The following is a 144,179-nucleotide window of genomic DNA, read 5'->3' as shown; positions in this document are numbered from 1 at the left end:
AATCATGATTCTCCTACAAGATATAAAATAAACATATATTAAAGATTTTATTTAACTCATAATAAGAGAAGTGGATAGATGTTCAAAAGAGGATCCAAAGAACAGAAAGACATAAATTGATCAGGAATATTGAAATAAATGCAAAAATGGAGACAGAACTGTTTTCTCAGTTGGGGAGGGGGTGTGCTGTCTCTCCACCGGACAGAATTTATTGGCATGTCTATAGGCAAGACTTATTTTTCATTTTAATTATCTATTTCCAACTTCTAAAATTGTAAGAATCAAAAACCCCAGAAGAGTGTTTAGTGTGTGCAGGCTGAATTCCAAAAAAGACTAAGGGTTTTTACAGGGACGGTTGGGATGTTTATAGCGTCAGTGGTAAGAGACGAAGGCATGTGAAAGTAAACAAGTTGTCTGGATGTCATTTCATTATCAATCAGGAAATTACGAGGGAGAATGAAGAATCCAGGATTACTCTGAGTTTCTAACTTGTATTGCTGGGTGAACAATACTATCATTGACAGAATTTTTAAAATTATAAGATCAGTTTTATGCAAGTTGACTCTGAAGTGTCATTTAAATGGAAATATCTGACTGCATGGCTGCATCCTTTTCATTTCCTTCCCGCAGTGGGAATTGCATGTTCTACTGTCCTTTACTACTATACTTTCCTTAGGAACTTAAACCCTGCTAGAATGGTGAGCCTTTTGGAGAGGTAAGTAGAGTGAGGTAAAAGAAAGTCTATTACACACTCATGTGTAGGATCTTATCGTTGGATAACGCATTTTCTTTCTAGAAAGGCCCTGACATGGAACTATATTTCCTTGCAGGTAAGATCTTCCTTTTAGAGGCTAAAGCTATCAGATTACTGGGTTAAAGAAAGAACAAGGTCCAGATGAAATGTGCCTCAGGGCTGGTGAATGTTTGGGTTGGAAAATAGCAAATATTATTGTGTGTTTTTTGTGTGCATGACACTGTGCTATGCACTTTCCAGGCCTTAATTCTTATTATCCTCACAGGATTCATTTGGGGTTGGTGATATTATTTCCCCCATTTACCAAGGAGGAAACTAAGAGAGTTTAAGTTACTTGCCAGCGCTCACAGATCTAGTAACGTCAGAACCGGGACAGAGCTCAGACCTGTGATTCCAGGTACCACCCAGATTCCACCAATCCCACTACCACTGACGAGGAGGGGAATCTTTGTAATGATGGCTCTTGAAGGAAAGGCAGACTCAGGATGAGGGTCATAGTGAGAAGTCTCACTCAGAAATTTGAGGGTACTGAGTGTCTGGGGACAAGGAAATGGAGGTGCACGATGAAAGAAAGATTACTTCAAGCAGAGCATCAGGGGGGTTGAATTCAAGAGAAAAAGGATATGACATTTGATTTTAGGATCATGTCTTTGCAGAGTTTTTTTTTTTTTTTTTTTTTTTTTTTGCTGAGAATTCGTCTAATGATTAGGAGTGTGGGCTATGAAACACCACCCACACGTTCACAAATGTCTCTGCCTCTTACTGAGCTGTTCACTCCTGGGTGGTGTGCTCCCTCTGCTCTCAACTGTACAAGGGGACGGCAGGGGGTGGGGAGCGGTGATGGCTTTATAGCATTTCTGTGAGGAATAAGTGACTTAAATTGTAAAGCACTTAGAACAATGCCTGGAACTTAGTAAGCATTCAAAGAATATTTGTTTTGATAATTATGAATAATTTTATTAATAAGGCAATTCACTTTCTACAGCATTTGAATACATTGTGGTTGCCTCAGTCAGGGTTCTCTAGAGAAAAGGAACGCATAGGATGTGCGTATGTAAAGATATTTATTTTAAGGATTGGACTCAGAGTTGTGAAGGCTTAGTGAGCCCGAAATTCTATGGGGGGAGGTTTGGCAGGCTGGAGACTTGGGAAAGAGTTGCAGAATGTGTTTAAAGTCGGTCAGGCTGGAGACCCAGGAAGAACTAGTATTGCAGTTGAAGTCCAGTTCCTTCTTGTCTGAGAGGTAAGAATTTTGTTCTTTTCAAGGACTTTAACTGATTGGTGAGGTCCACCTACATTATGGAAGACAATCTGCTTTACTCAAAGTCCATCAATTTAAATGTTAATTTTGTCCAATAACACCCTCAAAGAGATGTCTAGAATAATGTTTGACCAATGTCTCAGTCAGTTCAGGCTGTTATAACAAAATACCATAGACTGGTGGCTTAAACAACAGAAATCTATTTCTCATAGTTCTGGAGGCTGGGAAGTCCAAAATCAAGGTCCTGGCAGATTCAGTGTCTGCTGAAGGTCCTTTTTCAGGTTTGCAGATAGCTGCCTTCTTGCTGTGTTCCGACATTGTGGGGAGAGGGAGGGGGAGAGGGAGGAAGAGGGAGAAAGAGAAGGAAAGAGAGAGAAAGAGAGAGCTTTCATCTCTTCCTCTTCTTGTAAGGACACCAATCCCATCATGGAAGCTCCATCTTCATTACTTAATTAATAAACTTAATTACTTCTCAAAGACCCCACCTCTTAATACCATCACACTAGGGATAGGTTTTCAACATATGACTTCGGGGGGGTTACAAACATTTAGTCTGTAACAACCAAGTATCTGGACACCGTGGCCCAGCCAAGTTGAGACACAAAATTACCCATCACAGTGGTAAATCACCCTAGCCTTTGCATCACAGGATTTGCTTACTTGGTCCACTGATTTAGTACCATAGAAAAAGGTACTTATAACTGGATGCCATAAGTTAACCATTTATTGATAGAGTAAGTATCTTTCATTCTTTTGTCTCATATGATTTTAAAAGGTTATTTCCTCACCTCTTCAATATTTAACAAGTGGGGCCAGATACTGAACCTGAGGTCCAGGCTTCTGGGGAGGAATCCAAGAGCATCCTCCTTAAAATGCATGCATACCTATAGTCAATGCTCATTCCTTTAAAGTAATGCATAATGAGCCCACCAAGGAGTAAAAGCAAATGAAGCTAATGGAAATTTATTCAGATTAGATTTTAACTTTTTATAAAATCTTGTGTAAAATCTTCCTTCGTTATACAACATTCGAAGAGCACCAAGCCAAGAGGTTATACGATGCTAGCATTGCAGCCATTTAAAAATTTCTTTTGTGAGATTTCTCATTTTTTTCAACCAGGCTCTTTCATGAAATAGCTGTTCTCATTCTTCGACAGAGCCCCTGTTACATACACTGTGGAAATGCCGCAGGAGCAGACATGCATCTGTTTATCTATTAATTATCCCAAGTCCTCATTGAGTGGCTTATTCTTCTTCCAGGGATCTCTGGAGTGTATCTCTGTTGCAGCCAGTATGCTGGTTCTTTGAGTGCAGTTTCTTGGTATTTGTTTTACAATGACAGTCTCAGGCAAGAAATTATTTTCTTGTCTAAGATTATTAATAAAAGCGCTTACGATCGAGTTTGTAGTTCAGCTGAAGTCCAATAGTATGGTTATTTTCTTCCTTATCACCTGGTTGGACGTTCCTTTTCCTGGGCTGTTGTCGTGATGCTAATTTTAAACATCTTTTTCTTTTCCAAGTTTTTTAAATTGTCAAATTAATATCTGCTCACTGTAACTAGTGAAACAATGGCAAAAGTATCAAGGAAGAGCTAACAATTTCCTTCTACTTCCCTGAGGAGACCAGTGCAAATAGCTTGATGTGCATTTTTTAATCTTTTTCTAAGGTTAAAGAAACATACACGTAGACATAGACACACACACTCTCTCTCTCTCTCTCTCTCTCTCTGTAAGTGTTGCTTGTTTTTGTAAGTGGCATCACAGGCATTAATCTGCAAATTGTCTTTCTTTATTTAATGATATGCTATGGACATCCTTCAAGGTCAACAGACATTTTTTCCCTTTTTAAAATAGCTACTGTTTTAACCTGGGTTACTCCCCAAAGTCTGAGACAAGGGCTTGCCTGCAGGCAGTTTATTCTGGAACGTGATCCCAAGGACCAGGAGTGGAAGACTGAAAGGAATGAAACAGAGGAGGAAGAAAAGTCAACCAGTGGTTTGTTTTCAACCTAGTCAGAATCGTGGGAAGCTGGGACTTGTGAGGAGCAGTGTAGAGTGCATGTCAGAATTGTCTGCCCCAGAGACAAAAGAGAAGCCATCTGTATGCTGGTTCCCACTCCCTAGTGGTCAGGATATGCTCTGTACCCTTTTCAATGTCAGGTTTTCACCTGTGTTGAAATGGCTGCGTTCCTACAAACATCTCAAGTGTTAAGGATAAAAACTCTGGGCACAAAGCAAGAAATACGCGATGCAGCTGAAGGAAGGTGCTGTCAATTATGCCTGCAAGCAGGTGGTTGCTACAGCAACAGCTGGAGTAAAATGTGGACTGAGAAGCTGTGAGATGATACCCAGGAGATACCTAAAACCAATGCATAATGGTTCACAGTGGATATGTACCATATTTATTTAAGTATGCACAGTTGGATAGATATTTGTGTTGTTTCCAGTTTTATTATTTGCCACCACAGTGTTGCACTGAACATCTTTATACATATATTCTTATTAGATGGTGCTTTTAGGTCTATATAATATATTCCCCGAAGTGGAATTGCTAGCTCAAAGCACTTTTTATCTGTTAACTCATTCATTCCTTCCACAGCATAATTAGTATTATGGTCCTCATTCTCATTTGTCAATAAATTAGGAGCACATAGGAGTCTAGGAAATGAAGGCAGTTAGAATTTTTTATTGAGTACTGAAAGATTAGATTCCAAAAACTTCTTGGACTATAAAGAAGAAAAGATTTTAATATTATTAAATCAATGTGTTTTTATTTCTTTAACCTGTGCATCATGTTTCCTTGCAGCCATTTAAGCATCATATTTCCAAGGAAGGGAGGAAAGTGAGTTCTACTTCCCCAGAGAAGAGGCTTTGACCTAGCAGAACTGTTTTCACACAACAAAGGGAAGTGGAAGGCCTGACACTTGCTGGCTTTCTTCCCTGAAAGTCACCACTGGGGTGGGTTCAGGGGAATGACCCTTAGCTGAGGGCTGCAAGGTTGACTGCTTGAGTTGTAGCTTTTTGCAGACCCTGACCTTGATAAGAGAATCCATCTTCATGAACCCAGCTTACACACTAGAACACAAGATGAAAACCAACTATCACGCAGACACAGGAATGGGCAAGTTCTAGGGCAGGGCTAGATTACAGAAGTCTTCAGACAACAAAATACCTGTTTGCCGGAGTAGCCCTCAGTCGAAATATCTGCAATTCTTGAAGGAAACTCAGTATCATGTTCATTTTTGTGACCCTGGTGCTAAGGAGATGCTTTTCTAAGCACAGAAGAAGAAGCGCTTATATTGAGGTAGAAATAAGAACAAACCAGCCACAATGTGAAGGTCCCTTATGAGAATCTAAAGATCTTCCAGTCAGTTCAATTTAACCTTGACTCTGCCTGTTCTTTGAGTCAGTCATATTAATCCTAAGGATAAGAGCCTCACAGATGGATAACACAAGGTTCCTTGATTCAATGAACTGAACGTCTAATGAGTATAATCAATGCATAAACAACTAACTTGAACATGATTGGTATGTTGTATTAGTTTCTCATTGCTGTTGAAACAAATTACCACATTTAATGGCAACGCAGTTTATTTTCTCACAATTTCTTTGGGTCAGAAGTCCAGGTGAGCTCAGCTGGGTTCTTTAAGACTTCATGAGGCTACCATAAAGATTTTGGCTGAGCTGCATTCCTTACTAGAAGCTCTAGGGAAAAATCTGCTTCCAAACTTATTCAAGTTGTTGGCTGAATTCACTTCCTCGTGTTTGTAGGATGGTCTCTGTTTTTTCGCTAGTTGTCATCCAAGGGCCACTCTTTGCTCTTGAGCTGCCTGCATTCTTTCTCTTGTTTTCCACGTGGCCCCTTTCATTAATGGTGGACCAAGTCCCTTTCAAGTTTTCAATCTCTGATTTCCCCTTTTCTCACACATCTCTGACTCTAGCCAGAGAAAGATTTCTGCTTTTTAAGGGCTCTAGTATCTCTGCGTTTTAAGGGCTCCTGTGATTAGATTGGGCCCACCTGCATAATCCCAGAAAACCTCTTTAAGGTCCGCAATTTTATCTGCAAAATCTCTTTTGCAATGTAAATATATTCACAGGTTTCAGGGATTAAGGTATGGTAATCTTTGAGGTTCATTCTGCCCACTCTAATATAATAATAGTATGAACAAAGAGTTAATGGGAACACAGAGGAAGGACATGGTAATTCTGTCAGGCAAAAGAGATGGTGCAGAGAAAAATTCCATCACGGAAGTAACATTTGAATTGTTTCTAAGGAAGAATGTGATTTCACCAGAAAGTGGGTACATAAAGTTTATTTCAGGCAAATGCAAAATCAGGAAGACATAAAAACACTTGATCATGTTTAGGACTGGCAAATACTCTAGTAGATCTAAAATATGCCTGAGTTTAAATCCTACTGTACTGCATGTCCGCCTGCGTAGACTTAAACAAATCCCACTTAGCCTTGGTTTCTTCTGTGAAATTAGAGTAGTTAGTCACAGTATTTATTTCACAGAGTGTGAGGATTAAATAAGCTAAAATACCAAAGCATATAACATAGTGTCTTGCACATTGCACATGCAAATCAAAGACTACCAGTATTCACCTTCCTGTTATTATTATTAATAGAGCTAGAGTGAATTGGGAAACAGTGGAGATGTGGCAGGAGTGAGTGAGTCTGAACATGTGGGCTGGGGTCAGAGTGCGATGCCAGAACGGGACCATATCAATCACTGTTCTTTTTGAGCCATTTTTCTCTTCCTGTTTCTCTGGCATTGCTCTTCTGTGGGTTTTATTTTACTTTTGAAGATATCTTACTTTTCTTCAGTGGGTTATCCTCTGATTCCTCCAGACCTCTTCTGACACTATGTCCTTTCTCTAGAAGGTTTAGCCTATTCCCATGGTTTTAATGACTTTATCTCTGGCCCCAACTTCTCCCCTGAACTGAGACCCGCACTTGGATATTTCAACCTAAACACCACCAACTCACCCAAACTCTTCTTGTGTCTTGACCACTCCCTGCCCTCGCCCTGACTCTGCACCCCCATTACCACTATCCCCACAACATATCCAAGGACTACCCATGTTCCAGGGTTTTCTGTCTTGGTTCTTGATATCAACATTCCCAACAATAAAATATAATTGCAACAAACAGGTCCTGGAATACTGTTTTATTCTTATTGAAATGATTTATTCTTATTGAAATGTTTTATTCTTAGGCACTTTGCATATACCATTCCCTTTACTTGATATACCCATCCCAAGCACAGTCATCCTTCCACTCTGAAGCTCTTAAACTAAGTGATCACTCCCTCCTCCATGCTGTTTCTGTACCTTTTGCACACTCTTGTGGGTGCATATATATTGCATTGCATTGTAAATAGCTATCAATATGTTTGACCCTCTAGAAGTTCACTGTGGGAAACTTAAGAATCCGTGCCTTTTCGTCTTTGTGTTCATTGTACTTAATAGACTCCGTGGCTTTTAGTAGTAGATACCAAAAAATGATTGTTGAAATGGCTTTGAGTTTATCTTACAGGCAACAAATCAATTTTTAAGTCAATGAATGACATTATCAGATAAGCATTTCAGCATGATAATTCTGGCAGTTGTGTAGGATGGATTGGTGGGAAATGAGACAGGTGGCAGTGAATCTATTCAGGAGGTTTCTTTATAATCCAAATGAGAGATTAAGTTCTAGTAGTGATGGTGGAAATCAGAAAGAATGAACATATTTGAAAGATTATTACAGGCAGGATTTCCATGACTTAGCTGAGAAACTGGAAGATGAGGATATGAGAGGATTACACGACAATGCTATGGTCTGGGACTGACCAAGTGAAACAAATATTGAGTTAGAGGGAAGACTTTGTTCATGGAGCAAAAAGACTAGGCTTGGTTTTCAACATGTCAAGATAGAGGTGCTGAGGGACATTCTGGGAGAAATGTCCAATAGAAAATTAGAGACAGAGGTTAGGTATATATTTTGTGTATTTTAAAACATTCTTCCAAAAATCTATGTTGATTTAGAGTGTTTCAACAAATTTATGAAGCATTTCTTCTGTTTTATTTTCTAAAATAGAAGCCTTTATCTCCTCCTAGACTATCTAGGCATGCATGGTGAGAATCAGTAGAACTAAGCTGACAAGGTGTTGGCACCTCCTTGCCTCTCCTTCATTCTGACCTCCTCAGTGAGGAGGAACACAAACACACACCACTGGTCACCATGGAAGCAATGGATACACAGAGGTGGAGAACCGGACTTGCTTAAGGTCCTGTGGGAAATAACAGTGGAACTTAACTACATTTCCTGACTCCTCAAATGTTTATCTCAAGACAGCATTAGACAAATATAGTTTGAATTTCTCAAAAGATGTTGAAGAATTTATCTCGTCTCTCCCATCTAAGATCCAGCCATAATGATCCTTGAAGTGCTGTCTAAACAACATTGTTTCCAGAGAATATTAGGCTGTTGTGAAAACCTGGGACATTAGTCCTTCAGTTTGTTCGGATTCTTGTGATTACAGACAAACATTCAGGGCCACCTGTCCTCAGTAACCTCTAATGCAATGGAAGAGGCTAAGTGGTACATGTTTCCCTGAACAGGAAGGAAAAGGGAATCATGAGGGATGTAGCAAGAAGCAGAATCATTTCCCTGAGGAGTATGATTGCATCATGTGGGTTTTGTGCCTGCTTAATGTCTCCAAATATGGATCTAATCATACTGTGATAGCATGTTCATACTTACCAGGGCACTAAGAACGAGTGACAGCTTTCTCACCAGCAAGGCATCTTATTTACCTAGCCCTTACTGGCTGCATAGAAACCACAGACAGTAAATCTCTCTTGAATGTTTGTGAGATTTCTCCTTAAAATGCAGGAAATGTAGCCCTCCTACAGATTGCAAGCAATTCTAAACTCTTTTTCCTATGAGATTTCTATTTAAACTCTTTGTGCCAAAATGCAATTTGAGTACTCTTGAGTTTTGGGGGGCTTTGATGAGTTTAATGATTGTTTGGCTGCCATTTTTCACATCAATACCATGAGCTTTAGAGGCAAGTTCTTTATTATGGCCTACCACTCCAGCTCCCTCCCTGGCTGACTGACAGGTGGACATGAGGCATTAAAAAAAATTGACTTTGAATGTCATAAGTACAATATAGCTAATTTACTGTGCTCTATGGTGGATATCAGAAATAGAAATAAGTTCATCAAAGTGTTGGCAGCTGCCTGTCCCCTCTCATTTGGGTCTCTCAGAGAGGAGAGGCACACAAGTCTATCAAGGATGGCTGTGGACACAATAGACACAGCAGCACAAAGATGGTTCCATATACACACAGATGGTGGGTGGGGTGCACTGCGAAATAATGCATCACCTAGATTTTGGCAGTTGTAGATGAAAGCTTTTATGAGAGAAGTGAGGGGATTATTAATGTAGGAGTGCTGGAGGCTGGCATTCTTCATTTGTTATCTGACTAATGGCTTTGAGCTGGGTATACTTTTTCCCCAGCTTTATTGAGATATAATTGACAAATAAAAATTGTGTATATGCAATGTGTTGTTTTGATGCATACACTGTGAAATGGTCACCACAATGAAGCTACATTTCCATCACCTTACATAGTTATCATTTTTGCAGTAAAAACGTTTAAGATCTACTCTCTTAGCAAATTTCAGTGTACAATACAGTGTTATTAACTATAATCACTATGCCATACATTAGATCTCCAGAACTTTTCCATCCTGCGTAATTGAAACCTTGTACCCTTTGACCAACATCTCCCCATTTCCCCTACTCCCCAGCCCTGGCATCCAGGATTCTATTCTGCTTCTATGAGTTTGACTTTTTTAGATTCCACAGGTAAGATCATACCATATTTGTCTTTCTGTGCCTGACTCGTTTCACTTAGCTTACTTACTGCCCTCCAGTTTCACCCATGTTGTCCCAAATGGAAAGATTTCACTCTTTTTAAAGGTTGAATAATATTCCACATACCACATTTTCTTTATCCATTCATCCATATATGGACACTTAGGTTGATTTTACATCTTTGCTATTGTGGATAATGCTGCAAAAAAACATGGGAGTGCAGACATATCTCTTTGAGATACTGATTTTATTTCTTTTGGATATATACCCAGAAGTGGGATTGCTCAATCATGTGGCAGTTCCATTTTTAAGTTTTTGTGGAACTTCCATTTTTTTTTATAATGGCTGTATCAGTCTACATTCTCACTAACAGTGCACAAGAGTTCATGAGCTGGATGTACTTTGTTCCAGCAGAAAATCTTGGTTTTAGTGAGAAAGAGAGTGAAGATCAGACTCCCAGGGCTAGTTTGACTCTAAACTTGAAGGGGGAGTGGCAAGAGGGAGGCCAGGTGGTCCTAGAGTCTCCAGTATTGTCTGATGATTTCCTAGGTTAGGAGAGACGGTATTGATTTGAGACAAAATCCCTAGCTCACAGTGAGGAGTGTACCTTGGCCTGAGCCATCACTGGAATCCAAGGACCAGCACCCATTCAGTTGAGGAGGGAGATGTCCTCCCATGTGACAGAGTAAGCCCAGTGGAACAGCAACATCCACAAAATCCTCACTACAAACTACAAACTGCAAAATGGAAAAACAGAGTCAGTTTCAGAAAAAGATAATTATGTACCAGGCCATAGCATCCTGATTTAGATATTCTTGTTAACAAAAAATAAAAAAGGCAGTTATGAAGTTCGTCACGTGGTAACTGGGGGAAATCTCCCTTTTCAGCTCTTGTATTCTTCAGGACAATTTGGTTTCCACTTGGCTACCCAAAGAGAATTGCTCGGCTGCTATAGTAACTGTGTCCCTGGATATATGGCCGTTGACAAAAACACTCTTTATATGCTGATTTTTGTGCTTAGAAATGTAGGCTGGGCTGGTGGGATGGATAAAATTACAAGCTGGATATAAAATTGCTGTAAGACAATGTTATAACATTCCTTTCCTTATCTCACGCCTCACATCGCATTTATCACCAAATCCTGTCAACTTCATCACGCCCACCCTGATCTAAGCCATCACCATTTCTCACCGGGATTTTGCAGTGGCCCCCAAATTGGTTTGTTTCTTCTTTTGTCTTTCTTCCTTCTACTCTCTAAACAGCTGTCAGATTGATCCTTTGAAAATATAATTCAGATGACTTTATTTCTTTGACTTACATCCCCCGATGGTACGTTAGTCTGCTTTTGCTTCAAAAAGGTCACTTAACAAACCACCCTGACCATCAGGAGTTTACAAGAAGAAGTGTTCATTTTTCTTGTCCACAGGTCAGCTGGGGTGGCTCTGCTTCAAGCTCCAGAATGGATTCTGGTTGCTCCAAGACTTTTATTCTGGGCCTTGGCTGAAGAGGCAATGACTTCCTGGAGCCTACTCTTCTAATGGTAATCAGGAGAGCCCCAGGAGCCAAGATAACCCATCTGAAAACACTTAAGGCCTCTGCTTGTGTCACGTTTGCTAACAATCCATTGACCAAAACAAGCCACATGCATCAATGGTGGGAGAAAACATTCTCTACACACGTGGAAGGAAGGGTACCACAAGAAACTATCGCCAAGGGTGTGAGTGTATAATCCTATTATGAGCAAGTGAAAAATTGGGACCAACAATCAAATCTCCCCAGAATAGCATCCCACAGCACTCAGCAAAAGCCCAAAACGACAGCCCTTACCACAGCTTACAACAACCTGTATGATCTGGTGTCTGGCTACCTTTCTGAAGTAATTTCCTACCACTTTTCTCCTTTCTCTCTCTGTTGCAGATGCTCTGGTCCTTTTTTAATTCCTTGAACCATCTAGCATATGCTTGCCCCAAGACGTTTGCATCCATTATTCCTTCTGCCTGAGATCCTCCCCACATCCTTGACCCCTCCCTCACCTTCCCCTCGTCCTGGGCTCTGGTCAAATGTCCTTTCCTAAGAAAAGCTTTCCCAAGCCACACTGTTTAATGTAGTAGCACTTGCCAAACTCTTTCTTAACCTGCCTAATTCTCTTTTCATAGCATTTAGCGCAACCTTTCATGTACTCTAAACTATTTATTGGATTTTTTTTTCTGTCTCTTCCATAAGTTCTAGGAAGACAGGGACACAGAAATCCCTCCATAGATTTTTACATTTAAACTTCTTGCACAGATGGAAAATACTGATCTTAGAGTCATTTTTGACTTGTATTTTCCCTTCCAAGTAGTTCTCGTCAGGTTTTTGAAATTGAAGGCGGCTCGGGGATTTTGTATGAGCTTCCATTAATCACTGCTTGAGTCCATGTGCTTTGGAGTATTCGTGCATTTGTACAAGGTACTGGCCAACTTTGAATATTGGGTGCCATGTTTCCAACTCCTGCTTTTGGGGGTTTTTACTTTTTTTTTTTTTGAGGTGTGGAGGTTCCCTGTGAATATAGTGTGTGTCTATTTGAGTATACAGTTGGTATTACTCTCCAGGTCTGGGGGTTTAACTGAGAGTAAGTAATCCAGTCCTTGGGAGAGGTATTGAACCAGCCACTTTCAGAAACCAGCTCCCTTTAACAAGAGGTGCATGGGAGAGCCGTAGATGGCCGCAGGCCCAGTTCCTACTGGGCCTGTCCAGCAACAGCACGCACCCCATGGGTGGATAAGCCTCCCCATATGTGTGCCAAACCTACAGTAACCTGTACCTACTCTGCGGGCCAGGCCCAACCCAAAATCAGTTGCAAGGAGACGGCATGTGTGGGAGAAGCATTGGAGTCATTTCCAAAAAAAGAGCTCCTTATCAGGGTATAATTTGAGATAAAGTCAGGAAGAAGAACTGTGATTTGGAGTACAGGGAGTGAAGCCAAATGTCTGGAAATGGGATGGCAGCCAATCGATGTGTCAGGCTTAACAGCAAGGGAAGCAGGGAACAAGTAAGGTTAACCACGGGATAACAAGAGAAAGAGCAAGGTACAGCGGAGCAGTTCTGAGAGTCACTCTGTGACAGCAGCATGCAGGCCATGGCGTTTCCTTCAGGCACAGCTTGTAACTGAGCTGGACCAGGCGTATCAGGTTGCGTGCTCTGTATTTTTATAGAGATTATGGTTCAATTAATTAATTTATTTTTAATCACCATTATTATTTAGTAGAAAAGCATAATTCAAAAGTTAGACAGTGTGTGTAGGTTCTGGTGTTTGAAGGAGTCTGAGTTGCAAAATACGAAATTCAAAATTCAAAAGTGTGTTTAAAAGTTCTACCTCAAGTCACATGGTCCATGAACACTTAGTCCTAATACACAGGACTGATGCTACTTCAATTAAAGGTGAAAGAGAAAGGAAGTGAGAATAGGTAATTGGGTTTGTTTCTGAACCCCAATTTTTTCTTTTGGAACTCTAACTATGTATTTAGATCCTAATCGAGGTGACATTTAATGTAATATACATTGATAAATTATTAAAATATGTACACAGTTTAAGTAAAACATTTTTGTATATAACCAATAAATATTTCAATGTCTTTCAATTTTAATTTATCTTCACCATCATTGAATCTTTATTTGTAGCTTTAGCTCAGTATGCTGAGATAAAGGACAAACGTTTGAAAATTATATTTACAACGTTAAAGATAATGGTAAGCAAAGAACCTATTCATGTAGTTGTTTGGGGCATCAGGTAGTTTTAAATAAACACTGGATAAAATTGCACTTCACTAATTCAGGCTGATTTACCCAGTTTTTTCTCTTTATGGAAATCACATAGCCCAGGGAAAAATCTATCTGAGACACTGATAAGGCACACTTTCTAGGATTGTTTAGGGTTCATAAAATTACAACTTTTACTCTGCCTGATAGCATTTTATTTCTATTAGGTTCCTTTTCTATATTTTCTCTCTTTCTAAATTAGTTTTAGGCAGTGGACACTTTCATATCAACTGTTTTAAATAATATAAATACTTCCTTGCTTATTCATGTTAAGTCTTTATCAGGGTGCCTGGCACAAAATTCTCTAACATTAGTGTCTATACTCTTCCCAGACCTACACATTTCCTTGTCATTTTCCATGTTCCCTCATTCAAAAAATATTTATTGAGTGCCAGACAGGCTCATAAAAAACTGTACAATAATGAATCAGTGGGTTGTGCTATTGAAGAGTCAAAGCCAAGATTCTGACCAAGTACTATGGTCCATTTTTATTTCCTAGTACATCTAACAGAATTGTATGTTTTCAGTTTTAGTTTTCAGTGGTTCTGTAAGCAAAAGCTCCTATTAATTTCCCAAATCCTGACTAATTTACTTAAAATAAAAAGTTATTCATTATTCATTTATACTCACATACAACTAATTTTTCATTATATATCATTAATTTATAACAGTGTTACTGTATTAGTTATTTATGACTGTGTAACAAATCATCCCTAACCCCTCACAGCTTAAAACAAAGTGTTTACTATCTGACAAAGTTTCTGAGATCTGGAATTCAGAAGCACCTTAGCTAGGTGGTTCTGGCTCAGGGCTTCTCACCAGGTTGCAGACAAAGTGTCTGAAGGTTTGACTGGGCTGGAGCATCTGCTTCCCAGAAGGATCTATCTCATGACTTTTGGCAGGAGACCCCTCTGTAGGGCTGCTTGATGTAGCATCTAGCTTCTCTCAGAATTAGCAATCCAAGAGCCAGAGAGCAAGGGGCAAAGCCACCATAGCCTATTCTTAGTGATTAAGTCCAGCCCACACTCATAGTAAGGAGAATTAGTCTTTACCCTTCAAAATGAGAAGTGTTGTCTATGAATTTGTGAACATATCTTAAAACTACCACAAATCATAGAATCATTAAAGCTATCTGAGTCATTCTCCTACTTTTGCAAATCAGGAAACTGAGTCCCAGAGATGTGATGGCATGCAAAAGCTCTTATCCTTCATACTTCTGCCTTATATAGAATTGAATCCTTTCTTTTCCTACCTGAGGTTTTTGAACATTCTGGCTTCTGGCTTTTGTTGATGTTCCTTCTGTCCCCTTCACTGCTTTCCATCTCATAAATAAATATTAATAGATGCTTACCTATAAATTCTTCATAAGTAAGGAACACTTATTACTCACATTTTTATCCCTAATGCCTGGCACAGAGCCTGACACATAGTAGAAACTCAAATGTGTATCAATTTGTACTAAGCTGGTTAATATTTGCTCACCTTCCACTGGCATGCCATTTAAGTTGCTGTGCTATTGTTTGAAGTCTTAGGTTTAAAATAGCCAGAGGATATTTCTCAATTCCATTTTACAGTCCTTAAGTAAAGGATGTGTACATTTGATCATGGCAATGTTGAGGCAGACTGCAGCAATAGTTGAGAAAAATGTTCCTTGCCTGCCATTATTCTGCTAATTCTGTAGTAGGAGATGAAAAGGTATCTTTGTGAAAGGGAATGAAAATATGTAATGGGTTCATTAATGGCTATAGAATTTAAACTGGTAACATTAAATAGAATCTGATTATCTGAAAGATGGGATCAGCTACTTCTCAGATGTCAGGCTTTGCTAACAGCTAGTGTAAACACCACCATAACAGTAACTCGATCAGGGTACAAATTTTATTCAACAAATGAATATGAATGAATGTGTGGTGAAGGAAAGACATTGTGTTTCATTCCCTATTCTTCACACCAGAGTGGAAGAGAGTCATGGAAATACGATCCCAGTGTTGAAATTAGTCACATGTGAGAGGTAAATCTTCTCATCTGCTGCTGGCTGATTCCATCCTTCCTGTTGCTTTCAGGGGGCACAGTGCATCTCCAAATCGGGTCTCTGAGTCCATTAGGGGATTAGAAGCAATTGGGGCTGGACTCCCACTGTAGCTCTGTCTCACTCTGTTCTCTCTAGTGACATAGTTTTTAATTGCTATGGGCTCTTCACTAATGTATTCATTTAGTCATCATTTGTTAAGCACTGTATACATGATAGATGTTGTACTAAGGACCTTACAAACTTAAAAACTATAAATCAGATACATCCTATGGTACTAAAGATCTGATAATAACATCTACTTGCTTAGTGTTTTCCAAAGGCCAAGCTAATTTATGCATCTGACCTTCATTCATTGACACTGGCAGGGTAGATATTAAACCCATTTTACAGATGAGGAAAGTTAAGACTAAGAGCATTTAAAGGATTTGTACACAAGGATTGTAGACCAGGAAGTGTCAAATCTGAGCTCAAACTCAGGTAGCCCAATCTTACATAGAACCTGTTTTCTGTACACAAGGCACAGCACCTAGCCCAGAGCTGATGTTCAAAAATGTCCATTGATTTGAAAATGAGGGCACAATTACTAAAATTCGAGGATGTTTATAGTTCTGGATGAATGTTGCAAACAAATGTTTCTTTGGATACCAAGTATAAAATGTGAGCTCAGTTACATCTCAGGATAATCTATTCAGACCTCAGAAAAGGAATATGGGAAAAAAGTTTCTGTGGGCCAATAGTGTCTCTTAAGAATCTTTTTTTGTTTGTTTGTTTTAAACACTGAAAAATATGCATTTGGTATAGTTAAAAATGTATTTAGTCCCACCATCACCTATTCTTTATTGCTACTTTCTTTTCCTTTTATTCACTGTCTTATTTTGCCTACTTTCCCTCATTGTTTTGGTCTCAGTTCTAAAAGGGAAGAGAAAATTAACTTAAAAAAAAAAAGGGTGTAAGATGTAAAATTTCTTCGGATGCCTCTTACCTTTGTTAAAAAAGAAACAACAGGCCCAAAAATGGAGTCTCCTGTGCTAAGCCCCACATCCGCAAACCAAGATTTACTATCTAAGCTAGTTTCAGCCTCTCCTAGAAATGGGACCTTTAACCAGGCAATCTGGAATTAGCAGCACTAATGAGGTAACCTGCCTGTTGGCCCCTGCCTTCCCACAAAGGAAGGCAACCTTGTCTGAAACAATCCACTCTTTGCCAGAAGCTTCCTTTTTCCACCCCTCTTCTACCTATAAAACCTTCCATTTTGTATAGCTTCTCAAAGCTCCTGTCTGTTTGTTAGATGGAATGCTATCTGATTTTTTTTGAATAAAGCCGATTAGATCTTTAAATTTACTCAGTTAGAATTTTCTTTTTAATACCTGGTGGCTATTCATGTCTTATTTATGTAAGAATATCAGGTCTGTGGGAAACCATGTTCTTAAGTATGTTTGATTAAATGAGCTACTCACTTTATGGATATATGAGAAAGTAATAGTGTTAAATCCAACACATATATTTGTATTACATAAAGTTTAAACCTATAATTTCTCTAGCCCAGTTTCAGCTTTGCTTTTTTTTTTAATGCTATTTTCCCTGGAGAAGTAGAAATGGCACCTCAAGGCCAAAGGGGAAATTACTTCACAGAAGCTATGTAACTTAATTGGATTTATTTTTAATAATGTGTGACATGAAAAGGTTAATTTGAAATGTTAAGGAGCAGTAAATTCCTTGGAGAATTCACTAAAAATTAGCTTTACTTTACACATTATTTTGCTATACTATCTTTCTTGCCTGAGGGTCATTTGGTACTGAAGCCCAAACTAGCAAATATAAAATAATGAGAAGTAATATCACATAAAAAAGACAAAATTTCACATTTAAGTGCCTTTTATAATATAAATTAAAGCACCACTTAACATATTTTTTCATTTTCTTCTGTTTTTCTAGTATATCCTCTAAGTTTCAGAGCATTTTTAAAATTTAATGCCCTGAAACTTACATAATTTAGTTAGTAATCTGACAAAAGACAGGATAATTAGATTTAACATAAGAACAATTTTTACTTGCTTTTCTTTCATTATAGTGAGTTCCTTTTTGATTTGCTTTTTGGATTATTCCTAAATATAGTTTTGAAATATTTCCTTTAGTACATTTAAGTGTATGTTTTGAAGCTGATAAAATAAACTGAGAAATGTTTAACACTCCTGGTCAGAATTTAAATATTTTATATTAGTATTCCAATAAAGTGAAACAAAATAATTATCTTTTATGTTAGACAATTCACTAGCTATTGACCCAGTAATAAGTCATCTCGTAATTAAAATAGTTTCAAGATCATAACTTCAGTATTATTTATTAATTCATTCACCTGTTGAATATTAAATGTTTTAGTTCTTTCCAAAATACACAATCAAAGTTTACACTAATAATCAGTATAAACTCTACTAATATCTAAAGCAAGTATTAGCAGTATCAGATAGGACTATGCTTTAGGCTAATGTTTTTGTATTGTAAGAATTTCCTCCAGAATTCAAATTCAAGCAAATTCCTTTAATAAAATAAATCTCTTCACAGCTACCTATAAGAGTGAAAAATATGAGCTGCAGACTCCCTTTAAGTACAAAGGGAAAATAGGGCGATTCGAATCTAACCCGGAAAAGCCAAGATGGAGGATTGCTTAGGGCAAATAACACGTTAGTATTAGCAGTAGTTAGGTAGGGTTAGCCTGCTGAATGCAAACACAGATTCCAACTCCACCACCCTTGTAAATGGGCAACTCAGTTAACCTCTCTCAACGTGTTTCCTTTTTGGGGAACACCAGCCCTCCCAGAGCATTGTTTGGAGGTCTAAACAGAGTAAAATGGTCTTTGTTGATCCATTCATTTTTCACTTGGTAAATATTTATTGCATGCCTTTATATTAGGCACTAGACTCCCATATACTAGTGGATGAAGCAGACAAGGACTCTCCTTTTAGGAATTTTACCATAGTGGAAGAGAATGCTATGTGACTAGTATTGGCTCACTGTTGTGAATGGTTATTAAACATCCCTAGAAAAAAAATAGGCAAAAATTTTAGGGTAGTTCCAAGGGATAGAAGTATTTCTAGTTTTCACCAGATTTCTGTGCTAAGTTCAAACATTGTTTGCATTTAAGTTTTATTGACTGGGTTTATATTATTATATTCATGTTCTCTGGAGATTCGAAGTGAAGAAAAGACTCTGGGTTATTGATAATTATTCTCCAAATGTAGGAGCAGCATGATGCACTGGCAGGCGTCAGATCAAGAGTGAGGAAACACGATTTTTATCAATTTTTTTAAAACTATTGCAATGATAATTCACTTAATCTCCTTGTGACTTGAATTCTGCCGTTGTTAAATGAACGGCGTGGCCATGGTCTTTTAAAGAAAATCATATCAACAAATATTTATTCTGTGTGCAAAATATGTTACAACATTCTACAGGTTATAGAGAGAAGGAAAGATCGTTGAAAGAGAGTTTTCAATCCATCTAGTATTCAAAAGATGATGAGACTTAAAATGAGGCTGAAGTAGAAGATATCACATGACAGGAAATGCTTAATTGCTAAAAGAATGATGCATATAATATGTTCTATAGGACATAAGATGGGAAAAATAATAATTTAGACTATAAAGAGCAGGGAAAAATTTATAATAAATAGGAGAGGGCACTGATTTTTGAAAGGTGGGCATTTAAATAGATGAAGAATGTCCAACTGGAGAGAACTTCTAAAGACATTTGAGGGTCTATAATTCCCTTTAGGAACTAGCGAAAAAATTATCATCATCTAGACTAAATGGATGGACAGGACATGTTTTCTTAAACAGTGACTAATCTCTCTCTAAAAAGTTCCATTTAGTATGCCTTTAGGAATTCCTTACATGCTACTAACAAAAGGACACAAGCATACACAGAAATGCTTACATACCATGTCATTCTCTGTCAGATACTTAGTAGTGAATGATGCCTTAGTTCAGCACTTTTTGTTTGCTGGCTGGTAACTGCCAACTTACTAAAGTCCATTCCTTATTTATAAATGAAATTGTGATCTCCTAAATGTTCTCCACAAGTAGTTAGGAGTATGAATGTTGAAACTGGACTGCCTATTTTTACATTCTCGCCTCACCACCTACGTGTTTGACTTTGGGCAAGCTACTTAATCTCTCTGCCCCTTAGTTTTCACTTTAATAAAATGAGGATAATAATAGTATCCATTACACAGGGTTGTTGGAAAAAAATTAGTTAACATAAAAGTGTCTTAAAGGGAGCCTGGCATGCAGTAAGTTTTATATGCATGTGAGCTACTTATAAACACACACACACATATAAAAGCATTTACAGATCAAAACCACAATGAGGTATCACATCACACAGATCAGAATGGCAATCATCAAAAAGTTAACAAATAATAAAATCTAGAGAGGTGTGGAAAAAAGGGAGCCATTGTGCACTGTTGCTGGAATGTAAACTGATATAATCACTATGAAAAACAGTATGGAGATACCTTTAAAAACTTCAAATAGAGCTACCATATGATCCAACAATCCCACTCACAGACATTTATCTGGAGAAGATGAAAACTCTAATTCAAATAGATACATGTACCCCAATGTTCATAGCAGTGCTACTTTTTATTTTTTAGGTATGTAGTGGTATCTCACTGGGGTTTTAATTTGCATTTCCCTAATCACTTATGACGATGAGCTTCTTCTCATATCATAGCAGCACTGTGTACAATAGTCAAGATGTAGAAACAACTTAAGTGCCCATCAACAGATGATTGGCTTAAGAAGATGTGGTATATAAATATACAATGGAATATTACTCAGTCATAAGAAAGAATGAAATTTGGCATTTGCAGCAACATGGGTGGTTATAGATAATGTCATACTAAGTGAGGTAAGTCAGAGAGAGAAAGCTAAATATTATATCACTTGCATGTAGAATCTAAAAAATAGTACACATGGGTCTATGTTGCAAAATAGAAACAGACTCACAGTGTGTTACCAAAGGGGAGGTGGAGGGAGGAATAAATCAGGAGTATAAGATTAACAGACACAAACTACTATACATAAAATAGACAAGCAACAAGGATTTACTGTATAGTACAGAGAACTATATTCAATATCTTGTAATAACCTATAATGAAAAAGAATCTGAAAGAAAAAATATATATAACTGAATCACTTTGCTGTATACCTGAAACTAACACAATATTGTAAATCAACTATATTTCAATAAAATACAAATATTTATATACTTAAATATATAAAACAAATACATTAGCATATATATGATAGTTGCTAGCACTCTTTATATATATAAATTTGTTTACACATATAAAGAATGCTAGCACCAGAAATTAACACAACATTGTAAACCAACTATACGTCAGTAAGAAAATAAAATAGATAAATAAATAAAAAGACAAAGGAAAAAAGAATGCTAGCAACTGTTAAATTATAACACTGTAATTGTTATATTTAATAATAATTTTCAGTTATAGAATGATAACGATTGAAGACCTAATATTAACACTTAGTGATAGAGATAAAAATGAAAACTAGCAGCTCTGCAATACTGCATTAGAAAAAGATAAAATTGAAATGTGCTCAGAAACACTTTCAATATTGGCCTTGTAAACCACAGCATGGTTTACATTTCTTGTCAAAGCTGCAGTGTTTCTGAAAGTCAACTCTAGAGCCATCGGAATCACTTAATATGCAGATAACCTCAGGAGGCAGTGTAAACTGATGGAATCTCTGGCTTTGTTCACCTAGAAATGTTAAAATTTCATTGGTTTGGGTGAACTCTGCCGTCTTTAGCAGCTCCTTCTCTCCTATTTACACTTGCCTAGATTAAATGAGGCTACAGACTTTTAAAAAAGTAGGTGCTTTTGCTTAGCAGGTTTGGGTTCACTATGTAAAGTGAGAAAGAAGTCAAGCATGCATTATAAATGCATTTGGCTACTAATGTGTGAAGCAAAATTTCATATTTTATTTATAATTTGTTGTGATGAATGATCTGATTCAAAATACAAATATAGGCACAGAACCACTGTTCATAAAATGACATCTGATTTTTTATGACATTTTGATTCTATGAAAGAGGACTGGTATTATTTGGGAAATGTTCTTTTTTTTTTTAAATTATTTTTTAAAATACTGAAGCCTAGTGTGAACGAAAATACTGCAACCATATCAGTAAATAAAGAATGCTGAAACCAAGGAATCAGTGGCTGCCGCCACCCCCCAGTGAGGGCAGGCCTGCAGCTCGGCCTCAGCAGCCACTCACAATGGGGCACCCTGAAGGGACTCAGAATAAGAAAGGAAAAGATACCAGCCCCAGATAGCTAGATGCTTGTCAAAGGAATGAATTCAATGAGCCTAAATGTTTGCTTCCTCCCATACATAGAAAAGCACTAAATTCTTTAACTTGAGGTGCCTGGTTTTCTTTAGATAACAAGTAATCTTTTATTGTTCCAACTACCTGGTCTTTGTTGTAAAGCTCCTATTTATCTTAGCTCCTCCCCTACCTCTTCGGAGCAGTCCCGCAGAGTGACCTGAAAGGCTGTCATCCCAGCTCGAGTCTTGACGCCAAATAAAACATAACTCTCAACTTTAAGGCTGTGCATTTATTTCAGACGACACTAGGTAAAAATCTACTTTGTTTATTGGTCAACTTTAGTTATTATTTATATTCTTTCTGACTGTCTGTGCTCCCTCTGGTGGATAATATTACATTAGGAAATTCTCCATTTATTTCTCCCTTTATCTCTCCAGACCCTATATATCCAACACAATAATACCAAACCTGACAAATTTAAAACTCTGCAGCTAAGTGATACATTCATGTTCCTTTTATTATATAGTATTGTATGAGTGTAGAATTTCCCCCATCATACTGAAAGCTAAATGAATGATAGCACAATTAACTATCCCAATTTATGGCAATGACAAAAAGTTTTTCAAGCTCATGAGACAACTGACAAATCATGAATATACCAGAATATTTCTTCACAAAAATACTTAGAATATATTTGTTCTACTTTAAGGAATCAAATAAAACAATTAATGTGACTTTATCTCTCATTTTTAGTATGCAAGGAGTACTTTGAGAATCATACAATTCTCTGCTCGTACTAGCCAAAAGGAATGCCCTGGCTTTCCTGTTTAACACACTTTTCAATTTTAAATAAAGCAGACTAAAAAGCTATAGGATCCAAGCTCTTAAATTACCAAGAATAAACTCACTCAGAATTCTACAATTTCATGAGTAAATATCCTTATTTTTTAAAACAATGTAAAAAAAACCCAATGTTTTCTTTCTGGCCCACCATTAACAACCATGCAAATAATTTTTCAAAAAAGACCTCCAGTATAATCTTGTTTTCAGCCTGAATAAAATGAGTGATAGTAACGTTCATAAATCCAAGAATTAGTCCTTAGAATAAAATTCTTCAGCTATATAATTAGTCTAGAACAGCAGTGGAATTTTAGAGCCCTATTGGTTCCTTTAAGCCATCTCCTCGCAACCCACAAATGCACACCTGATTTGAAAACCAGTGGTCTAGACTAGAGAATCTATTTTTTTTCTGTCCCTAAATCACTTTTTATGCAAATTCATAACTGAAGTTGTTAAAGACTTTGTTAAAGACTTAGTTAAAAACTAGATGTGTCAAAAACAGTCTATGTTCTTAAATCTCTTAAATTTTGGGATTAAGATTTTAAATGGTGAGTGCACCATTCACATATATAACCCTAGATGTTATTTTGACAATTGAGGCAAAAAAGTAATACTTTCTGCCCATTATTCTCCATATTGATTACCCCTACCATTGCCTCATTTGAACTTCGCATACAAGTTAATACCAAAATCCTTAATTTTATTTGTGTAGCTATAATGGCTTTCTATTCCCACAATTAACCTGTTACCAAACATCAAAGAGAGTTTGTTCTGAGTTTGCTCCTTAGAGTCTCCTCAGTGATAAGAGAAGCATGAACATCCTGAATACAAGCAGACTAAAAATGAGATTTCTTGGCAAAGCCTCCGTGCTTCCTGCTGCTTTTCACTACCAGATCATTCCCTGGAATAAGTCCCTTCAGTTTAGCTGTACAGCTCATAATATTTTTGTTCTCCAGAATCACAGGTCTTGGGCTGGAGGTTGAGAAAGCTTGGTGGGTGGAAATGTTATGCATCTGAATGAACACATCCTTCTTAGCTCATTCTCAATAGATATGGCTCCAACTACATACCTCATCCATCTCTCCATTCATCAAACATCCAGTGAATATCTAATATTTGAATTTGTGTGCTAGGATTACAAAGTCAAAAAAAAAAAGTGGTGAGAGGGATTTTTTCCCATGAAAAGTCTGAATACTGGTATAGGAAACATAATTACAAAAATGGGAGGAGAACTTCACAGGAGCATGGAGTTCTGAAATTTCACAGTGATCCAATTGTGGCACAGATTAGCAGCCAGAGAAGGGCCAATCACTCACTAAAATATCAATGGCATGAATAAATATATCATATATTATTCTGCAATTATAGCCAGTGTAAGACATAAAATAGAAAAAATGAGATTTTTATTTTGCAGTGAACGAGACAATAATATTTATTTGCTGGAAATACAGTATATACCAAGAATTCTGAAGAAAATAATTTGAAAACTCGTAGCACAAAATAATTCAGTAAAAGGGTCAGGTATATATCTTTTTTCATGAAAGATATGAAAAACAATAGCATTCCAGTAAATTATTATCACCTAATAGATATAATGAAAGAAAAGTATTTCATTCCAAATAGCAACAAAATACTACAAAGGGACATATCCTAAGAAGAAATATGATCCACATTAAGGAAATTATGAAACTTTATTGAAAAACAGGAAAAATTTTAATGTGTATAAACATAAAATTTTTCTTGTGAGAATATTTTAATGATGTCATTTCTTCTCAAATTAATGTTTATACTTCTAGGACTCTAAGTGAAAATAAATAGTAGGCTTATTTTAGGACTTTAAAATAAAGATTTGAATATTTATTTGGAATAATTAAAAAAAAGAAAGCTGAGAGAAACTAAACTTTTTTCTTTCTCCCTTTAAGAGTGGAAAAATCTTGCCCTCATAATTAATAGATTTTAAAAATATATTATAAAACTAGAAATAATGCTATTCATTGCCATAAGAATTGGTAGATAAATTAAGCAGACCATAGTATATGTATGGAGGGGGGTGTGTGTGTATATACAAAATATACAAAATATCTTGTAATAGCCTATAATGAAAAAGAATAGGAAAAGGAAAAAAAAAATATATATATATATCTGAATCACTATACTGCACACCAGAAACTAGCACAACATTGTAAATTGACTATACTACAATTCAAAAAATATCATTCACTATATTCCCAATGCTGTACACTATATTCCCGTGACTTGTTTATTTAGTTTATTTTATAATTGGAACTTTGTACCTCCTGATCCCCGTCATCTATTTCCCTCAACTCCTACACCGAGAAGACTTTTTCATGCGTGATTTCTTTTCCTATCTTTAAAATTAAGATTAACCTGTATATTTAATTTTTAATCTATCACTTTGCATTATTTTAACCTAGGAGATTATACATGTGTGTGTACGTGTGTGGTGCAGAGAGGGAGAGCAAGAATGAGAGTTAGAGGGAATGAGAGAGAAGGAGAAGTGAGAGAGTGAGTGAAAGAGAGAGAGAGAGAGAGGAAGGGAGAAAGAGAGAAAAAGAGACAAGAGGGAATAGGCATTCCTTGGGGGAAAAAAGGGCTTGAATTAAGGCACTTTGTGGCCTGGCTATCTTTTGACCTACTACAGCTTTTTCTAAACAGTAATGGGAATAGGAGCATCTATGTGCAGTAGATTACTTGCAAAGATGGTCGCCCCAAATTCCTTTCATTCCTGTACATGTATTCCCCTCCTTCCATCAAGAGGTGAAGTCTGTCTCCCTCAGCCCTTGAATCTGGGCTGGTCCCGTGACTTGCTTTGACCAGTAGACTGTGGACGTGATTTAGTTGACTTCTGGGCCTAGGTCTGAAGAGACTTTGCATCTTCTGTTTTTTCACTCTTTTAGAAGCTGGTTGTCATGTAAAGAATTTTAACTATCTGGCTAGAAAAAGATGGGAGATAGAGCAGGGCCTTGGAGGATGAGAAACTGTGAAGGAATGGAGAGAGACGCAGTTAATCTCCAGTCACTCTGAGTGCCTTGCTGCGTGCCAGGCTTGTGGCTGAAGCTCTCGTGGACCCTCCAGCCCCAGCTGATTTGCCCCTGCTAACATCACCTGGTGCAGAGACCAGCTACCCCTAGTGAAACCTATCCAAAAGGCAGAGTTGTCAGCCAGTTTGTTGCTGTTTCAAGCCTTTAAGTATTGGGATAATTTGTTATGCAGCACAGAGTAACTGAAACACTATATGCTAACGATGAGATGGGCTTCTGAGGCACACAGCCATGGCCATGACCCTTTTTCTTCCTCCACCCCCCACTTTTTTCTCCTTCCTGAAATATGACAGCTACAGATGCAGCAGCCACCATATGACCACAAGGTGACAAGTATAAGGATGAAGCCCTATATGTTAAGAACAGCAAGAAGAAATACGGGAAGAGCTGATGGCATCCTTGAACAACTATACCTGCCTTACATCGGCTTATCCCTAAAATTCTTGTAGTCGAATAAGTGCTTACATGTTTAAATGTTAAACTTAGCTGTTAGGTTTACTGTCCCTTCCAGCTGAATGTAATTTAAACTGACTCAGCAGGCTTTTAAATTTTTGGTAAAATTTAAAGTCATGAAAAAAAAACCCATGATGTAACTGTATGTGGCTGAATTAGGTTTCAAATATAGCTCTCCTAACAATAAGAAAAGTCTCTCTCTCTTTATCCAGCCATCTCACATCTATCAAAATGAATTAAAAAAAAAGATGCAATATCTCAAAATTCACTTTAACTTTTTATAATGAATGGTCCATTCACTTAATCACTTAATTAACCTCACTGAACTTTGTTTTCTTCAGCCATAAAATAGGATTAAGCAGCGTAGCTACCATGCACTGTTGCTGAGAGGTAGAGAAAATGTGTGTAAGATGCTTAGGCTTGTGTTTACACTAAGTACAGAATAAATGTTAGCTATAATTATTTCCATGAAGTTTTCATTTTCATTGGTCTAGTTTTGGCTTCTTCCATTTTCGACAGTAAGAATAATTAATTTTATAATCAGGAAAAAAAAAAACAAAACAAAAAGAGTCTTGTAGAAAAAGCTCTGGATGGTACTTACACAATATTGAGCTCCAACAGAAATATAAAGTTCCATGGAGCAGAGGTTGAATTTCAAAGAGGCTGAGTTTGTGGCTTGGAAATATTTATTCACTGCTTGAAATATTTATTAGTATTATTTAAATATTTTGTTTAATATTTAATGGCAAAAATACATCTTTATGGCAACATGGATCTTTATTTTACACTCATCTATGTATCCTTGATTAAACCTGTATACTTTAAAATTGCCTCAAAACCCCATCCAGTAAAACTTCAGTGTTTCTAGGTAGGTATTCACAAAACATCAGGTTGAACTTGTCTAAGATTTTTCTTTTTCTGAACATATGGCAAAGAGGTGGGAGCTTACACTTTTAGTTACTTACACTCACTGGATTTGCCTGGGCTGATATATTTCTGGAACTTTAATATTACTCAAAATAAAGTAGAGAAAACAGTACAAGGAATTTGATTTTTTCTGACTAGTGGTTGATTGCCAGTGTTGATGGAAGTCTGGCAATTACAGCAATAGAGTCTGATGGCTTTGGATTCTTGAATTTTAAGTTAACTTGAAGGTGGGTGCTCCACTTTCTGTTCTGCTACTGACTGACTGCCTATAATTATCACATTGTCCTGGTTTTTTAATGTGTAAAATTGGGTTATAATGCTGACTTTTTCTTTGTTTTTCTCTCTTTCAGAGTATCACTATTTTCTAGATTCTTTACAGTAGAGTGTAACAATGCATATAATATATCCAGATAAAATTAAACTAGGTAACTAAGAAAATCACCACAAGGGAATACTGAAATGAGAGAAAATGGAACTAGGAGTAGTAAAATGTTTGCCAAGAGATACTCTGTGCTTGTTGGATATGGGCCATGATTTTGACTGCGTGTTCTCTAACAGCCAACAAAAAAGAAAAGAAAATGTATTACACAATGTGGAAGGTCAGTAGATAAAACTGACCTTATCAATAGCCGTAGAAAACCCAGAAAAAAACAGTTGCTCCGGAGATAACATGCTCCCCAGAACTTCTCTGCAGGAGATACAATAACACTGTCATAGGGCAACTTCTTATAAACTTCTTCAAAATAGACCAACAAGAGTACACCAAAACACAATTCTCTGTGATCAATCTAGGTGGGACTGGAACACTATAAATTCAGGTATAAGCTTTCTGATGGAAGCACCTGGAGACATGGAAGGGTGGCACAACTTTTAAGCAGTCTTCAATTGACCACATTTCTTTCAAATGAGCCTTGTTAAGAACTGGATTGTATTCACAACACACTGCCAGTTACATTTCAAGTTAATTGCCAGTTAAGTTTCAACAGAGCTGGCAAGGAGAACTGACATTCTCTTGTGCAAGTTGAGCTTAGCGAGGACCGTGCCAGAACAGAGAGCCGCTTTACCTCTTTGTGCAGATGGGCTGAGGAGTCACCTGTGGGCAAGGCCAGATCTCCTCATGAATAAGAGCCATGGGATGAGGTTGTCCAAAAGGATGGAAAAAAGTTAAAATGAAATAGTAAGTGACAAGACAGACATTTAATTAGATGACGTCTAAAAAAAAAAGCAAAGATAAGGTATAATTTTAAGGCAAGAGAACTTATCCCAAAGACAAAATATAAATTTTAAAATATGGAAGAAGCAATTTTAAGAAAATGAAGCCTGAAAATAAATAGATGCCAAAGAAGCAAGGTCTAAATAGTGTAAAGTTAAGAAAGAGATTATTAAGACTAAAAAGTAGTTTTTAAGACTATAAAATAAGTTAAATTATGTTTATTTAAAATATAGGGATAAGCTTTTAAGTTAAAGAAAAATAAGAGGCAGAAGATCTAAAATATAAAAATGAATTAGAATAAAAATCAGAAGTAAACGTTATACAATTATCAATATTATTATATTGATATATCAATATATTGTTATCAATAATAAATTTTAAGTCAATGTTGAGGTGATGAACCACAGAAATCATGTTTTAAGGCAAAAAACTCAGCCATGCTCTAGGCAGGCTAGCAAGAGGAGTCCTTAGTTAAGAAAGATGCTTGGTTGGAGGTGACTTCCCAAGTCATCGGAAGATGTGTCCTTCCTGAAAGAGCAGAGCTATGCAAATTCTTCAGCTTATATTTTTAGTAAAGAGCTTCACTCCTGTTATAAACATTCATAATTATAAACAAAATTGTGATACACATTCATGTATCTACATCTTTACATTCATTTTTTGTTTTTTAGGATAAAGTACTGAAAGTTTAGTCGGCTAAAATACATACACATTTAAAAAAGGTTTTTAATGATACATAATGTCAATTTGTCTTCCTGGGGCTGGTAGCAATTTGTATTCAATTAACTGTGCATAAAACATCAATTTCACTTCCCCCTTCTCTAACACTGTTTTCTTTGGTAATCTGATAGCTAGAAAATATCTTGTCTCAAATTGTGCTTCTTTGTTCCTGAAATTGAACCGATTCTTATGAAAGAAAATCAGAACTTAATCCTTCCTCTTGCCTCTCTCCGTTAATTTTGGTATAAATGTTAGAATACTTCTCACAAGGTAAATAACTTAATTGGCAAATAATTTTGGAGTAGTCACTACATATAAAACATGTTTGCTCGTATTCCTTTTGTTAAACAGGCCTTTACCAAACATCCCGCTTACTGGTTAGTTCTCAAATCTGGCTTGATTCCTACGAATCAGTAAAATGGAGATGATTAATTAGTGACAATAGTTGTTTGAATTCCCAAGGTTATTTGGTAACATAAAACATGCTGACTCGTATGAACTTCCAGTTAGTTTAATTAAAATTTAAAATGAAACAATAAATTAAACTCAAATTGCTCTATTGAACAATCAAGAATAGTTGTCTTTTATGATAATCAAGTTGTATTATCAGTTTTTTTGGTATTTTTGGGTATTATCTGAACCTGAACATTAAAACAAAGTGACATAAATTAACATGAAATTTAAATTGCAGGTAATACACAATTCAAATTTTATTTTCTAAATATACTTTATGAACTACACATTTATATTCTTGTCTACTGCATACTGAGTTTTTCTTCTTTGGCTTTTAAAATGTTTTCATATTGCCCATTTAGATGATACTGAATATTCAGAAGATAGGGTCAACATAGAAACTATTCTAAGGTCAGTGAACAGGAAAATTTGGTTGGTATATTAAGAAATATTTACATCCCTCACAAAAATAGTTTCAATATTGACAAGGGAAGAGAGATGGCCTCACATTTTAAAATTAGATTTCAGATTGCAACATATACAACCATAGGAAAGATTTAAAATTTCTTAGAGAAAATAAAGATTATAAAATAATTTAGTCAAAATTTTCAAGTAGCTTACACATTCATGGAAATTGTTCAAAATGTACAAAACTATTTGAAAGTCCTAAAAAAAATTCAAAATTGAAATTTCATTAGATACTATTTGAATACTTTTCCCATGCTTTAATAGAGTTCACTGAGAATAGCTTTCAGTAAGCAAAGAGATATTAAAGTTTAAATCTAAGACTTTAATTTTAGCAAAACAGTTGACTAGTTGAGCAGAAAAACCCCTCCCAGCTTCGAATGACTGAAACAATGGGTTAAATGTTAAAAAAAAATGTTTTAAAATCATAGCTGGGGGAGGGTATAGCTCAAGTGGTAGAGCACATGCTTAGCACACACAGGGTCCTGGGTTCAATCTTCATTACCTCCTCTAAAAATAAATAAACAAACAGACCTAATTACCTCCCTCTGCCCCCTAAAAATAAAATAAATAAAAATCGCAGCTAAGGTGGTAGTAAATTAAGAAAAAACATCAGAGGGCAGAATTGACAAGAAAACACAAATCCAGAATGGTAAGTGAGCACTGGAGTGTTTGCCTGGAGAACCCCTAACACTTGTCAGCAACCTTGGGCCTGGATTGTAAATTCTTATGCACCCACGGAGGTGGGAGGCAAATCGTGGGTCTGAGTTTCATAGAAGGCTGGGTCAGCAATAGCCTCACTTCCCAGAGGACAACACCTTCAGTGACTGAACTTAAGGAGAAATCATCTTTTAGACGGAGATGTTGAGAGTACTTGCCCATCTAGCCTTGTGTATTATGATTTTTAGTGTTTAATAATGCTTTGATATCTTGGGGCCTTGCCAGTCTGGGAGCCCCTCCCAGGGCTACCTAATTCTTAGAGTTAGCAAACAACTTCCCTGTGAGCATGCCTTTCATGCACAAGGCAAATAATCCTGAGTCCATACCCTCAAATACCTCCTTTATGTAACTCTCATATACCAAGCCAAAATTCCTCTTGCCCTAAATCATCATAAGACCACAGATATTGGTCATGAATTCACACTACTGTGTGGCTGAAAACCCAAGCCAATAATTAAGTTAAAGTGATTCTGGATCAGCAGTGGCCTCAAGAGCCTGGCAAAAGAAAACAGAAATCTGCTATGGGGGAAAGTACTTGAAACACAACTTTCACTTCTAAGAGTTCCAATGAATATCATCTCCCAATAAAATGTCATTAAAAACATGATGAAATGAGCCATAAGCAAGGTTAGCAGAAACAAAACATTATGAGCCATACCTGCAAAGCCTGTAGATGTTAAAATAATCAGAAGAATATAAATAAGTACTTTTAAAATTCTTTAAGAAAAGAGCGAATTAAAAATGTAAACAAAGACCAATATTACTACTGATAAAGAACCAAACAGAAGTTCTAAAAACTAAAATATAAAATTAGACTAAAAAACCTAATTGATGGATAAAATAACACATTACACAGTTGAGGAAAGAATTACTAAATGGAAGACTGATGCAAAAAATTACCCAGGATGTGGCAAAGAGAGAAGAAAACAAAAATATGAAAGAGATGGCAGAAGGAGAGTGCTCACATACTCCTAATGGTAGTTCCAGAATAATAAAATATTAAGAAAAAATATTTGAAGAGATAATTGTCATTTCAGGTACACCAATATCAAATTCAGGAAACTCAGTGAGTCCCAAGGAGGTAAATAAAAAAAAATACACACCTAAACATAGTGAAATCAAGATATTAATGAAAAAGAGGAGATAGTTAAAATATCAGAGAGTAAAAACGATTAATCACAAAGGAAGAACAATTGTATTAAAAGTTGGTTTCTCAACAGTGGAAACTGAAGTCAGAAAAAAGTGAAATAATACATTGTAAACACTGAGAGAAAATAATTGGTACCGTAGCATTTCAGATGAGGCAGAACTTTCTTTCACAAATGAAATGTACACGGGTATTTTACACAAGAAAAAGAATTCAAGTTACTGGCTGTTAATATGTAGTCTTGTCTGCTTTAGAACATGAATCATGTAATCAGTTAAAGCTCTCCCTTCCCCAGAGTCCAGGACATGGAGTTTGTGCTTAATGATGGGAGTGCAAACAGTTCTCTCAGAACCTTGCCCCTCTTTGAGCCTTTAGTGTGCTGGTGTTCAGGCAGTGAGGAAGAAGAGTCAAAATATGTATATACACAACTACCTGTGAATAATTGGCTGATGTTTACTTTGTTCGTTGAAACTGCTCTTCCATTACTTAAACCAAGAATTCTCCATGGGTGGACTGCCCTTCCCTTCCTGTCAGTTGCAGCTACTTCTCTGTGTTAGGCATCCAGATGCTGGTTTTCTCATGGGCAGGTCTTCTGTGGAAGGCTCTAAGGGACTCACCCTTTATAGTTCTGGCTTGGGAAAGTCAGCTGAGGCTGGACCACGTACTACTCCTCATTTCTGCCAGGAGAAGTTTACTTCATTACTTCTTGTGGTTGGGGATTCCTATCCTAGTTTGTAGCTCTCTTAGGGAGTGCTATGTAAATTAACTCAATGTCTAAACGACACCTGTAGTGACTGTGGGAAACACAGATAGCCCACATCACACAGCAAGAGTACAGGCTGTGCCCCCTTGCAGTTTCTTTTCATAAGGTCTCTTGCCCTTCTCTTTTGTCATCAGCAGCTTTACGTCTAGGGCAGCAAGTGCCCCGCTGGTTCAGTTCCTTAGAAACTTTCACAAGACAGATGCTCACCCGTCACAACTTAGTGGAAGGAGTAATGTGTCTGGCATCCTCAACCTTGTAGGATGGGAAAGGATATATTGAAAGCTCCTTCTCACCGACAAGAGGAGTATGGGAAACTGCTCCATCAGCTCTGATTCCTGTAAAAGATGACTTCCAGCCTTCTGTCTCTTCATATGGGGAAGTGGAGGGTTGGGATGGCAGAAGTTTCCAACTGCATTGAAATAGTGCCTCTCAGCAATCCTCTCTGCAAAGTGTTTGGCCCTGATAGTTTTTTGATTTCAGAATTTGACATTACTTGACTTTAGAATGTGGATTTTGGACATTAATTCTGGGAAAGTAGGAAAGTATATTTGCACCACTTGGTGTTAGACTGTGGACTCTAAGGCATTAATTCTGGGACTGTAAGAAAGTTTTCCACTGGGATTCTACAACACTGTGTTTTAATGACATGACTTATCATCAAAGACAAACATTGTCCTTTGCCTAAATGTTATGCAAGCATCATTAAAGATCATTGAATTCTCTGAACTATATTAAAAACTAATGTTTGTAGTAAAACAATACAAGTTATAAAATATGGGCAACTGTGGTTGTTGGCGATAACAGCCAACTATAAATAGCATTAGAAATACACAATGAAAGTAAATTATGTGCAATTAAATATAGATAAGAAAGCATTCTAGTTTGCAGAATTGTCCAGAATGAATAGGATATAGAGCCATGCAATCTGAGAACTTTTCGGGTACTAATTTCCTTTATATATTCAATTTCATACTTCCAAGACTTATTCTGAGTCTTAAACTACCTAAGGCCTGAAGGGAAAACTCATTTTCTATTCTTATTTCTACTCCCTCTATGCTTAGTCAGATTAGCACAATAATAATAAAAAATTTGGGTGACCATTTTAATCTAGTTTTAATACAAATTAGTATAAGAAAAAGGCAAGTTCCTTCCACACAGAATATTCAGCCAAAGGTATAATTAAATGAAAAATTGATTCAAGGCCACACTTTCTCATCTGATGGCCAAAGATCAGTTGAGTTTGTTTTTATTTAATGTTTATTTCGTTATAAATTCTTCCTGATTTTATACTAAGTTATTTTCAGACTTTGTCCTTCAAGAAGAACTCAAATCCCTGTCACATCTAGCCTCTTTGAAAGTCATTACATTTCTTTAGAAAAACAATTAAGAAATCCTAACTTAAAGGTATAACAATAGTCTTATTCACTGATTAGCTTCTTAATAATTAAAAAGCAAAGGGTGGCTGTAATGAATGAAGATTGATTTTGACGCAATGCTCAGCATATATCTACGAAGAAATTTAGCACGCTTGTAGTTGATGTAGTTAGGAGAAGTAAAGCTCTTGGAAACACAGCTAAGAAGTTTATGAACTGACTTGTCTGATGCGACGCTTAGGCTCTCCAGGGAGAGCTGATCACAAACACCTGAACCATCTGAATGGCTGCTGGCGGAATGAAATTTGGCAATAATTGGTTTAAATAAAGTTTCCATTTACAGTTAAAATAAGGAGTGATACTTTTAATAAATCCACAAAATCACACACTGGAAAACAGAAATAATTTTTTGAAGTTTCATTTTATGGAAGAAATATATCTTCAAGATACATTCTCAAAACTTCATTTTGGAAATGTCTGTTACCTTATAATCATTCGAAAGCAAACATGGAAAAAGTTTCCCTCATTTACTGATTTAAAAAAATATAATTAACTGGTTAAGATGCATAAGAAAGAATAGGTTCTCTAATCTCTTTCCCAAGCTACCTATTTTAAATTCTTATCATTTATAGAAAAGAACTAACTCTAACGTTTCTCAAGTTGCATTCTTTAGTTTTGAATATATAAGGGGAAAAGGCAGAATATTTTATTGGCAAAAACTATTGTTTCTGATTGGCCCTTCTTTTTGAGAAAACTCCACTGTTGCATATGATTTCTTTCAATATGCTAAAAAAAATCACTGCTATAAAATTTCACTTTTGTCAACTATTTAACATTTCCATCATTTTGAAAAAGCTAAAATATTATGCTTCATTATGTTATTTGTGAACATACTTTTCTCTTCCAATATTCAATATGCGTTAATGATGCAAGCAGACACTTCTTGGGTTCTCTGGTGTCACTCTGTCTGCCTCTTGGAATCACATGAAATGGTCTAATGCATGATTTAATGTCAACATTATGGCTTCAAATATTCTTCTCTAAAAGAAAACCAGAACTTCTTGAAATACAGATGACGCTACCTCTTAAGATTGAAAAAATAAGAATGGACTTAAAATATCTTAATGTTATCAAAAACAAGGATGCTTTCAGAAATATCTGAGGTAGTATGAAAAAAAAGGAAAAGAGGCTAGTTTGTGAGAGGACTTCCATGGGCCCAGGATATCAACTTTAACATTAAAAAGGAAAAAATGATAATAGTCAATTTAAGCACGTTAATCATGTTAAAAGAACACATGATTCTGTGATGAAATGAAGACAGCACAAGTTAAAAAGTGATTATAATGCTCTTGTAGGCTTCCAATACTTGAATAAAAAGTGCAATATATTAATCTCAACTATTTGAGACAGACACTAAAGTTTTGATCAATGATAGATTTTTAAGATGCAGAAGTTGATCCTTCATTATTTTTTAATGGAGATAAAAATGTTGAGACAAACATACGTAAAAGATGGGAAAATGTCTTGTTTTCAAGGTGGGGAAATGTATTTGAATTAGTTAAGAAAAATAAAATGTCAGTAAATCAAAGGGAAAGAATACAAATCAACAAGACCTTGTAAAAAAAACCCAGGAAAATTAACATGAGGGAAACTGCAGAATGCTTGCATTTTAATGATACAAAAGTGAGGCCAACCAAGAACATAGAGGGACTTTGACCCAGTGGCGTAGGTTTTAAGGAAATAAATCGTGTATTTAGGTTGCCTTGGCAACAGGTGTGTCTTCTTACGCCAAGAGATTATAATGAGAAAACCACATGAACATGAAGTAAATCATAAATAGAGGTAGCCCTATCTCCCTTGCAGACAGGATTGGAAGCGAGTTTGGAACAGGTGTACACCATCAACAAAAGATGAAGTCATGAGAGAGAACATTCGAGTGGTGTCCCAGAGGGAGAAGTGGAACCTCTATGCTCACAAGCGTCTGAGAATGGCACAAACCTGTTGTTTTTTCCTACTGATTTCAGTTGAAGTCAGGGAAATAAATAAATCATGTACGCACATATGCACATCATTAGAATCACTGCTGGGAAAGAACCTTGCACTGGGAAACTGTGGGAGGTCATTTTTGTGGTTGTCTGTGTAAGGTGGCTTTGGATCCAGAGTATTGTAGCAGTCTGGGCTCTGGATGACTCTCCTGGCTCTAATTAACACATGGAATCTGGATACGTCCCTCACATATAATGATTCCACTTCTATTAGATTTCTTTCAGTAATAGGAAACATGGTGTCTTCCAAGTCTACCACGTTCCACTGAAGGCAGAACTAATTGCTAGAAAGTTCTTGCTTATATTGAGCTAAAATTTGCCTCTCAGTAATTTCAATCTGTTAGTCCTAGGTTTGCTTTAGAGTCACTTATGACAGTTTTAAAAACACTTTAATCTATTCATGAGCTCCAAGGAGTTTCAGCTAACACTTCTTATAATGTGTTTAACACTGATATGCCTCTTAGCCTGTACTTCTGTTATTAAGAGTAATAAATAATAATAAACTTTTACTATTTATAGTAATAATAATAATATTGTATTATTATTTGTTATTATGCACACATCACTTTATATTTTATAAACAAATAGGAACAACAACTTTCCCTGGGTCTCTCCAGGCTTGAGAGTAAGTATGAGGAATTGAAAGGAGAAGGGAGGATTACCTCATTATTTGATTTCAGATGGTTTATTGTTTGTTGTTCTGTTAACCACCTACAGCCAAAGGATGAAGTGAGACTCAGGTGAGAGTCAGGTGAGACTCATGAGGGATTTGTCAAGTTTAAGGAAATGAGTGACATATATTTTTAAACAGTATAATTTGTGAAAAATCAGTTTTGCCTTTTACTGCCTTGCTTTGATTTAGTCCAAACTTCTCTCTTTTAGGAAATTAAGGCCCTATACAAATGGTTGCTCTAAGAGAACAAAGCTCTCCTACAAAGTTCTCATGTTTCTCATCCTACAAAATAATTTAAAAAACCAAAAAATTAAGGACTTGGATCTTAGTAATACAATTTTGTGGGGGTTTTTTCCTCTGTAGAGGATATACACCAGCAATGTGAAGCTTCTATCTATTTTTCTTCCACTTATGTATTAAGATTGGTTTTCTCATTCAGAGAAAGGTAGTAAAGTAAATAAAATGAAGTTATCAATATTTTCTATGAAACAGGCATTTACTCTCTTTTCACACACAATTGTAGGAAGTTCACTCAGTAACACTGGTTTAATTCTTGATTCCTGGAGAATTTCTAAGACAACACATACTGTGAGTGTGAGGTGAGAACTAGGTGAATCGTTTAAACGTGGCAAATTCGATCATATTGCTCATTATTTATTAGGCATATTCATATCTTAAAGGATATGTCAAGGTTTTAAAAAGACTTAATAAACAATAATAGTAGCAATATCAATAATACATTTTGTAAGATAAAGAGATATTAGAACATTTAAACAGTAGCTGAAATCTATAGGTTCAAGTTCCTTCACTCCATGAAATTAAAAGGTTTTGGAAGTCAGATTTCAGAAATTCATATTTTGCATGTAATTAGTGTGCAAAATACTTTTTAGTGTAAGAGAAAAGACAAGCACTGACAGAGGAAATTTTCAAAGATTTACGTGGCAGTATTTCACGAGCATGTGCAGCATCAAAATCAGCTGATGAAATGTCTCAGCTCAATAACTGGCAGCTTACAAAGAGATTTTAAACACAAATGTCAAAAGAGAAAGGTGCTTTAAAGGGCAAATAAATTATGAAGTAAATTAGTGTTAATAACAAATTATAAGGAAATTAGAATATTTCCATATTGATTAAAAAAAACCCAAGATTTATTTAAAAATTTTACAGGAAAATAAATAAAATAATTCATGGTGGAAAAAAATGGCCAAATGATGTTTAGAGAGAAAAGAAGGACTATAATGTATTAATAATCTGAAGTGTATTGAAACTCTAACTTTGTTTTTAATAGGAAGAGCTAGGTGAAATTTAGAGGTAGAATTAGGTAACTCAAAATAGCTATGGTTTCTTTAAAGTTACCAGTCAACTTAAGACAATTTAAAATAATTCAATATAGTAACTAAAATTGTCCTGTAACAGCCTATTAGGTATTTAATAAATGTATCAATGCTCAGAGTTAGTAGGATATAATTTATTAAACTACTTTTTGCTTAAAAGAATTAATGCAGTTTAATAGAAAACGGTGATTCATTTCTTTTGTTCATAAGTACTTAAATCTTACATTAATTTTACTTACAAAAGTGATCATAAACATAAAAGTATTGATAATTCAGGCAAATAGAAATAATATAAATATTTAACAATTCATAATCTACAAAGCAGAGCCTTGCTTAGTTTTATCATGCATAGTAATAATGTGAATCCACTGAAAATTAGTTAATATCCTGTCAGTGTATTCCTTTTTCCACTAGGAAATATAGCAAGACAAACTTTTGAGCTGCAAACACATTTCGTTATTTAATAGTAATAGTTGTAATTTGTTCTGGAACCATAATTCAAGCAAACATTATATGATTATGTGATTATAATTAAATATAAAAATATATACAAAGATAGTTGTGAACCTGGTAATAGTAAATAAAGTTATCTATTGTTGAAATATGATCACTACCTTTGACTGTAGGTAAAAATACAAATTTCAGTCAGTAGTCTTTTTCATTCTTTTTTTAGGTTGGAACTTAAATGGCAATTTGGAACAGCACATCCTAATATGAAAGTTTGCTCAACGACTTTTTTAAAGATAGGAACACAGAACTAACAGGAGTTAATATTAAATTTCAGGGAGTGGGTTTGCTTAGTTTTTAGAGATAGTAAATACATTATGTATTTATTGAAAGTTGAGGAAGGAAAGGTAAGTGTGAGAAGGAGAAAAGAGACAGAGGAGTAGGAAATAAAGAAATGGCAGGAGAAACAGTGGCAGTGGTGGAGTAGGGCAGGGCAGAGAATCAGGACAGGCACTGAAAAGATAAGAACAACAGAAAGGGATCTGAAGGGAATCCATGTTTTCTTAGTCAAGTGTTATATAATCAGAAAGCCATACATGCATATATACATGCCTCTTTGTTTATATTTATTAGCAAATTTGGTTAGAATTGAGTTTGAATCATGATTATTAAACATGAATCAATTGTGAATGAAATGCATATACAGATTTAATTGCACTTACCACTCAATATATCATTCACATTGCCTCAGTTTCGTGATTTAATTTCAAAGAGATTGGAATTAAATAATTAAAAATTAGTTACATACAGCTTCAATCAGTTGAAAGAAACCAGTTGGCAAGACACCTGGTGACAGTCATCTGTGACATGTAAAGGGGGAGATGTTTATTTAGGTCCCACTAATTCCCACATGCTGGTTAACATGGTAGGAAAAAAGATTTAAAATAATGAATGATTATATTAGAACTTTTTTGTTCTGTATTCAACATTAATTTAATGCTTCAGTGTGCAAGACACTTTGCTAGGAATATATCGGTTTTATCACTGGATTTGGGTAAGTATCTGGGAGTGGAATTGCTGTGTCATAGGGTAAGCACACAGTAGACATTCCTACTGTCAACCAAAAGTAAATAATGCAGGAGACTGCAGATAAGAAAAGACTTTATTTGGGGTCTTAATGAAATTGTATAGAAGCCCCCTATATCCTCATCTTTTGAAGTGAAAGGCTTTTGCTTTAGTCTCTCAGGCCTCCCTGAGTCTCACATTATGGTTCAAGAGTTAATAATCAGGAAATGTGAACATATAGAAACAAAGAATAGCTGTTGGTTGTGGAAACTGGTAACAATCTAGACTATAAATCAACCACATAGCAGAGTCGCCAAACTCCCAGTTCCCTGAAAGATAAAGATAAAGGTCTGACACACATTCCTAAGCTGTTTTTACAAAAACCAAACCCTCAACAGGTGGAAATTGCTGGCCAAAAATGTGTAGACCCCTGACCAGTTGAAATTAGAAGATTGATGATGCTCAAAACTTCACCTGAATGTCAACCGATCTGAGAACTGAGCACAAGCTGATCGTGTACCCTGCAGCCACCTCCCTCACACTGCCTTTGAAAACCCTTCTCTGAAAACCACTGGAGAGTTCAGGTCTTTTGAATACAAGCTGCCCATTCTCCTTGCTTGGTGCTCTGCAAATATACACTGTACTTTCTTTCACTACAACCCAGTGTCAGTAGAACGGCTTTGCTGCACTTCAGGTGAGCGGACCCAAGTCTAGGCTCAGGAAAGTTAGGAATTGCAGTTCGGGAGACACGGATTCAGGTAACCCTAATGGAAGGAAACTGGTGTAGTCACTGTAGTCAGTAATGGCAATGACAATGACTCTGATCTCTGCTCTAGCAGCTTCATGATTGCTTTCAGGTTGACAATGAAGAAATAGAGACAGTAAAAATGTATCAGTTTTGCTGACAAGGATGGCTTCCTGTTTGAAATATTGTTCACTGGAAGAAGCAGAGGAGAACCCCATAGGCTCAGAGGATTTGAGAGAAGTCCACAGAAACAAGTAGTAGACATGCTGAAAGGATTGAAAGACATTTGTTGGCTGAGGACTGGAAGGTAGGATTGGAACAAGCAGCCTAAATAATGCTTTTGGTGTTTGCTCTCTCTTCTAGGCAAAGGAAGAAAGGGTCTAGGCATTCCTGGTATCGGGCTATAGGTGGTAGAGAATGTTAGAAATCTCTGTTGCTCTCCTCTACACTAGATGAGACAGAGCAGGAATCCCCAAAGCTGGGCTTTACATAGGTCAGAAACAGTAGAAATTACTTTGTTTATTGCTCTATCCTCCAAACAGGAGGGGAAGCATTGATTTAGTTCCCAAAACTAAAACAAGGTTATGGGCATTGCAGCTGTTGAGCTGTTTGAACTTGAAAGAAGATAGAGCTCACTTATTTGTATGGAAACACTTTGTCTGCTTCTCTTGATGGCCCATTCCCCTTCTACTTGGATTTCGGCTGCCTTAAGGTTTAGGAGTGGTGCTCAGGACTTCTTAACACCAGCAGATAGGAGTAGCTCTATACACCCATCCCTTTCTGCTAGGGAACTTCAGGAGGGGAGGGATTCAAACGTTAGTATGTTGGCACAGGTGTCTATGTGCCTAGTGCAAGGGCAGGAAGGGTGTGGGGCTCAGAGATGGATAATAAAGGTGCCAAGAATGTAAAATATGGAGCCATAGTTCTATATGAGAGGACAGGAAGAAACAGTCCAGCCACAGCCCAGGTGCTGGGAGGTCCACAGGCATGGAGCCAAAGGAAAAAAATAAGGGAAGAAACTCTCCACTGATCCCTCTCACCTCTCCTGTCACTGCAGCCACTTCTCCCAGCACTGAGATAATAGCTTACGCCGGCATCTGTGACTGTAATCTTTGAAATGCTAGTTAACCCTTAGGACTTTGAGCAAAACTTAAAGAAAAGAAAAACAAGTTTAACAAAAAGACTGTACATTTTATTTTTACATATACATGGGCACCGTCCTAGGAAAATAAAGATCCAGAGAAGCAATTAGAGCTGAATGCTTATGTCCTAGGTTGGACAAAAGATGGTAAATTGTGAGGGCATGACAAGGCAGAGGGGTTTGGGCTAGGGTAGTGAGTTGTGGAAAAGTGACTAGAAAGATGAGGTTTAGTTTAACAAGTTCCTTTGTAAACATTTCTCTCAGCCTTTACTTTCTGTCTCTGGTGATAAGAACATCGTTTTTCCTCTTGGTATAGAGAGGGCACCTTTCACCTGGGATTTTTATCTCCTCCTTTCTGGTAGAAAAAGGAAGGTCAAAGTGCTGCTTGATCTGCTGTTTTCAAAGTGCCTTTTACTCACTCAAAATAACCAATATGTCAAGGGGGCATATTTTGGGGCGACATGCTCTGAACCCCTATGTTTTGTTGCTATTAAATCTGAATGTGTAGTAGAAATTAATGTAGGTGTTATATGCTTAAAATTCCCTCCTCCTAGGTGCTAGAGATTGATTATTCCAAGCAGGAAAATCTTAAAATAGAGAAATGTTAGTGGGACATGTATGAGAGACGGGATGGGTCTCCATGACTAGTGAGTTATGCTACCATTTTTGTTGAGAAGGAGCCTCTGGAAGTTCTGGTGATGGTGACATGAGAAGATACAGTTTCAGATTATTAAGTAAAATCAAGGTTTTGTTTTATTTTTTTAACCTTGGTTATAAGAACATTCTTTCTCATAGTTTAGGTGTTCAGTTCAAAGTATTTCCCAGTCATTCACAGCTCAAAGCTGAAGAAACTTTAATTCTTAAAGTATTATTTCCAGAGAGATTAATATGTCATTTTGAAAATTGTTTTTGGACTTTTATTCTGAAAGATAAATTTTACTTTTATTTGATTCATTTGATAAGATGCTCTTCACTTACAATTATCACCAAAGAATTTCTCCAAAGAGTAAATACACAGACATTTTTAATGAGCATATGTTATTTCCTTGAAACTTTTCAGTTGTTGGGATTTATTTTATCCAAAATTGCATAACCCAATTGACAATGAATATTAAAGGACTGTAGCAAATTTTAGAGGAAGGAGATTTCAAATCATAGATATGAAATGGAAAATCAAGTAAATATGGTCAAGTATGACTAAATCTCAAGGACAATATTTTGGTGGCATGTGTTTTATAATGTCATATCTAATCAATGAGTCAATGGACTTCACAAAGAAGCTACAATCACTAAAATGCTTAAGAAAAACTTACCTTTAAAGAAGTAGAACTCTTCCTCTGCCAAGTTGGAGAGCTTTGTAATAAGATACTCAAGGATGTGAGATATAGTCCATTTGGCTTCATAATTCTATGAAGACATAGAGGTTTATTTGTTATTTATATATTTCCCTTTTATGGCTTTCTACAAAAATCATTTACAATTTGAGTTCCCATTTCTCCTTTCTGGAAACTCTCAAACTACTGTATTCTGTTATATTCAAAGTAATGTCAGAATAATTATGTTCTACCCTGTTAAGTAATAAAGATTATATAAATAAAATTTGCTCTCAATTTTGTGTGATTTTTGCTTGGCTTTTGCTATAATACTCTGTTCCTGTAACTATACATTATTCAAGTTAGTTTTTTCTAATGCCAGAAATTTCTGCTTTTCACATTATTGCTATTATTATGAGGAGTCCTATTAAGGATGACCAGTTCTATTTGTCAACAATGAAATTTCTATACAACATTGGAAAGTGGAAACCCAAGTAAATGTAGCTGAACATATGGATATTTGTGATTATTTTATCTATTCACTCAAAAAACATATATATATAATATATATAGAATGCTTACTGTAAGCCAGGCATTGTTTTATATACTGGCAATACAGATGTAATAGAGCAGACAAACTATTTTCTTAAGAAGCTTATACTCTAGTGGGAGGAGCCAGAGAATAAATAAAATGTTTAAGTAAAATATGAAATATATTAAAGGGTGATAAGTCTATGGAGAAAGATTAAATAGGGAAGGAGAGTGGGAGACAGGAGGGTGTTTGGTTATTTAACTGATGGCTGTGTCTCCCAGGAGCATGTGCACTACCTGAAGACTGGGACTCTGATTTTGCTTGCCACCATATCCCAGCGTAAATCATTATGTGTGGCATGTATCAAATGTTGAATGAATGGATGGGTAAACTTGGTATTGAATACACTCTCCCCTTATCTTGATCTACTCTTTCTTTTTCATGCTACTTTAAATTATATAATTTACTTATCAGTTAGATTTATTATTTATTGTCTGTGTCACTCAGCTAGAATGTAACCTGTACAAGCAATAAGAATTTTTATCCATTTTTGTCCACTGGACACTGGATCCTACTGGATCCCAAGCACCCAGAACACTGCCTGACAGGCAGGCAGTAGGATTTAATAAATATTTGTTGAATGAATGAATTTTAATAAGTAATTTCACTAAGAGGAAACAATGAAGTTTCTAACTTCTGATACAGAATTTTGTTTGCTACTTCCAGCAAGCCAGCTTCTCCCTACCAACAATACACATTCTGATTGCTACTGATAAATTCTCAATGTGTGTATCCAAGAATTCTAGGAATAAAATGCTTAAGAAGCTAATCCTGATGCCATATTCATGTTCCTTGGAAAATCAAATGTTGCAATGTATTAACTGTTTACTTATTCAACTATCAAAAGTTTTTAAAAGGGGTCTGATCAAGAAAACTGTAACATTCACTCAATTTTTAGAAAAGTGAGGAGAAAAGGATGTTAATACACATGAAACAAGACTTGACAGCCCTGGGGTGGATATTTTCACTGACTGAAAGACACCACAGAGTTTTGTTTTTTCATTTGAATAAAATGATTTAGATCCTTTCCCATCCAAGATACATAAACCATAGTCACAATTTATTTTCTGACAAAGCTAGGGGGATACTCATATTTCAGTCCAGGAGTTTCCTTTGTTATCCTAATTAAAAAGATCAGAGATTTTAAAGAGGTGCGATTTACACTTGAAAAAGGCACAGGCAGCTCTAGAAAGGCAATCTGAGGATCGCAGTTCAGAAAACGACACTGAAAATTAATGCCCCCATATGAACATAGTTTTAATGATTAAGGCACAAAAGTCAAGTGTACAGTATTTTCGTTCCTGGACATCTTGAAATATCTAGTGATTTGCTGACAGCATTTTGGAAATATTTCTGTTCATTATTTATATATGACTATTACTTTAGATTTAAGTTTCTTAAGGGCAAGGCAGACTTCTCTTAAATCACAGCCTACTCAGAGCCATGTGCAGGGGGCAGGTACTCTCTTAAAAACAATGAATAACATTCATGAAACTATTTCCAGGTAGAAGACTGTGGGCTAATTTATTTTCATTGAGAAAGTTATGGTCATTTTATAGAGAACTTAAAATCACATCATATTACATAATACCTACTGGGCTCAAATGTGAGTTAATGTTCTTAATCCTAATTTGCTTCCTTGCTCCTTTTTGTCTCCTAGAAGAGTCTATGTTTACACTAACAATTTCCAAAATCTGTTCCACACTTTGCCTAGTCCTGTGTAGTGTGCTATAGACAAGGGTTTTATGGTGAAGTAAATTAGAAAATACTATATAAAATTTCCTTCTGTTAGAGGTTTACAAAGCAAACTACACTTTTTGAAACTTTAAGAAAGTCTGCACAAAATGACCCCTTTAGCCATGCTGAACTCCGCGTTTCCTGAACTTGTTTTTCCTTGGAACTCTTTTTCAATGTAAGAATAACTCTATCTTTTGAATTGTAAGATACCATCTTTTTAAAGTCACCTCATTATTTTATGTGCCACTAAGAAAGGAGAACACTGACAGCATGCCTTTGATTTTTAAGACCCATTCAAATATACAGCTGATGTAGACATTTTTCCAAAGAAGAAATGCGGATGGTCAATAGGCACATGAAAAGATGCTCAACATTGCTAATCAACAGGGAAATGAAAATTAAAACCATAATGAGATATCACTTCACACTTGTAAGAATGGCTATTATCAAAAAGTCTACAAATAAATGTTGGCAAGGGCATGGAGAGAAAAGAGCTGTTGTACACTGTTTTTGGGAATGTAAATTGGTACAGCCACTGTGGAAAAGAGTACGGAGGTTTCTCAAAAAACTAAAAACAAAACTATCACATGACCCCACAATTCCACTCCTGAGAATATATCCGAAAAAAAACCCCCAAAACCAAAAACAATAATTTGAAAAGATACATGCACTCCAATGTTCACAACAGCATTATTTACAATTGCCAAAACATGGAAACAGATGAATGGATAAAGAAGATCATATATATGCACACACACATATACATATATATATACACACATACACACACACACATAGATTATTACTCAGCAATAAAAAAGGACAAAATTTTGCCATTTGTGGCAACATGAATGGAGTTGGAGGGCATTATGCTAAGTTAAATAAGTCAGGCAGAGAAAGATAAATAGTGTATGATATCACTTATATGTGGAATCTAAAAAATACAACAAACTAGTGAATATATCAAAAAAGAAGTAGACTCAAAAATAGTTGTGGGGAGGGGGAGTAAAGAGGTAGGAGAGTGGGAGGTACAAATTTTGGGGCATAAGACAGGCTCAAGGAAGTACTGTACAACACGAAGAATATAGCTAATATTTTGTCATAACTGTAAATGGAAAGTAACTTCTAAAAATTATATAAAAGTAAAAAAAATTTAATAAAAATTTTAAAAACTATAGAGAATAACCATACAGTTGACAAAAACACAAACTCAGGAAGTAGTACTTTATCCTATGTAATGAAATGGAAATATATATTCTACACATGAAATATTAGAAGTTAAAAAACTTAAATTATTTTTGTTCATTTTAGTAATTTCGATAATAGTCCATCAATTCTTTTATGGAGTTCCATAAACTGTGAGAAGCTGTCCTTTGAATTCTGATATAAATGTATTTAATAGTATGCTACCACACCACCACGTCCACTTCTTTAATCACCGTTGTAAGTTCACATATCACAGTTCTAGCTCTCTCTGAATTTTCAAGTGTAAACTATGAGGCTTGGAGGCCACATTAGGAGAGGGCACTTTAAAGAAAACTCCAGGGCTGACAGGAACCACATCAATCCATCCTCACTGAGGACCCATGATAAAGCTCATTACATATCACACTCCTTTAATCCTCCTTATGAGGTTTGCATGTGTGAGTTCCTAACTAGATTCTTAACTACTCCAGGTAGGGTCCAGATCTTCATTTCTCTGTATCTCCCCATCATGCTGACTTTGTATAAGAGTAGTGTCATTATATATCTTATTTATTAACAAGAGAACACTTTTGTCCATGCCATAGGCAAGTGGAAACATGTCTTATTTGCAAAATCCATATTATATCACTTAGGTTTGTTAGCAAATCATATCTTCAGTTGCCTACTTGTAAAGGTTTTTGTTTGTTAAAGTGAATAATATAATTTTATATAGACGTCAAATCAGAAAAGCCACACAACTTATTAGTGCCATAAAATGTCATTTTAATAATTAAGATACATAAATAGTGTTTATGATAGCAACAATAAAGTTGTCTCTCAATTCTGTACAAACATTGAATTCCCAAGTAATTTGTAAGGAATATATTCACCTTATTACATTCAAAATAATGGTTGAACAATGATGATCATTTTTTTGAAAAAATTTCTTTTCATATTCTATGAATTCACACAGTATTACAGTAATTTATAATATTACAGTGCTTGATAATCTTGATGGTATGAAATAAAACTCTTCAAATGATATGTAGAAAATAAAAATAAAATAATTAAAAACCATCTGTATAACTTTCTATGAAAACAAAATAATTAATTTTTTCTGTAAAAATAAATTATGTACTTTATGCTGAAACATAACTCTATTAAAGTGTTTAGAAAACAGTTACATTCACGTTTTGGCAGTGTGCTCGTTTTTATTTGCCATTCCCTTGTACATGATAAAATGAGGTGCAAGCTGTTCACGTGTGAGAAAAAAACAGCTTAATTTCACAGGAAAGGAAATGATATATGAAATGGAATTAATTAAAAACCCCAACTGTCCTATGACAGAGATAGAAAAATTCACTAAGAAAATAAGTATTTTTCAAGGCCTTTGAGGTGATGCAACCTTTGACTAGACTTTATCAAAGGTAGTTTTAAATCTTGCTACCCTGTAACTTGCACCGAATTAACATGTAAATCAATCACAGACTGCAGTCCTATGTTATAATGTAACGCATAGTGTTTGGTCGGTTGGCTGAAGCACAGCTGCACTCCTCACTGACTACCTTGTATAAAGGAGCAAGAGAATGAAACATCTCTGTCTCCTCTAAGGGTGGCTCCCAAGAGTAGCACCTTTGGCACCGAGCAAAAGTTTTCCAGGCAGCAGAAGTCTCTGGAGTGGCCCAACACGAAAACAGTCTGATGCTGATGGCAGTGATCCTATTGAGCCAAAATTTGCTGGTTCACCTAGAACACTGGTGAAGGACTAAGAACTGACCTAAGCTTAAGTTAGGAAAAAATGTGTACTTATCCACGAGTAACACCTGAATGGCATTTTGGAAATGCGCCTGCTTTCTGTTGTTTCTTCTTTGTCTTATTTTTCTTCTGCTTTTTCTTAGCCTTATTTTTGCTTGGCTTCTGTTTTTTGTTTTCCTCTTTATACCAGGGTCCCCAGACGCCTCCATTGAGCCGAGGGTTACTTCTAGGGTCTTTAGGGGGGTACCTGACAGGCACTGCAGTTTTGTTGAACTGGGAGAGCCTCCGGAGGAGCTGCTTCACGACTCCGGGGTACCTGTTAGAAAGATCCACTCTCTCGTATGGGTCGGCTGTGATGTTAAACAGCCACACACTTTTGCCAGTTGACAAGGTAATCCGTTCATTGTGCCACCGGTTCGGCCCCAGGTTGCTGAAAGACTGAGGGGGCACCCAGTCACTGTACCCGGGGTTCCCTGTGAGCAGTTTCCAGTGCTGCACCCTGATGGCCGACTGGATGGCAGTGTTCCAGATCCCATAGCCTGCGGCCAAGGAGCCATTTTTCGCTTTGGTATAAATGGGGTCGATGTTGTGCAAAATATCCACTCGGGGAGAACGAAGGCCTTCACTGATGGTCTCCCAGACATCATAGCCATCCAGTTGAATGTCTTCATCAATCTGTCCTTCAGCCAGTGAAATCAGAGTCGGGTACCAGTCAGTGATGTGCACAAGCTCCTTACACACCGTTCCCCTGTTTTTCAGAAGCGGGCTGTGCACGAAGCCAACAGCCCGGATCCCACCTTCCCAATAGGTTCCTTTGCTCCCTCTGAGAGGCCAGTTACTTCCTCCTGCTGTGGGCTGGCCACCGTTATCTGAAGAATATATGATAATGCTGTTGTTATAGAAACCATACGTCTTTAGCGCCAGGGTCACGTTGTTGATCGCTTCGTCTAAGCAGGAAAGCATGGCAGCATACCTGCGCCTGTTGATGTTGATGATAGATCTGTAGTGTTCAAAATACCTGCCGGGGGCTTGCAGTGGGGAGTGCACAGCCTGGTAGGCGATATATAAAAATATAGGCTTTTTGGGGTCATGGGAAGCTAGGATTTGCTGCACTCTCTGAGTGTACATCTGTGTGGAGTATACGCCATTGTCGTAGTCCCAGGCAGCATCGTCATTTTCATACAAGTCATAGCCACACATCCCGGGGCTGTCACACTTGTAGTGTGTATAGTAATCACCACTTCCTAAGAGGGAACCAAAAAAGGTATCAAATCCTCTCTTGGTGGGCATACATTCTTTTCTATAAAAACCCAAGTGCCATTTTCCAACCATATGTGTTGAATATCCGACCTCCTTCAGCTTCTGAGGTAGGGTTGCGTTGTCCAGAGGTAGGCAGTTGGGCTGGGTAGGTCTTATGATAGAATGTTGAAGTCCGGTGTGTATCTGATACCTTGGCAACAGAGTAAAAATTTGTTAGTAGAGGATAAAAGAGAGATTTCACATAAAACAATGATTCTTAAATTAAACAATGTTTCTATGAAGAAACAAATAAAATATGCTAAGTTCAGCACTTCTATTGTTGACCCCAAAGTCCTACCCTGATTAGGTACATATTTAATGTCTGAAAAACATTTCACTTTGAATCAGTACTTTTGAAACTAAGATTTCACCACTTACCTCAGTCTTTTTAAAATTCTTACAGCAGAGTTAATTTGCATAAACTTTAATCTTTTAATTATATGACATAGAAAACTAACATGATAAAGGAAAGGACATAAATTCAGTGTCTGTGACCAAGCAGGATCCTATAGGGCAGATGTCCCCTTCCCCACTCCGCTCCCCCATGTCCTCTGCCTGCCTCTTGTTTGTAGAAAAACTTTAGCCCCCTAGGCCTTCCCTGAGTTCCAAAGAATAAACTTAATCAGAGAAGTGAGAAAGTGCAGAAACAAAGGAAAACAATCAAGCAAGACAAAATAATAATAGTTTGGCCATTAAGCAAAGACAAAGGCCTTTTAGTTCCTCCTTGAGGGCTGTAGATAATATTCTGAGCCATATCCTAGAACTATTTTGCAGGTACTGAAACCCCCACCAGGTGGGAGAAGTTAACTGTATGCTGCCCACAAGCATGCAGACCCCAGACTGGCTGGAATAGGAAGGTTGCTGACGATGACTCCCAATTACCCCACCACCAACCAACCAGAAGAATGTTCACGAGCTGATCATGAACCACAACCCTCTCCCTCATGCTGCCTTTAAAAATCTTTCCCTGAAAGCCATTGCGGAGTTCAGGGTCTTTGGGGGAGTTCAGGGTCTTCTGAGGATTAACTGCCTGTTGTATTCCTTGCTTGCAGCCATGCAGTAAACACTACACTTTCCTTCACCACAACTTGATGTCAGTAGATTGACTTCACTGTACACTACACATGGGTGAGTAGACCCAAGTTTGGTTCGGTAATATGTTGTTGCTGTTGGTCTAAGGGCCTCACATTAGGTCCTAAACAATTTCCTGAAACAATTTATTCCAAGCTGATTCGGGAGTCCTAAAAATATCTGCAAAAATTATACAAAAATCTCCTGTTTGATTGTCAAAACCTCTTGAATCTCTATAAAGAGAGAATATTTCTAACTCACAATACATTGTTGTTGAAAAGCATTTTAGAGTAAATATTTTAGCTAGTACTAAGGAAGGGATTACATCTTTCCAAAAACAGCAGGAAATGAGTCCTTTCATGTTTCCCACAGTGTCTCCTTTTTAAGAAAATTATATTCACTTACAATTCAGTCTAAGAAAACAAGGTAACTCTTTCCATATATTAAAATTAAGGGTATGTTAATTTCTGGCACTGTTCTCTTCCCAAGGATATTTTGCAAACGGCTTTTTTTCTAGAGAATGGTTATTATCACATAAGTGTATGAATTTTCAATTGGGTCAAGATGTGCTCATTAGTTCATGCTATTTTAAAAGCGATTGATTCTATAGTTATTATTTAAGTTCAAAAAGACTTTTTAAATAGGAAATATAGAGATTATGAGAAAATGAAGTTTTCAGAGACTGTTACTATGAAAGCAAAAATATTCTTAAAATCAAATTACAAAGAGTAATATTGAAATTAAAACCGATTTTTTTTTTCAAATCAATTGAACCTGAAAGGCAAATGTGTTACACATGCCTTGGGAGAATAGTTCAATTTTTTTTTTGACTCATCTTTTTTTTTTCTTAATTGAAGTATATAGTCAGTTACAATGTGTCAATTTCTGGTGTACAGCATAATATCCTTGTCATGCATATATATAAGTTCATTTTCATATTTTTTTCATTAAAGGTTATTACAAGATATTGAATATCGTTCCCTGTGCTATGCAGAAGAAATTTATTTTTTATCTATTTTTATATATAGTGGTTAACATTTGTAAATCTCAAGTTTTCAGATTTATCCTTTCCCACCCTCTTTCCCCGGTAACCATAAGACTGTTCAATTTACAGTATAATGCAACAGTGAGTTATTTCAAAGTGTCAATTGCAATAACATGGTGATGGTTTCATAGAAGCTGTAGGGATGTCTTGTCACTAACACAAAGCAGTATTTATATGGGTCCTGTCTACTTTGCTGGTCATTTAGCTGTCAGAGTTCACAATTAACACAGTTGTGGTAGTTTAAAATGTAATAAACCCCCAAAGAAATAAGCTTTTCATAAACATTATTTAGCACTAAATTCATAAAGTATAATTGCTCTTGATAATTTTTTTTGCTCTTGATATTTTTTGATCCAGCTCAGTATTGAAAACATTCATTTGTGAAACCACCAATTTTTGTATAAGTACATGACGATTTGGTAACACCCATCAACATAAACATTGAAGATATTTAAAAAGGAGAAATTTGCATTAGTAAGAATTTTGGGAAGGATTCGTTGGCATGGGTTATTAACTAAACAATTATCTTATGCAGAAAATGTACTTGGCCAGAGTTATATATTCAATTCATTGAACAGCTGAACAATTGAGCCTTTCTAATTAAATTGGACATTTTGCACCTAGTACTAAAGGCAAAAGGAATTGGGGCTTTTGAAAAGCGTAAAATACAGAAATTGTACACACAAAAGAGTAGGAAAGAAGAGGTCTGCTGTTTTCAGAAGATGATACAGTGTTAGTGGTAAATAGGAGAGTTCAGAGCTATTAATCAACTGTGTGGTTTCTGTCTTCTCCGGAGAGTAGAATAGTTTCCATGTTGGAAAATTTAGAATCAAAAGCATAAAGGTTTGGCAGCAGCTCCTAATAGGAGAGAGCTTTTCAGGGCAGCTCCTGCTTAAATGAGTTCAAGCCTCTGGGGCCAAATGGGAGGGAGTTTGAGGTAGAATTGGAGGTAAGGGTTAAAGTTATAGGTTTTGGGGTCAGACGGAGCTGGGTTTGAATTTGTTCAAGTGCTTATTAGCTGTGTGACTTTGGGCAGTACTTAACCCCTCTGATCCTCAGTTTCCTCATTTGTAAAATAGGGATAATAATACATATTAGGTTGCTGTAGCATCGAAAGAGAGCACACAGTCTGGTAAGGAGAGTACATTCAATAAGTGATGGCTTTTACTATTATTATTCCAGAGCTCTGAGTCATACATTACTAACATATTTGTTTAAAGTTTTATAGGCCTTCTTTCACGTGCATTATTGCATTTAGTCCTCATCATAACAGTGAGAAGTGGGATTCTTTATGTTCATCAGTTTATAGATGGGAGAACAGAGATACAGAAATGTCCCGCAACTCCCCCAACCTACTTTACCAGGCTGTGAATTGGGTTGTGAGCCACAAGGACTAAGGTTGATGCTCTCTCAAGTCTCTTTAAGAGTTACGTTCAGTACTCCTTGAAAAATCAAGGAGCAGAGAAAAGATGCTGTCTTGAGAAGTGAATCTGTTCTTTCTAATTAAAGGTAGGAAGGATTTATAAACCACATAGTGAGGTTTATACTGATCCCAGGGAAAAAAATCTGAGAATAATTTTTTAAGGAGAAAATTTGTGACCATTTCAGAACAAAAATTAGGCAGAGCCAAAAAGAAAAATCCTGCCAAGTTAGCTTTCTTTTCTTTTTTAAAAAGGATCAGAATTAGGAAAATAGCTTAGGAAAATGATGGGCATTTGAAGAATCTGCTCATGATTTTTTTGTTTTTGGTAAAATAATGGAAAATCAACTGTATGACAGCACTCTATATTCATGATGAGAATGATAATCTTACATTTTCATATCAGTTAACTGCATTAAAAAATGTTCATTTACATGATCTTCTCTGGCTTCCACAACTGTATGGAACAGGCAAGGACGTTCCATTTATTAGTTCCCTCTAACAACAATAACAACAATAAAAGGACACTGAACCTCAGAGTAATTCAGTGGCTTTCCCAAGTTTTACAGCTGTTAAGTCTTGAATTCTACACTGGAATCCAGATTTTTGGCTTTGGCGACTTTTCCATGGTACACTCACAGCTCCCTGAACAGCTAGACCCATGTAAAGTTTGGGTTAATTTATCTGCATTAATCTTCAGTATTTATTCATTTCTTCGGTTAAGTATATTATTGAATGTAGAATGTATGCCAGGAATTAAGTTTTTGTTTTGTTTCGTTTCTCTTCCCACCTCTCAAAGTTGTTATCCTAGTAAGTGGATTGTAAGTAAAGAGCCTATTACTTTTCATAAGCGTTATTTAGCCCTAAATTCATAAAGTATAATTGCTGATGGGGTAATGTGAAGGTATCAGTTCTCTGAACCCTGGGATCAGATGGAGACAGTGCTGTCAGTCATGGAGAACAGCACTGAATGCCAACAATTTTTTTTTTCTTTCAGAAAGGAGATGGTTGGCATCTGGAGAAGATCTTGGTAGAGTCTTTGGCTTGTCTGCGACTTTGACTTGGCAACAGCAATCAGCTGGAAGACCAATTAGGTAATTCTTCAAAATTATATTAATTAGTATTAACTGGTTAACGGGTTGAAGATCCCTGATCTGGAAGGCAGTTTCTAGAGCACCACAACTGGGCCCTTCCTTTAGCTTCAACTCATTGATTATTATTATCCATAACTTGAATAAAGAAATATAAGACATGCACATTATCTGGGAGAAATAGTTAATATTAAAGATGGCACGATGAAGATTCAACATAAGGACTTGAAGGACCTGAAATGTTGTTGAAACAAATACAATGAAATATACATAGAAAGTTAAGAAAGGGCTCAAAGACTGAAGAAAATATGTCAAAAAGATATAGAAGCCTGAATTAAGGAGCTCTTGACTGGCTAAATCTGGGACAATGCAAGTATAAAAATTAATAGTGATAGTAATAACTTATACCTGCTGAATAAAATAGGAAACCATAGTCCATACTACTGTAAGTAAATAAATAATAACAAAAGTTTGATATGGAATGGGATAGTGATATAGTCCCAAAGAACTTCCCACAAAACATTGATTCATTACATACACGGAAAAGAGCAATTGTGCAGTGGAAGTGCTTCATAAACACCATATTAATAAAGTGATCAAAGTTAACATCATCAGTAACTGGAACAAAAAACATCATGTGCCATCAGATAGGATGCTATTGTTATGGGTGATTAGGTTCTTGTCTTGTCGCAGAAAGAATTCAGAGACAGGACCTGGAGGTCAAGAAGGTAAAATGAGGATTTATTAAGGGGTAGACAGTATGCTCTCAAGGGAAGAGCAGGCAGGCCCAGGTGAGTAGCTCTCCTCAGTTTCTTTGGTAAGTTGGTTACACAGAGTGAGAAAATGAATGGGCAGAATATTCATTGGGGAGGGAAAGGTTTGGGGTCATATGTCCTGATTTTCATCCCAGCTCCACCTTCCCAAGGGGAGGAGGGATTTTTGTCTTTATTTAGTCTTGATGAGAAATGTCATGGTGTTGGTGCATGATGGGTACTTCTAATCTGCAAGGCTAATTTTATTGTAATGAGGGCATTAATGAGCAAAAGGTTACATTTGGACACCAGAAATTCCTGCCTTTTCCCACCTTTCTTTGTTGGCTTCCAGGATACTTGTCACCGCAAAATCTGTGATTTCTTACCAGCCAGGAGGTTCCTTCTTCTTTTATGTACTTTTTCTGCCCAAGGACCCCTGTTGTTCATAAGATATATGGTTTTCTGCCATTTGGCTCATGCCCCTTCCTTTTTCTGCCTATTCCTGCTGTTTGGCCTGCATCCCACTTTCTCTGCTCATTTCCAACTGTCTGACTGCTCTAACAGTATGAGAAGAACACAGTATTGTTTCTACTGTGTTCTATCCTGAGGTGCAGAACCCAAATCTAATCCTCAGTAAACATCAAGCAAAACCAAATTGAGGGACATTCTACAGAATAACTAGCCCAAATCTTCAAAAGTATCAGGGTTATGTCAGTCAAAGAAGGACTGAAACTATTCCAGTTTGAAAGAGACTAAGGAGACATGACAAATAAATGCAGTATGTGATTCTGAATTGGAATGCTTAAAATAAAGGATGTACTTGGAGAACTGGCAAAACTTAAATGTGGTCTGAGGATTAAATGGGAATAATGATGTTGTTTTTGATAGTTGTTTTATGGCTAATGTAAAAAAAAAATCTTTGCAGGATATATACACTAAAGTATTAGAGATGATGGGCATCGGGTTGGCAATGAACTCTCAAATGGTTGAGGAAAAAATGTTATTTGTGTTGTACTTGTGCTGCACTTGAATTTTTTCTGTAAGTATAAGATGGTTTCAAAATTTTAAAAAAATATGTAAGAAAATCTAAATGGGATAAACTAAAGGCATTAAATGTTAGTTTAAAAATCAATTTTTACATATTAGTTATATAAGACTGTTAATAAATGTGGGAAGTTGGATCTATCAGACTATGAATGTAATATAAAGCAAACAAGAAAAATGAGAGCTAGAATACTAATCAGATATTACATTATATAAAGTCAGTGTGCAAATTTTGAGAAGTAATAATCCTACTCTGTGCTAATCAGAACATATTTGGAATGTAGTATTCAATATTTAAGCATGTACTCCCAATATAAGTGCATTTATTTATTTATAAATTATATACACTGTACTGTACTCTACTCATTTATAAACATAGAAACTTACACAAAAATAGAAATTAAAACAGATGAGATAAAAATAAATATAATTTCTGGTATTTCTTCCTGTATTTCATGTTATTCTAATGAATTACCTTGTGTTGCCCTAGGGTGTCTGGATTGCAATTTGTAGAGCACTGATATAGAATGGAGATTGTAGGGAGATGAAGATTGAAACACAGATTTCTTTAAGGCTATTAAAATAGTTTGGGTCAAAGATAATGGTGGCTTGGACTACCATCTAGTGGCAGTAAAAATGGAAGTAAGTGGATGGATCAAATGTACACTTTGGACTTAGGACTGAGAGGACTAAATTGGTGAAGGGAGGATAATGGGAGAGGAAAGGGGAAAAAAATCAAGAATAACTTCTAGATCTGTGGCTTTCATAATTTGGTGAATGGTAGATGGATCATCTGGTCTCTTTTTTATTCCAAAGTATATAATTGGGATTAATGGGTCACATTAGGAGGAAGTAGATTTCAACTCAATGCAAAAAAAAAAAAATCTAAAAAAGAAAAGAAACAAAGACTAACAAAATAGTCTAGATGGTCATCTACCAAAGATTCTGTAAAAGATATTCCTAAATTGGAAAAGAAGTACTAAATGATCTCTAAGGGTCCTTCTATAAGAATCCATGGGTCAATGACTATAGCTTAGTGTTTGCATAAAGAACTCCTTGCAGCCTCAGAGCAGCTTTACAAAACCAAGTTTATAATATTATGTATAGGTATTTGACAAACAAGTTTCCACAATGCATCAATATATATTTAACTTCTTTCTTTGAATAATCTGTTAGATTAAAAATAGGTTTTTCAAATAATACATTCTGAATACATACTGTAATCATGTTTCCTGAAAAATAAACTAATTTTGAAATGCAGTAGTTTTTTTGGTCTCCATCTGGCTACCATGTGAAGAAAATTCTATATGAACAACAGTAAACCTAGACTTGATGCCAAATCTGCTTAAATCAATAGCCATCAGTCTCACTTTCCTGCCAACTTAAAAGAGAAAAGCTAAGTGGGCCTTTCAGCTTGGCATTAGAATATGAGAAGAGTTTTGTAATCTTTTTAATTATTAATTTATATTACTGGGTGCTGGTAGTGGCAGGTAGTTTTTGAATTCTTTTTCTAAGAATGTCTAATACAATATTATTATTTTAATCCAATTACATATTTAATGTGCCCTTATTAAATAAGTACAAAATACAAGGATAAAATATGAATTCTAATAGCTTCATGCAGACTCTAAAATCCAGGATGGCTAGAGAACAAAATCAGCCAATAATGCAGCAGAAATTAATATTCTGAAGGGAAAGAAACAGATATAAGCAACAATAGTTTACAAAGCAAATGCCAGGCAGATATTTATAAGTTAGAAATTTACAACTAATTTTCTGTATTCTGAAAGGTGTTCCTTTATTACTTCCTTTCAAGAGACTCTTTTGTCTCAAAGACTATAATTGCTATTTATAGGCCTCAATTTCATCTTTTAGTTATATCTTCTGGTTGGGGGTGTGGGTGGAGGTGGGGAAGGGGTGTCATAACAGGTCTACACTTAGTTTTTCATCTCATGAACAAAAATATCTACTCACTCATGAGATGAAAACTAGGCATAGTCTAGAATGCATTAATTATTTAACACTCTTTCACCTACCATGAGCCAGACACTGCTAGTTTTGGGTGCCATAAAGTTGAATAAGATGGGTCCTGCTCTCAAGGAACTCAGAGGCATATAACAATTAGAAGATTACCATGACAGGAGTAAATGCTACAACAAAGACAGCCACAGCATTCTGTGCTCATAGCAGGGTCAGGAAATGCTTTCAGAAAGGACCATGTTAGATCTGAGTGCATTCATAAGAGTACCTGGGTGAATGAAAAGAACTAATATTTCAAACACTTGGAACAACATGGACAAAAGCAGAATCACAGGGGGACATGAATCTGAGATGATTTTTGAGGGAGGAAGAGTCATCCAGGTGAAGGGTTAAAAGGAAGACAAAAAGAGCATTTCAGTAAGAGGAAGAGAATGTTTAGAAAGGGAGAGAGTTTGACCCTCTGTGAATCAACAGTTTAGAATATAAGAACAGAGATTCAGACATATCTTGACAGGAGATAAGAGTATATAGACAAGTAGGTGCCAGATTACAGAGAGCTGTATTACAGCCTACAGCTGTACTAAGGTTTTTGTACTAAATGCAGAGCTCATGGGAATCCACAGAAGTACTTTTGAAAAGAGAATAACATCACAGTAAGTTTTGCATTAGAAACATCACTCCAGCTTAGTGTGAAGAATGGATTGGAATGGAATAGGGCACAGGCAAGGGGGTTTGCTCTAATCTAAGAGATAAATATTGATAGTCGAAACTAAGATGGGTGACAGTGAGGATGCGAGAAGACTAGAGGTTATAATCAGGGACATTTGATAGGTTTTCGGACCATGTGTGAGGAGCATGGGAGAGAGGAATGTTGAAAATGAGTCCAAAATGTCTGGTCTGGGTGGCTGGGTGAAAGGAGGTTTCTTATACTAAGTTAAGAAATCCAGGAAGAGGGACAGGAATGAATCCTGCTCGCATTTAGCTGGAGGCACCAGTAAGGGTCCAATCTGGAGATGTACAGGATGAAATAACAGAGATTTGAGACTCATTAGCATACAGATGGTACGTGAATTCATAGGAGCACATGACCATCTAAAAACAGAATGGAGACTGAGGGCCAAGGAAATGCCATCATTTAGAAGAAAAGCAAGGCGCACCAGTGAGAGTCTGAAGTAAAACAGCTGCTGTGTGAACTAGAGTAATGGAGGGGAGTTATGCAGTTGACTGCATCCCATACTGCGAAGGAGCCAAAGTACGTGAGAATTGAACAGCATCAGCTGGATTTTGTGCAAGCACATGTGACCTGATAAAGTATATTTTCGTACAATGGTGTGGGAAGAAGCCTAGATTTTTGTTAAGTTGAAACATGATTGGAAAATGAAAATGTATGGATGGTGAACATAGGCTACATCAAGACTATACGTGGAAAAAAAGAAAAAAGGAATATGGTAGGGCTCTCGGTGCTGATGTGGAGAAGTGCTTATGATGTGTTGCTGAGTGCAAAAACATGTGGCTATAGCAGAGTATCTTACTGTATTATTACATTCTATAATAAAAATGTGTAAGTTTCATGATGGTAGGGTATTCCCTGTTCTAGCCACGTCACCTAAAACAATAGATGGCTCATAACAGTACATCAATAAATATTTTTTTAAATAAGGGAATGAATGAATGTGAGTTGCATGTATTCACTAATAAAGAAAGAGAAATAAAAAAATGTAAAGTTATACACCAAACCAGACATGATTATTTCTAGGGGGATAACAATCGTGGGAGAAGAGGAAGTCTTTACTTTGTTATATAATTTATATATAAATGAAATTTAGATGAATGAGTTTCAAAATAACTAGCTTATTCTACTCAGACTAATTATTAATATGGGGACTAATTTTACCAAGGCAATTAGTTAGAAATTTAAAGTGAAAAAAGAAACCAAAATGCCAATTGAATGGAAACACTCATTCAGCTCATCAAGGAATGTTATTCCTAGTAAGGACATCTACTTGGGAGATTAGCTTTAGACCAGAAAAAAGGGGATGGAATAAGCTAAATGAATTCTGTAATTATCCCCTAAAACCCAGAGAAAATGTCCACATTCACTGAACAAGCAAAAGGGTAACTTGACACATAATCTAAAAAAATCCCTGCTTCTGAATGGTCTTTACTGGTCATTAGAGCCTGCTGTTTGTCCTTGCAATTGCCTTACTCATCCACAGTGTGTTAACATTTATAATACCAAAGCTTTTGCTACACTGATAATAGTTTTCCTGGTCTCCTTAGAAACATGGCTGCAAATCACATGTTAAGTGGTTTCTTCCTGAAAACTTTCTTTATAATCTCATCTATAGTGTGTGTGAATTCTTGGTAGTTTCCATCAAAAAATAAGTTTAGACCCTATCAGAGGGACTTCTCCCTGGCACCTTTTTCCCATGTTCTTTTTTGGAATTATTCCTTTTGAAGATCCATACTTTCTACGCTCCATTATTTAAAAAAATTAAAGTTTAACACACAAATTAAAGACTACTAAACATTTATCTAAATGAACATTTCGCTTCTATAATTAATGGATTCCTTGTCTGTAAAATTATTTAAAGATTAAAATTCAGTAGGGAACTCCAGAGGTGCATTTAAAATTTAACTTACAGAGAGACTTTTTCCAGCACATATTTATTCCATAAAGCAAAGTGTACTCATACTGTCAAAATAAAATTTCTATTTTTCTTGCTGTTCTTACCACAGAGTATTATTAAATCAATTTTTTAAAAAAGTTTGATTTATTTCCTCTATTCTAAACAGAAAATGTGCTTAGATGTGTAGAACAGAGAGTAGCTATTAAACCACATTTCATGTTACCAACTTTGCCCTAGAGATGGGATGTGTTAAGGAAAATACCCTTAGTTAATATTCTATTGTTATTAGTTAAAATTCTTCTTGTAAGATTTAGATTATTTCAGGAAAAAATCCTTTCAACTTTTTGAAAGTATGGTCTATTCACTTTCCTCTATGTGTGTCAGTCCATCATTTAGTTAATTCCCTTAGATACAGCACTGCAGTATTTCCAAATGTTAGAAAAGTCCAACATTTTGTTTGTAGTTCTTTGAAGAAAGAAAAGTTAGGAAGAGCTTGACATTTCTATTCTCCAAGCGTCTTCTCTAGAAATTAGCCCGACAAAAAGTGATAACATTCTTGCTTTCTTGAATAGGATTACCTCCTCCTAGCCACAGTTAGGAATTATTTCTCAAATAACTGAGTATCCTTGCCCCTGAAATTAGCCACACATAGGTGAAAGTACTTCACATCAAACTCAAGTGGAAGGCATCAGTGCCAAAGCTGCAAGCCATGTGAAAACAAATTGAAACTCAAGATGGCTTAGTAGAGAAAATGATGGCAGTCTCCAGAAAATTTCACAAATTCAATTTAATAAAAACTATATTTATTAAGAACCTACAATATTCCAGTCACTGTATTGTGGGGGAACACAAAGGATAGTGAGAATTTATAATAAATAACTCTACAGAACATGTTGTGATATACAAGTATTAAAAGCAGAGAATAATTTTTACGTTTTAGGGAAAGTTTAGGAAAGAATCTACTTCCTTATTCCTCAGGGCAGTTGAGTTTACTAAACTTTCAGTTAATTAGCATTATTTGTAAAGGAAGTTTATAATTCTATGTTATAAAGTAGTTTCAACTAAAGATAAAAGGAATTATTGAGTAAAAATTGTATTAATTGGTATGACTAAATTCTCAGGGCTAGAGCCATGCATTTTCATGTAGGCATTGTTTCAAAATAGAACATAGGTACCAACCGACATGTATTAAATCATTTCTTTCCTAAAAGATAAATTCACAGACTTTGAATCTATCTGTGACTTTGCCCTTCTATTGGTGTCTTTTCTAAATTCCAGCAGTGATGACTATTGATTCTGTCCTCAATACAGATATTGAACTATTTTAAATAGCTTAGGATTTATTATTAAAATGGCAGTATTAATAAGCAATCAATGCTGGCAGATAAGAATGTGGAATTGATGTTTTACATTCTGAGGTGCTGAACTTTTTAAGTAGTTAAATGAAAGAAATTTAGCAAATTTAAATGAAGCCCTTGCCCTAATCATTATTGTAGATCATCTTTCTTCTACCCACATGTACAACAGCATGGTTGCAGCTGCCTTCATTTTATGTAATAATTCTTTTCATTCAAGTTTCTTCTTTGTGTAGAAAAATACCCAGAATATTTGCTAAATTATTCTTAAGAAGTTTTAGTATGTTTGAAATATTCTATAGTGATAATAATTTTAAAAGCTGAACATATGAAAAATAAATAAGCCCTGAAGATCCCTCCATAGACTCTTTTTCTTTTTTTGGTCAGAATTACGTGAAATAAAATATAGAAAACATATCGTAAATTGTAAAATTTTATACAAATGCTAGTTATAACTATTTGTTACTGCATCTTCTCTCTTCTGTGCCCTTTTTCTCCACCATCTCTTCAATTCCTCCTACTGCTTTGTTGTGTGCAAGTGATGAAACCAAAACCAAGCCAAAGCAAAACATGATGCCATCACTTGGGAATAGGGAACTTGTATCCTGCCCACTGTCTCTCTTCCTGATAGCCAGATTGGAATTCCCCACTGCCAAACTGAAGTTTATCCCACGCAGTTGCTTCTTTCCCCTTTAACTTGACGAATGTATGAGTTCCTTAAAATGTCTATGGAGCAATGCAAAGAAATAATGCACATTGATCTACAGGGAGACTCATGTTCCTTGCCAATTACTCAGCTTTATTTTACAAAATAAATGTTCTAAATGAAGATAGTTTGTAAAATGAAGGATAGATGCTGAAACTATAGGGAACATTTATGGCATGCTGAATCGTAATGACTTTATAAACAAAAACCAACTAACTCTTTGTTGCCTGAGTCATACCTTCCAGTATTAATACATGCATCTTTATATATTTCAGAAGTGAGGATAAACTTGTTCCCCCAAATTTTCTTTGATGTGCTTTAATATTATTAAGTAATGCTTATATTGTCTACCAGAGGAAAGATTTGATAAATAAATCTCAGCTGGTATATTCCATCCAGTTTGTTTCTTATTCTTTACTCATACCATAACAGATAGGTTTCCAAAATATCACACAGATACTACATCTATGACCCTGGGAAAGCACACTCATTAGTGATCATAGGTTCCCCAGCTGACTGTATTGTGGAAAGCTCCCAGAAAGTACCATTAAGATTCACTGCATATTTCCCTGTGCTATACAGTGTAATCTTGTTTATCTATTCTACAATTTTGAAATCCCAGTCTATCCCTTCCCACCCTCTACCCCCCGGTATACACAAAATGTTATGATAACTCAGAGAGAAAAAAATGTGACAATGAGTGTGTATATGTCCATGAATGACTGAAAAATTGTGCTGAACACTGGAATTTGACACAACATTATAAAATGATTATAAATCAATAAAAATGTTAAAAAAAAAAGATTCACTGCAATAAAAACTGTTCTTGAAGCTGCTGCTTCTCTTACTGCCCATGGCCCACTTTCCTGTACCAAGAGGAGGAATCGTGTGTCCTATTAAGCCATACCTGCCAACTCCTAAAAATCTGTATTGTAAAGTCCAAGACTGCCACTCCCTGAATTTTTGCAATCCTGAAAAGCTGTTAAATGTTGCTTTAGCTGCATTTCTACTATGATCCAGAACACAGATTCTCAAAATTAGCTTAATGGTATTTTTATAGTAATATATGGAAAAGTGATGTAAACATGTATTGATTAGCTAAAAATTATATTCAGAAGCTGTGTTAATGTAGATCTTAGATGTCATATGCAGAATAAAATATTAGAAACAAGTTAACAAAACTAGATCATTCATGAAAATATAATTGGAGGCATACTAAGGGAATAATAAATGATTTTAGCCTACTAAAGGAGGACTATATGATCTCCCTTTGTAATTTACCAGTAAATTATTAGAGTGTTCAATATGTCATGTGCTTATCAATAACTTTGCAATTCTATTACTTGTCCTTGTCATTAGGTTTATTTTATTTTGAATTTACTATCCTGTAAAACAATAGAGGACTAAAATGGTAAATTCATTCTGAGAATCTCTATGCATAAGTTTCCTCATTTTCCTCATTTCCATTTTTATGTCTCCGTTACTCAGTTGTCTCAGTAACCTCAAAATGAGGTTAATACTAGCATCTGTCTCCTTGAGTTATTATGAGGATTAAATGAGCTAATATATGTGAAGTGCTTAGAATGGTGTCCAGCATTTAGAAACACCATAGAAAAAAATAGAGTTCATTGGGGTTAACACATTTTCCAACCTTCAGTTGTTGTCTAGTCTCACCTAATAATGAGTAAGAATCTCTAAATAACTACCATTTGTCAAATTTTGGTGTAGTAATCAAAAAGAATATTCACATATATCTGAAAACATGACTCAAGTACGTCTTGCTTTTCCATTTATATACCTCTATGAAGCTGAATTTTCTTCACATACTTCAAATACAACAACAATGAAAACTCAGTTATCTTCTATTAAGCTAGCCATTAAAGACATTAGAAAAATGAAAAATAATGCTACCCTGCTCAGTACTATTTTAAAGAATATAGTTATAGTCATAAAAATACCTTATTTATGTTAAACATGTAATTGGTTTGTTATTATTTTTAAATGAATAAATAAATAAATATTTAAAGAAATACTCAGTTTTAATTTCTTTTATGGTCAAAAACAATAATTTTAACTCATATAAGCAAAAGCTCCTTAGGGTCCTTTATGATTTTCGAGAGTGCAAAAAGGCCCTGAGGCCAAAAAGTTTTGAGAAACACTGATGTCTTAATATTCTCTGAATTATTGTATGATTAAAATTTTCTGAATAGATATCGATCATTATCAAACTGAAATAACAACTAATTCTATGAAATAGTATTTCATGGAAAAAAGAACATGAGATTAGGCGTAAAAATTCCAATACTGAATACATTATTAACTCTCTAGCAAAATGAAAAAGTTACTATTGAAAGTCAAAATAGTATGGATTGTCTGGGTAGTATGGATTGTCATGTCAGTGGTAAAAAATTTCTATATTGCTTCCTTCAATTTTTGGAGTAGCTGGCTTTGGTTTTTATGAGAAGTAAAACAAACAAACAAACAAAGAAACAAATAAATAAATAACTGACTATTTTTCGTGTCTGGGTTGCACTGAAGCTAAGTGGTATAATGTCCAGGCAAGAAGAAGAGATTTAGCTGCGATCAAGGACTCAGCTGCAGGAAGAGGTGACCATGAGACTCTGAACCTCTAGTAATTAACAGAAATCCTTGGGATACTACTGGACTTCCCACAAGGTGTGGGTTAGGAGATTAAATCAATTTTAGGTAAATGAAATCTCAAAAAAAATGGTAAAGTCAAGTGATAACAAATAGGCACTGCCTTAGTTAAGTTAATTCTCCAATATCCACATCTGCTTCTTTAAAATGGAACAATAATACTTACCTGAGGGGATTATTAAAGATATTAAAATGAGTTAACATAAATAAAATGTCTCTATGAACTATAATATGCTAAACAAATGATTATTGTTGATATTGTTAAAGTAACAAGTGGAGCCCTGATTCTGTCCTCAGAACACAACTTTCAGGTCATGCTCTATCATTTGGGTCCAACACTTACCCTTCTTGTATGAGGGTCAAGGCATGTCTGATGCCTGTGGGCTTTGGGAAGGCGTAGTTTGTGAGGTGGAGAGCCAGAAAGATGGCAGAAACCTATTGCTATACAACATGACCCCATGTTTTCAGAAAAGTTAGTAATGCTTCAGGAAAGCATTAAGAATCTTGCGGAGAAAAGAGAGGGCAGAGGTTCATAGCTCAGTGTGACCAGGGGAGGAAGCCAGAAGATGGGCAAATGCAGGAGTACAACCCGAGAAAGGCAAAGAAATGACAGGAGTGTCCTTGGCCAGCCCTGACTACGGATCATGAGTAACTAAATGTCTGCTCCAAGGGACATCTGACTTCACTTAATATGGTCATAGTCATTACACTTGCCTTTCTCTTCAGGTTGTGAAAGTTAAATAAGATAATATGTATAAGGGCCCTTTATAAAGAATTAAATATTATATAAGTTTAGTAATCATTATTAAGTAAGGTGGGGTAAGATGGAGTCCTGTAGATCCCTCTCATAGAGGTGGGTATTGAAATGGTTTTGCATCTAATAGGAATCTTCCTCTGTAAAGTGAGTATTGTCATGTTTTATTAAAGATTTCTAGTAGGAACTAGAAACATGCTGTTCTAAGGAAAGGAGGCAATTTCTTCTGTGTACTGAACACTTTGTTCTATACCCCTTCGTATTTTAATAAAAGTGAAAGTAACTTGGTACTCCCTCATACAAAGCCAACAGCTAGCTTCTGAGAGTTAGTTATAAAAATCAATACTACTACTTTGCTAAAGATCATAATTATTCTCTAGCTCTTATAAGAGGGCAGTTTCAGTATGGATGAAAAGGCTTCCACAGAATGTTCATGTTTACATGAATGTTCAAATCTCATAAAATATTCTCTATAAAAGTGTTCAGTAGTTACTAGGTACAGGTGAGCATACTTAAAGTATACATTCATAAAATAAGGTAGCAAACATAAAAATTATCCAGGATCAGTTCTCAAAATCCCTGTGCAGTGTAGCCTATTGATACATTTGCAGAAACAGGTTACACTAAGCATTGGTGATACACATAAAGAAATATACTAGACAACATCAGGAAAACCCTTCCAAAAAAAACTGTAAAACTTTTTATATAAAATAGGGAGTCTGGCATTAGGGAGTCTCTAGGGTCTTTCAGTTCTAACATTCTATGAGTCAGGAACTTACCAGCAATTGAAAGCTGAAAGCTAGACTGAATTCTCCCAAAATGAAAACTTTGTTTAAGGAGAAAAATAAGAAAAAATCCAGAGGCCTATACGTTTCTTCAGAGGCTAACTAAAAAGTGGCACAGACTTAGCATAGAAGTCCACATCAAATGTAAGTCCATGTTGGGACATGAGTTATGACCGTGGCCTGTTTTGAATGTGGACGATGAGAAAGTCAGTCTGGTAAGTACTTAATGTACATGATCACATTTTAGAATAAGAATGAAGTTTAAATTTTTTTTTTAAATACCCCTGAGGTCTAGGATAACCGCAAATGTCACATTTACATTCTTGAACAATTTAATCTGGGCCATCGACAAGCAATGGTACCAATAATGACATCTTGGGCTTACTGCACAAAATGGGATGGCTGGACTGTGTGGACCATTGTATGGAGCTGAATTTGATTCATCAAAGAGAGAGAGCAGAATATTGTTTAAAATTCTCTGAAATAGATGTACAGACATACAGTTTTTAAATGACCATAACTGTGAAACTGCTGGGAAACCAGAGTATAGAAAGAAAAATTATAAGCTTTAAACTTTGAGTCATCTTTGTTTAAAATGAAAAGAAACTATAGAAAACCATGGTATTTGATGACAAGCCTTGAGAGAAAAGAATCCTGTTGACACAAGTGCTTTGCAAACTTCCATAAACGGTGCTAAGAATTACTCATTCCAGTAACAGAAGGAAGAGCACAAAGAATCGGGCTGTTAGGAGACCTGGGGGGTTGGGAGGTGTGTGCAAAAGATTTAGGGAAGATTCTTTTAGTTTATCTACACTTTTTCTTATTATCTTGAATGACTGTCCCTCTATTTAATGTTTATTGAGAAGGGGCAAGAGGTTCTCAGAGTTATTCACCTGAAACTACAAAATTTGTTTGATCTACCAGGAATGTAACTTTTAACCAACAAGATAGGTTAACCACAAAGCTGATTACACAGGCTTGCTCATCCAGGCTGTATTCCAAGCCACCAGCTAAGTGATTATTAACCCATCATTCTAGAAATAATTTCACCAGCTTTGTGTTAATTAAACCCACCACAGGGTATAGCTTTTCTTCTTATAGTCAGAAAGCTGCAGTCACTTTAAGTCCAGCTTTCCATTTTGCAAAGTACTAAAATAAAGGCTGTGCAAAGCAGTTTCTAAACCAAATGCAACATAAAATTTCATCTTTCAAAACAGCCACACACAGATAGCCTGGTGGACAACAACCAGGAATGGGCTGCATTGGTGAAAACTTCAGGTGGATGATGAGTCTAAACAAACAGACAAATATCAATGAATTCTCAAAGAGTTTTAAGAAAAAACCAAACGACAACCATTATGCTTGTACATGAACAGGACCGATGTTTTCTTCCCTGTGTTCCAACTTCCTCATTTAAATGTGAAAAAGGGCCATATTAACATTATAGTTTGTGAGGAAAATCAAACACTGTTACTCAGTTTTACATAGTTCCAATTACTGAGTTTGTAATCAGTGAAGAAGTACAATTTAACACTCAATTTTCATGTTTGAAATGTAAACAGTAGGATTATTACAAATATTCTAATTATTCTTTTATGATTAGCTGTTGTTCCATGTTTAATTATGGCATGTGTAACATAATCCCTTCAGCTCTAGGTTATGCTTTTTTTCCCCCAAATATATTAGACAGTTCTGTAGGTGTTTGATGGAAGGAATGGTAAAGTCAACTCCCATCAATCACTGTATATTTTCACTATGGGGAAATGATAACATTTAAAGTGGTTTTCATACTTTTACTCATATACTATAGAAAATAAGGAAGTAGTAGTTGATAATAATTAGATAGCATCAAAGAATTTTAGAATATTCTGGAACGATGTAACATTAAGTTAGAATGTTCTATCTGGTAATTTATTAACCATGTCAGTTTTGTTTGATTTTATGAAAGCCATTCCAATGGAGTACCAAATTCCTTTCTAGTGTACTCCAAGGAACAATGCAGTTTATGTACTACATACTAAAATGTTGAGTGAACCATGTAATGATTAACTTTTATGTCAACTTGGCTAGGCCATGGTACCCTGATATTTGGTATAATACTCTAGATGTTTCCGTGAAAATATTTTTAAAATGAGGTTATCATTTAAATCAGCAGACTAAGTGAACCAGATTGTCCTCCATAATGTGGGTAGGCATATTCCAATCAGCTGAAGGCCTTAATAAAAAAAAAAAAAGACTGATGTCCTCTGAAGAAGGGGAAATTTTCCAGTATTCTGCCTTCAGACTTGAACTGCAGGCACTACAGCCTGCTGGCCTACCTTGTAGATTTTGGATTTGCCAATCTCCACAACTGTGTGAATCAATTCCTTAAAATAAACTTCTTTCTTTCTCTGCAGCTATTTATATTAAAAGTAACTAAACTAGATTAAAAATCAGTTTCTCAGATATTTTAGCCACATTCCAAGTTTTCAATAGCCACATGTGGCTAGTAGCTACCATACTGGGTAACACAGATAGAGAATATTTCTATCATTGAATGAAAGTTCTATTGGACCGTATTTCTCTAGAGTAAGACTGTCTAGATTCAAATTTTACTTCCAGGGCTTATTAGCAATGTGAACGCTGTGCATTTAGTTACTAGTTATAGAATTTACTAGGGTTGTTTTGAAAATTAAGTATTATAACTTATGTAAAGTACTTGGCTTTTTGTAAGGAGTCAATAACTGTTAGATTTTACTGTTAGTAATATTACCATAATCCTCAATTTTAAAATGCACATTTTTCATAGCTTAACAATTCCAAAATTTTTTAGAATTTTAAAATTAACTTACATATTTAATATAATTGTATTTAATACATTGGACTCTTGACTATTAATTGCATCTTATAATCAATAAAATATGAAATACATTCCCAGAGCAATGTATGTGTTTGAAATTTGCATATCAAAGTGGCATAAAATTCTAAAAGTACCATAAGATGTAAATTAGGCAGGAAGATTGAGACAAATAGCTTGGAACAAAGATAATTTGTTTTTATTTTATGTTATAACTATAAAGCTTCAAATTTATGTCCCTATGTTTCATATTATGAAAGATTTCCAGCAAATATTTACTTGTCTGTTTAAAGATGGAAGACCCAGCACTCTTTAGTTTTCCTCAGTTTTATAATTAACTTTCTCCTTCCCTTCCAGTCTCTCCCCCTCCCTCCCTCTCTCCTTAATGAAGGTGCTGCTTAAACAAAGGTGAACAAGATAGAGTGGCTTATCTCAAGGAGTTTATAGCCAAATAATAAAAGATAAGGTAAATTTAAGTTCCGTATGTTAAGTGCTTAAAGAGGGGTGATGACAGTGTGATATGGAAACTCAAATGTTCACATTTCAAGAAAGTTCAAAGAAATATTCTCTAGGGAAATATTTAAGATGAGATTTGAATATCAGAATAGAAAGGTGAAGAGGGTAGGAAAAAACTTTCAAACAGAGACTAAATGATGTGAACAGGCACAATGGTGGAATTCTAAGTAGCTCAATATGGCAGGCAAAGCCAGGGTTGAGGATGTAGGAAAGGGTTTTATGTGGTAAAAGGACAGGAAAAACTAGCTAACTGGAGTGTCTGCTGATACAACTTTGCAAATAGAACTCTAAAGTTTTCAAGTTCTTCTAGCTTTCAAGTTATAGCAAGAAAAAGTTCCTCTAGTAAGGAACGGGGAGGCATAAAATTTCAAAATATTGGATGTAGGAGAGATGGGCATGGAACTCAGGTGCTGTCCATAAAGGGCAGGACTAGGCAATCAGGTATACCAAGAGGGCACTACACAATGGGGCAGGGGAGCGCAGCTATAAGGGAGGGAACACTAGAAGCCAACGTCATAGACCTCACTTTTGACAATGTCTGGTCAATCAGAGGAAGTTCTACAGACTGAGGACTAGCTTCACTGCACACAATGCAGCAGTGTGGGATGTTGCAAAGTGGTGCGTGAGAACAGTATCCTCACAAACTCAGAGGAAAGAATTAGACTACAAAACTAACCAGATTAGGGGAGAATTTTAGTACATATCAAAGTCGCTTGGTGGAGACATCCACTGTTAATTACCAATGACATTAGCACCTAAATAAAAAGGAATGTGTAACTCAGAATGAGCACCAATAATCTGCAAGTGACCCAGAAAAAGAAGTCAAAGGGGCAGTCTATTTTTGTGTCTCCGAGACTGCTCTGTCATTTGGGTGCCTCGGCTATTCAACTCTATCTGCCTAGTTATTGTGACAAGTTTATGTCTATAGCAAAGATGCAAGGACCTGGTAAGGGGTCTCTAAACCAGATGTCTCCACCTCAGAGCAGGTAGAAGGCAGAAAGAAAATATTAGAAACACTGTATATATTTTTAAATTTTTATTAAAATTCTGGTTTTGGGTGTATTATTTTTTATAATGCATATTAAATATTATTTATATATTTAATGTATGATTAAATAAATATATACACATATGTTGGGGTTACCTGCTAATTTTTTAATTCTAAGTTGTTTGCAATAAACAAAAATCAGTTTTGGAAGCCATAAAACATTAGAATCATTAGCATGTTCACCAGGTCTAGGCTCACTAACCAGTTTCTGCTTATAATTTGGTTTTCATTCAAGCAGAGAATAAATGCAGCAGTTATGCCAACACAATAGCATTCTATACCACGTGAAAATTTATATTTTAGATTAATAAACAATTTACCTGGTCTATGTACTTATCCTTTTTCTAAGAAAAAGGTGCATTTTAAATGTGGTGGCTGAAAACTCAAATATCACACTCTGAATCATGAAAACTTAAAAGTCAAATATCACTCAGTTAAGTATTAGCAATTAAGGACTGCTTTTCAGTGTGATTTTCCAATATGGTCCACACATGTTTCTGAGTCTACTAACTGTAGCCAGCAGAAGTATAAATAAATATCCATAAAAGTGAAGATTGTCAATAGCTCAGCTTCCTTTGCTTTGGCCCAGATTCAAGTTTTTGAGCAAGAGGATGAATAATAAGAGTGAATTTTTCCTGTTCATTAATAACTTTACTCTCCTCTTGGACCTACAATGATCCAAGATTAAGTGAAAAGAGGAGGCAAAAGCAATTAATGAGATAACCAAAGCAAGGAAGCATAGAGAAGGAGGCCAATTGTGCTATTCTGTTTCTACAGAATATCATCAATTTGTAAATGAGCCAAAGCAAATTTTCTAACAAAAGTTAAGATTCTATTCTTACTCACATTCTACCTTTCCACTTATGAACATCAAAACTACAATCTCATTTGCCAAATACACTTGCTTTCCGATAGTATATTCTCAGCTCTGCAGACCATTGGTAAGAACCCTCCTACAATCCTGACAGGTCCCCACGCTGTGGCTCAGCTCCAGCTCCATTTGGTCCTTTATTTCTATTTAAGTCACATCCCAGATAAAACCTGGGTCTCCAAACATCTCGTCTCTGATACTACTAAGCATCTGTATATTCCTTCCTTGTTTTCACTCCCATTTCCAACTCCTCCCCAACACACTGCGTCCTCTGGAGCAGTCATAAGCAAAGTTCTTTTTTACTCTTTTGAACATGATCTTTATCTTCTTGTTGCCACTGAAAACTGGCTCTCTTCTGACAACACTCCAGCCTCTCCAGCTCTCTCAAGCAATGGCTCGTCTCTCTTCCACACCTGTCACACCACCAGGCCCGAAAATTGGGTAAATACCCTACTTGCATTTCATTGCTACTTCCAAACAATTCTCTTTCTCCTCCCTATAAACTCAAACTTTGAATCTCATGTTATCAGACTATAGAAGATACTGTATGTCATTTTTTTCATACCATTCTTCTTCTTCTTCAGTTTTTGAAGATTTTGGCTCTTTGTTTATTGTAAAACACTCAACTCAACTTCAAGATCTACATGAATGATCCTCCAACTCTTTAAACTTGGTTCCTTTACATCCTCTCCTCCCATGATCTTGTCTCCCCAGCTACCAACTCCTGTGATCACGTCCTAGAAGATCTTATCATCACCATTTTTGGAAACCTCACTGTAATCACAATTTCAAACACCTCATTCTCTGATCACTGACTCCCTTTTTTTTTTCTTTGACTCATTCCTTCTGGTACCTTAGTTTAAAAAAAAATCTGTGCCCCCTGAGACTAACAATCAATGTATTCTACTACATTGTCACTAACCTTGTACCTACTGCCTAGTTTAAATCTCATGTGCCTTCATTGTAATTACCTCCTTGCACATGTGTGCAACTCTCTTTCCTTCCCTCTAACTGTCACACTTTTGGTAAAATCTTAATTCTACCTAAATCCAGCTCTCTGTCTAAGCCATTCCCAGAAAAAACAAAACAAAACAAAACAAAACAAACCTACAATGACGTGTACTAGTCTCACTTTAAAGTCATGATCATTAATCTCAAGTGGGCCCTTAGTGCTGACCATCGGTCCTACTTTATTCTCCCTGTTCATCATCTCTCTAATTTCCTAGATTAACTTTACATGCCATACTTTTTCCCTCAACTCTCTTAAGTTATTCCCTCATCCTCACTCTCAGCTCATTAAGTTACTTCTTATTCCATGAAGGAAACAGAATCATGCCAACCTACTACCCTTGCCTCTGAGTTCATACACTCTGCCTTCCTTTGAGTATTCAAAGCTAAGGCCAACCTCCCACCTTGCACACTAGATCTCATCCTCTCTTGCCTACTCATGAATCTCTCCAGCAATTCTGTCACACTGTCTTCAGCAGCAGGAAATTCTTCCTCTCTATGGAACCATTTCCATCAGCTTACGTGATGTTGCTATTATTTATTCCATCTTACAAAACAGCTTTTCTTGATTCTACTTTCCTTTCTAGGTACTGCCCTATTTTTTCACTTAGCCACTTTTACATCAAAACCCCTTGAAATGTTTGTTGACACTTGCCTCCACCTCATTTTCTCCCACTTTCCCTTGAACATATTTCTAATAGGTTTTTCTACCCACCACTCCACTAAAAGATCACCACTGACCTCCATGTTTTTAAAGCCAATGGTCAATACTCTGTCCTCCTCTCACTTGATCTGTGAGTAGTAGCTATTGGCAGAGTAGATCATTTGATTCTCCTTTACCCACTTTCTTCACTTGGCTTCCAGAACACTCTCTCTTGGGTTTCCTCCCACTTCACTGGCTGCTTCTTTTCAGTATCCTTTTGACACCCCTCATCCACTAGAGCTCTGAACTGTGGAGTGCTTGGGTTCAACTTTGGATCCCATATAATCTCATGGCTTTTAAATGCCTTTCACTTACATCTACAGATACATAATCTCTCTTCCAAACCCCAGTTTCTTATATTTAATCGCTTGCTTGACAACTCCACTCTAACATCTAATCTGTGCCTCATACTTAACAAGGCCCAAAGCAAACTTTTTATTTACTTCCCTCCTCAGAACACATAAGTGATTCAAAACAATAAACAATTTAAAATTGTATATTCTAAACCCTGGAGTTTAATCTTACTATACTGGAATAGGAATTGATCCAAGAAAGTAAGAGCAAACAAAACCAGTTTTTCAGTGCAAACCAGACTCAGCAATCCTCTCTGTCCTTTTTCTGACTACTTGTTCAGTCTTTTCTCTACTCTCCCATTTATCCTAAGTGTACAACATGATTCTCAAACTTCCCCTAAGATAACAGCTTAGAGTGTCTGGATTTTATATTATTTTCCTTCTGAAAGTCAGTATCTCTGAAAACTTCAAATGAATTTTGAACATTCTTTCTAAACTTATGTAATTAAGGATACCAACTGAGGGAATGAAATATCACACAAAACCAATCATTAAGAAACGTGCTGCCTACTATCTCCTCACCATAATTCACAGTGTAAATAAATTCCAAATATGATGCTCTAACCTAGAAAAAATACAGTGATCATATAGGTAGCAGCTCTGACTTAGTCTGATCTTTTCCTCATTCATGTAATAAAGATGAGCAATTTCTGTGGGTAAAATGCAACTTTTGATATCATGAAGAATGCCAAGATACCTGAGAAATAAAGAGCTAAGTAAGGAGGACAAGACATATATAGAAATATATGCAAGACAGAAAATTCTTTGGGCCTTCTGAAGAGAAGGAAACTAATTCTGGCTGGGTAGATAGAAAGATGATGTCACATGGTTTATAATTAACTGGAGGGTAGAGTCTGAGTTCTGGTTTTCTGCTTCCTACAAGCACATTGAAATAAAGGCTATGAATAAATGAGTGAATGAGTAAACGAATGAATTTTGTCTACTTATATGTTCATGGATCAGATGGTATTTAAAAGAAAGAGAACATATCTGCTACCTTTTTAAAAAGAGGACATTTGCATGTAGACCATGGTAGGCAGATGTATTCCAAAGAGCAACTGGGTTTGGTCAGCAAAAAAACAAGAAACTGAAGAACATTCTGGAAATACATCTACAACTTTCATTAGGCAGCTGCTTTAAGCACTTCACACACAGGGGCTCGAGTCTGTAGTTTCTGGAGTATATAGTAGCTACTTAACAAATAAATAAATGGAATGAATGCATGCATGAGTGAAGGCTGAAAGTTAGATAGTATTATTCTCTATCAACTCAACCTGTATATTTCCTGTCCAGCATGATCTGAAGTTATCTTACTCACTGGGCTATTTGTTCTCTATTTGCTGCTCACTGGAACTAGAATATAAGTTCCACGGAGGCAAGGGCCTTTTCTAACTTCTTCATCACTGTATTTTTGCTGCACTGCAAAGCTCCTGGTGCATAGTATGACTGAAATAGTATATAGCATGAGTGTTTTAATATAGGGGTGTGGCAGAGTGAAGAAGGGAATAAAGTTAACTATTACAAATGAGGAAAGTTCCCTTGAAAAACAGACACATTGCTAACAACGGATACTTTTTGACTAGTCACAGTTTATGAGAAGTTGGGCAGGATGCTTTATGGGATTTATACACTTAAAATCAAGCAAGGAATATAAACAATTATAGTGTCTTTAACCCCTGCATAAAATGAAGACAATAATATGATCTTCCTCACTATAACCTATAAACACAGAAAAATATTTTTTCACTAGACATAGAGAATTGTTTAGAGAATGTTACTATATAAAGAAGATAAAATTTTAATAGCTAGAATTAAAAATAATGTACCAATTAAAAAACTAATTTGGTTACTACTTTTTATACTACTCTGAAATAATCTAACCACAGAATTAGTTATTTTAAAAAAAACTAATACATATTACTTTAGAAACAGAGTCAGACTCACTGTAGGCTTTTTTAATCTCAAAATAATTAGAAGGGCACTGTCATTAATCATAGAGGTAAAGACATTTTTTTTATAGCTCAAATACCAAACCATTTTTGTTTTGCAGTTCATAAAAGCAGAATAATAATGAAGCAAAATTAAATTTTCAAAAAACCTCTAAGAATGTAATAAGTATTTGGTTATTTCGAATGAAATATTAGTGTGTTTTTAACATCTTCTATTCATATGTATACTCACATCCCCACTTTTAGTTATATTGCATTGAAGTCTGTGAACACAAGAACATTAACTCATCGAAAGGACACTAAAACCTTAGTGTAAATCAGGTCTTGCTGGATTAAGCAACAGGATAATCCTGAATGCCTAGAAAGTGGGGATAAAGACAGGGGACCTAGAAAAGGAAAAGGAGTTACCAAAGATGGATTTTTATCTGGTTTAAAACTTGGCCTAGAATTGGCTCTAAGAAAAAGTTACATTAAAGAGTAAATTCAAAATGGATTACAAATTTAAAATAAGAGAAAAACATTTTTCATGTTAAATCCAAATATTTTGACAGGTTGCATACATACTTCTTGAATTTGGGCATATATATTTAAAGCAGATTACTTTTGGAGTAAGATTCTTAAGGGCCCCTGCACAATTGACTTCCTTTTTCTTTTCTAGTTTCTACAAGGCCCTCCTGAAGTAAACCTCCAGGTTTCAGAGAAAAAGGAGACAGCCTTCCAGCTGATTAGCCTTTGAAGGTTTATTAACAAAGAACAAATAGATCTTTCTATTTCATTCTACATTGGAACTTTTGCACTCTTCACAGAGCCAGGAACATTGTAGAAGATGACAAATATTTCCAGAAAGAATGAATACCTCCTTTCCAGATGCAAACGTGATGTACACAGCAACATAGGAACACTCCCGACATTCTGAAAGCAAGATGCACTAGTGAGAGTTTCTAAGGATTCTGAAAGTTGTAAAACAAACATAAAAAACACTTTTCAGTTACATAAAAAAGCAAGCCAACATGTAGTTCTTTGGCATCTCAGAACATTTTATATGATACAAGAGTTGCTTCTTCTGTGTTCATGTTTTGGTTCATCAAATATTTATTTGGTTCCTACCATATGGAAGAAAATCTTCTAGGAGTTTAAAAGATGGGAAGGCACGGCCTATCTGCCCTCAAATAACTTACAATAAAATAAAGTATCTGATATTGGTGTGTTGCCCAGAAGCCCCCAAATGATCACAATTCAAAACAGATCTACTGTTAAAAATTATAAACTGTCACTTAATTCAAATTAAAAACATGACTTAAATACCTAACGTGTAAAGCGGCACACAAAACTGTGGTAGAAACAAAAATAACATATAATTTCTACTTTTAATTAAATTATAATCTAGATGAAGCAATAACTCATGTGCATAAATTATTATAAGCAAGCAAAATGTTAAATTAATTTTACCAACTTAAAACTGCAGCAATTCAAAAACAAGAATGCTCAAAATCTTTTCATTCGTTATCTACTGTAGCAGAATTCTGAGAAAGATATTATAAGTATTACAGATCAGAAATTAGAGGTTTTAGAGGTAAGAAATATAAAAGAGGTCATGCTTCTAGAACGTGGAGTTGTAGGGATGATGGTGGGAGCGGGTTAGAGAAAGTGTCAAGGACCTGACTTCTTTGAAATACAATTCAACTGTTGAGACAGTGAAGGAGGAGGACTGGCTACCAGTTACAAGGAATCTTGTTAGGTAAATGTCCTGAATTTGAAGAGCACAGGAACAGTCAAGGTTAGCTGGAAAATAACGAATGAGTAATGTGCAATAAAGGCAAAGAAAGATCAAATCCTGGGGGGCCCTGAAGACCTACTCAATCAATGGTAGTAGTTTCTGAATTCACATGTTCACCCCCTCTTCTCACTTCTCATGTCATTCAGCTCAAATTAATTTACTAAGCAGCTTTGGGATCCACATTCTATAAATAAAGCCCAATCACATAATCCTGCTGCTAAAAAACCAGTTTCCTACAAAATACACAAAGTATAAGACATCTCAGAATGTGAAGGCCTTGAAATTCTTGTGAATTTTCAGAAACTCAAGTAACAAGGGCCCACTCTGCCACTGTTCCAAATAAACCCCAAACAACATCACTCCCGTGACTTTATTCAGAATGAATCTTTATTCTGGAACCACTTCCACCGTTAAAGGCCCATTCCAAATGCCACCTCTGTCGTGGAGCTTTCCTCCCTCCTTCAAGCACAAAATAGAAAACCGTCAACAATCACGAGGGAACGTTCTTGTTAGATTTGGCAAGGAGTGGAGATGGGTGATCTCAGATCTTCATTTTAGGGCTGGCATAAACACAATGGGCAGTGCTGCTGGAACTTCTGAGTTTTTCCTTAAAATGGAAAAGTCATAAAAATATGAAAAATATTTACCACATGTTTATTTAAACAGTACCCAAGACATATGTTCCATTATAGCCGGGCATGAATAACCCTCTGGAACAGCTAACAGATACATGGGAAGAAAATATCTGGCCTAATGACTCAGAATTTACCTAGATAGTGAAAAACAGTAACAACTAGGAGTACAAAGCATCTTTCTTCTAAGGATCCCAAGAAGCTCATTCACAAAGGCAGGCTTTGACCTTTTAGTGTATCCCAATATGTGTCCTCAAACCCAAGCAGTATCAGGGATTTTCTGTTGGCTACTAAGATTCTTCTGGTCAAAGTTCATCTTTGGGGGATCAGAGCTGCTCAGGTACTTTTTCAAAGTTGACACAGAGGAGTCAGCACCTACAATAAGCTCCAGTTTCAACCCTCTCTGCTCTTGTTCCTCTCCCAGGCTCCTATGATCCTGAATCCTTCACACCTTAGCTCATAGCTGAGGACTTGTCAGTGCAGAGTCCTAAAGTACAGAGACTCTCTGCCACTGTTATGCTCTGCTGGGACATAGAGGACCAGATTCATACTGTGCTGAGCACCTTTCCGTGTTGTCCCACCACATTACATGCAGCAGACTGGTTTCCTATACTGAACAGAAATTCCTGTGTAAATATCTCAAACACATTTTATTGAGGCTTGCCTATGCTTTCTTTTAACAAATATTCATTGAACACTCCTTTGGGATAGGCACTAAAGCGTGTGTGAGACACAGCTCCTCATTTCCTACAGGGGAGTCAGATAATTAACAATTCCACCAATCAGCAAATAAGAAAATTCAAGTAGTGATAACTGCTATGGAAAACTAAAGTTAATGGCAGAGTGACTGGAGAAAGGTACATTAAGTAGGGGGAAAGGGCAGGCTTCTTTGAGGGTGTGGCTTTTGCCCTGACACCTGAATGATGAGATGAAGCCAAGTAAAGATATGGGGGAAAGTCATTCAAGCAGAAGGAAAGGTAAATGTAAGAGAGAGATGGTTGGCTGGAGCACAGCAAAGGAGGAAGATGGTAGGAAAAAGGCTAAGGGGGCAAGTAGAGGCCAAAATATGCTGGACTTTGTGGGTTGTGTCATAGAATTTGGATTTTACTCTAACTGAAATGGTAAAACCACTGGAAATTTTTAAGCAGGGGAGTGATATGATCTGATTGAAGCTTTTTAAAATCTCTTTGGCTAACTTGTGGAGAATGCAATTTTGGTGGCGAAAGAGGAAATAATGTGAATGCTGCTGTAATAATCTGGGCAAGTGATATCTGTGGGTTGGCCTGTGGTTTAGAACCAGGAGACTCAGAGAAATGATATTTAGGGATTTATTTGCTTGTAGATCTGACAGAGCTAGACATGGGATATGTGTGTGTGTGTGTGTGTGTGCACGCAAATGTATGTGTATGTATCTGTGTGGGTCTGTGCGCTTGGGACGGAGAAGATGGATAAACAGAAGCCAAGATGATTTCTAGGATTTGGAATCAAGCAATTGTGTGGACAATGGGAAGACTATAAGAGGAATGTATAAAGAAATTCAAAGCTTTGTCTTCAAGACTGAGGCTGCTAGATTAATCTGATATCCTCATAAGGCAGATTTCTTGAGGAAATATAAGATTTCCTTATAATTTTACAGTTATCTAGTCACTAAAAGGGATTCATTGCCTAAAGGAAAAATAGTTAAGACTAACTTGCCAAATAAAATTACATACATTTTAAAGGAAATATTGTCCAAGACATGGAAATGGACAAAAGAGATTTCTGAGAGCCCTTTCAGGGCTGTGCTGGGAGGTAGAGTGTTCTATGGGATCTTCTGGGGACTATCAATTCCACAGGGGTATGGGTCTTATTATTGACTTGGCTATTGTACAACTCTGTAGGGGTTAGAAGTTAAGGGGTAGAAAACTGAGGGTAATAAAATGATTCTTGTTCATAGCAATGCAAATGAATTTTGTTCAGTAGAAATAGAAACAACTGCTTTCTGCCTTATGAAAAGATCATTCCAAACATTGTATTTTATTGCCCTATTAATATTAACCAGTTTTGCACTTATTAACAAATTTATTTTAGCATTCGTGATTGCATATACATTATTCTTGAAATTCTCATCTGAATATTGATTTCTATGTGGTTCCTTCCTTAAACTGATGAGTTCAATAAAACCTTCTACATGTTTAATTTATATTTGAATGAAAGAAAAAAATTTATCTTTTGAAATTACATGTGTTAAAAACCAGATAACAAGCCCAAAATGGAGTCACTTGTGCTAAGCTCCATGTCAAAAAACCAACACTTAACCTAATTACAGTTTAGGCCCCTCCAGAAATAGAATCTTAAACCAGTCAATTAGGAGCTGCCTGATCAACACTAGTCAGGTAATCTGCCTGATAGAGCCTATCATCCCTCAAAGAAAGTAACCTTGCAATAATTAAACCACTCCTTTGTCTAGTATAACTTCCTTGTTCTGCTTCTTTTTGCCTATAAAAGCTTTTCATTTTGTACAGCTCCTTGGAGCTCCTATTTATTTACTAGATGGGATGCTGCCCAATTCGAATTGATTTTTGCTCAAACTCAAAAATTTTACTATTCCTCAGTTTATCTTTTAACACATGTTAACAAGAATAACAATAGTGCATTAAAAAATCAAGGGAAGTCTGAATAGAAAGTTATTGGCTGTGATTAGATCTTTGGTGATCTCTCTTAAAATGCCCATTTATGACAATGAGACAGAAAAGGACAGAAATAAGTAAATCTTCAATAGTTAGGATTATAATTGTCTAGCAGAATATAGGTGATATCATTATTGTGATGGAGTACATATGAACCTGTTTCTGACACTCAAATGCTAAGGAATTTTGAGGAGGGGGTGTTTTTTGATCATCTTTCAAAAAAGGTTTTATGAAGAAGTATGAGAAAACTAGTTTAATTGTCATCATAAATCTCATTGCTACATTTTCATATTAAAATCCTTAATGCAGTTTACCTTTATGTGTCTGACATTTATATACATAGGAATAACCACTGTTTAGAAGTAGCCTGTGTATTTGCAGTTTGCCTGTTCTTTGATTTCTTTTTACTCTCTTCCTTATGAAATGAAAAATAATTCTCCTAAGTAATTTCCACACAGCTTCTTTTCCGATTTGAACGAACAATTTTGGTTGTTGGGAGAGGATCCTTGGGGCACAGAAATATCAGTCTGTTCAGAGTGATCTAGGAAAGTAATTTCTCACAAACTTCCTTCCTTCTACTCTTTAAATTTCCTCCCACTAAGAATCACTTCTTGGTATAAAATAATGTGCCCTGTGGTTTTGGGGATGAGTAACTTAAAATAAAGGAGGTGTAAGTCACTTCTATCTACATTCCCCAGGTTAGAGAAGAGGAAGTAAAAAGTGAACTGGAATTTACTCGTTCGCTCTCCTAGATGGCTTTCTCACCACTTTCTTATCTGCTTCCTTCATGCTTTTCTAAAACTGTAAACAACAAGGGACAGTGCTTGCTCTCCAAAATTAAAGTGAAAACAAATCCTCAATGCTATTACCACCATCTTTGAATGACTCACAAACCACTAAGCATAAATACAATGTGATGCAGTCACACAGAGCCCAGAGAAAACTCCCTTTTATAGCAAGTGGCATTGCTAGGAGCATAAAATAATGTACCCAAGGGAAAAGAATGTTGAGATATTGAAGACAACCTAAATATGCCATGGTTTACAGTGGATCAGCATTCCAAATTTTCCACATGGTCTCTACTGAATATTTTAGAGTGAAAAACGAATCAAGAAAGATGATATTATATATACGCAGCACACACACGTAGGTATACACACACGTGTGTGTGTACACAAATGTGTCAGCAAATATGATTTATATATTTAATATGCCAAACTCTCAAGTTCAATTTTGATTCACATAAATTTACATTCTTCCTTAGCGTTAATAATAGCAATAATAATGCATATATAATATTTTATATTTGCATAAATTATACAATTAATTTCCACACACATTATTACAGTTGAGCTCAGTGTGTAGCCATGAGGAAGCACATGCAGAATTAAAATTGTTTTGGTGATTTGAATTATAGCTATTTTGTTTTCCAGGTTCTTATTTTCTCTTCCTAAACATATTTGCTGTTTTTTAAATTATACAGGTTTTAAGGATATTGTAATAATAGTTAAAAGTTATTTGTGCAACTTAGAAGTTAATATAATCAAACCTTCATCCATTAGAGATGATGCATTAGTAAAATGGAGTAGTATCCAATAAATGATGATTCATTAAAAATTTTGATGAATATCACTTCTTATCAATTCCATAAACTAGGTGGAAAACATTTTATTTTTATTTTTGTCAATAAGATATTTTATACAACATTGACACATACAGTAAAAATTTTCAGACTATCATGTTTAGGTACTTTGTGATTTAAAAGTGAAAAAAATCGCTTTTCTTTACTAGGTAGAAAATAAACTGCCTTAATTAAATAAAGAAATTACACAGACCGTATTTTACAAGTTACTTAATAAATTTTGCTTTTTTAAAATCATTTAGCTTGGGAAATCTTATACTTTCTTCGGATAAGTATAATATGGTAAAACATATCACCAAATTTACCTGGTTATAGAATATTTTAATTATAGCATTTGGAAACTGTCTTTAACCTTTTTAATCTAATAAACTATATTAAAAGATAGTGTTTTATTTATTATATTATGAAATGATGGGGTTCAGGACACACTACCCCAAAATATGGCACCTTAATGTATCGACTGTTTTAAGCAGCAGAAGCAGGAAGGTCACTCTGATCTCCCCATTTCTTTCCTGAAAGCAGAAGATAGCCCTCCCACGTGAAAGGTGCCCTCCCTGCAGCAGGAGGAAGGGAGGCATTCATACCACCAGAGAAGGGGAATTCAGGGCAGAGAAGGCTGTATAAACAGCTGCTGTTACTTCTCCATTTACCACCCACAGCCCACTTTGTCTTGTCAATTCTTCACAAATTTGTTTCTTTGTCCAAAAAGTATACAAGCTTCCTGCTCTGGTTACTTCTTCCCGTCTTTGTTCTCTAGTGAAGGGTCCAACGTTCATGTAAAAATTCAGTAAAATTTGTATGCTTTTCTCTTGTTTATCTGTCTAATATCAGTTCTTAGGCCCAGCCAGAGACTCACAGAAGGAAGAGGGAATTTTCCTCCCCTACAGAAGTATTATGCTTGTGAGTTATTTATGGCTTCATTCTGCTGTCTTATCTATAGGAGCTTGAGTAAGGAATTACTTGTTGAAATTTACATTCTTTCATAACTATAGATCAGTAAACCCAAATGGTTTATAACCACCAAGAAATGTGAACTAGGGAAAATTTTTTAATTATTACTCTTCACTTCAGAATCTTCTTTACAATTAACATTGTAGAGTTGAATGTTCTCTGGAACCCTAAAGACATACAAAATGTCATATTTTGTAATATCTAGGCAGTTTCACTTATTTTAAAACAAACTGCTTACACTTTTTATGCTCTGATAATAGTTGCAAGCATGCTACATTCTAGGATTTTTTTCCAAGGATATTGTTAACATTACCTTTATAGCTTTGCATTTTTATTGTGCTTTACTGATTTTAATCTATCGATGTCTAGTCAATCATATTTTAGAACCAAATTCCTAAGTGTATTCTGGGAAATGTAACAATTATATTACTGCAGGAGCACAAAGGGGAGAGTGCAGCCCTGTGTCACAAGTGAGCTGGATACAGCTATACCACATCCTCTTCCAGGCTTCTTAGATATTTGTCTTTGTTTTTAGAATTTTCTGTATCTCTTCATTGGGCTCTGCTCTTAAATTTTTTTTTAAATGTATCTCTTCATTGCAACAGATGTTCAAAGAGTTTCTTAAAGTCCACTTTTAAGAAATGTGCTACCTCATCTACAGTACTTTATCTTTCTTGCTAGAATTGAAGATAGGTAAATACAAGGGACCATCTCTTTCCTCCATGCTTGACTTTTATCAGAGGAAGAAAAAGCACACAGATGAAAGAGGAAGCACATGCTATAATCTGTCATTTCTCAACAAAGTCCATGATCTGCATACAATGAACTAGGACTGGTATTCAATGACCCACTTTCATTCCACAGATATTTACTGATAGCCTCTCTGATGTCCAACTTAAAAGTAGACAGGAATGAAGGTGGGATGGTACAACTTAGGGGTAGAATGCATGTCTAGCATGCACAAGGTCCTGGGTTCAATTCCTAGTACCTCCATTAAAATAACTAACTAAATAAAAGCTATGTAACTCTTCCAAAATAAAAAAATATATTTTTAAAAATGTGAAATTAAAAAAAAAATAGACAGGAATGATCTTAACATGGAGTATTACTGAGGTTTGACCAGGCCTGTCCCTGTGCTAACGGCTTTTACCTCCTTCTTCCTGTTTATTCCTCATTATGACTCCATGGGTTAGATATAGTAGTGTCATTTTAAATATGAAGAAATGAAGGCATAAGGAGATGAAGCTGATGGTCTCATTATTAATAAAGCACTTTGAAACATGTAGAGTTACTCTACGTATCATATTAGCTCCTTATGCCTCCCAGCATCCCTGCTAAGCAGATGAAGATCATTGTTATTAGGCTTGAAGCCTCTCCTCCACTTGATTTTTTTCCTCTTTGGAGGAAAAAAAGAGTATGGGGCATTTTCTCTCCAAGGTTTTTCCTACTTTTAATCTGGGAATGGAATCATACGCTGTAAACGCCAAGAAGGTTCTAGGGGTCCGCAGAAATGCATGCTACACAGATGCAAACTATATGGTTTCTCAGGAAATAAAAAGAAGTTCTAATAAAATGTACTGAAAAGTGATTACACAGGAATAGTAATAAGAGGCTGTCTGAAAGGAGAAACCTGCTTCGAAAGAACAGCTTCTCTATTTCCCTCCCTTTGAAGCCATTTCAGCTGTCCAGAGTTGCCCTGAAGGAAATCCATCACAGAGAAGAAAGGACATTTCTATTCTACACCCTCCCCATTCCTTTTATGCTCCCCTTAAGCCTGCCTCCCCTGCACCCTCACGGTTGCTTCACTGCCAGCTGGTGAAGGGAAAGCTATTCCTAGCACAGCAGATGTAGGAAGCACCAGCCAGATGAGCCCTGGACCTGGCTGTTGGTTTGGTTTGGTAATAAGGAAACAGCTCAAGAGAAACACAGGAACAGAGCGCAGAATCATTCTGCTTAGAAGCATTATGCAACAGCTGTGAGATAAATCTTGAAAGAAATAGGGGAAAAAAGAGGGAGGAAAGGAAGAAGGGAATAAGACACACACACAGAGAGAAAACTGATTTTGCTTCAAAAGGCCTGCAAATTCTGGAGTTATATAAATTCTATTTGTTCTGTAATATGAATATCAAAACACTGCACATCAGCTCCTTAGGCTTAGGCTAAACTGCCTGTGTTCTCTTTGTTTTTATAGCTACTGATTTATAAAGGCTTGTAATGTTAAGAGGCTGTGCTCTTCTGATTATATCATAACTGACCATGGGAATAGGAATTATTTTCTCTGGAGTCTGTTCTGAGACAGCATCCTATTCTTAAAGAAATCTGCATAAAGCTGAAGCACTGGCATACTGGTTTGGCTGAAATAGTATGTGATTCTGTTTATGGTACTTCCTGTCCAACTTTGTACAAGTTTGGGAGAAGGAATTGGGGAGTAAAAGAAAATAAATGAAGGTTTCCATATTCAAAGAAAAAATGTAAGAGAGAGAAAGGAACCAGAATCATAGAAGTTAAAAATACATGAGAAAGTCATTAAAAACCCCAAACAGTAAAGCTGTAAAGAACCACATGTAGTCCGACAGCTTGTTCTAGAATGCTTCCAGGGGTGGGGATTTCAGTTTCTCACCAAAAAGTTCATTTTATTTCTGAAGAGTTTGCTAATAGAAGGTTCTTATTTGGTTTGATTCAGGCTCTACTCATCTGGAATCTTAATAAATGGAGACTCTCTTCCACATTACAGTTCTTCAAATACGTGCAGACAGTTACCGTGTTTCTGAGTTGTCTCAGCTATTTCAGCCAATCCTCACACCCTGCGGTTGCCAGATTTCCTCCTTGGCATGCACTTCAGTCTTTCGCTGTCCTTCTTAAAATCTGGCACTGGGAATTGAACACAATACTCCAGATGTGGTCTGAACAGTGCAAAGGTGAGCGGCACTATTACCATCCTTGACGTGAAGTCTATATTTGATGAGGATCCACATCAGTTTATTTGGCAGTTCATCATGTGGTTGGCACATGATAAGCTTGCAGGCAGCTAAAACCTCAAGTTATTATTTTTTGTGTGTGTATGATTTTCTAAAGCCAGGTTTCCTACATCTTGTAGAAGAACAGTTAAGTTGGTGAATCTACACAGAGAACTGCCTACTTCCTGATGTTTTTGCTCATCCTTCCTGCTACTTAATGACTTAGAAGATACTTGATTTTGTCATCCAATATGTTAGCTGTTCCTCCCCTGTTAATTCTGGTAAATATGTGTCTTTATCTGAATCGTGTGTTACCGATTTTGAGGGGACAGCACTGACTCTGAACAAAGCCTTATGAAATGTTGCTGGAGACCTGCCCTCAGATCAACTTTGATTTATTACTCAGGTCACCTAGAATGACTCATTCAACTTTTTACTTATCATTCAGTCTAATTTTTTATTAATTGAAAAGGATTGATGTTTCTACAAGTTTTGTTGAAACTAAGATATTGTATACCTATAACTTCCCCTGATGTTGGCATTCCAAAAGAAAATTAAATGATACTTTGGGACATAATTTCTTCTTATTGAACCTGGGGTACTTTCTAATGATCACTGATTCCTTTACTAACTTACTCAATAACAATCATTGCCTAGTCAAGTAGAATTTTTAACCAAGCCACCATAATCAGTTTTTCAGTTTTGTTCTTATAATCCAGACTTTTCTCTTTTTGATACCGAGATACTGCACATCTTCAATATTCTGATACATTAGCTTTTCAAGAGTCTTCAATTGTTGCTTCTCAATTTTTTCACACACATGTTAATGTACAAAATACAGCATGTAATTTAATCCACTGTGGATTCTCAATTCAGTTAACCATTCTTACAGTCTCTTAACTCAGGTAACCAAGTGCCTTCTACAAGGACAAACCCCTGGATGAGGTAGTGCTGAAAATAGTCACTAGAGGGCAATAGAGGGCTGAGAAATAGTTACTGGACTGAGTGACAGTAGGTTAGGATCCAGAGACCTACCTCTAGGCTAGAGAGGGCCAGCCCTCTGTAGAAGAAGCGAATATTTAGGCTTATCCAAAAATTCCAGTTTAGATATACGGTTTACATAAGAACTAGGATAGAACTGGGACATGATCAAGGTGGATCTGCCAGTCAGCACTCAGATGGAGAACACAGCGATGACAAACATTTTTAGGAAGTTGGTATCAATGTCAGAAAATGGCCTTGACAACAGGAGTCTTGTCATGGTCAAAGTCTGCATTCAAAGCTAAGATCAAAACAGCACAGACTTAGCAATAATAGATGCAGTTTACTGAGTGTCTACTATATGTCTAGCAATAAACCAACAATCTCTCCCATTCTTGAAACAACCTTTGGAAAGTAATACATCCCCATTTCATAAAAAGGAACCCGGAATTTAAGAAATTAAGTGGCAGAGCTAGGATCTAGAAAGGTCTGTTGAGCTCCAAAACATGTATTCTTTATGCTAAAAGGCTATAGATTATCCTGATTCAATAATTAGAAGTCTGGGAAGAAGGCATGGTAAAAGCTTGTGACAATCTGCTTCAAAGACCTGGCTTTCTCTCAGAATTTGTGGAGAGTAGACACATCCCATTTATCTTGGGCTTCTACATGTTAGTAATCATATCCCATCAACTCTTCACAGTTTGAAGTTCATTCTGCTTTTGAAGGAGGATGCAAACAAAATATATTCTATTTTCTTTAAAATCTTGAGGTAAATGTATACTTTGAAAACATATCACTTTTTTTAGTCCTATGGATTTTAAAAAAAAACTTAGTGTAAAAAAGATTCTCAGTAATAATTTGAATTTCAAATAGAACCTGTACCCTTTGGCCTCAAATACTGGCCACGTAAGTGTAGTACCAGCTCGTCCTACTGAAAATGCATACTAATTAATTATGGGAGGAAGTATTTAAAAGGATAAAAAAAGATTTTCAATTTTAATATCTGTAAAACCAAAGAATAAGATAAGTGGTAGCATAAAGGTTATTTAAAGTGCTGAATGCTAAATAGCTTAGATGAAAGTGAAGTTAAAGTGCTCTGGGGGAAAAAGATTCAAAAGGTAGCAGAAGTGACGATAAGGTCACTGATGTCAAAGATGTCATGTCATGGACTGATGTCATGTCACTTATGCATGACATAAGTTTGAATAAAGTTGTTTTAAGAAATGTGAGATTAAAAAAGGCAATGTTTTTAAATGTATAGGAAGCATTCTAGAACAAGCTCTAGGAGTAAGTAAAGAAGTATGGTTCTTTATAGCTTTACTGTTCTGTGTTTCTAACGGCTTTCTCAGCAAAGAAGTAATTAAAATAATATATTAAAACCAAAATCTATTTTAGGCTTTCTGAAAGGATGTCCTCTGGTTTCCCAGAGTCACTGACATCTCGTTAGATATCTGAATATATTCATTACGTATCTGAATATGTGGAAATTTGTTAACAATGATCTCCCTTCTCTCTGTCTCCCTCTTTCCCAGCATATGAGAATATTCCTTGCAATTAATACAGATTTCTTCTTGACATTAATATTAATAGCTTTCTTTGATCTTAAAGAATATAATCTGCAAGGAGTATGAAATAGAACAAAATTTCAAGTTTATGAACATAAATCCATAATTCATATTATTTCCTTGTGTTTTCATCCTTTATGAGGATACAGATTTCAAATATTTGTAAAAGAAAATAAATGAAATGCTTAATTCAAATTCTGCCTTAAACAAAATACCTAGGAAGCTCTATGTTTCAAAAAACTAAAATACCTTCCTTTGTTTCATTTAAAGTTAAACATAGATTCTACTTTAGAAGTCCACATCTATCTCCTTTAACTCTCACTGCACAAACTGTCCCAAGGACAAAGATTTCCAGTTATTAAAGGCATTTTTTGATGTATGGGGATTACCAATAGGTGGGAATGTATCTCACAGCAGTGAGAGAGATGAAGCCAGCTGGTCCTGGGCAGCAATCCACCAATGGCCCACTTGCTGAAAGTAGAGCCATGCCTTTTAAATTTGCACTGTTTCTAAAATGTCCATGGACATTCAACACCTATACCCCAGGAGCCAGATGTCTGGAACCTCTTAGAAATAATTCCCAATTTGTTCTAATGCAGTAATGCTTCCTCTTTGTTATTCTCTGTTCACGTATCTGTCTTATGTTATTTTGGTCCCCTTCATTCCCCTAACAAACAGAGCTATGTTCTTCTCTATCCCCTTCTCTCAATTTCTTGACTGTTTTCTTTAGCATATGTGAGTACACAGCATCTGTTTCTGAGTCTATGCCAGATAGATGAAATTAGCTATTGGAGAAATCTGAGGAAAAGGAGATCAAGGTACTTTTAACACAGGCAGGAGATAATGGAAGGGTAGAACAGGAATTGAAAGACGGAGACGCTCATTATCAGGAAAACACTAAAGCCACTTAGAGTTCTGTCAGACCCAGTGGCACGGACATCTCGTTTGAGAAAGTCCTTGAGATGGTTACGGCAGATATACTATATCTACCTCTCCCTACCCCAAATTCTCATTAAAATATATCAAAGTAAGTGGACAGACTGGTTATCATTTACATGTTAACTCAACTGATTAATCAACTTCTTTTAGGTCCTAAGTCTACATGGACTCATGGTAATCTAAATCATTATATAAACAGGAAATTTGGGGAAAAAAATCAACAGAAATACTCAGAAGCCAAAGTTCCATGTCATCCTTCAGAGGTAGTGCCAGAGTTTTTATTATAAGAGAAACCATTAGGATGCAGTCTGTTTGGTTTTTCTAAGCGCTAAATTTATATGAGTGGAGCTCAATAAATACCATGAAAATAATAATGTCAAACATCTGTAGAGTACTTTCCACTCTACACATTCCTTTGTTTAACCTTCATAATTGTTATAACCCTCATTTGTAGATAAGGGCACTAAATCTTATGGAGGTAAAAAGAATTAGTTAAGATCACATTGGTAAACGACAATGTTTTAAACCATAACTTTCATATTCCAAAATGAAATTTTCTGATTCTAAATCTTGTTTGTGCGTCAACATTTGCTTCTGTGGACCAACTTACCCTTGACCTAGCCCAAGATTCAAGTGACTATGAGTAGAGGAAGCAAATCTCACTCTATCCTAGGAGACACACTCTCCTTAATTTGTGAGATTGCAGTCCTCTGCTTCATACAGTCTGAATGAGGCACTGAAAGTGAGAAAATCATTCTGAAATACGAATTAGATCATGTCACTGCTCAAAACCTTTCCGTAGCATCCCATCACCTCTGGGTTAAATTTTAAAGTCCTTCCCATGGGCTGCAAGACCATATGTAGTCTGGCCCCTGACTCTGTCTCTGTTCTCGCTCCCTACCACACTCCGCTCACTCACTCCACACCAGCCTCCTGATCGTTTTGCAGCCATGCCAAGCCGGCTCCAATCCAGGCCCTTAACACTGTTGCTCCCTCAGCCCAGATCAACTGTGGTTTACCTTGTTCCTCGTTTCATTCAGGTTGCAAATATTTCCTCTTCAGAGACACCCTCTCTGCGTGCCCTATAGAAATAGTTCCTCTCATTTTCTTTTTCCTTAAGTTGCTTTATTTTCTTTAAATAGTATTTACCACTTCCTGACATTGTATCATCTTTTTATTAATGTATGTATTAGGTACAAAAGTGCCATTTTTACAGGTTAAAAATGTTAAAATATCAGAAATTTAAATGACACCACCAGTAGATATACATGCAACCTGTTCATCTTCATTGATGTATTTTTATTTATGTGAATTCACTTCTATGAGGAAGAATACAATGTTGGTTGGATTATTGCATTGTATCTAGTCTATACTACATTATTTCATAAGTTTTGTTTATTTTATAAGATTAGCTATTGTCACAAAATGTTCTTTTGGAATCATAAACATGCATTTATTATATATAAACTAGAGTATATACCTGCACAAACCATTATTCAGTTTATGAAAATTAAAGTGCTTTGCTAACATTTACTTTACATAGAGTTCTTATTATGTGTGTAACCCAATCATGATGAAACAGAAAAACACGCTACAAAAACAGAAAGTCAAGGAAATAAGGCTAAGGAATGAATTAAGGTATTTATAAGTTAGGAAAATGACAGCTCATGGCAAGTGTTCTAATCCTACTGAATATGAGGAAGAACAGAAGCAGCTTAACTGGAATTTAAAATTGGTTGGGAAAGGGAATTTTCCTGCTTAAGTGGTTAGAAATAACCATGACTTTTTTTAAATCAGAAAAGGCTTTGGATTTTTTTTCTCTAGTTTTTTTTTTTAGTGAAAATTACCTCGGGGGATTGTTTAGCTATCCTGTAATGTCAACTTAACATGTGGACCATGTCCAAAGCTGCTATAGAAGGAAATAAAACTCATTCCCAAATTGTTCTGGGATAATAATACATCCTTTTATTTTAAGGAGACAAAGTACATAATTTAAACTCTGCTTATTGGATCCTGAAATTAATATATTAAGGAAATAGATAATAAAAAAATCTTTCCTCTTATAATAAGCAAAATTAAATTATTCAGTAAAGGAAAAACAATTTTAAAACTTTAAAAGATTTGATTTAAAATTTACAGTAGCAATAAATGGTAGCTATTTGGCTTACAGTCTAATGATAATTTCTCTTTTTCCCTTCCTCTTCTCTTTGTCTCTTTATTTCCAACTAACTTGACTTAGGCTTCTCTTTAATTATCTGGAACAAAATATAATTTAAACTATAACCAAATATTCATTGAAGCCCATTGATTACCTATGGAATGGGAGAAAACATTTGCAAACAATGCGACAGACAAGGGCTCAATTTCCAAAATATACAAACATCTCATACAACTCAATAACAAAAAACAAACAACCTAGTCAAAAAATGGGCAGAAGACCTAAATATTTCTCCAAAGAAGACATACAGATGAGTAACAGTCACATGAAAAAATGTTCAACATCTCTAATCACTAGAGAAATGCAAATCAAAACTACAGTGAAGTACCACCTCACTATGGTCAGAATGGCCATCATCAAAAAGTCTACAAATAATTAATGCTAGACAGGGTATGGATAAAAGAGAATCCTCCTACACTGTTGGTAGGAATGTAAATTAGCACATCTACTATAGAAAACAGTATGGAGGTTCCTTAAAAAACTAAAAATAGAGTTACTATATGATCTATTAATCTTATGCCTGGATATATACCTGGAAAAGATGAACGCTCTAATTCTAATAGATACATGTTTCCCAATATTCATAGTGGCACTATTTACAATAGCCAAGACATGGAAGCAGCCTAAATGTTCATCAACAGATGAATGGATAAAGAAGATGTGAGTGTATATATATATACACACACACACATATATATATATAGAATATTACTCAGCCGTAAAAAAGAATGAAATAATGCCATTTGCAGGAACATGGATGGACCTAGAGATTATCACACTAAGTGAAGTAAGCCAGAGAAAGATAAATATTATATGGTATCACTTAAAGGTAGAATCTAAAAAATAATACAAATGAGTCTATATACAAAACAGAAACAGATTCACATACATAGGAAACAAACTTATGGTTACCAAAGGGGAAGTGGGAGAAAGGGATAAATTGGGAGTATGGGATTAATAGAAGGACACTACTATATATAAAATAGATAAACAACAAGGATTTACTGTATAGCACAGGGAACTATACTCAATATCTTGTAATAAACTATAATGGAAAATAATTGAAAAAAGAATATATATATATATATAAAAAACTGAATCACTATACTATAAACCTGAAACTAATGCAATATTGTAAATCAGCTATGCTTCAATAAAAAATAAAGATAAATTTAAAAAAGAAGTATTACAAATATACTGGAAATCAGTAAGACACCCATTCATTTAATAAATATTTATTGACTGTTTATGCCATGTAATGTCAGATATGGGGAAATTTAAATTTTTAAGATAAGGCATATGCCTTTGAAGAGCTCAAAGTGCAATGGAGAATATGGTGATGAGAGCTGTAGCACTGGTAAGTGTAAATAAAATATGTGAATAAAAAAGGAGACACTTATCTGCAGGAATTAGCAAAGGAAGTAAAATTTGATTTGAGTTCTGATGGATAAATCACATATACACAGGATGAGAAAGGGGTAAAAGTCACTTCAAAAGAAATAGCACAAAAAGGCACCAAAGTATGAGAAAGGGATAACTTCATGAAATGGTGACATGATCAGGCATGTAAGTAGATTATAGGATACTTCGAGGAGCGGTGAGAAAGGAGTCTGGAAAGACAGTGAGGGGCTGGTTTGTGACGGGTCTTTTGTGCTGAGATGTGGGCTCCCCATGGCCAAGAGCACCATCTGATATGCAATTTAGTAAGACAATTCCAGGAGCTTAATGGAAAAAAAACGGTGGAAGGAAGTGAACAGTGGCCAAGGACCATTTCACAGACTGTTGCCACTTCACAGGTAAGATGAACCTACATAATTATGTATGTTGTCATTCATTAAAGAATACATTTTACTTTAGAATAATTAATGTCTTTAATAATTGTGGGCAGCACAGTTCTCTCTCAACTGTTGAGCACAAAACCATAATCACAAATGTACAACATATGTTTTCATAGTTCATGGCCACTAATTTGTATATTGAATACAATAGTTTGCTTCTTTTATGCCTTTTATTTTTTAAATAAGTAACATTACCTTGCAAAAAAGACTCCAAATTGCCTATGTGAGGAGAACCTTAAAAGTCAGATAGAATATCATCTACACGGCTTAAATACATCTTTTTATTTTATGCAATGTTTTTAGGCAAGGCTAGGTTTGGGAAGGTGGGCCTTGAGGGGAACTCATTACATAGTAAGTTAATAGCGATCAAGGCTTCAATGTGATGTCTGATGCCTTGGGATAATGACAGTTCTTATATTCAACTCTCTCAAAGGTATTTTTAAAATTTACACCTTGTATTTACATATCTTATTTCCACTTTATTTACATATCTTTATTACCGTCTTTACACATCTTTTCAAAAGTTAATTTCAGAGACCTCTCCTGAGAAAAGTGAAAACAAAAATAAATCCTGTATGACTATAAAACTAATAAGAAATACATTTTACTGAAAAATAAAATTCAAAATTAAGTCAACTAACTGTTTATTTGAGAATGGCAATAGGTCTTTAAAGTTCTTCTGCAACAAGTGTGATTTTTAGTTCCACTGAGTAGGAAAATTTTAAATCAACCTTTCCAGGATACAACATTGAAAAACAAAACCCAACAACTTCCAGTTCTCTCTCTATTGCTGAGCACAAAACCATAATCACAAATGCACAACGTATGTTTTCATAGTTTATGGTCACTAATTTGTTTGTATATTGAATATAATGGTTTGCTTCTTTTATGCTTTTTTTTAAAAATAAGTAACATTACCTTGCAAAAAAGACTCCAAACTGCCTATGTGATGAGAACCTTAAAAGTCAGAATATCATCTACACGGCTTAAATATATCTTTTAATTTTATGATGTAATGGCAGTCTTAGAACTTCTATGCATAAATAACAAGTCAGTCAAGCACACAGACCTTCTAAGACATCCTCTTGGACAACATCTAAGTTAGGAGTCAGCGATTACCATTCTATGTTCCATACTAAGGTGCTCAAGAAAACAGCTTCAGATTGAGTGACACAAACAAGTGCAACAAATCTTTTTAAATTTGCATGTTGTTTTGGGAACCTTTTTAAAAGAAACTATAAGCCAGCATATGGAAAGTTATAAACGCAGCCCAAGTCCGCCCGGAATCTAATTAGAGATGCCTTCCAGCTGTTGCCACTGCCCAGAGCCTCTGTTTCCTCTTACCCTCTCCTTCCAAACTACCATGGAAAAGAAAGCTGAACAGCAGTTCTCCTGATGCAACTTGAACTGAGTGAGGCGGCTCAGTAAAAAAGATGAAAAGCCAGCCAATTTACTTAATGTTCCTGTACATAAAGCACTGCACTCTGAAAATCCAGTCAAACTGGGGAGAAAGTTACAGAAGCAAAATTATAATAAAAAAAATTATGTGCGTAACCAGGAGCACAGTGTTATCAAGGTTAGACTAAAGACTGATTGCAGTCTAGTATTTCCCTATGTGTCGAGAAATTAAGGAATCAATTAATTATGTTTCTAATTATATCATGTTACCCAAACCAGACACCATTATGATAATTAAAGGTCTGTAAACTATTAGCTTTGATAAATATCAGGCCCCTACATCATAGATTTGCTATTTTTTTCTCTCTATCTTTTTTATCCTGGATATTTTACCTTTAGCTGTTACCTAGCTAGCTAGCTAGCTAGCTATCTATCTATCTATCTATCTATCTATCTATCTATCTATCTATCACAGGGCTTAAGGCACAGCAGATTTGGAGGACATCGATCTAGATATTTAAGTATAAATTAAGATTTCAAATAGGCTGATAAGAGAACGATTGTGGTACAGTTTTACCTCTCATTTGTTTAATCATTTACTTCCTACTTAATTCCCCTGTTTTCTGGTATGCTTTCACCCACATCTTCAAGCGTTTGTCTTTATCTTGAAAATACCCTCTCTTTGAACCTGCTACTTTTAAAATCACCACACTACTTCTCTCTTGCTTTTGTTTCAAGGCCAAACTCCTCACACAGGTCACACAAACTCTTTTTATTTCTACCCCACCGACCCTTTTAATAACCTCTCCAGAATCAAAGCCATTTTAGTTTTGGGAATGAGGGGGATAAAGTGATGCCTTTTTTCTTAAAATAGTGACTTTAAAGCACTATAAAAATTATACTAATAACTAGAACTGTCTGAAAAGAACATTTCTTTTCAGGCAAATGTTGTTAAATTAAGTAATCTGCCTCAAATTTCTGTAGACATCTTTTTGAAGGCTCCTCCAGAACATACATCTCATAAGCTAACAGCACATTGAAGGGGTGCCAAGGTAGAGAAATAATTTATGTTTACCCTCAGTCCAGTGTTCTCTCCCATTAACAGCTTTACCTCTAAATATGCATGACATTTCCTTTTAAAAAAATCTCCTGTTTAACATTTCAAATGCACAGACCAATCCTGACCTAGTAAATCAGTTCCCTAATATTGAATCATTCTGGTCAAACATGAGTCAGAGTAATAAAGCTCCCTCAGACACTTAGCTATTAGGACATCAGGGACATACGTGAACCTGTGAACAATTTCACAGTCTCAAGGGAAACAGAATTTTTAGCTTTCATGAGAGGCCAGGATAAGAGAGAAACAGCACGTCCTTTGTTTCATGTCTTTTTTTTAAAATTGAAGTATCATTGATGTACAATATTATATGTTACAAATGTATAATACAGTGTTTCACAATTTTTATGTTTCATGTCTTATGGTTTGTGAATTTCAACATTAGAGACTCAGTTTGCTATCTTTTTTATTTATATAGGTACAATGATCATGTGTAGTATTTAAACACAAATATTATAGACACTTACTATATTTCACTTTCTATCTATTTACCTTGTTTTTTTTAGACTTTGACAACTAAAATAAACATAGGATTAACTGCTTCACCAGAATGTTGTATATGGTTGCATATTATCAAATGGCATTTGGTTTCTGAAAACTGGAAGGCAAATATGAAGCCAAATAGCATGATTTAAAGTCATAATATTCCCCACTTTGAACTTTGATTAATGTCTATTTTGGTAATGTTACTATGGTCTACCAGTCACCTGAATAGAACTTTTTGAAGGTCTTCCAATTTCTCCTCTACTTCAAGCTATGTTCATTCAGGTATTAAGTAATGTCCATTCTATCACTAACTGTCTAAAATTTTTGTTTTCTTTTCCATTCTTATTGTTATTATGTCTTTTCAACTTCTCATTTCTCACCTGAACAGCTGATACCCCTGCTGTAGAGGTAGAGAACTAATAATGAGGCAGTAGAGTTATAGTGAGCATTTTATAAAATGCACATAGGAGAACAAATTTTACATGTTAGTTCTCAATAACTTTTCGGCAACATGCTTACCTACAACTTAGTTATTGAATGTTAGTTTCCTCCTACTCTTTTCTCTTTACCGGGATACTGAAGTGATATTTTATGACAAGAGAAAAGCTTGAAAGTTTGACACCTGAGAAGTCTTCTCTGCTTGTACAGACGTTGTTTCATTATTATTTTCCAGGTAGCTCCAGGACCCCTCCTATGAATATTAAAGTCTTCCATGCCCTCACTACTATAGTCCCACAGTGCCTCAAGATTACTACTGAACTGCCTCACCTTTGAAAGCTGTCATCGATTCTTTAAAAGCATAAAAATGAACATCATAGTTTGTAAAAAAAAATGTTATAATCAAAGCTTTTCTTTAAAAAATGTGTTTAAGAGCTTGGTGGCTTTTTGTCGCTGATGCTGCTGCATCATTACTTTCACATTTTGTTTCTTGATGACTGTATTCTATATTCTTGAGAATGAATGCATTATTGAAAAGGTACTCATTTGTAGCATTCAGTCAGTAATTTATCTTCCTTGACATGTGAGAAAATTACTCCGAGAAATTAAAGAGGCCTGAGTTTCTCGAACAATGACCCAGGAGCCCTGGAGGCTGGGCAGAGGGGCCCTGAGCCTATGTTAGATAATGAAGGAGTTAAGGCTGGGAACCTCTACCAGCAGCTCTACTTTCATATGTTTTGTATACTGGGCTGCTCCAGCAAAGAATTCATTTGAATAAAAAGTTCCACAGTAAAAAGAAAAGTGTTTGTAAATCACAGAACAAGTTTCAAGTCCAACAAGGAAATAAATCAGTTCACCTACGGCAGACAAACATGTGTGAACTGGCCAGCTCCTCGAGGTGAAAAATAAACAATGGAGAAAGAGACAAGGGTGCAGTTTCTGTGTAGACAGCCAGGCACACGATACTAAAACCCTGCTCTCAGAGACAAGGGGAAGGCCTCCAGCACTTGGGAAGTGAAGTGACACTTACGTGACAAGACAACAAGGCTTGACTACAGTTTTACACTAAGATCTAAAATTAAGAGCCTTAAAAAAATAAATAAATAAAAATAAAATTAAGAGCCTTAGAAGAGAAATTTGAAGTTGTAAAAAAATGTTCTTTAGATTCAGCATTCTTTAAGAAATAAACCATTAAAAAGTTTCTTTTGCATCAATAAGAGATTTTTTACAGTGCTTGTCTTTAAACTCCTAGAAAGGGAAAGTGTGGGCTCACTCTTATATCAGAGGAGGTTGAACCTTTTGATCTCAATAGCATGGAGGGTAACTAAGGTGAATGCACAGAAATAAACATTCTTCTCAAGACAGTTTTTCTCAGTGTCTCAGCAGCTGCTCTCTGGTCCAGAAAACGACAGGGTAAGTCAGTGGGTTGGTTCATAAGCTTAGAAAAGCTCATAAGAGCTTTACCCTCAGTAAAGCCTTCCATTGGCTCCCATTCATTCATAAGAGCTTTACTAACTTGAAGAACAAAAAGAAGAGATCGCCAATGTGGAAAGTTTTTTTAAATGGCTCTTTTCAAAAAAATGAAAGCAGATATTCTATTTTTAGCTATTTTAAACTGAGGACCAAAATGGGTGTACCTTCAATGAAAAACAACATATTACCAGAAGTAAAGCCTTAACATCATAACTCTAAAATTACAGGTACAGAGCCAGTCACCAACTACTGCCCAGACTCTCTGGCTTTGACATCAATCCAAGAGAGAGGGAGAAACATGTGGATGTGTGCATGTTTGTTTGTGTACACATGATATTTAATCTGCCTGAAGTAGCGGCATTTTCAGTATGATGGAAATAGTGAGGAATGTTGAGTTCATACAATGGTTCTTCTGGTTGGTTTCCTTTTTTCACCAACCATCTAAGAAACTCTGGATATGCTAATAATGGGCGGGGTTTGTGTCTGTAAGCCTGATGTGGTAAAAGTGATGGGGATGGCAAATTCATCTAGTCAATGCCATCCTTGCCCTGAACAGCCTTCTCCTCCACATTTACCTGTGCTACTTTGTCTTTCTTCAGAATATTAGTAAGTAGCTGAGCCAGAAGGCAAATGCAGATCATTTGATCCCCATCCACCACTCTTCCCCCAAACAATACTGTGAAATGAAAAAAAAAAAAATATATATATATATAGCAGTCTTTCAAACTTTAGGAAGTCAGGCAAAGGAGAATGGAAAAACAAAGGCTATTTTTCATTGGTGGGCTTTGAAGTGTAAAACGTAATTGTCAAAGAGGTTCCTGTAATTTGTGATCAGTAGTAACTTTATCTGCTTGAGCGAGCATATACTGTTTTTGTTTTTGTTTTTGTTTTTGTTTTTGTTTTTTCTTAGAGCAGAATGAATGACCTTGAAGTTGGCCCTGATTCCTCTTTTTCTTCCCAACCCATCCAACCCATTTGGAGTTCATCCAGAAATCCTGTCTGCTCTACCTGTGGAATGTGCTCAGAATCCATCACTCTCCATTATCCCTCTCCGCACGCCATCATATCTCATACAGGCACACACGTTAGTGCGATTGTCTCTTTGCTAGGTTTTCCTGCTGCAGACCTTACCCCTAGGATCTGTCCTCAACACATCCACGAAAGCAATTCTGTGAACACACAAGTTGGGTCATGTCACCCCTCTGCTCCTAGCCTTCCATTGGCTCCCATTCACTCAGAGTGGAAGTGTCCCTGCCTTGGCCTGCACTGCACTACAGGATCTGGCTCCCTTTTCTGCCTTGACCCCACCTCCTCTAACTCTCCCCTGTCTGCTCTCTAATACAGCATAGCTGGATGGCCCCTTGATGGTACCTGAGCACACCAGCGGTGCTCCTGTCTCAGGGCTTGTGCAGTTACTGTTCTGTCTGCCTGGAACAGCAACATACAAGGCTCCCTCCTTCATCTCTTTTCTTGGTGAGGCCTTCCCCAGCCTTTGATATTGCCCTCTTCACCTTGAACCCTTAACCTTTTAACTCTCCCCCCTCCATTCTGCTATCCTTTCCTTTACGGGGCATATTGCCCTGTAGCATACTTTATATTTTATTTGTTTGTGTCTCCTTGCACTAGAATATAAGCATCATGAGAACAGGGACTTTGGGAGGTTGTGTGGACTCATATGTTTCCCAGGGCCTAAAATGGTATCTGGGAAAGAGTAGGTGCTCAATATTGAATGAATGAATGAATAAGGAATGAATTTCAAGGAAATAAAAACAAGAAGCCCAATTAAATCAAGGGTTATTACCTCATGAACCATTAACTGGTAATGGGAAGCTTCACGAAGGCTTACAAATGAGTTTGACAAATTAGTCAATGCATTGTTTTCTTCCCTATAGAACTTCTAAGGATATGCATTTAACTTTGGGAGTCTCCTTTACAAGACTGAGAAGTAATAACATTTATCTACACCATAGATTTATGGTGATGATTAATTGACATAATGCAAACATTTGCCTCAAAAGAAAAAACAACCCTCAATTTTAAATTACTTCTGTTTTTTGTTTTGTTACTTTGACATCTGAGATCATTCAGAGCCACATCAGAAAAGAAAAGAGATTTGAAGAGTTCTATTGTTGGAACCAAATCATTGAATTATTTTAGCAAATCTCAGACTACTGATAGAAATGACCCAATTTTCTTTTAAAGGTAAATGATGACAATGAATTCCCCAGCTAATTCAGACTACGTAAAACACTACAGAAAATTAGGATATATATGTATTCATCTGGAAACAGATGCAAATTAGATCAAATTCATAATTTGATCCAAACAAGGCCCTGAAATAAATGTCCACTTTCTTCAAGTTGGCATTGTAGTAGAAAGGTTCTAAAGGAAAAGAGCATTGTGCCAAAATGTCTATATCTCCTAGTACTTTGAATTTCAGGATTTAGTCCTCAAAAATTCAGTTGTTCTTTTGCTCTTGAGCCAACTGCGTTGTCCAAAATAGGAATCTTTTTTATTGTTCATTCTATAGGAGAGGAGAAACATATTAATAGAGAAGATGTCTCTTTCAAAAGTTTGAAAGTCTTTGAAGATTTCTCTTTCAAAAACTATGTGACCTGAAATAAACTTTCAATTGTAGAGTATATGAGGAAAAACAGTCAAGGGACTTGTTACTTGGATAGTACTTAAATTAAATAGTCATATGCAAATAGTAAGTGTTAAATAAATGGTAAAAAAAAAAAGAGAGAGAGAGAGATGAAGATGGTAATAAACAGTCATGGAGCATTAAAGGCCAAAACTGTATTGCAGTGTCACTCAGTGTGGTTCCTACATAAGCAACTTCATCATCATCAGGCAGCTTGTTAGTAATGTAGACTCTCCGGCCCCACCCTAGACCTTCTGAAACAAGACTTCTGGGGGAAGGCCCAGAGGAATGAATGCTTTAACAAATTCTCCAGATGGTGAATAACTTGATTAATTTAAGTATTCTTACAAATTCTGAAAAGTAAACTAGTAATGTCATCCTTAATTTATATATGAAACAAAGGAAGAACAGGAATGGATTACAGTTTCCCCAAATTGAATGGGAAAGCCAGTCTGAAATAAATTTCTGATTCTTAAAATAACTATACCTTAGCTTTCTGTTCTTTTACTTTAATAAGATAGTCATTTATTTCTCCTCTAATGATAAGCTGTTCAGCTATACCAAACCCATTCTGTCAACCTTCCAAGTAATGTAGTGGAAAATTATAGTTTTGGGGTTTGAATTCTACTTTCATTACTTACAATGGGATTTTGTCCAAGATACTTTACTTTTGTGAACTTGATTTCTTTTTATGTAAAATGTGGATATTATTAATTATCCCCAAGTTATGAGGCTTAGAGAATATATAAAGAGACATAGACATATACATATATAGATAAAGAATATGTATTAGAGAATAATATGCATACATATAAATATATTCCTTAATACTTAACTGCCAAATAAATGTTACAATTCTACTCCCAATGTTTTATCTTCAACTAAGTCCTTTAGCTAGAAAAATGTGTGATTAAATCAATTTTATAGCATTACAGTGACAACTAAACAAGGATCAAGGTAAAAAACTGATTTCAAGTATTTGAACTTATATTTTAAACTGTGTTAAAAACTCTAAACTAAATCAAACTTTAATTTGATAAGTATGAATTACTCAGTTCACATACATTTTTCATGGCCTTATCTTGTGCTAGAATCTGATACGTTAGAAGGATATAACAGTCTTTAACCTCGTGATTGTTTAATCTCAAAGATAATTTTTAAAAGTATAATAAAACAGTTTAAAAATTCTTAAGTTCCTTGAATTCAAGATTATGGCACAATCTTTTTATAAATTTCTAATAAATTACAGATTTCTTAAAAGTCTTAAGATTATTGATCATGTATAATATTTATTAATATTACATTATATTATTATGATACACATTAATACAGTTACTATTATAAGATATTACAAAAATGATAGTATAGATTGATAGGTTAATATAGTATAAATTACTAATTAGAATTGAGTTAGCAAGTACAGATAACTCATGAATTTTTGCTAGGTAGGAGAGTAGAGAAACTGGATCAATTAATTTTTTGCTTTGCTTTTGTAGATAGAAGGAACTTAAATTCATTTACATGCAGAGGGGAATGATTTTTTAGAGATACAAAAATTAATAGTGAAGGAGACAAAGGGTAAAATTGTAGGAATCAGGTGCATGAGGAGGGCAGAAGGAGCTCTGGAAGGTGTTGATCTTTGACAGATGTGAGTACTTCAATGCCTGCTGGAGGATGGATGGTAGAAAACAACGCTGGTAGGTTGGTAAATTTTATATTGGTAATATGAAAGAGAGAATATGGAATTTTGAGGCAAAGTAATGAGCTGGTGAGGGGATACTGTTAGTTTGAGGGAAAGAGAAATTTTGAAATAGGAGTCCTGAAGAATTGGACACATACTAGAGGAAGGTTAAAGGATGACCAGGCATTTTTGCATGCCTGTTTTGGATTTGTGGTCATGAATTTAATTTAATCAAGTACTAGCTGCCACTCAGGCACTTGCTTCTGTGTCCACCTACTGGCTGGAATTTCTTGGACAGTAAATGTTGCCAAACCATCCTTACCCAGCTAGTTGGGACATTGTGAGTGGGACAATCCAGTACTCTCATAGGGTCCTGTCAGTTTCCCCAGCCTTTTTCTCCTCCAAGGCTGGTTCCCTTACCCTCTCCAGCAAGCGTGAGCACAATTAAATATTGAGAAAGCATATCAATGTATCTCCTCAGCAAGGAGACAATGACTTAGTGATTATTTTCTGGCTTTTCTCTCCATCAGGTCCAGGTGATTGGTCAACTGCTGTTGGTGATAAGATAGAAGACATGGTATCAATTCTATATGGTCAGTGAAGAGAAGAGTCCCATTCAATATTATAAAATGTTCAGCTATGTTCACTGTTGGAAAAAACAACGTACAACATGCTTTTGAATTCTAAGAATTTTATCACTGTATGTTGACTGCCACATCTTATTAAATCTAAGAAAATGTGTATAAAGCCTGTGTATAAAGGTGTAAAATAATCAGAGAAGTATTGGAGGGAAGATGAGGGGAGTAGAGGGTCAGGAAGGATGCAATAACATTTCCCAGAGGAGAATGAAAAACATTCCAGCAAAGGGAATTCTGCATAGAAAGGACTTGGGCGGGGAGTTTAAGGGGCAGAGCCCTTGTAGGAAGTACAAGTACCCTGATAATCCAAAGAGGGTATAAATGGGAACATGTTGGGAGTACCAGAATCTTGTTAGAGGCCAGATTTTGAAAGTGTTTATATGGAATGCTTAGGAATTGGGCTTTTGTTCACAGGTAATAGCAGCTTCCAAAAGATTTTAAGTAGGGAGTGGCATGCTTTTCACTGTGTTGCAGAGATTTCACTCAAGTCTTAGTGTGGAATGTAGATTCAAATGCTACAGGCAATATGATCATTTAGGAGGTTAATGAAATAGTAACCATGGAGCCCATGAAAGTCCACTCACTGTGAAGCCTAAAACAATGTCTTAATTCAGAACTCTTTATTGCACACCTACTGAGTGGTAGTCCCTGGGGTGAGCTAACTTCAAAATTGTATAAGATACATTAATCATATTCAATAAAATGTTTTAAAATTATTGTTGATTACAGGAATTTGAAGTTATTAATCACTGGCCTTTCCATTACCCAATTTTTAATTCTTCTCATTTAGTGTGGTACTTTTAAATATACATCTGATTTTGCTTGTCACAAGCTTAGCAGGGTTCCAACAGATTCTGCCAAGCATGACGGCAGCAACATGCCAAGCGTAACAATCACCAGCAACACACACAATCTTCAAGTGTAGAAACTTAGAAACTATGTAACTTTAATCACCATCCTGGACATCTCAGAACTAAAAATATGTGAAAAATCCTGGTGGATAAATTTATTAAAGTTGAAACACATGGAGTTTAATTTTAAATTTGTGTACTTACATGTTGAAATTGGAAAACAGATATGACTATACTCACAGAAAGCTTTTAAAAAGAACAAGTAGTTCTTTTAAAGTTAGTATGTGATGAAACATTATGGAGATGTCGCTCTAACTTAATAAGAATTTTTACTTAAAATGATGTAATAATAAAAGTTTGCAAACTATTTTTACATATGTTTTCTCAATTAAGTGTTATAACCTTTGAGGTTATCATGATTACTATTCTACAGATGAAATCATGGCATCTTCAAAAGATTAAACTGCTCATTCAAGGTCATAGTCAGGAATTTGCTGAATTAGTACTGTAATTCAGATTTCCTCACTATATATTCTATGTTATTTCTGCTCTGTCACATTGCCTGCCAGAGGGAAATAAATAAATGCTTATTCATCTTTTCACTCATTCATTCTTCACATGTATTCTTAGTGCTTATTAGTACAAGGCACTGGATTGGGTACTGTGAAATTTATGGTGGTAATAAATCAGTCTTGCTGCCCAGAGGACTGGCATGGAGGTAAGAGATTCAGTAATAACTGTGAGTGAGGTGGAAAATCATGCCTAATAAGACAGTAATAGAAAGAATTATGTAAGGTCATCACTGGGATAAATATTTCTGGCTAAGGAATCATGGAAACCTCCATAGAGAAGGTAATATTTTAGCAGAGTCTTAATGAATGGCTGGCATTTGGGCCAAGAGAGATAGACCATGAATTCCAAGGAGTAGAAACAGTATGTACAAAAGAAGAGGGGCAGTCAGGTGTAAGATGTGCTTGAGAAACAGTGAATCAGTCTTTTCTCTGAAGTAGAGAGTCTGAAGATAGGGAGAGAAAGGTAAGGCCAAATTTGTTTTGTTTTTTTTGAAGACTAGACTAAAGTGCTTACAAATTTCATAGTAGGCAGAACAGAGTGATGAAAACAGCAAGGGTTTTGTTGAAGCCACAAGAGTTTAGGTTTCCATACAGGCTCTATTGCTTAGAAGCTGTGTGACCACCAACAACTTACATGATTTCTCTTAAACTTTCATATATCATCCATAAAATGAGGACATTGTTAAATATTTCATAAATATTTCTTCAAAATAATAAAAACATTTTATCTTCAGCGTGGATGTGAAGATTAAATTACAGGATGTTTGAAAGGCAACTGGCACAAGAAGGCCCTCAGTAAAAATCACTTTCTTCCCCATTCTGTGCTAGTCTGTGGGAACAAGGGATGGTGTTTGCTGAGGGTGGTGATGTAATAAGAGTCATGAAACGTGGGGGGTGAATTAGAAGACAGGGAGTAAAGGAGTAGAGACAAAAAGTCTCTTTTGCAGCTGAGCACACAGGGAAAGGAATATCTCAATGAGGTAACACTCCTGGGAATATTTAATATCTAGATTGATAAAGGAACGTGGCAATACTCTAATCATATCAAAGTAAAATATAGAAAAAGATCACATAAAAATTAATTCCATAACATGGTTTAGGAAAAAATCCAAATGCAGCCAAATTTTGAAATAAAAGTTTTCATACTGAGCTCCTATTAGAAGCAGAGGTCCCAAGCCTTTTTGGTCCTCCCATCTTGGATCTCTGAGAAAAGTCATATGGATGAAAGAAAATGATCTGAACCTTTGGCACCTGGATACACTTCCACCTTTCAGGACAGCTCAACAGAATTACCTGAATAGGGATTCACTTCAAAGTGCATCTTTTTAAAAAGACTCATTCAAAGTAGGGACTTTGATCATAAAGGTGTGCCAATAGCTTAATTGACCATGATGCTATGGCCAGAAAAATTCATACGGTCAAAAAGGAAGAGGCAGCTATTTGTCAAATGGTCTTGCCTATTGAATTCTTTTTGAAATATGTGAGGTTTTAAAACTACCCTCTCCATTTGTTGTTACATTCATTGTCCAAAGCCAAAGTGAGGCTTGGAAAAACTCTTGTTTCTTCTAAACTTCTAACCATAAATATTTTTCTAAATGTTTATGTATTAACTAAACATTTATGAATGTGATAAGTGAACTCTTAGTAACTGATATTGTGTACTCTGAGGGTGTAGAACACTACTTAAAACCAGCCCTTGGATAAAAGAAGTGGATGGAAGAGGAAGCGTGCATGACCCTTGATGATTATGAACTAAGTAGAGGAAAAATGTGTCTATGTGCCACAGGCCTACTCCCCTTCACTTCCTTGAGTCTTTCTCCCATGATAGTGGCTGAAAGAATTCAATTACTTTTCCGAGTTTTTCAACAGTAGGGTAATTGTTCATTGATAATTTCGTATTTAGAAACACTACCTTTCAAACTCCTGGGAGACACATTCCCCTAACTTCTAGAGCCCACTGCAGTCCTCAGAGGCCTCCATGGATCCTGTCTTCCTGGACCAAACCCCCAGCCCTCCTGACTGTGTGCCTGACTGTACACAGTTTAGATGCAGAAGTTGGCTATGGACAGGCAGGGCGTCCAATTCAATCAGTCTCCAGAAAGAAGCTGTAATTAAAAGTTGACACTTAACCATTTCCTAAGAGATTGTCTGGAAAAAAATCCCACTATGCTTTTCAGCCCTTTTTATTTGAGTCTTCATCATAACATCAATCTTTCCAACGTATCTGCTTTAACTCAGATTCTAATCTCTATATATCTCTATACATTTCTCAGCTCTGATTCAGTCATTCTCCCCTCCTAACTCCCTCTTTCCATAGAGCCTTCTGTTACTGAAAGTCTGTCATTAGCAAAATCCTCTATGACCTCATCTCTTTCCTGGACATTCTTCCCACCTTCTTCCGCTAGCTGATTGCTAGCTATTCTCTCAGCCTGGTGCTGACTTGGTGATAACCCCAATTATCACAGAGTCTGAAGCAGGGCTGGGTATCCCTCTAGTTCCTCACTGGCATTTCTACACAGTTTGGCTCCTGTCTCTTTTTAAAAGTTCAACTTTTTTTAAAAGTGAGGCAACAGACTATAGACTCAATATCTTCCTTGTTAGAGTCTTTTATCCAATTCTAGGCCCTGCCCTCCCAATCCTCTGTCATAGATGATTCCAGTAACTGGCTCACTGCTTTTTTTTAACTTCAACTTCTCCCTTTATTTTTAATGATTTAAAGATCCACCTAAGTGATCTATCCAACTCCCTGCCTTTCTAATACCTCACCTTCCTCACATCTAAAGATGTTTTCCTCCATCTCATTTTAGGACCCATTCCCCTATCATTTCTAAAAACCACACTACTTTTAAAATTTTGACCCCAAGCACACATTACCCCAATTACCATTATCTATCTTTTCAGCTTTCCAAGTTTATTGTAATGTCCTCACTTCAACCCTGGACAGACAGTCAATCCATTGACCATGGCACTTTTTTTGAGAACATAAACCCCTTAAAGTCTTCTGCCTTTCTTTGCCTGGTTTAGAGTGCAAGATCCTACTCTATTCATTTGTCAAAGCTCCAAATCTAGTTAAAGCCACCTCTTCACACAAGCACCTGAACATGGAGCAAGAAAAACAAACAAGTGATGACTGGTCTCTGTTTTAATTTATGACCACAAATCTCAAATAGGCTCTCATTGCTGCCCGGTATTTTTACAGCATTTCCCTACTTAATTCACCTTCTCACTCTCCTGGAAGAATATTTTCTATCTCTGTCTTTAAACCATCAGATCCTTATTCTCATCTAGTGACCTCATTTGTTATTTCATATAGAAAGTAAGATAATTCAGTAGAGAATTACCTCATATTCTCCAAAATCAAATCTTTCGAACTCTTTGAATCTGTACACCCATACCCTCATGTTTTTCATATTAAAAAGAATAAACTGGTACAAGTAGAAGGACTTACATTCCGGATATCAGTATTTATTATAAAACTACAGTAGTTAAGAGAATGTAGGATTGGTAAAAGAATAGACAGAGACTAATGGAACGGAATAGAGTCCAGAAACAGACCCAAATATGTGCATTTATCTGATTTATAAAAAAAGTGATACTGTAGTAAAGTGGAGAAAGTATGATATTTTTAATAAATGTGTGGATCAAATAGATTCACAGATGGAAAAAATATTCTTAAACCTTGACTTATATCATACTACAAATTAATTCCAGATGAATTGTAGATGTAAACAGAAAAATAATACAATAAAACTTTAAAAAGTCCATTGTCATGATCCTAATTTAGTCAAAGATATCTAAATAGGACCTAAAGAAAAAGATTATAAATAAGGCTACAATAAAAATAAAACCCTCTGTTCATCAAAAAACATAATTAAGAGACTAAAGAAGCAAGTTACAGAATGGGAGAAGCTATTTGCAATACAAATACTTGACAAAGGAAAAGAATATAAAAATAATCACCACAAATCAATAAGGAAAAGCATTCACCTAATGAAAAAAAGGCCACAAAACTGAATAAATAACAAGGAGATATCCAAATAGCCCATAAAAATACGAAAAGATGTTCAATTTCTTTAGTCATCAGGTAAATGCAAATCAAATCATAATGGTATACCAATGCATAACAACCAGAATGACTAAAATGAAAAAGACAATGCCAAATGTTGGCCAAGATGTGACACAAATAGAATTCTCCATGCCTTGCTAATGAGAGTGTATAGTGGTAGAACCACTTTCAGTAACTGTTGGGCATTATCTATAAAAATGGAACATACACATCCTGATAACCCAGTAATCCTATTTCTTGATAGATACCCAAGAGACATGCGTACATATGTTCACCAAAAAACATATACAGGTATGTTTATGTTAGCACTATTAATAATGGCCAATGGCCCAACAATGGAAATGACCCATATGTCATTCAAGAGAATGGATGAATAAATTATAGTAGATTTATACGAAAGAACACTATTCAGTAATGAGAATAAATAAATTGTATCTACAGGCAACAATATGGATATATTTTCCAAATATTATGTTAAGAGAAATTAGCCAAATATGAAAAAAATACCTTCTCTATAATCCATTTATATGAAGTTCAAAAACAGGTAAAATTAACCTAAGTTGTGAGAAGTTGGCAGAGTGACTGCCCATGGCGAGAGGCAGGGATTCTCTTTTAAAAAGAATTAATGTATCAAATATCCTATTACAAATACACACTATTTGAGTTACCTTTGCATTTGTTAAAAATAATCATTGTGGTATTTCAAGTGGGAAAAATGAATAACAAAATAGTAAAAGTACAAAATTATTGCCAAAGATATAAATTCAGCTCATACTGCCAATCTTTCCTACTCTAAAGTCTGCATAAAACACACCTAAATTTTGCAAAACTTATAATTCTCTTTCTGAGGCCTTCACTATATTCTCTTTAAAGAAGAAATGATGTCATTTCTCCATGTCTTTATTTTAAAAACTGTAAAAAAAAAAAGTGAGAAAAGTACTTTATACTAAATGAAACGTAGGCAGCCACTTTCTCAATCAACCTTTATATCACCAGTTCAACTTTGAACATCTATAGCGTTGTTTCTCAAAGTCCAGTGTACAGAACCTCTGCATCACTACCTTTCTTGGACTCTATTGCCACATTCACATAAAATGGGGATAACAATAGTAACTACCTCCAGGAAGGTTGTAAAGATTAAATGTGATAAAAATGCATTATTTTGGAACACAGTAACTGCTCAGTAGATGCTAGCCTTTAGCAGTAACACTCTTAATTTATATTAGTGCTATTATTAGAATAACCTGACACATTTGTTAAATTTCTATTAATTTCTGGGCTCAACCCCAGACCACTGAAGCTGAATCATTGGTTGGGCTTGGAAATCTGCACTCTAGCTAGCATTTTGGCTGATTCTTTTTGCACACTCAAATTTGAAAATCAATGTCCAGACATTAGGGCTTGCTTACTTGTTCCTCACAGTTCCAATACAGGGATCTGCACACAATGAATGCTTACTGACAGGCTGACTTATGTTCAATATTGCCAGACTGATATGATGTAAATTATTAAGGAATCTGTAACTTATTATAGATTTATGCAGTATAAGGGAACAGATTTTTACATATTGACTCCAGCAAAATATAAAAGGAGGGTTGTTTTGTTTAAAGTAAATATCAAAAGTAGCTCCAGCTTCAACGACTTAAATTCTTTCTTTATAAATGTGAAGATATTTGAACCCTATCATATTTCACATAACCTATTCTTGCCCTTCATATCCCTTCAGTCCAGTTAGGCATTTTATTGCTTTTCTTTTTAACTTTAGAGGATCCAGGAAGCACAGACATGTGCTCATGCAGAGCACAAGTGACCATATCCCCAGCCTTGCATTATTACTATTAGGCCCAGAACTAGGTGTCCATAGCACTTTCTTTCTTACAGCTGTGTTCATTTAAGAAAAGTTCCAGCAATTTGTTTAAAAGGAGAACCTAAAGTGCAAATGTTTAATTCAACTGTTTAATTCAAATAGAAATTTAAGTCAAATCACAGTAGCTATTTGAACTCTTGCCCGTAAGACAGTTACACAACTTGTTGCACTGAACAGAAAAATTTAATAGGAGAATAAATCTTTTAGTGAGATGTTTGCAATGAAAGAACATGAGATTCAACCTTTGACAACAGAGGAAAATGAGGATTTACTTCCACCTTCATTTCTGCTTCATGTCATTAAGTAAACATAAAGATTAAAAGATAAAACCTAAATATTTTATCAGCACAAGATAATGTTTAGGAGTTAAATGTTCCTGTTTGCTGAAAAGTCTTAAACATATGCTCCTTTGTGAAAGATAAATTCATATAATTCAGTTACATATTTTTCAGCTACTCTTGGCTACCTGAATAAATCTAAACTCTATAAATTTAGTTGAAGAGGTTCAGGGAGCCTTTATGGCACATTTATTTCGTAAACCACATATAAGAATGTTTGGGATTAGACATGAAGAATTTGACCCCAGGCCACTGGATGGACTTGCTACTTTCCAGCCAACAATCTGCTCCTTTATAAACATAAATACCCTTGACTTTCTGATGCCACAATTAACCTTTAAAATGACTTCGAAGTACAGTGAGACTGCTTTTCTCTCTCCTTCTCAAGAGAGGGAAGGATTGGATTTTTTAACTTTCTGGCAATGATGCTAAGTTCTGACAGTTTGCTAAGCAGTGGAAATCATGTAGTAAGCAAAAGTCTCTGTAAGACAGAGATTCCTACAAAATAGTCTTTATTTTTCCAATGGATACTGGCTACTTTTATAGGATCCAATTCCAAGAACAACTTCACTGAAGCAGGGGTTCCCTAAAACTGAAAATCACAAGATTCATACACTGAAATCACTAAAGCTTTTTTCTACCTCTGTCCAGTGGCAGATGGACCACTAGTCTACTGGTCTTCTAGTTTATCTCTATTCCATACACTGAATTTGTACTTTCAAATCATTCACAATAACCTATAATTCTGACAGGATAGAGTAAAAATATGAAAATGAATAAACACTCTCAAGTGGAAGATTTAGCTATTTAGCAAAGCAATAATAATATTAAAAACACTCTGCTTAAGCATCCAACTAATCTGACTTTTCTTAGAGCTAATCAGAAAATTCTCCTGGAGGAGCAGCAGAAAACTTATGAAGTTTGACTCGTGTTGAGCATTTACCGTTGTATTTGTCCCCATCTGAGAACTGCCTTACTAATTACATATTGTCTTTCTTAGTGATCCTGTATGAGGAAATTACCTATCAAAGACTCAAACAGAGTCGTATATACAGTGGTCAGATTTTTATACTGCCTTCCATATGTTTCCTTGGCCTCTCTTTTCTCTGTGATTACCTGTAGCTTTGATTATTCAGTTCTAGATTTAAGAATGCACCAAGAGTCATGGAAGAATTTTGGTCTGTTTTTCTTATCAATGATGGTGACAGTGAATTCTGTTGTGACACCAGAAAGAAAACCTAAGCATGCTCAAAAGCCAAAATAGATTTAGAAAAGGAGAACTCTTCTGGAGACCTCTGGTTGGTAGGTGAGAGTTTACAAGTTCTGATCTCATTTTAAAACCCCCAAAGGCATTTTTACAGCAAGCTCTAAAAGCAAATTGAGACTAAACTAGTAAGGAGACTTTCAAGATCATTAAGAGGGCATGCGTTTTAATACCCGTCATAACTAAATACATTTTACTCATTCATTCATCCATTTATTCATTCAGTTCCCCATATTTTCTGCTACTTCCTTAAATTAGGAGCTGGATCTTAATAATATGCTTAAGGTATGTTCAAGGAATAAATACTGAAGCAGTAATACTTACTTTCCGGTAATAAGCTGACTCCTGGACGGTGTGCAAATAGGCTGGACATAGTAGTTCTCCAGTTTAACTCCTTCCGCAGCAAGCTTGTCAAGAGTGGGAGTCTTTATCTCTGATCCATGGTAACCCACGTCTCTAAATCCCTGATCATCCGCTAGGATGAAAATGAGATGAGGCTGGGAGATGGCAGTTATGCTGGGCTCTGGGCTGTCTCCAGCTTGAGGTCGTAAAGCCCCTTCCTCTTCCTGCTCCAAGCCCTGGCCCCAGGACAGGTAACCATAGGTGAGGAGGCTGAGGACCCAGAAGCCTGCCAGCGCCCCCATGGCTAGCATCTTTCCCGGCCAGACCCAAGCCTGCGAGGGTGGCGGAGGCAGAGGCCCCGCGCAGCCCCTGGGGGCCATTCACTTGGGTCGCAGCTGAGACTCCACGAGCAGAACCAAGTACCCTGCGCCGCAGCTGTCGCACACATGCACGCAGGAGGTGTAGACCCAACAGGCAATGGAGGGTCTCCACCTGGAAAGAAGTCCTGCGCTCAGCTGTCACCACGTCCGACAGCTTTAATCTTCCAGAGGTGATGGCTTAAGGGATGGGAAGAAGGCAAAACAAGGAGGAGTCGCTCTGCTCCATAAAATTTCACTTTCCTCCTCCTCCTCGCTCGCCAAAGCAGCTTCCGTACAAAAAGTTAATGCCTCTATCGAAAAGTTGTCAGGGGGAAAAAATCAAGTAAGGAATTGAGAGCCACCTTGGGCAGGAACTTTTCCTGGCCAGACGTGGCCAGAACTTTTCGACCTAGATGCTGAGGAGCGAGGTTCTCCCAGGCTCGCGAGCACCGATGGCTGTGAGTCGAAGGTCGGCAGTCGGTCCGGCAGTCCCCTCACCTGGAAGGCGGCTGGGAAGCTGAATCCCCGCACCTCGCTCTTAACCGGAGAGATAAAGAGCTGCCCGGAGTGGACCGGCTTCCCGATCACTTTTCTCCACTTTTCCACGGCTGTTTCTTTCGGTTCTTTAAGAGGTATTCGCCAATCTCCCCGACACTCACCAGGCGGCCAAGTGAGGAAAAGCAGCCCACTCTACTGATCTCCCTCCACTGACCACCCCTTCTCTGCAGGAACTTCGGGCAGCGGTTCCTTCTCCCCGCCGCTGGATCGCGTAGGGACCGAAGTGGGCCCCTGACTCTGTGCCCACTTCACGCCAAGCCCACTTGGTCTCCGCGGGGATGGTGCACCCGGGGATGGTGCCAGCTGCGTGCGTTTTGTCAGCGAACTTACTTAGTTTTGGCACTCGGAGTTCTTTGCTGCCTCCACCCTCTTTTTTCTCCAGTGAATCACAGAACGGTACTTTCTGCTTTAGCTCCCCCAGGAAGAGGGGGAGGGATAAAGCCAGTTTAGAAGTTCGATCGTTCCGTTTTCCTTTCCGGGAGGAGGATGGAGGCAGGGGAGGCTTTGCAGGAGAGCTAGAGAGAGCTGCACGCTGCTTAAGTCCTGCGGGATCCAGGAGGATCCGCCTGGGCTCCGGCTTCCCTGGGTTTTCCAGGCTGCCCTCCAGCTTCTGAAGAAGGGAAAAACAGCGGCGGCGGGAATGAGGAAGGGTGAAGGGAGCTTCTCTTCGTGGGTCTGTAAATGAAGAGCCCTCTCACCCATCCCGAATGCTGCGCGTGCAAACTTTTCCCAGCTTCTGAAGGGAGTGAGAGAAAAGCAGGAGAAACAACAAACTGCGTAGCACTCTCTCCTTCCTTCCTCTTCTGGTTTTCCTTTCAGTCCCCCCATACACACCACCCCGCTATTTTTCCTGCTTCTTTTATCCCCGCCTTTTTTTTTTTTTTTTAAGTCGCGACTACAAGTTGAATTTCCTTTCCCTGTTGCTGGCCCTTACTGCCTGACTTCCTCCTTAGCGTGTCCCTACGTGAAGATATTGAAATCGCCTCCTCCTTCTTACCTCTCCCCAAACTTACCCACAGCGTGTCACCAGCCAAGAAAGTTGGGAGGAAGAGGAGTCACACATTTCACCCTCAGGAACCTCGAGGCCAGTCTGCACTCCTGCAGTAAAGAAACCACCATTTCCCACCTAGAAATCTGATGAACTTCGTCCCGCTCCCCTGACGTTTTTTTAAAATAACTATGTGGAGTAAAGCAAAAGTTTGTCCTGAATGTGAAGATACGCCTGCTTTTGCTAGAATTGTAGGTTTTTAAAGCCCTGCTCAAAGTCAGGAAGGGGATTTATAGTATCAGTAGGGGAGGTAATCCATGCCAAGAGCCACTGAGACTTGCCCTTTTCCCCCCCTCAACTTTATCCAAGTTATTTATTGAGCACCTACTATGTGTTGGCACAAAAAAGTCAGGTTCTCCCAGTTGCCTAAGCGTAAGTCTAGATTTCACTTAGCCATTTATTTATTTATTTACATTTATATTTATCTATTTACTTACTTATTTTATTGAAGTGTAGTTTATTTACAATGTTATATTCTACCCTGTTGCTAAAATTCCTGTTAAGTTTCTGGGCAAAACATTTGTAAAATGGAAACTTAACACTTTTGAAACTTGCAGTGTGCTCTTTGCAGTTAATTTTGCTAACATGTGTAGCCTTCTACTAGTCTGTTCTCTTCCCTGAGGCCATTCTGGTTAGTCTGTGGAGAAATGGGCAGTTTTAGAAGTCCTGCTTGGAAATGTGATCTTAGCAATTCTGTGAATTAAATCACCAAATATGTAATGAGTAAACTGAGTATTGGGAGACTGAAAGCACTGTGAGGTAATGCTCCTGGTTTTGCGGGCCTAACCAGGTGCTTGAGTAGAAAAGATGCAATAAATATTCAGATCAATCCAGCTACTTTTAATTGGGGAGAATCAATGATATAACACAAGAAGTGTCCATGTGGCTATGCAGGAAAGAGGTCCATTTTCAGTTCAGATTTCAAACGAGTTAAAAAAAGAAAGTTAATATTTATAAAATACTTACCATGTGCTAACCACAGTACTCTATATACTGATAAACATATGTATATATGCTTTAAGTATTTATATACTGTTCTAGCGTTTTATACAGTTTACCTCCTTTCCTTCTCCACCAACCTTGTAAGGTATTAACCGATTCAACAAGTATTTGAGGAGCTGGGCCAGTGGTAGAGGCTGAGAACATAATGGTGATCTAAGTTAGGCACAGCCTCTGTTCTAGTGAAACTTACACTGTGGTGGGAAAGAAATATACTCATCAACTAATTATCCCCAAACTCCATTACCTACTATGTTGTACTACTCTGAATAAGTATTCAGACAAATACTCAAAAGAGAAGGAACAAAATTTAATGAAATTTTAAAGCAAAGAAAGCTGACTTAGACTGGGTGTGGTTAGTGGGTGAGGTGGTACTGAGAAGTGACCTTTAAACTGGAGGAGATATTATTTTGTTTGTTATCCCCTTTTTGCAGGAAATTTAGACTTGGAAATCTGTCTGACTTTAAACTCATGTTTTTCAAAAGCTGTTCTTCCCACAAGTGGCTTTAAGATCTTTTCCAGCCACACAGCGCAGAAAGAACACAGCTGCTAGAGTCAGAGAATCCTATTAATCTCCATACAAGGAATGCAGACTCTCCACACTTATGACAGAAAGGCAGGACTCAGCCCTCAAAAAGTCATTTCTGGAGTAAATAAGACTAATGCTAAGGAAGACTAAGAACTACTTACAATTAGTAATAAGAGCTAAGAAAGAAGAATGGTCATGGCATGGTAGACCAAATGACATGTAACTCAAAGAGGAAAATTCATCAGCTGGGTGCCCAATCCACAGTAGGAAATAGGGAAGAGTTGTTCTCATGTCTGTAAGGAAGACTTGAGAACAGTATCAGAGGCTGTTGAATGCTCTATGCTTTCTTGTACATATCCTGGTATTATAAAAGTACAAAAATTCATATTTTTAACTATAGGATTGGTTTTCATGCACTCTAAGCAACACTCTTAACATCCTCATGAAATCCCAAGTTAAGGACCCTCTGTAACCTAAGAGTTCTTTCCTGACTTTAGAGCTAGCATTTTGGTGTTCAGGCATCAGTTTCCCTAGTGGAATCACATCTTAGGTGTATTTTTGCACTCCTCTAGTTAAGAAATGACTATATAAAAACTAAAGGTAACCTTTGATTCAGTTTTAAAAAATAAGAAAAGTAGAATTGCTTAGAGATGTAATTAGTGTGGTCTGATTATTCAGTTGAAGCTTAATCAGGAGGTGGGACTGAAGTCATGCTTTATAAAGTGTGATAGAAATTTAGGAAGGAGGAGGAGAAGTTAAAGGAAGGACATTTTAAGCAAAAGAAAAGAGAAGACCAACTGGCTGAGACACATTTGTGCTGGAAGAGTTTGGGAAATAATACTAGAAAGTTCAGGTGACACCAGACATTGAGGGTCTTTGACATTAAGGACTGGAACGTGATTTTGGGGGAATTAGGAGTGATGAGGTTCTTTAAACAGGACATAAGATGATAAAAAATATTCTATTAAATCTTATTAAATCATTTCTGGGATTTACAGAGATTGAGGGCTGCAAGTGAATTGCCTCAGTCTGTAGAAGTTTGAAGAGTTGTAATTTTAACCTGAAAGTATGCCATCTGATGGGAGATGGGCATTCATTCAAAGTTTAGAAAGGAACACAAAGAACAAAGAAATAAGGGACACAAGACAGGATGTCCTTTGATTGGATAGTGTTAAAGAAGAAAAGAGTGGGTAGATTGGCAGGATGGTCACTACCAGAGAGGGGAGATCAGAATAAGTCACCACAGTGTGGCCTGGGGCTTCTCAGGGGACAGACCAAGGGTAGTGAATGGCGAGGGGTGGAGGGTGGAATGAAGGAGTGGATATGAGGAACCTATGGGTAAAAAGAGAAGCTAAGAAAATCACAGATGAGCTGTGAAATAGGTAGTTGCACAGTATTTCTTTGAAACATTTATGTTACTCTTCAGCATAAAGATATTTCCTCCCATTTTGAATGGACAGAATTGCCCTACCTTGCAAATTGCATACACCAACATTTGTTTGTTTGCTTTGCCTAGTAGGGCAGCATGCCTGCTACACTATATTCTTTTCTTCTGTAGGTATTTGCTTTCAATAAACATGTTCTCAGATGCTTACAAGATACAGCTAATTTTTAAATACAGGTTTAAAAGAATGTGACAGTGGTCAATCCAGGGATTTACAGACTATTAAAAAGATTTAAAATCCTAATTGCTGCTTGTTTGGGTATATAAAAATGAAAGGATGTCACCAAGTTTAAATTCATACACAAAGTGTCTAAAACATATGTCTGTCCTAAAACAGAGATCTTAACATTGATCCCATATAGTAAACTCCTCATTAATCATTATTAACTTTTTATTACACTATAGAACTAAGGCTACTTTGAGCCATTGAATTATCACAAGAAACAACGGGTCTCTGAATAAGATCCGGTAGGATGCTTTAAAAAACATGGTTTGGTAATTAAGTTAAAATCACCTCCCTTTTTTTGAAAGTCTGTTGAAACAAGCTGTAATAATTTATAAAGGAAAGGTGAGACACTAAAGTTTCAATTATGTATAAATGTAGCTACCCAAAAGTAACAAGGTTTTCAACATTAGAAACTCAGAAAATCTGAACTGTCAAAGAAGGGATCTTTCTTCCATTCTATAAACATCTTTATGTGAAAGCAGACTTTTAAACAAAAGTTTATAATGGGAAAAACTGATAATTTCTATAATTTAAAAATCTGTTTTTATTGTTTAAATTGTAAATAAAATTCTGTATTATTTACATAGCAATTTTCTGTTTAGAATATTAGTTCCTAAGCCTAGCTGCTTCTTAGAACCCTTTAAAGATTTTTATTTTACAGAAATTCACAGTTCCACCCAAACTGTAAATTCAAATATCCAAAGTCTGAAAATATCTACATTAGAAAAAACTTTCCAGGTGATTCTTGTGTGTATTGAGTTTTGAACACCACTGATCTAAAGCATCAAAAAGTTTTAATGTGATTGCTTAATGGATAATGGTGCCATCTACCAAATATAACATGGGAAACACAGCTGAAAAATAGGTGGGTAAGTCTAGAGTCAGAACATCTGAGGACTAAGCACCTAGTTTCTGCAAGACGGCGGAAGAAGTACAGTTGGGATATGGCTAAGCCACTAGGATCTAGAAAAGAAGGGTGAGGAATTAAAGCCTAAGTAGGTGGGTGAATACCCACTCAGAGACAACAGTCTGTGCAGGCACTGCTGGATTTAGAGACACTCAAAGGGAAGACCAGCAGGAAAAGCTATCATCGTAAGTCCATCTCCTCCACTGTGATATCTTTGGATAAAATTCCTGGTACTCTCCCTGTGGCATGGGCCAAAGGTGTAAGGTGCTGCCTGAGACTGGAGTAATCTGGTGTCTGGTCTCAGTGGGCTGAGATGTGAAATCCGGAGTCAATGCTAATCAGTAAGAGTAAGTGCCTGATCTGGAATCCAGGAAGTAGTATATTCCTGACCATGGATTTTATGAATTTATAACAGTCATATGAATTTAAGAATATAAGAATCATACGAATCAAAGAATAAAAATTGTATGAATTTATAAGATAATAAATAGTAAAATCAATAGAATTTGGTGACTAGAGAAAAGAATGAGGGAGGAATGAATGATTATACCAAGTTTCTGGTTTGGAGACATTGACTGAATGGTGGTACCATGTGTAATGGTAGGAGTCATGAAAGAACTAGCAGGTTTGTGGAATAGATGGCAAAAAATTACTTTAGTATTGGTGAATTTGAGGTCTGTGAAGCATCTCAATGGAGGAGTGTGGCAGATAGGAGGATATGTGGGTCTACACTCCAGGGAACAGGGCAGAACAGAAAATTTCATTCACGTCTAGATAGTGTGGGTAAAATTTCCCAGGGAAAGGAGTACAATGGGAGCATGAAAGGGTCTAGGATAGAACTATTGAAGGATAGGGAAGATGAAACAGGGTCCACAAGGAGATCAAGAAGAAGCAAGAGAAATATAACTACAAAGAGGGCAACATTTATTGAATGTTACTCGGTAATGGCATGGTGCCAGCGCCAGCATCACATGATGTGGTTTTCCATGAACTGTCTGAGTGCTCTTCACAACTATATCTTTATTTATGCAGATAAGTGCTAATATTACCACTTTATGTGTCAGGAAAACAAGGTTGAGCTACACAAAGTGGTTACACAAAGGAGTGGGAAGTAAGAGAAGGACATCAAAGAGAATAGAATATCAAATAGCCAAGGGCCAGAGAACCAGCACACCAAGAAGTAGGAGGTCAAGAGTCAAGAGTGAAAAGGACAGTGAGATGCAGAACACAGTAGGTGTTAGTTCACTGCAGTAAGTACTCTTTAGTTTACTAAAGTTTTTTTACCTATCTGTGTGTACCAACACTGACAACAATAGAGTTCTAAGATTTTGCAGTATTGATGAATAAAGTAGGTTTGAAAAGAAAACAAAGTTTTAGTTCAAAATCTATAAAGAAAACCCCCGATAATCATCCAATAATATAAATGTTAGAATGACTAAATGAGACCTATGTAGAGTTCCTACAAAGTACTTACACTGAGATAAAAAAAAATTGGAATAAATAGTTCGAATAAACTTTCTTCAAAACTAAGGACCAAATGTTGTAAAGAGAGTAAAAGGCATGTACTCTGGAGCCATTCTGACCACTTGCTAGCTAATAAGTTAATCTCTCTTTGCCTCATTTTTCTCATTTGTAAAATGGGGGTAAGAATAGTACCTACTTGATAGTGTATGTGGCATATTACTTAGTTGTTGTGAAACAATGCTGCTTTAACAAACCACTCCAAAACTCAATGGCTAAAAGCAACAGCTTCCTAAGTTTCGTGTCATTCAACCAAAACTTCAATTTGTTGATAATGCAGAACTCAACATAAGGCAATCCCCAAAAGAAGAATAACAAGAAGTCCCCAGCCTTACCAGATAATAGAACATATTGTACTACAATAATTAAATGCTGATTAATGAAAGAAAGAAGAGATCAAAAATGGATCTGATGTTATCGGAAAACAATATGGGAAAATAAACTTTTTGAAATGAGAGAAAGGGTAAGCATTCACAGTGATGACCATAGTATTTGGATAATTATGTGACCACACTAAAAAAAAATGAATAATTATCACACACCAAGAGAAAAAAAATATATCTAGTTGATACTGGAGAGCTTAAAATATATATTTAAATGAAAAGAAACCCCAATAGAAAATTTAATTGACTATATGTCAGATGTGGGAGGAAATTATTCTCTTTTCAGTTTTGAAGTGATATAGACATCACAATGGTAAAAGATTGATTATGAAATACTTTTAACAGACTATTAAATCAGAAGTTTCAACAGAGGTGCCAAGCTTCAAGCTGGGATTTTCCGAAGAGGTATGCCAGAACAAGATACCAGTTTTCAAAGGAGATTATTAAAAACCAGTTTGACAACTCTTAAAATTCTTACTCCTGCCAAGGTAATAAAGGGCCAGAGTGTGTGGAGACTGGAGAGGATTTGTGAAGACATTTTAATAAAGTTGTTGATGTGCCATGAGAAAGCCTAAACCTGCCTACATGGGCCTGAGGTGGAAGATACTGACTCTGAGATTCTGTGGTCTGGCTGCTGCTTGAGAAAGCCCAAAGACCAGCTGCCAATGAACCAGAGGAAGAGAAGAGTTTACAGGGGCTGGTCAGCTCTGTAAAGATTTGCTGGGGCAAAGGATGATGGAGTGTTCCCTGAGAAGCAGGTGTGGACCATATGTGAAAGGAAGCAGGTCTACAATTGTCTCAGGTCCTATTCAGGAAGGCCTCCTACAGACTCAGGCAGACTTCCATAAAGAGAATCAAGGGGTAGCTGTCTATTCTGAGGGGCTGACTCTTGAGAATATGCCTAGAGATGCCTGTTCCCATGTCAAAGGAATTGCAGATAAGATTGTCAAAGGTTGGTTGGTGAGGGGTTCATGTGAGAAAAAGTCACCCCTGAGCACCTGCCAGGCCCAGATATATCAGGGGGTCATTCAAGAACTTACTTGACTCCCTTACCTATTCCCATGCCACCTCTCCCTGCACACTGATCCTAGAGGAGTAGAAGTTGAAGCTAACAAACTAGGGAAGGAGGAGTGGAAATACTAGGCAGGGAACAGGGAACCAGAGAATCACTCTAGGTTTCCAGGCTGAAGTAGTACTGATCTGGGGAAGGAACAAAAGATTTACTTTAAATGAAGGTTAGCATTTTCCTAATTATATATGGCTGGGCATCCTAATTTTGAATTCAGATTAGGTTTTGTGATATATGGCTTCCAGAAGACTATTTGTTATTTGGGGATGACTCCAAAAGTCTGAAGGCAAGAGAAGTTAGGCCCACAGAATTTAAAGGACACTGAGAAATAAAAACAAAGTTGTAAAAACCTGCTGTTTGGGCAGAAATTTTAACAGTATGAAATTTTAACAGTAAGAAAATTTAACAGTATGAAAATTAATTACAAAACTAAATCCTAAAGGGAAATAAACTGGTAAGATATTTCTCATACTATAGCAAGAAGAGAGATCATATGTTTTCCATATAAAGAGTTCATTCAAATTTATAAGAAAAATACTTTGACCACCAATAATAAGTATGTAAAGAATTAGGGTAAACAATTAATGCAAATAGAAGTGGATCAAATGAAAGTAAAACTATTTATCTTATTTGTAATAAAAAGAATATAAAGTAAAGCAGACTATAATAAATTTTTATACTTACTAAGTAAAAATAATGGTAATGATATATAACATTAGTAAGATTGTGGTTAAATTGGCACTTGCTGAAGGCATTGGTTTGCTATATCCTTTAAAAAATTAGCATGGCAATACATAACACAATCTCACGTCACAAAGCACACAAATATCTCAGCGTGTTAGCTCAGTAATAGTATTCTTTGACACTTATCCTAAGAAAATAATTCGGTAGAACAAAACAGGTATATTGATGAAAACAGTCATGGGACCACTATTTCTAGTAGAGGGAGTGAAGACAATTTCGCATGACACAAAGAGAATGGAAACCTAGAAGTTCTGAATCAGCTGTGGTTTCATGGTCAAGTTCTTCCTTCTACCTGTTTGTGATTTTCTGAGCCTTGGTGACCTCAAGTAAAAATAAAGAGTAAAATGAATTTTAGCCCTAAAATCATATTCTTTGTTTTACCTTTATATTCCTTTTCTCTCTCTCTTTAATAAAAGTATAGGATTTCCAGGCCTTAAGCCTATTGGACACCAGCTAAATAGATGAAGTCAGATTTCAAAACAGAAGACAAATGGAAGAATTTGTCTCTTCAAAGAGTACTATAACGTCTTCTCAGAGCGAAATTACACATATGTATTCACTGTAGGTTCATATATCTTGTTTTGTTAAAAAAATCCTCAAATTTTGTAAATATGTTACTTCTTTCCTTACTTGAAAAATAAAAGGTTATCTGAAGACTAGATTCAGGTTCTAGTTCTGCTACCCACCATGGTGCAAGGTCTTTGAGTTTCAGTGTTCTCAGCTGTCAAAAAAGAAAATAATACTTTCCCTATCTACTTTTAGAAGGTAGTTTAAAAACCAAATTGAGATTATACATATGAAAGTGTTTTGACATCATCAAGCACATATACGTGTTGGTCCCTCATTTCCTCCCAGTTTTCTTAATTTTTCTAACTTGAGAAAACCCTTTGCCTCTAAGGACTCCTGAGTAAATGAATGAGTCGGTGTCCATTTGAAAAGAATGGGTGGAACGCTGAACATAAGCCAGTGGTTGTAGAATAGTCTGGTTAACTTTCCACATAAAAATAAGAGTTATGGATACTAATCCACCACCAGCCAAGAGCAACCCGTAGTGAAAAGGCCCACCCCTAACATAGCAGAGCTGGTGTCAAGATCGAAAACAGAGGCTAATATGCCATATATCTAAATACTTAATAGTTGTAAGTCAAGCTAATAAATTGTTAAATAAAATAGGTTCTACTCTCCCATCCACAATAAATTCCTCTGGTTGGCTTCAGTTTGAAATCTCTGACTTCATCAACTCAGCTGGTGTCTAACTTGTTTCTGCTCTAGATATCCTGCATTTTCATATTATAGAAAGACCAAAGGAATATACATGGGAAACAAAGATATCATTTGAGAGCTGGAGGGTATATCCACATTCAAAATGATCTGAAGCCTATCAAGATTGTAATTCCTGCACTTGTTAGAGTTCCCTGTCATTAGTTGTGGCTTGGGTGGTCCCCAGTTCATACACCTCTTTCTGTTCTTGCTCTTGCACCAGAAGGCCCTTAGATACCTAGTGTGTAGATACAACAGACCACATGATCAAACTGTCCACAGCCCCCCCCCAAAACAGCTCTGTCTTGTTTACCCCTTGATCCTGGGAGCTTACTATAGCTGTGGGGTCCACCCTCAGAACAGACCTACAGAAGGGATCTTTTTTGGGGCCTCAGACACTCCAAATGTGATGTAAAAGAGGGCATGTGGACTCTGGGTGGGCTTCCTGCTCTCTGGGAAGGAGCAGAACTGGAGGAGGGCCAGAGAGTAGGCCCTTTACAGGGTAGGATCTGGGGCAGGTGCTCCTCTTGCCCAGGTATAGAGTACTATTTCTGGCTTTTTGATTTATCAGCTTCTTTAATTCCCCAATCTACTTACCTCAACTTTAACCACCCTTAGGCTCAGTTTCACTTTGGGCCTCCTAATTCCTCAAAATGGGAAATTGTTGCTCATGCCCTACTTCTAATTTCATTCCTACCAAATATTTTTATTTGTTATCATTCTTTCAGTGGATGATCATTTCCTTTCTTAACTTGTTCAGGCAGGCCCATCTACTACTTTTCCTTTCACTCAGCTCACAGTCTTTTGATTCATTTCAAAGATACCCTCATGTCTTTACATCTTTGCTCTTTCCTTCCTCCTGCCTTGCCATTCGTTCAACTATCCCCTATTGAGGGCCCACTTTTGGTCAGCCATTGGAGATACATACAAGGCATAAGACATGCATGGCCCATGCTTTCATGGAGATTGCAGCTTACTGGGAAAATGGTTACAATCATGATGAGTGCTATGAAGGTGGTGTGTATAGTTCTATGAGAGTCTAAAACAGGAGTTTTAACCTGTATGGGAGCAATCACACCCCAACTTTAGGTAAACAGTTCTCTTTTTCTTTTCTGTGGCTTCCATGATGCTGAGTAATGTTTTATTTCATGCTATTCAGTCTCAGCAGAGTCTTTCTTGCTGTTTAGTTATTCTTTTAATCTTTTTAAAGGTTCTCTCCTATACCTTTGAAGGCTAAAATGTAATCAATGTAAGATAGGCTGTGATGTAATTGTCACTGACATGTGGTAATCTCATGCCAGAAGGATATAGCCAAATTTAACAGAGAAAACATAACATATGTAGGTTTTCTCCTTCATATTGGAGCCTAGATATCCATCTTCTATTCAGACCTACATGAATTGTCTCCTAAGAATCATCACATTTATTTGCCTTGATTCGTATCTTATTGATTGAACTTTCATTAGTAGTCACAGTATAAGGAAAAGAGAAGGCAATTACCGTTACTAGCAAATGTAACCTATCTGGCTACTGAAAATATAAATACACTTCAAAATAATAAATTGGCCTTCTGATTTTTTTTATTGCTTTCTTGTAGTTTTGGTTAGTGTAAATTACTCTCACATAAATTGCTAATATGCTCACGCTTGGATGAAATAATGCAACAGAGCTGGAGTTTCTGAACCTAGAATGTTGAGAATGTACCCTGAATCCATGGTAATATTATTGATGCCATAAAACTAGGATGAGCTGTTAATCTTTAGGTTTACTTCTGAAACTGCTTCCTATAACACTGTATCAACTATGGATACTAAGAGAGAGGAGAAGGAGGACTGAGGGAAGATCCCTAGGGTTTCTAAGTGCTATGATCTGACTGTTTATATCGCCCCAAAATGCATTTGTTGAAATCCTAACCTCTCAAAGGCGATAGTAGTAGTAGGTGGGGCCTTTTGGAGGTGCTTAAGCCTTGCGGGTGGAATCCTCATGGAGATTAGTGCCTTATAAAAGAGACTCCAGAGAGACCCCTAACTGCTTCCACCATGTAAGGACATAGTAAGAAAGCGCTGGATATGACCAGAAGAGGGCCTTCACCAGAACACAACTATGCTGGGACTTTGATCCTGAACTCCTAGTCTCCAGAACTGTGAGAAATAAATTTATGTTGCCTATAAGCTACCTAATCTGTGGTATTTTGTTATAGCAGCCCAAATGGACTAAGACACTAAGTAATGAAAAGAAGTTGGTGCCCATCTTTGTTCCACATATAACTTAAAACATCAAGATCCCATATAATTATAAGTATAAGGAAATTCAACTTAGTAGTGTTATTTCCATTATAACTACTTTAATGCCTTTTGAAATTTCAAATACCAAAAATTTCATTTTTTCTGCAATGATAGTGATATCTTGACTTTTTTTTTAAGGCTTAGCCTCCTGTGCAAACTGGTCATAAATTCTTCTCACTTCTGTATGCTGCCCTTTGCTGAGCTCCTCCCATCAAGAGGAGGAATCAATTTTTCCCTCCTTGACTATGTGACTTGCTGTGTTCAATTAAACACAAGTACACTTAATGTAAACATAGGTTTAAAAAGTGCTTGTACTTTGGGACTTGCCTTTGCTCTTTCTGTTTTTCAGAACCTTGAGATGCTACGGGTAGAAACCAGAACTAGCCTAGGGAGGATGGGAAACTGCACGAAGCAGAGATGAGATGTCTTCATTCCAAAGATGAAGCTTGATAGACCTAACTAGCTATGAATGAGGCCATCTTAGATAAGTAGCTCCAGCTGAGTTAACTTCTAACCACAGAGATCTACCAAGCTGGCCCAGACCAGGAGAATTGCCCAGCTTACTTAAAGAATCATGAGCAAATAAAATGGCTGTTATTTAAAGTGACTCGTTTGGGTGTTGTTTGCTATACAGCAGCAGTCACCATGCCATGGTTAATTTGGCTCTGCCCATACCCAGACCATGATACAAAGCCTGACAACAAAGGGTCAGGATCAATGGATGCTCTTCCTAAAAGAGAACCATCCTGTAGTGAGAATGGAAAGACCAACAAGGACTGATTCCAGGGACCAAAGTGAGGAAAAAAACAAGTTGAATGGCTTCTTAGAAAGGAGATGCAAAACTACAGAAAAAAAGTCACCTGGAAATAAAAGTTATGAATCTCATGTACATGGTAGAAAGTCTATTCTGACCTTAACTTTTGACATATAATAAAAGGGCCTATTTGAAAGAAATCCCTTCAATATTATGCATACAGAGTTTCAACATATTTTTGGCACATATCAATAAATACTTGTGGAAAAGAAGTGAATTCAATGAATATTTCTCCATTAGGATTTTTTAGGATTTAATAATACCATACTGTCCAGTGCTATCCACTTTTAAAAGATTATTTGATGTCAGATTTTCTGAGGGTCATAAACATAATACCATCCTCATGATATTTTTCTTTAAGGGATTACAGATTACTATGTAGCATTTTTTTGCCCTAGAGAACATGAATTGGGCATGGAGAATGAGATGATTTTATGAAAGCATTGTGCACAGTACCTGGTAGGATGTGATATGCTCACCAACTCTAACACTCATTGAATGGCTTACTGGTACTGGGCTCTTCTTTGCGCTATGTGTGTATTAACATATTTAATCCTTCCATTAGCCTTATGAGTAGGTACTGTATTTATCTCCATTTTATAATTAAGGAAACTGAGACAGAGGGAAGTAACAAGTCATACCGTTAATATATTGGAACAGAGATTTGAACACATTCAGTCTGGCTCCTAAGCCATCTTTCTTAAATCCTTTTTTTTTTTTTTGAGCACTTTCTTATTTCAGGAATTTCACTAAGGTTTTTCCAATAAGAGACAAGCTCATCAATGCTCATAACGTTCTCTGAGGTGCCACTGCCATTTGCATTTTACAGCAGCTGCTCAAAATGTGCTAGTTTTGTGTCCCTCCTTCCTCTCTTTTCTCCCCCCCCCCTTCCCCTTCTGCTCTCTTTGCTCCTGATTCTGCAGTGACTGGAAGAGAGCCTGTCTCCCAGTGCACCCAACCTTTCTCTGCGTGCTCTCACCTGAGCTGCCTGGCGCCACTCCTTGTTCTGCTTCATTTAGTCTGCTGTTGAACCCCTGCAGTGTATTCTTCAGTTAAGTTATTGTATTCTTCAGCTCTGTGACTTCTGTTTGGTACTTTCTTACATTTTCTCTTTGTCGAAGTTCTCACTGTTCATCCATTCTTCTGCCAAGTGCAGGGAGGATCTTATGACAATTATGTTGAACTATCAGGTAAATTACTTATCTCCATTTCATTAAGGTTTTATTTTGAGGTTTCCATCTTGTTCTTTTGTTTGGAATATATTCCTTTTCTCATTTTGCTTGATTCTCTGTGTTTGTTTCTTTGTAGTAAATGAAACAGCTACATCTCCCAGTTTTGAAAGAGTGGCCTTGTGGAAGACGAAACTTACCATTCAATCTTGCCCTAGCTCTTGGTTGTCTCCTCGAACCTTTGTGGTTGTCCAAGCAGTCTATTTTACTTTTAATAGCTCCCAGTTGTTGAGGGCATGCCAAAACCTGTCAGTGTCCCAAAGGAAAAGATCTCAGCACCTAGTTTCAGGCTGATTGGAAGACAGACCCTCAGGCAACAGCTTTTAAAGCATGCAAACATATATAGTCCTGCGGGGCCGTAATTGTAAATCTTTCTACCTCCAGACCAGGCAATCTGGAGGTGCCCCTGGGTGACAGGTGTGAAAATCTGGGCTCCAAATGAGTGTATAAGCTCCTATCTGGGAGATATGAGCCAGCTGGAATGGGGCAGAGGAAAAGCACAAAGTTGGTGTCCCTGAGCCTGTGTTTCCTGAGACCACCTCCATAGCCTCTAGATCTGTGGCAAACCTAAAGCCTGCCCCTCAGGCTGGAGCTCCAGGACAAGTAAACAAGCCTTTCACAGAAAGGCTGGGGATGCATTTCAGTCTGTGCAGTGCCCTGGGGGTGGTAGCCTGCCAAGAACTCTCTCTCCAATTTTTACAGTCCCCTGGGGCCCAGGAATGCAAGCCCCACGGGCCACCGGAACCAGGTGATAAGGGGCATCCCCTGGGCAGCAGCCTCAAAAACTGGGAAACCAGACACACGTGAGAGTTTTCTCCTGGAGATGCTGTCGCCCTGGAGCAGGGCAGAGGGAGTGAGGACAGCGCTCACCCTCTGAGCTCCCAGGGAAGGTCACAGTCGGCCCTTAGATGTGTGTTGAATTAGAAGCCTGCCCCTCAAACTGCAGCTCTGCTTATAAGCTTACAGGCCTCTTTTCACAGAAAGCTGGGCTCCTGGCTCTGCTGCCTCTGGCCATGCCTTGAGAGTGGTAGCGGTCTAAGAACTCTTTCTCCCTTGGTCATAGTCCTCTGAAACCTATGAGAATAAGCCCAACCGCTCACCAGAGCCAAGTGATGTAGGGGTGTCCCCTGGCAGCAGCTGCAAAAACCAGGGCGCCAGACAGGGGTACAAACTCCTTCCTGGGAGATGCCAGGGAGCTGGAGTGAGGAGACGGGAGCACCCAGACGGCATCCTGGCCTCTGTTTCCTGACAGCACCTTCGTAGCCTGTAGAAGGTGCCGACCAGAAAAGCCTGCTCCTCAGAAGAAAAAAACAGGCCTCTTTCCCAGAAAAGCTGGAGGTCTGCTTCAGTCAGCACCGTGGGGGTCGCAGTCAGCTGAGCAGTGTCTCTCCGATTGCTGCAGTCCCGTGGGTCCCAGGAACACAAGAATCCTGGGCCTCCAGAGCCAGGTGATCAAGGGATGTCCCCTAAACTGCAGCCGCAAAAATCCGGGGCACCAGACGTGTGTAAAAGTTCTCCTGGCGCCCTGGAGCGCGCGGAGGGACAGCCTGAAGATGGCGCCCACCGAAGGGAAAAATGGCGCCAGGCGGTGTTAGCAAGGGGGAGGGGGCGCTCCTCCGAGCCCGGGGGGAACCCTGACAGGCCCTGACCCTCTGGTGGAGGCTTTAACGTCAGCAACTGAACCTCCACCTACAGTCCGCTGCTTCTGCACTGGGTCCTGGGGCGAGTGGGTCTATGCGGGACCTTGAAGAGCAGTTTCTAACTCCCTGCAGAGTCCGGGGGTCTCATGGACGTGACCCCATTGGTTTTCAAATATGTTTCAGGGGTTCATCTCTCAGGTGCAGGCCTTAAGAAGCTGAGAGGCCTGATGCAGTGTACGAACCCTTTGCTCCTCAGACCGACGCTCTGGACTTCTGAGTTCCTTCGTGACTGTGGGTCCCGGAAGGGGCGTGGTTATCGCGAGACCCATGCTTAGCCCCTCCCAGTACCTCAACCTGGCCATTTTCTCACTTTCTGAGGGGAAGGAGCCATTCAGCCAGTTTTCAGGTCTCTTTCAGAGGGAATTATTCCATACGTAGCTGTAGATGTGGGGCGTCCGTGGGAGGAAGATGCCCTCTTGGGCGGACTCCAGCCTGGCGCCTCGTGAGTGGTGTTCGGCTGGACCTGAGGCTTGTGCCGGAACCCACCCTTTGGTTATGGCCCGGTTCAGCCAGGATCAGCTGAGGTGTATTTATGTGATGTGGGAAGATCCCGCCCAGACTCATGGACCCTGGAAACAGAGGTAACTATTACTATGTATTTGTTTCATAGACAAGTAAAGGGAGGCTTTGAGTTGTTAGTTGACTCTTCAAGGTCACGTAGCAAATCAGTGACTAAAGAGGCAAGGAAAGGAGGACCTCTCTCTTGCCTCTGTTTTCATACCTTCCTTTTTCATGACATCATGCTCTTTTTTTTTTTTTTTTTAAGTAGGTGTCTTCCTTCTTTTTAATAAATTAAATGCTGGAAGAGTATAACTTAGAAAAAGTTAAAAAGCATAGCCCTCTGTAAAGATATCATAAATGAGGTCCGTTCTTACACTCAGTTATTCAGAAGGAATTTGATTTTCAGAAAAAAAGTGAAGTTGGCAGTAATATGCTCTTACATTATAATGGAATAGAATACAATGCTTAGCCCCCACCCTACCCTCTTAGGAAGCTTTTGATTCTAAGTTGCTGGGTCCACTGTAGTAATAATATCGTCTTTTGGCAACATTAAAACAAATGCAGATGTTTTGCATTATTCCTTGTCCAAAATGGGGTACACTAATTTTGCTGATAAGAGTTTTTGAAATGTCTTTTAAAATGACATTCCTAATTTTAAAAAGTTTTTTGTCAGATTTTCATATTAAAATAATACCATGAGAAAGGCACTTTTTTGTTTTAAACATTACTGTTATTGATATAATTTCCTTTTCATTTCAAAGATCTGGCTCATAAGAATAAGATTTTATATGTCATGTTTCCCCTTGTGGCTATTTTGTGTTTACTTTCCATAATAAATAAAAAAGTAGATTTTTTGCAGATGTTTCTGTTAGCATATTGAGAATTCTGAGTCATAAAGTCTGGTTATAAAGTACAATTTGACTCTAACTTATAAAAAATATCACCTTAAAAGCTTTTGGAAATAAAATGAAGGTATTTATTCTTTTTCTTTCAGTTTAATAACAGCTGGAAACTAGTCTTGTAATATTCATAAATTTCTTTTGATATGAATGAATTTAAGGAATCTATTTCCTTTATGATGATATGTTAATAGTTTTAGGAAAAAACTTACATGTAAATATACATTTAATCATATAGTATCTTTCTTGTGGAACTATCCAATTAATTTATGAGTATTTGAATTCAACATAAAATAACCAATAATTACAGGTGTGTAGCTAGTGTGATGGGAACTTTTCAAATTTATAAACTGATAGGTAGAAAATAATTCTGATTTGGTTAAGCATTCTTTCCCTCACTGCTGTAAACTTTAGTGACATTTGTAATGAGAGAATTTACAGTTTATACCTTGTGAAGTAGAAAAAGTCAAAATGCAAGGAAAGGAAGTAAATATAATGTTAGAAACTTTCTGAGTGGACTTTAGACTATATAGGGAGTGGTAAGCAAATAGTGGTGTTTCAAATAATTTGAGATTAAATGGGAAAAGATTGTAGAGCAATAATGGAAGAGTAATTGAACTCTTTTTAGAAACAGTAAATATACAAATATAATTACATAAAGATGGAAAGATTAAAATGGGAGAGTTGTCTCATACATTTGGAATATATTTTATTTAAATCACTAAATAAAAAGATAGTATTTTCCCATACTATTCTAATTTGAGCATTTTTATATCATGTATATCAGCTAAATATAAGTAACTGTTATTTTCTGGAAATAACTAGAGGAATCTATTATGACAAGGTATATTTTGTATTTGTGATTCCTTTTAAGAATCCGTGTTGTTGACCTAGTACTTTGATTCAGAAATAACATACAACTAGTTGAATCTGGTTTCACTAGTAACCATATCCTGAAGCTTTATTAGAGCAAATGATTAGAGCAAGTTTTAACCAGGGGTACTTGCCTGGCACTCACTCAGGCCCTACTCCAGTTAAAACATGTATGAAAAGAATACACAATGATACATCAAAAGTACCATGAACATAGAGTAACTTTGCCTTGATGTTGCTCAGCTTACATATTTTCCCTTATGGAATATAAAATTTGTTTTTCAAAGTTCCAGACAAGTGCACATAAAATGAGGTTTCTTCCATGTAATATTAAAAAATCAGTTCCCTTGCAAAGTGACTAATTACTTGGCTTTTCTTCAGTTGATTTTCTGCTTTCAGCAATTTTATTTTAAAAAAATCACAGAGCAGATAATGCACCAATCCTGCCCTCCATCTACCCCGTATTCCTTTTGTCCAGACTGTTTTGACTTATAATGATAGTGTATTTGATTAATGCCCATTCCTCACTCCCACTGGAGTAGGGACTGTCAGATTTTGTTCACTGTTCTAGGCCTAGGGCTTAACACAGTATCTGTTCTATAGCAAGTACTTAATAAATATCAGCTGCAGGAAGAGGGGCCGTGGAAATCAATGTTGTTTAGAACCAGGGTCTTTTCTGCATTGTGTCTAACTTTCTTCAGTGAATATGAAGGTCCTGGTGAGGTGGAAAGCTGCATAAAAGACCGGCAGGACCTCCAGGCAGGGCCACTACTCTCCTGTCAGCACCATCCAGTTCCCTGACCTGGAAGCTCTATCTCACTTTTTGCCCCTAAAACGGCTTACTTGCCCCTAAAATTCTATTGGTTTCCTGAGCTTACTCTTGATTGGTTATTTCCTTCACTCCTGATTATTTCCTTCACTACTGATAGGTCCATTTCCCTAACTTCTGATTGGTCCATTTGTAGTACTTTATTTGCATGAAGCTCACTCCTGATTGGTTATTTCTCTCCCTCCTGATTGATCCATTTCTACAAAGCTTGTTCCTAATTAGTCAACTTTTGTTATACCTTATTTGCATATGATGTTGCAAAGTATAAACTGGCAGCCTATAAAAGCCTGTGTAAACCTACATACAGGGTCCAGAGCTTGGAGTGTTAACTCCTCTGGGCCCGTTGGTGTAATAAACCTGAGTTCTCCAACTCTGTGTGCTGCTTGGTCTCTCGCCTGGATCCAGGTTGCTGTCACAGCTGAGCTGTAACACCGAGCTGTAACGCATTTTTTTCTGCAACACTGGGATCTTTGATATTGTTTCTTAGCTTTGAAAAATGCCTCTATGAACTCCACCCTCCGTCCCCCTGCCCTTTGAAAGTGAGAGATTGATTGGGAAGTTTTGGGGGCTGCCAAATTCCATCAAATGTGTGGCTGAAAAAAATTGCTTTTGTCTTTCACAGGCACACTGAGATAATTCTTATATTCACTAATTTGCTCTTTTATCTCCCCTCAACAAATATTGAGGTTATACGTTGCAACGAACACTAGAATAAAGAGTAGTGAAGTTTTGACCATTTAGCCAAGTCTACTTTCACAGTTGGCAATGTGGCTGCAGAATGCAATGGCACATTGGCTTACAGGACAGTGTCTGTGCTTGAGAGCTCACTCACCTGAGAGGACTATGTTACCTTCCCAGAAAGGATGGGTTGAATAATTAATGTGCAGTTTAGCTGGCTGAGCAGAGATTCTTTCATCTTTAGGAATATGGAACCCAAATTGAAAAATAACCCTGCCAACCCTACCCTTCCATCCCCCTGTGGAAAACTAAAATGAAACCCTGCTCAAATCAGCTTAAACAGAACGTATTTAACGTATGTATTTGTTTTTATATTGCACAGTTTGTCAAACAAGTTGTTGATAGCTGTGCCCCAAGAAACAAGATTAGGAATGCCACCCCTAACTAAAGATGAAAGCTGGAAGGCTGTTTGGGTGGCTGGTGGGAGAGTTTCTCCTTCCTGCTGAAGGTGAACACCAGTATCATAACCATATTGTACAGAATGATTGAGAGAGGGAAGGGGCTTAAGGAGCACTTCTCCACAGTCTACAGGTCTAGAGAGTGAAGGGTTGCTGGTGTTAATGCAGGAAGTGAAAACAAAAGAGAAAAGAATGTAAAGATCTCAATAATATGAAAGGAATACACATCTGGCAATAGGAGACAGTGAGAGAAGGGGAGGGAGGGAGGGAAAGAGGAGAGGAGGAGACAGAAAGAGAGAAAATAAATTGACAGAGATAGAAATAAAAGCCATTCTGAACCACTGGAGGCATTCTTTGAAGGGTCTCTCTCTCTCTTTTTTGAGAACTCCCAAACAAAAGGAAGCATCCCCAACTCTGAAAGATGCAAGGAAATCTGCTACTGGTCCTGCGAGGAGACAAAGACTTATGATAGCTGGTGATATTGAATATAGCCTCTTTGGGAAGTTGGATGCCGCTTCTTCAGTCATGTCTTTGAGAGGTGGGAACAGGGCCATGGAAAAATGGCAGAATCAGAACCAGAATTATACAAGCTCTGCTTTAGTAGTTTCTAGATAAGACCCTGAACAATGTGCTTAGCTTGTCTTTATAAAGTTATTGTGAAGATTATATGAAACAATTGGCATATCACAGGGGCTTCAAAGTGTGATTACCATGTTAACAGGTTATTTCTATCCTCCTAAGACTTTTCAAAGTTCAGGTGGAGATATATACAGTTGATGTGGGGACGAATGATACTGTCATGAGAAAACATGGAGATATATTTAGGGTATATAATTTTTTTGTGTTTGAAGTCATAGCTGGAGTTTGTACTGCTTCTTCTTACTGATAGGTGAATCTTTCAGAGAACAAATAAAAATTGAAGGTTCTGCTATTCATGTAATATAAGTGAGTAATATTTTGCTGATGTACTCTTGGCCTTTAGATGTGGAGTTAAGGACAGAGTGCAACCCAGAAAGGGTGCAATTCATTCAAGGGTGTGAATGCCAGCAGGTAGGGGTCATCTCTGAGGCTGCCTTCCACAGTAACTGAATTCCTACTTCTAACATGTTTATGTAGATAGTTGAAATTACTGTCATTTTCTGGAAGGACCCTGTGTTATCTCTGCAAATGTAGTGTTGTCTTGAGCTAATTATGATTGACATTTGCTGAAATGTATGCACTATTTAATACATTTGTAGACTTGACTGTAAAATTTACTCTTTTATTTTTTGTGTATTTACTGCCTTTCTGCATTTTTGATGGCATTCTGTTTTTACCTGTTCTTGGTTATCACTGTTCCACCCTCCCCTGATGGAAGACAGAACTGTAAAAATGTTAGAGAGCAACAGGCAGAGGAACTGTTTAGGGAATTAGATACTGTATTCAGTCTAGGGCCAAGAACAATTAACTATGTTGACAGTTTGAACCGCAAAGATCTTTTCCTCTACACTTTGAAAATATACTTAGTCAAGATTAGGATAAAGGTTTTTTCCCCAGTTCTAAAAGTTTATGATTATAATCAGGCCTTAAATGGAACAAGGACATTCAGTTTTCTAGTTTCTCCTATAGATAAGGTTTAAAGGAGAAGGAATAAAATCAGAGTATATGGCTGGAAGGGTCTTAGAGATGATTTACTCACTCTTTCATTTTAGAGATACAGAAAGTGAGCCCCTACAAGCCTCAGTTTGAAAGCTATGGTTCAAAGATACCTCAAATATAGTCATCTAAAACCAGACTCATAACTTTTCCTGCTAATATGATCCATTTCAGGCTATGGTAATATGCAAGCCCCAAACCTGTAAGTCCCTGTTGGTGCTCTCATCTACTACATCCAATCCATCATAAAGTTCTATTCATTTTACTATTAACGTAAAGAATATTTGAATCCACTTACTTTATTTTCTTTCTATTAAACACCTCTCTGGTCCAAATGACCATAATTTATCTTCTGGATTCTTATAAAAGTTTCTTCCCTGATTCTGCTCTTGCACCTTTCTAACCCATTCTCCACAGAGTAGGCACAGTAATTTGTTTAAATGCAAGTCTGATGACACCAATTCCATTTCTTTGCGTTGCTGTTAACATTGAGACCAAAATTGCTAACAAGTCCTCCTAGATCTTGCAGGATCTGGCCTCTCTTATCACATCTGGATCCTCTCTTTTGCTTACCTAGGGGCCTAAAGTTCCTTTTTAAACTACTCTGCTACTGCAGGGCCTTCCCTTAAGGACTTTCCTCTGCCTGGACCGGTGTTCTCTTCTCCCTGTATCCAAACTCTTCATATTTTGGATCAGATATCACCTCCTCTAGGAAGCATTCTTTAACCTTTCTGATGCAATCAAGTTTTCTCTACATTCTAATGCATTTGTCACATTTTGTAATTAATATTTTTATTTGTGTGATTATTTTATTACTTGTCTTCCTCCCCAGACTGTGTCATGAGAGCAGAGAAAATGAATGTTTTGTGTACCATATTATTTCAGTATTGGACACAGAATTTGAGATCTAGAAACACTTTTATGGATAGTGTTAGTTGCATTTTAGACTGAGATCCTTTAACTCAGGTCTAGAGTGATTTCTACCATGTTTTGCTGCCTTTTTCTCATTTGTTCAATAAATAATTCCATTTTTAATTGAAAGTGAAAGAAGCATAGGAATTTTAACTTCATAGTCAATTTTAAAAATGGGATATGAATAATCAGTGAAATGAAAAAATGAGCTCAGTTGTTCATAATGGAATTGTGTAAATGGAAAAACTAAGCACACACAAGTCTCAGTGTTAAAAAATACAGGGACATAGGGGCAACAGGGAAAAATGAATGATTTTACTATTATCATAAAAAATAAAAGCAGGGACTGCACATTTATGTTATAAGTTGGCCCAGTGTAGAGAGTAAGTTAGATGGACAGGAGCAGAAAAAAAAGCCTCTGTCACACTACCATTGCTAGCATACCTGAGAGAGATGGGCAAAGCCATGGCTTCTTTTTAAGCTCTAAAATACGATTTCACAGGTATCACTTTTCTCTAGCTAGTCTTTAAAAACTATAGAAAAACTGATCCTGTTGATATTTGGTTATGGCACCCCCTCTCCCCACCCTCTAGAAAGATTAGCATAAAGTAAGGGAAAACACTTTCAATGACCTGCTCACCAAGTTAGATTATTGGTCACAGAATGATTCCCTGTGATTCACACTGGGCTCTGCGTAAATATTCTGAAATTTTGGCAGTAGCTTTTTAAAGTCACAATATTTTTTTTCCAAACAATGAGATCTACCTTGAAAGTTATGAGTGAGGTGTTTGGAATTCTGCTGTTCCCTGTGGAAGAAGCAAATTGAAGACTGCCAAAAAAACACTGAACACCTGGAAAGGATGGGCTCTAAGCCCTCTCTTGGGAAATGATCATGCATCCCACACCTGGGTGGAGGTATGTGTTCTAACATCCGGAGTAGAACTGTGTTACTTTAAAATGACAAATGAAAGACTTGTCTAGACCATATCTGACTGTGTAATTATTATTACGATCACTCTAACAAGAAATTGCTGTCGCACAAGTATTCACAGGTATAATTCAATACTTTCTGGATTCTATACAAAAGTAAAGTAATAAAAATAATTTTGAAAGCACTTATATTTGGAAAAAGGAACAATTAAGGTCTAGAGAGAAAAGAGGAAAGAAAAAGACAGATTTTATATCTTTTTTACTTCATATAAAAATCTTTGCTATTTATGTGTGATAGGTGAAAAATTTCCAAGTAATGATTCATATGAAAATCTGTTAATTTCTAATGGAAATGCCTAACTTGGATTTGATCCTAAATGCATATTCACATTGTATTTGGTTGTTTAATCTCAAGGAAGCAGAATATATTAAATGGGGGGTTATATTTTAATTTAAAATATCAGTATTTGGGGAATTTTCCCTTGCTGCTTATTTTATAGTACATGAAAACCCTTCAAGAAATAGTTTACTTGTGATATATGAACTTCAAATGTAAGTGGCGTTGTTGAAATATAAGGCAGTCATGTTCATGGCAAGTTATTTGCATTTTAGGGGCTTCAATTTCTTAATCCATAAAATAAGGATAATAATTCATTTCTCATAGGATTACTGTGAAGAATGAAAGTGTATATATATATATATATATATATATATATATGTATACATATATATGCCTATTCTAACCACTTTACATGACTTAGTATTAAAATAAGCAGCAAAATTAAACTATTAAAAAAACTAAAGAACTAAGAAATTATACACACTCCAAATATACACATATACACAGAAAGCAACTCACTGTCCAGACCTCCTCACATTTTTGTTAGAGGAGAAATAAACATATTTTTGTTTTGGGGGTATATTTTTCTGGTTTCCCGCCTGCCTGGTCCTCTTGATTTAGTGACATATTTGACTCCCTCCATTCAAAGTGCTATTCAGAGGCTTTCAAAAGTCTATTTTAGAAATATTATTTTATCAATGACCATATAGGTTAAGTAGAAAGAAACAATAATAAACTTCCCAATGCTGTGGCTAATTTGGCTTGGGTTTCATACGTATCTCAATGGAATGTTTTTCTACCTACAGACTCCCTTTCCTAAGGATCTATAAAGCAGAATTGGGCATCCTCTGTCCCCACTCCCCCAGCAACAAAAAATGTGATAAAGCCTGTAGCCTGCAGGGGAGAAAATACAACAGATAAAATAGTAAATGTACTTTTTATTACTGGAAAACTTCTTTGGTGTAAGAGGATAATATTGTTTAAGTAAGATAAGGATCTGATTATTCTAACTACTGATTTGCAGGTAAACCTTAAGCAAGTTACTAAATACCAATTTTATGACCTATAAAATAATTGATGAGGATCCTGAATTGCCTTATTCCAATGTTAAATTATAAATGCAAGATTTATAAAACCATCTATCAAGTTGTTATGAAAAGAGGGCAATCTTTTGACAAGGTATAAAGCTCATAGGATTTATCAAAGCAAAACAAATTAGAGGCATTCTCACTTTGCTTAGCTCTCCAAGGCATAAATAGATTAATTGGTTTTTCTTTTATTTCTGAGATTTGTATCTGATTGCTTGCTCCAGGCAATATGATTATGAGAGGAGAACTAGAGAATTTCTTATTCTTTTTAAATTCACATTACTAAATCCCAAGGCTGCAGCTATTTGGTAATATGCTCAAAGTTTTAGGACTTCGTGCCATCCTGCTTTGTCTAGATTACAAATACATTAGTTGAATAGGTAAATGAATAACTGCCAGAAATTCAATACTAGCTTATATGCCAAATTTCCATCCTGGAAAAAAGATGCCATCTATGTTTAATCTTGAGATCTTCCTCTTGGCCTTTTCTTTAGATTTCACAAGAGGCACAATACCAGACAGCAAGTCAGAATTAAGGAAACGTGGTTTCTCTGTTAAAGGAACACAAAAACATAAAAAGAGTAGATATATCTTGCTTTATGGAAATTATCCCTCCCCAGCATGTGTTATGGATAAAAAGAACAATGAGGTATATGAATAAACCAGTAAAATATCAGTTTATCTGGCCTAAATCTCATTTGTAATGAGCAGTTTCCAAAGAGGAGTATGTTTTTCTGGTTTCCCGTCTGCCTGGTCCTCCTGATTTAGTGATGTGTTTGACTACCTCCATTCACAACCATTCTGATTCACTTCCTGACTTTTAAAATTCTTTCCTGGAATAGTGCCTTCTTGGGCTGCCATTTCAGTAGACCTCTCTTCCCTCTTGGGACTTATCCCAAGATCAACTGTATTCAACTAAGGCCTTTTATGTGAAGAGTTGATCAACCAAGGCCCAGATTCATTTACTTTTAGCTCTATCACCGATAACCAGACAGAAACAACATATTGCCATTGTTCTTCTTTACTTTGGACTTTAAACATCAGTTTTTATTTTATTGGCTTGTGGATAAAACACAATTGATAGTGTTGACTAAGAGAATCTGTAACAATGGGAAAGCATTGTAGGAACATTAATTTAGCGTCATAAGGCACTTCTGTGCCCAGTGCACAGTCTTATGTCATACATCCTGGGTTTTCTCCCTGTATCTTCTAGTAAATCCTTAATTGATTCAGAGAGTTACTGAATATCTCCATATCTCATTTCCATTGCTTGTATAAATAAGGAAAAAATTATGGACACTACCATGTTTGGTAAAATAGCTTTGTAGATGTTTTGTTCTTATTTTTTTAATTCATCAGTTTGAAGATTTACTCACTATTCCTCTAAAACTTTTGAATGTCAATATATTTGATGTAGAGTACAAGTAGTAAAAATAATTGCAACTATCCTATTTATCTCAATCTGCATTAGAAGAATTAATACTTCAATCTGCTAAGCACCTAGAAGGTCTCAGAGGAAAGAATTAATAATTTTGTTTGCTTCCTGTTTTTAGTTGGAAAATGGTGAAACAAAAAGTATATTTTCAAGTTATGGAAAACATTCATGATTATCTTCTAGTAGAAATATTTATTTTAGAATACTTAGGTTAAAAGTTGATAAATTTATATGTGCAATACAATTGCATATACTTCTTTTTCTGCTAGTAACTACAGAGGAGCATGCTTACCTCTTATTAATTTCTTCCCAATACGTAATGGAAACTTGGCGATGTCCATATGATTTTGACTTCCTGGTCATGGTTTTTGTCCTACAGAGAAAAAATTCTCATTCCAAGACTAGTAGTGTTAACCAACTGCTATTCAAATGTGAGGTCTGAGTATAAAAACAGAGAAGGAGAGAGAATGAGGTTAGCACATAATTCAGAATGTGTAACATATTCTTCATGTAAGTAGATTGGTACATGAAACTCCTCCAAGTAAAATTATGCCTCATGAATCTGTAAGAACACACTGCAGATTTTAAAAACGATTTCAGTTTCATTTCAAGGGTTGGGGGGTGCTCACAGTAGGGGTTACAGTAGGCTTGTGGCAACATGTGCAGTAGATTGGCTCCAAGCCTGGCTTATTGTTGGAATCTCTTAGTGTGGCCCCAGCAATGCTAGAATCAGAAATTCTAGGTATATTCTGAGAACTCTCCTAGTACGGGAGCTATCATTGTAATGGGCAGGGAGTAGATGTGAAGTCAGAGAAACCAGGGTCTAAATTTTCCAGGGCTTTTCTCATTGTTAAATAGAGGGAAATGATACCTGTTCTACAGAGTGCTCCAATATGAGAGTAAACCATATGCAGAATTCCTGTCAAAAATGGTCACTCAGAGGACAATCACTATGTTTAAAATTGATAATAAATATTATAATGCAAGATGAAGAACTTCAACCAAGAGAACAAGATTTATCAAGCAGGATTTGAGAAGAGTTAAGAAGCTGAGGCTTAAGGAATATAATAAACAAGAAAAGTGACGCATGAGGAAGTAGATGAGCAATTCAGAGTAATGAGGAAGGCACTAAAGTGGGCAAACATGAATAGTAAAGGTCAGAACCATGGAGAAAGTGAAAACCAAGCTGTCAAATTGTGTTGAAGGATCATAATGGAGAGGGAACCAACCCAGAACTCCGGGAGAAAGTCCCTGAACCCTAGATCAAGAACCAGTGCAGAGAGCCTGGGCAGCAGGGATCAGAACCCTCCATGCGTGAGAATGTATCATATAGTCCAGCACTAGGGAGCAGTCTTCCTAGATTTAGGGGATGGGAGCAGGGAATGGGGAGCACATAATAATGGATCAGGGGTAAGCGCAGGCACCACAGTGTCTGAGGTGATGGTACAATTCTCCCCATTTCCTTTTCATTCTATGGATATAAAGAAACTGATCAGAAGACCAAGGCAGTTGAAATTCTTCTCAAATTTGAACTGAATGTGAAGAAGTAGATGTGTCTTTTATGACAATAACATGACACTATGTTTTTATTAATTAGTGTAGAAGATTTTCACTCAATGCAAAGGTCAAAAAAATGGGTGGCTTTGGATCTGAGAAAGACAGAGACTTTCCTTGTGAGGAAAACATAAACTGAGAATTAGAAGTAAAAATAACAACATCATTTCAGAGTAGAAAGTGATCAGCCAACAGAGTTACTAGTAGATTGCAAGTGAATGCAATGATTGAAAATAGAACAAGCAGAGTATTATTGCTACCTTTATTTGGATGTTGCATTTACTGAAATTTTACTACCTAGTCCAGATCATAGGATTATTACAGATTTTACAAAACCTATTTTTGTACTTTTTCTTCCTATTTGATTTTGGTAAAGACATTCTATTCCTTTGAGGTTCGTAAAATTATTCATATGGTTTTAATCCTACTATTTAATTGTGTAAGTACCAGAGAGAGCTGAAGATTAATTTCTTGTTTGAATGTTGTTTACTCAAAACGTTTAACAATGTCATTTGAATACTTTGGTTGGGACATGACCATTTAAAAGCCTTCTTAGAATCTAGGCAATTTTAGACTAAATCTGACTTTTTCTTTAAACAATTATATTAAATGTTCCCACATTCCACTTTAAACATTATTTATATATAATTAAATTAGTCCAGTTTCAATACAGTTGAATAGTTGATATAACACACAATTTTGTACGTTTGCTATAATCAATTAAAATAATTTCAGTTTGTAATTTTTTTTTCATATTTTTGAGCCCATGGAAATTTTGAGAGTGTTGAAAATCTGGCAAGTCCAAGATGTACTACTTTTAAAGATTTATGGAAAAACAACTAGCCTAGGAGTAGGGATTTCTTTACATACGTAGGATAACCTCTTAGGAAAAACACATCTTAACAGTCATTATAAAAGAGTAGAGAGAATATTTGTTGATCCATTAAATATCGCATTCTCAAAATAATAGGATATAGTGATTAGTTTGGGGTTGATATATTTATAGTTATGTAGCTTCTTTCCTGAAGTAGCCTGTAAACTTCTTAAGGCATAACTTTCCTTTTTAGGCCTCATTTTATCCTCAGGATCAGTCCAGTGACGTCTACTTAGCAAGAATTTATAGGTTAATTATTCCTTCAGATTTAAACACCTTTTTTTTCTTTTCTTTTTTTTTAACTTTGGCTTAACGTTGTGAGTATAGTTCCTATGTTGGTGTCAACTGGCAGAAATTGTGAAACATGTTACCAGTAAATTGATTGTGCTATATTTAGGGACTTACTGCTGACTTACTATGTTCTAACCAACAGGGAAACATTTTTAAAGATTGGCTTATGAGTCTTTGTATTAAAAATAACCTTCTCAGAGTTTACGTCTTTGCATGCGTTTTTGAGTTGAATGCCAGCATTGAACTAAATATATAAGTAGAAAAAGAACATCTGCCATTTCACAGACTAGCTGATAAAATTGTTACAAATTAACTGGTTCCTTTGCTAAGAATTTTCTAGTATGAAGGAAATTT

General features: G+C 36.5%; 1 protein-coding gene across 4 annotated transcripts; it reads right to left on the bottom strand.

The window, feature by feature from the left end:
* Nucleotides 1-47,282: 47,282 nt before the first annotated feature.
* Nucleotides 47,283-130,288, bottom strand: ARSJ (arylsulfatase family member J). 4 transcript variants are annotated; one of them, XM_072938349.1, is made up of 5 exons: nucleotides 129,929-130,288; nucleotides 128,579-129,074; nucleotides 115,384-115,468; nucleotides 113,436-115,106; nucleotides 47,283-49,685 (listed from the first exon to the last, which is right to left on the bottom strand). In XM_072938349.1, exons 4-5 carry the CDS (start codon nucleotides 113,831-113,833, stop codon nucleotides 48,287-48,289), a joined length of 1,797 nt encoding a protein of 598 aa, XP_072794450.1. In that variant the 5' UTR covers nucleotides 113,834-115,106; nucleotides 115,384-115,468; nucleotides 128,579-129,074; nucleotides 129,929-130,288; the 3' UTR covers nucleotides 47,283-48,286. The 4 variants fall into 4 exon arrangements, with proteins under 4 accessions (XP_072794450.1, XP_072794449.1, XP_072794451.1 ...); XM_072938348.1 differs by lacking the exon at nucleotides 129,929-130,288 and having other exon boundaries at nucleotides 128,579-129,285; XM_072938350.1 differs by lacking the exon at nucleotides 129,929-130,288 and having other exon boundaries at nucleotides 113,436-114,980; nucleotides 128,579-129,285.
* Between the last annotated feature and the right edge of the window lie 13,891 nt (nucleotides 130,289-144,179).

This window comes from Vicugna pacos, chromosome 2 (assembly GCF_048564905.1).
Source record: "Vicugna pacos chromosome 2, VicPac4, whole genome shotgun sequence".
NCBI classification, from domain to species: domain Eukaryota; kingdom Metazoa; phylum Chordata; class Mammalia; order Artiodactyla; family Camelidae; genus Vicugna; species Vicugna pacos.
Note: the sequence above shows the minus strand (reverse complement) of the source record. Positions and strands in the feature narration are given on the sequence as shown.

Coding starts and splice junctions, on each gene's coding strand:
- ARSJ (XM_072938349.1), bottom strand. CDS start 113,833: ATGGCCCCCAGGGGCTGCGCGGGGCCTCTGCCTCCGCCACCCTCGCAG. Junction 49,686..113,435: donor AGTCAGCTTATTACCGGAAA/GTAAGTATTACT, acceptor TCTGTTGCCAAG/GTATCAGATACACACCGGAC.